At 38.4% G+C, this 144,179-nt stretch overlaps 6 protein-coding genes across 15 annotated transcripts in view; 3 read left to right on the forward strand and 3 right to left on the reverse strand.

Moving 5' to 3' along the window:
• Positions 1-5,701, forward strand: part of foxr1 (forkhead box R1) — an 8,794-nt gene extending 3,093 nt beyond the window's left edge. For 4 of the 7 annotated variants that reach the window (XM_086071648.1, XM_086071651.1, XM_086071653.1 and 1 more), the window contains 4 exons: positions 1-92; positions 541-773; positions 2,303-2,346; positions 2,561-3,217. The exon at positions 1-92 is cut by the window's left edge and continues 69 nt beyond it. In XM_086071648.1, coding sequence (XP_085927774.1) covers positions 1-92; positions 541-773; positions 2,303-2,331 — 354 coding nt within the window. In that variant the 3' untranslated portion in view covers positions 2,332-2,346; positions 2,561-3,217. Of the gene's footprint in view, positions 93-540; positions 774-2,302; positions 2,347-2,560; positions 3,218-5,526 lie in introns of those variants that run through there. The other 3 variants (XR_015094392.1, XM_086071650.1, XM_086071649.1) reach the window with 3 other exon arrangements.
• Positions 5,702-9,251: 3,550 nt separating this feature from the next.
• LOC147177542 (uncharacterized) lies at positions 9,252-40,826 on the forward strand. The gene is made up of 14 exons (XM_086071832.1): positions 9,252-9,466; positions 16,251-16,379; positions 20,548-20,794; positions 21,399-21,517; positions 22,485-22,677; positions 23,533-23,655; positions 24,336-24,359; positions 25,613-25,654; positions 25,835-25,866; positions 27,990-28,074; positions 28,214-28,345; positions 30,302-30,394; positions 30,680-30,782; positions 40,578-40,826. Exons 1-14 carry the CDS (start codon positions 9,279-9,281, stop codon positions 40,580-40,582), a joined length of 1,515 nt encoding a protein of 504 aa, XP_085927958.1. The 5' UTR covers positions 9,252-9,278; the 3' UTR covers positions 40,583-40,826.
• LOC147177543 (uncharacterized) lies at positions 32,554-42,521 on the reverse strand. Its single transcript, XM_086071829.1, has 2 exons — positions 42,421-42,521; positions 32,554-38,392 (listed from the first exon to the last, which is right to left on the reverse strand). The coding sequence occupies exon 2, from the start codon at positions 38,382-38,384 to the stop codon at positions 33,216-33,218; it is 5,169 nt and encodes a 1,722-aa protein (XP_085927955.1). The 5' UTR covers positions 38,385-38,392; positions 42,421-42,521; the 3' UTR covers positions 32,554-33,215.
• Positions 42,522-51,676: 9,155 nt separating this feature from the next.
• Positions 51,677-60,416, forward strand: LOC147177544 (troponin T, fast skeletal muscle isoforms-like). Of its 3 annotated transcripts, XM_086070765.1 has the most exons (12): positions 51,686-51,902; positions 55,075-55,092; positions 55,314-55,334; positions 55,864-55,882; positions 55,957-56,002; positions 57,121-57,237; positions 57,324-57,401; positions 57,861-57,974; positions 58,061-58,170; positions 58,239-58,329; positions 58,819-58,859; positions 60,148-60,416. In XM_086070765.1, exons 1-12 carry the CDS (start codon positions 51,701-51,703, stop codon positions 60,185-60,187), a joined length of 897 nt encoding a protein of 298 aa, XP_085926891.1. In that variant the 5' UTR covers positions 51,686-51,700; the 3' UTR covers positions 60,188-60,416. The 3 variants fall into 3 exon arrangements, with proteins under 3 accessions (XP_085926893.1, XP_085926891.1, XP_085926892.1); XM_086070766.1 differs by lacking the exon at positions 55,314-55,334; XM_086070767.1 differs by lacking the exons at positions 55,075-55,092; positions 55,314-55,334 and having other exon boundaries at positions 51,677-51,902.
• A 2,860-nt stretch (positions 60,417-63,276) lies between these two features.
• Positions 63,277-66,210, reverse strand: LOC147177545 (myoblast determination protein 1 homolog). The gene is given in 4 exon segments (XM_086070768.1): positions 63,277-64,409; positions 64,412-64,492; positions 65,243-65,315; positions 65,549-66,210. Coding segments are annotated over 4 exon segments (789 nt in total). The 5' UTR covers positions 66,089-66,210; the 3' UTR covers positions 63,277-64,314.
• A 16,821-nt stretch (positions 66,211-83,031) lies between these two features.
• On the reverse strand, positions 83,032-142,610 carry otog (otogelin). 2 transcript variants are annotated; one of them, XM_086071298.1, is made up of 57 exons: positions 142,535-142,610; positions 142,362-142,419; positions 141,922-141,976; positions 139,410-140,175; positions 138,801-138,899; positions 138,492-138,649; positions 136,799-136,920; positions 136,312-136,520; positions 136,025-136,155; positions 134,064-134,170; positions 133,742-133,851; positions 132,750-132,875; positions 132,559-132,667; positions 132,392-132,438; positions 131,963-132,108; positions 130,147-130,279; positions 129,757-129,934; positions 127,876-128,000; positions 126,259-126,471; positions 125,839-126,004; positions 121,602-121,676; positions 121,268-121,315; positions 121,016-121,177; positions 116,868-116,975; positions 116,277-116,415; positions 115,475-115,609; positions 114,139-114,285; positions 111,825-111,944; positions 111,606-111,722; positions 109,850-110,006; positions 109,707-109,733; positions 109,369-109,539; positions 108,702-108,980; positions 103,000-103,117; positions 102,836-102,915; positions 99,542-101,775; positions 99,350-99,460; positions 97,321-97,498; positions 97,044-97,195; positions 96,884-96,973; positions 96,592-96,784; positions 96,003-96,223; positions 95,736-95,874; positions 94,863-95,051; positions 94,575-94,784; positions 94,373-94,477; positions 93,951-94,055; positions 93,737-93,838; positions 92,611-92,709; positions 92,425-92,482; positions 92,050-92,159; positions 91,789-91,973; positions 91,478-91,582; positions 90,887-91,006; positions 90,667-90,712; positions 87,297-87,376; positions 83,032-84,757 (listed from the first exon to the last, which is right to left on the reverse strand). In XM_086071298.1, exons 1-57 carry the CDS (start codon positions 142,608-142,610, stop codon positions 84,557-84,559), a joined length of 10,050 nt encoding a protein of 3,349 aa, XP_085927424.1. In that variant the 3' UTR covers positions 83,032-84,556. The 2 variants fall into 2 exon arrangements, with proteins under 2 accessions (XP_085927424.1, XP_085927423.1); XM_086071297.1 differs by having other exon boundaries at positions 92,050-92,125; positions 92,442-92,482; positions 99,350-101,775; positions 121,016-121,181; positions 121,272-121,315.
• Between the last annotated feature and the right edge of the window lie 1,569 nt (positions 142,611-144,179).

Consider the following 144,179-nt stretch of genomic DNA (forward strand, 5'->3'; position numbering starts at 1 on the left):
GCACTGCAAAGCAGCCACAATGGGAGCCTCAAAGTGCAGCAGATTTACAACTTCACCAGGTCAGAAAATGGCTACCGTATGTGGAAACACAGGTACAAGATAAAATAATTCATGACAAGTTGCAAATGTTTAATAATTGGAAAGGGGTCCTTTCCTGCAGATAATTTGACTAGCTTTGCTTGGCCTTCATTGTAGTCTATTTCAGCTGCAGCTTCTTTCTTTTTTTGGCTCACTTTTATTTATGTATTTGTTTTTTGCTAGAAAGATGCGGAAAATACATTTTGAGACACATTATGTTGTGATCCAAGGTATACTACATCATACACAGAACTGGTGCAGCATCAGGAAGGAGGAATCTCAGAATGTGGGGCTGATTGGAAAGGGTCAAAAAAATTGTTGTATTGTTGTCTAAATCCCGCCACATTTTGTTAACAGCGCGCACACAATGAAAATTCCGTCAATATCAAACTTTAATTTGGATGATTTTTTAAATATACATTTCACTGCAGTCTGACCACACTGCTTTCTGTCCTTCCCCAGAGAGCACTTCCCTTTCTTTCAGACGGCCCCCGACGGCTGGAAGAACACAATTCGACACAACCTGTGCTTCAACAGCAGCTTCCGCAAAACCTGCAACCAGATGTGCAAAGACGGTAAAAGGAAGTCGTGCTCCTGGCACCTGACTCTTGACGGCCAACAACGACTGAAGGATGAGATCAGCATGATGACGGGCGACTCTTTAAAGCTGTTGGAGAAGAGCATGTCCTGTCCAGGTGAATATGATCAGACTGTACAAGTTGGATTGGTGAAAACGATTAACTCATTCAAACCCAAAAACATGTCAATACTAGGGGTGTAAATCTTTCCAATCAAGACGATTCGATACGTGGGGTGTGATCCGATACAAGGACGGTTCGATTTTAAAATGGAACAGTTCGATTCAGTAGGATTACAATTCTGTTCGATTTGGTGTAGCAGTGCAACGATTATTTGATTACTCAACAATTTGTCAAATTAATTTACTATTATTTTGTTACTCCATAAATTTTTTGAATATCTTGTTTAATTTAAAATGATCTAAATCGTGTAATTTGCAAACATCTGCTTTTATTTTGGAAAACAGTGAGCAACATTTTTGCATATGTAATGTTCTGACATGTTACAGTCCGAATTAGTAACTATCACTCTTTTAAAATGCTGTTTTAACATGCATCTGCCTAATAAAATACTCCACTACTAATGAATATATATTTCAAAGTGCCATCTTCCTAAATGTAAACTAATTATAGTTGGATCTCAGTTACTTTTTATTATTTACTTTTGTGACGGTTCCTGTATATTACCCATACATGCAGTGAATAAGTTGATGTATATTTGATGCTTATCAAGGTTCTTCTTGTGAAAAAATAGCTTAACTTGATCATCACGATGATGTGACCTTATCACATTCCATTATCAGTAATGAGGGCTGGCACTTTATTGCTGTGTTCCACTCAACACATGCTTATGTTTTTGCCTGTGTGTGTGACTAGTTGCACATCATATCAGGGGTGCTTAATGTATTTATTATGTCCTGAAAGCTCTCATTCTCCACATTGCGGTATGGTTTAAGTCTTTAACAATAAACCGGGTTATTAAGGTAGTTGTAACCTTTCCTCTGGTCGAGTTGTGGGTGTTTTAGTTGGAAGAAGTGAGTCTCTCCTCTGAACGATTCATTAGTCCGTGTGCCGACGCACTCGCATCATTGAACTTGAAACCGGATATCCGGTTCAAATCGTTTTTTGTTACACCCCTAGTAAATACGTTTTGAATACTTTGTCCTTCACTCCCAAAAACTTATTTATCTGTTTTTATGTTGGTTTTTTTATGCAAAAGCATAGAAGGCTTTGATGCAGCTTCTGACCTGAAGAGGTCTCTTAAAGCAATGGTAGTTATTAGTTAAAAGTTAGTTAAAAATAATAAAGAAACGGCCAGCAAATGGCAGCAGAGTATAAGAGCTCAACCAGTGCCATGTTGCAACAAGCTCTTTTTGACAGTGTTTTTACCAGGAATGTGAATATTGAGGAAATTTAGCTTTATTCTAATGGTAATTGCTGCAAAACGGAAACTGATACAAATGCATACTTTTTTTTCCTAATGAAAGAAGAGACTCTAATCTTTCTTTTGATAGGTTCAAAGTTCTATAACGAGAGCGAAGGGGGTTGCTTCAGTGAAAATGGCTGGGAGTGAATGAGTTAATGGCACTGCAGCACACCTTTTGACGAGGTGAAGATGTGAATATCAATTTGTTTTTTCATTGCAGATATAATTGCAAAACTACTTGGGGTGTGATTGCAGTTGTCAACGGTAGGAAAGAATAAATGGATGAAAAAAAATCATTTTGATATATATACACATTATTTGGACTTATGTTTCATTTATTTAAATAGGCAATTTTATTTGCACACTAATTGCATGTAAAATCTAACACTTAGCTAATTTTGTGCACACTTTGCTGAGTGAATAGCCTGCTTGTGAGTTTATCTGGAAATGCATGCCAATTTGTATTTTTCTCTTGCAGCGCAACACCAAAAGTAAGCAAGCGTTAGCACACTTGTGACGCAGACGGGAAAAGTGGACGACACAACTGATGCAGATCCCAGAGAGCAGTCGAAGGAATCGAGTGCCTTTTAAGTAAGGTGGTTGACAACATGCTTTATTTTCAGAAGAAGTTGAGCAGTGTTTCATAACTTTAGATGAATAGTGTTGGCTGTTTTGCACTATCAAGGACTTGTGTGTTGACCGGCATGCTTAAGTTTTAGAAGCGTTTTGGTGCAAGTTCCACATGCAGCACTTTGTTACGCATTCATTCACTTTACTATTGGATACAGTGAGGAGCATAAGTGCTGAAAAGAATCACAACGTGTGTTGTAATGTCTTTTGCAGATGTGTAAATAATTTTTGGCCAACTCTGCCCCATTCATTGTCTTACTTTAGCCACTAGGTGGCATTGTTTACCTGTTTTTGGAGTTTGAGAATTGTTCAGTGAAAACATTACTGCAACATAACTATTAGAAATTGAAAAATATGTTCAATATAAAATGCAGTTTAATATATATATATTCATGTTGAGACAAAAGTATGAATTGCTGTGTTGCACAGCTGACAGAGAAGAGATAGAGATCATAAAATAAGTTGTTGTAATGTCTTTTGCAGGGATTAAATTATTCCTGGAAAACAGTAGCTTGAAGCATCTTCATTTGGTCCCTGTCTGCATACCCTGTTTGCGTGATCCTTTTGGATTTGCTTCTTGATGCTTGTCCGCCGTGGATGTTTCTGTGCTGCTGTCTCTTTCAATACTTTATAGCCTACAGTCAAGTTTATGAAAGGCTGTGGTTTAGTCGTACCCTCTTACTATAGTTGTGTCTAATTTGTTTTTATGTACAACACCAGTACATTTAAAAGGGCAGTTAAGTAAAAAAAATTGTTTTTCTATGCTCTCCCACAAGTCTAAGTATAGCCTTCTGATTAACATGGCGTTTTTGGAATATGAATTAAAATCCACCCGTTTTTATCCATCTCAGGGAGCGGCCATTTTGCCACATACTCAAGTAATGACCAATCACACCTCACCTATTTTCGAGGTTTGGTCCCATGGTGTTTGCAAACTGGCTGTGGTGCGTTGGGACAGCTATATCTGTCTATTTGACTTTCCAGAAAGGGTCCAGCATCGAAGGTGCTAACTTTGACAGTCAACTGATTAGTGAGCTCCTCACAGTTTTCGGGTGTCAGGAAATCACACAGAAGTTCTCAGTGTGGAGCGATCCACATTGCATCTTGGGTATGGATTTACATCTGTATGGACTGTCAATGAGCCGCTCGCAGCTTAAGCCAGAAAACAGACATTTTGCGCTGCTGCTGTTACTTTTGTTTTTGCTGAAAACACTTAACACGTATTTTACGCCAGGATCTCATCATAGATTAATGGCAGCCTCTCAAAGAACGAGTATATTATCTCAGTATGGTAAATTGTGACTGACATTTCCCTGTAGAGGCAGAAAACAATGTGAAAACGCCGCAGAGAAAATGTATTGCGATAAGGCAAGGTTAGCAAGTGGCAATATAAGATGGCCGCCATTGGTTTCACTTCTCCTGATGGCGACTTAGCTGCATTATTAGCCTGTTAATATACAAGTCCATGATATTGGGTGGCATGATCTGGTCATTACACACTTGAAGAGAAAGCTGATTGGGAGTGCTGCTTGTAGCTATTGACCTGACCTTTATAAATGTGCAGCTCATGAGAACAACAGGCTATCCCCCCTTTTATCACATGATCAGTCAGGTTCCCCCACCTACCTGTTGATGTCCATTTGTGTGCTGTCTTCGTTCCTGTAAAGTTAAAATTAATTCGTCCATTTTTCAGTCTTATGAATTTGACCCACTACAAGCAAGACTTTGGTCAACAGCACATTTGAATGACGGCTGACAGACAGGCTCATCAGTGGCGTCACCTCACTTGCATGCAGTTTGCATTATGGATGTCTTTTGGGTTTGCTGGATATTGCAAGCCATATCAACATTTTATATTTGCCTTAAACCCTTTACTCCTTTTGCTGCTCATTGCTACAGTTTTGCTCCGTTACAGTCACCTGTTGGACGACAAGCGAAAAAACATTTTAGTGGGCGATCACAAGATATTGTGGGGTGGACCCGTAAAATCATGGTATATAACTACGAACAATAAATTTACTTCCTTTTTGATCCCCTATATGTGCCATTGCATATAATTAATGGCAATGGATATTTTGTATAGAACACATAAGACTGATTCCTATGATTGGTAGAGCCACGAATTGTTGACGGCTGCTTCTTCTTCCAGCTCTATTATTTTAATCGTTTTCATGCATTTAAAACGTAACAGATAAAAGGAATAAGTAGTCTAAAAAGTAAATATTCAGGAAAGTACAAAGTACTGAACAAAACTACTCAAGTACAGTAACGATTCAAAGTAGTTGTACTTCTATCTGTTCTATAACATCTCAGGTATTGATATTGGACGGCAAATTCATTGGTTGGGTCCTATTCATTATTATTTTTTTTAATACCTCACTATCTGATCTGTACTTTTGACACTCCTGCTTGACTCTAACCTTTTAAAGCAATTGGTGCATGATTCTGTAGAATGTGCATGTATTATTAAACATTTCATGGAGGGGTACATTTAATATCCCCAATGCTGCAATGACCCATAAGTTGAATTTAAATGAACTGCCCATGTTGTTTCATTAGGTTTGATTATTAAATAGATCTAGATGATTTTACCAAATGGTTTTATTTAAAGGCTATATGAAGTATGGTACCAAGTTATGTTTGTTTGTTTTTTAAATATGTGTTTTCATGTTGTACCAGGGGGTGTGATCTATGATGGCTTCCTCCCGCATTCTCAAAACATATAGTAATGATGATAAATACCTGTAGAAAATGAATGGATCAACATTTGTTTGTTTTATTAATTTTTGGTATTGTCCGTTTGTTCCTTTGCAGCATTTGGAGAATGCAAACTGAATTCAGTATTTTGGGGTGAGCTTTCTTCATGTTATTCATTCTGAATATATTTCTTTGTTTTTCTTCTGTTCTCTCATTGCACCTCTCTTCATGACATCATTTTTACGGGACAGCTGGCAACATTTACTGCACTGAGTGGGACAAGTTAGCTTGAAACCCAGACTGATCATAAATTGTATCATAAACTTGTTAAACAGCAACAGACGATAAAATGTAGGCTGATTGGCAGTCTGAAGAAACACTTAACTGTGTAGGGAACCCTCAGCATGCTAATAAAGAACAAATGCAGAAGGAAAACTATGAGTATTCTTTTTTTCTTTTTTTTTGTGGTCTGTTTACATTTTAGCACCTCCTACCAAAGATCGAGGAGTTCAGATTACCCAAAGAGCGATTAAGGACACAAGTATGGGGGGAAAAAAAACTTTCATAGTAGGGAGACGTCAAATATAGATGACGTTAACACGCGTCCACTTAATGTTTTGTTTCTCAAATGCATTCTTTTTAAACTTCTGAGTCACACTACAGATGCAAACATTGAATATTTGTATCCTAGTCTTGCTTATGTCTTAGACAAAATTAACCAAGAAGGTAAAGTGCTACGAACCCCCACCCCCAAACGGCTCCTACCATGCGTCTTTTTTATTGCTTTACTTTCATTGTATATTTACAATGCATGTAGTTTATTTTTGTATTTGTGAGTATATTTAACTGCAAATGCATAATGAGGTCAAATTGATCTGGAAAAACCCTATGTGGGTTTTCTTATTACATCTGCACAGTCTCTACCTGTCCTATGGTATTGGTTGTTATTGAAAGCATTTACACTTATGTTATTCCTATTATTATTTTTTAATTATATTACACCGATCCAATTTCAACTTACTCCAAAAATTCACACCTCCCAAACCATGTATATTTATTTGCTAAGAAAAAGACTGAATTTTCTCTTATAAGGTATATCTCTAGGTGCTACTCAAAGATTTATCTGCATCATGTTGCCAAAGCCATCAACAATCAAGTGAAAGTAAAGGATATCAGGAACAAAATTGCTGCCAAATGTAAACCTAACTACTATGAGTCACTGTCTTTTCACAAAGTTTTCATTTTGTTTTGCCACCAAAGATAGGCTCCAATCGGCATTAACAGCCAAACTTAACCAACCATAACACTTAGAGCATTTAGGCTGTTGAAAAAAATGTACTAAGTGGTATTTGAACCCGCCTTAATCATTATGCCATGAGCTCGTAGACATTCACTGGCACAGAACTTGTACTTGTATTTCTCGTGCGCTTAATGTCAGAATAGCACATAAGTGGCAAGTTGCCAGTCACTGCAAAATATCCAGTTTGTTTATTTATTTACAGTATTTCTCTGTTTGTTTGGCTCATTTCTTGAAACAGAGATGACAATCATACCTTTATTTAACCAGATAAAAACCCATTCAGATCAAGATCTCTTTTACAAGGGTGACCTGGCCAAGAGGTCAACAGCACACATCATTAAAACTGAGACTATACATAAAATAAATTAAAATGCACTTTACAAATGTATGATGTCTTAAAATAAAGTGCATACACGTTAAAGGACAAATAACAAATCATAAACACAGGCACTGCTGAGTCGTCTCACACTGTTTATCAGTCAATATGGATCGAAAGGCTCCGAGTGTAATAGGCTCTAGAGCTTTAGTTCAGTCTGTAAAGAGTTGCAGGTTGTGGGGGCAGCAAAACTAAATTCTCTTTTCCCTAGTTCAGTTCTGACGCGAGGAACGGAAAGATGGAGAATGTCCTGCAGTTCTCTAAAAAAAAAAAAGTCCTTAAATAAAATGGAGCCAATTCAAGAAGAGTCTTATAAATCAAAGTCAGCCAGTGAGTGTACCTACGTGCACTTAAGGAAGGTAACACAGATTTAATATACAAGTCACAATGATGTGTGAGGCAACCATCACCAGTGACAAACCTTAAGGCACTGAGATAAACAGTGTTTAAAGTGTGATGAACATTATTAAAACTATAAGATTGTTTGGCCAAACAATCTTACAGTTCTGCGCAACAATACAGCTTACTAGAAAAAGCTCATATCTCTCCAAAAACTGTGCACACATGCTTCAGTTCAAACGTCATTCCTTTTCCATATAATGAATGACTACAATCAAAATTACAAAGATCCTTTGCAATTGCTCTGGCTCATTTGCATTCACTTGGTGCTTTTGACAAAAATAACCTTCAACAAAACATCATGCATCACCTGAAAAAGCTCATCTCTCCCCCCCCAAAAAAGTTTAGCCATGTGGCAAAACAACATTTTTTTTCCAAATAGTCAGTGCTCCCGAAATGCACTGTCCATTTTACAAATATAATAATAATAATAATAATGTTTAATAAAAAAAATAAAAAAATTATTTTATATATATATTTTTTTTTAAAGAGCTCAGTATTGTCATCATCATTACTCTTTTAAAAAAAATTATTTTTAATTTAAAATTTTTACAAATTTTCTATATAAAACATTTTTAAAGTAGTGAAAATAGTTACTTTGCCTGGTAACGAGTTACTTTTATTATGAAGTAATTGAATTACTAACTCAGTTACTTTTGTTAGCAAGTAATGAGTAACTATAACTAATTACTTTTTTAAAGTAACATTCTCAACACTGTTTAGACCCCCACCTACTGTGAGAAGCGGCATACCAACTTTTTACTGACAGCTACTGCATGGCTGATCTGGTTGTCACCTTTCAATGCATTTTCTAGAATAATATATTTACAATAAAGCATAATTATTATATTAAGGCTAAATAAGCACATTAGCATTTTTCCATCTCTTGCCCTCATTTGCTCTCTAGTAAACACACGCACGCACGCACCCCCACACACACCACACACACACACACACTTACACTACATATTTCCCGTAACAGCCAGTACCCTTCTTAACTCGTGAAATTCTGTAATAAAATACCCACCACCCTTTCACACCAACATCTTTAAAAATGTATTTGTTATTATCTTATAGTTGTCTACTCTTATATTAAAGCTAGTGTAATAATTAATATATTACAGGTTAATAAAAACAATCAAGTATTTGTGTTACTGTATGAATTTTTGGCGCAACAACAAGTGGTGGATTTGACACATTGGTTGTGGAGGGGATGGTGCTTGTTGTCCTCGGCCAGGTTCAGATTGTGTTGCTGTGGGAGTGTTGCTGTGGCAACTGTTTAGTGGAATGAATTTGAGTGTTCCAAGTTCCTCTGGGATTTCGGGAGGCTAGCAAGCAAGCAAAAGAACTTATGTTTGAGTGTAAATCAGTGTTGGCTGGAAGTGCCTGGGTGACCTAATACGCATCTGGGTGTGCTGGAGAAACGTTCCACTTCTGTCTCATTCCAGCTGCTGGTGAAAATAAGATCAGAGTGATACATATTCAACATTTGCATATTCTACTTGAACCAGGAACAATGATTCCAAAGCTCAGTGTTTAGTAGGTTATTTTTATGTCAAAGTGTCGTTTGATACTATAAACCACTTTTAGTTTAAAAGTGTTGTTCATTGTTGGACATTTAATAATGCCCAAATAACTGCATTGTGACTACAGTTCCTTTGTGATAAACCAATCTTGCATATCATCGTGGGGGAGTCACATGACCCCTTTTGTTCAGGGAGGTTGGGCTCAGTCAACACTTGGATGAAAACCTCATGGAGGGAGGGGTGAGTTGCTGAACATAAAGACCTGAGCATGATGGGCAGTACAGAGTTAGAGGACGAAGGGAGCAACTGCAGGAACAATATTCCTGAAGCGGAACCAGGATACAAGCTGGAGGCGACAAGCGTATCAGAACTGAAAAAAGGAGCAGGCCAGTCCACCATGTCACAGTCCATCAGAAGAAGAAGCTCCATCAGGCAGATCCTGGAAAACCTCATCCAGTGAGAAAAAAAATCTTATTCTGTTAGAATGACATCTGTAAAATATTATTTAAAGCCTACTATAATGTTCTCATTTTTTTAATCACTTGTGCTTTAAGTTTAAAAAATAATGTGTATATATAAGCTATGTACTAATTTGATAATATGAATAGCATTTTATATACAATTTGAGAATGATTGACATCCAGATATATACATAATAACATAAGGAATTTCAAATTGTTGTGATATTGTTAGCTGTTCCTCAGCTTAATGAACAGGTGAGACGCTAAAATGGGCGCCTTACTTTATTCACAGTTTGTGTGAGTCATTAAACACCATGAAAGCTACCATAAATGAACACTACAAGTTCCAAGAGAAGGACCAAATATAGTGAAGCATACAACCGTTTTTTTTTTTTTTAGATCGATTACAGTACCTTGTTCCATTTGCCAAGGGAGATAATTGAAATAAATGACTGGAGCTATGTTTCTTTTTTCTTTAACTACTGTAACATTTAAAGATTATAATGTGAACAAGAGGATCATTAAGGGGGAAGTCATCCCAAAAAGTGTTCTTTATAATAAAATAATATGTTCTATGCAGCCCCACACGTAAAAAAAAAAAAAAATATATATATATATATATATATATATATATATATATATATATATATATATATATATATTGTGTTTGTGGAATACAAATAAAGCAGCAAAATTCGCCCGTTTTTAGATCTGTAACTGTTCGTTACCTGACCTATTAGCAACTGTGATGTCATTTTCCGTAGACAGCAAGTTGCAAAATGGCGGCCGTGGCTCAGGGTGTAGAGACGGTCGTTCAATAACCAGAAGGTTGGCTGTTCGATCCCTGTTATCCACAAGTCATGTGTCGTTGTGTCCTTGGGCAAGGCACTTCACACACATTGCCTTCAGTGCTACTCACACTGGTGTAAGGAAGAGGTGCGAATGTTTGTTGGTGGTTGGAGGGGCCGTAGGCGCACACTGGCAGCCATGCTTCCGTCAGTCTGTCCCAGGAAAGCTGTGGCTACTTAAGTAGCTTACCGCCACCACAGTGTGAATATGTGAGTGCAGGAATTATGTATCATTCCATTGTAAAGCGTATTTGAGTGTCAAGAAAAGCGCTATATAAATCCAATGCATTATTATTAAAATGGGCGACCCCTGAGATTGAAAAAAACAGGCTGATTTTGCTGCTTCATTTTTATTTCACAAACTAAATATTATTTAGAATGCCCCTTTTACATTAATTGTGATGCAATATATTATTGTAAAGAAAATCTTTGGGTTGACGTTCACTTGAAAAAAAGAAATACTATTGCAGAGATGAAAGTGAAAAACATTTGCTTTTGGTTTCTCAAGAATTCAGGATTGTGTTTTTCTGCTCTTCTTTCCGAAGTCAGTGTCATACAAAATAGTGTTTCTCTTTGAGCCCGTTAAGAGTCCAGTTGTGTGCCTTAAAAGAAGTTTGTGTTGTTAGATTGTTGCAGCCTAAAAGGCCTCAAGTTGTAGCTGGTTTTCAGCTGTGATTTTGTTGCTAAATGAAAATGAGAACATATTGTTGCTGCTATGTAAAAAAACACTTGTATCCTTTTTCCCCCATTTTTTTTTTACACATGTGCAATTTTGGGATGTCAGTTTCGTCCCAAAAACATATAAATGAAAAAAAAAGACAAAAATTGACATAAGTGTTTTTCACATAGCAGCGACGATATGTTGATATATTGTATTGACACCTTCTTAAAATAATCGCCTAAGTCTTTTTTTCCGTATTTTTCAGGAAACACAAAAAATGTAACCACCAGACAGTTGATATATACATTAGAGTACCACTCAGGATAACGTTGCAGAGGTGAAACTTGATCAACTCCCACAGTCCAATAGCATGCATGCCAGGTTAATAGAAGACAAGTGATAGTGAAAATGGATGGTTGGCTGGATAAATTCATGAAAATTGATGCAAAATACCGGCAGGGCCTGCTTTACCCATTAGAATCCTGCAGGCACGTGCAGAGGCGGGGCTATTTTTGCCTTTTTGGCACTGATGCCCAAAGTGCCCCTTTGTCCATGTATTTATTTATCTATTTTATATTTTACAAAATAGTTTATGAAAGTAGTTTTGTTGCTTTTCAAAACTAAAATTCAGCGACATAATTGACATGATACAAATTATTATTACGTTATCCTTGGATGACGTCATACTACGAGATGCGCCCCATTCTGCCAGGTCGCTCGCCACTACACCTGCGGTCGGTAAGTTGGTCTCTCTGTTTGTATTTACGTAGTCTCACTCACAGTAAACAAAAGCCAAGGTCATAGAATGCAGAAAACTCAAGCAAAACCGGTCAGAGTAAGGTCCTAATAAGAAACGGGTAGAAATGTGTTCATAAATTAGGGGGACAATGAAGAACCAAAAAAAAGAGAATAAAAAAACAACAATAACAGAGTTTTATCAAAAACAAACCATGTAGCTTGCTGGGATGTGGCAGTTACAGTAATTGTAACATCTACACCTGCAGAAAAATAATAAAAATTGAATGTACATTTTACATAATCGTTTTTATTCATGTAAATTTTTTGTTCATAAATGATTCTTCATACACAAATGTCAAAACGTTTTTATGGGGATTGGCATTGGCATTGCAGACAAACAATAGTTTAATTATGTGTGATTTATTGTTTAGCCATTATTTCAATTAAGAATTTTACAATGGATCCCCCCCACACACACACGTACGCACACACACCCCTACATAGACACTCTCTAACAATTTCGATTAATACCGATACGAATCTATAAATTGATTATTGCAATTTTTTTTCTTTTACTCAAATTTAGAAAATACTAATCAGTAAACTTGTACATGTACAATGTAAGATTTGTATGAAAATGTATTTATCTGAAAATTCAGGCTTATAACTGAGCCACTGCATTTAACAAACAGGTTGCAGCCTGTTTCATGTTTGAACAGCACTGAAATAAAATATTAAGGCTTAATGTTCCATTAATATAACATTCTTCCATGCTTAAAGTGTTAACTCTAACCCAAAGTAAGACATTTTGTTGAATATTTCCATCAAAAAGTGATATTTAAAAATAAATTTGGCCGTATATTGAATCAATTCGAGAATTGTGCACTGTATTATCGCGATATATTGCCGAATCTATTTTTTTTAAACACCCCTAGTGGATAGTGCAGGCATGTTATCATGTGCCCCTTTTTTTTTGTTGCTTTGAGCAACTGCCCCTTAAAGGTCACTGCACGCCCCTGGAATCCTGTGATAATTGCCTGGAAGAGGAAAGCTTGACCAAATATGCAAACATTAAGGCACTGCAATACTTAACATAAATGTCCTATTATCTTAATGTTGATTGTGTTTAAAAATATTACAAACTTCTTTTTGATTGGCACTCTAATAAATACAGGCCCTATGTTTTTCATTATCAGTGCAGTGAGTTTTTTGTCTCCTCAGTGGAAAATGTGTGACTTCACTTCACTCTGTTCTCGGCTCAATGGCGTCTTTTATAGTTGCAATTTCCCTTATGGCAATGACATCATCTGGCAGGATCCCTGAACTCCCAACCCGCTCAGCTGCACTCAAAGTCCACCCCCGCACCCCTACAAGACACGCACTCACACAAATGATTTTCTACTGTATCATGTATTGATATTTTGCTTTGTTTTAACTAATGGTAGCAAAATAATACTTGTAAAAAGCGGTTTACGGCCTCTTGTGGGTTCTTGAATTCAATAAAACAAGGCCTTATCACCCCTGTTTCCGTATTTTCCTCATGGTGGGAATTGTGATGCATTTCAGAGCGATTAATACCTTAATTTACTCCGTCCGCCTCTTATTAACTTCCTTCATTGGCTCCAGTCAGAGATGGCCTACTCATTATTGAAGCAAGGAACATAATGTTGCAACCATCTGGAGTGGTTTAGATGAAAGCCATCTGCCTTCTACTTAAATCCATTTCCTTAACTTATATCATTCAAAGCGAGTCACTTCACGTCAAGACTAAGAGTAGTGCACATTCGTTTGTTTGTTTTCTTTTATTGTATATCAGTGACTGATATTGGTTCAATCATCTGACTTGCACATCCAATGCGGGATTAGTTTTCACTTAGTGGCACCAGGAATATGAATGTGAATGGTTTTCTTTCTTTGTTTTCCTGTGATTGACTGGTGACCAGTCCAGGGTGTAGTCTCTCTTTCGCCTGAATTCAGTTGGGATTGATTTCAGCTCCTTGCAACCCTGAACAGGATAATATTTAAAATGGATGGATGGATGTTTTGCCAACTCAGCCATATTGTACTAAGCAGCCAACAGAGACGTACGGACCACTTTCACCACTAGTCCTATATGGTCATCATCAAAATGTTCCTTTTCTATCACTACTACCTTTCATCCATCCATTTCATTATGCCACTTTTATTCTGTATGCTTTGATAGGGAGTTGAATTATTCTCTCATTTACATCAGAATTCAACCCCCACTTGGCTCACCAGGGACAGCACCAGCTGAGGAAATAGTTCATCAATGATTTCATTTATCTTATTTATTTTATTTTATTATATTGATCTGAAGCGTAGTTAGGAACGTCCTTATATTGAATAGATAGTCTTGGTAATATTTTGTTAAATATACAGTGCATCATAGAAATTAGTGGGGGAAACGTATTAAACTGATTACGGTATAAAATTAAAGAAGAAAAAAACATGATTATGAGACAATATTCTAAACAGCAAGTCTCAGAATCCGCCTTTATTGTCACTGTATACAATACAAATAAATTTGAGGTTGCTACTCCTTTGTGATTATACATTAAAAAAATATACTGGTAATGCAATAAAATGACATGAAATTAAGACAAATACAAAAGTAAGATGTACAATGCAGAAATATTCATGTGTATAAAAACAATAAACTAATGAGTGAGAATAGTAAAACAGTTAATACACCGAAATTAATTCACATCTGCTTGATGATTAAGGCTGTTCTTAGAACAGTTTTATGTTTGTGATTTTAGTGATAGCTCTGGGAAAGAACCTCTCAGTCTGTTAATGAGCCTTGTGTGGCCTGTAACGACATCCCAAGGGTAGCAGCTTGATTAGCAGCCTACTGGGGTGAGAGTGTTCCTTGATGATGTGGCCAGCTTGCCTGCTGAAGTAGCGAGAGCTGGCGACGTACTCCAGGCTGAGCAGAGAGCAAATACAAAAAAAGAAAAGTGCCTCGACACTGATGAATGACTCATATGCTGAATTGAACGCGTCCAAAGTGTTGTTCAGTTTTGTCCATGGTCTCATAGCTTCCATTGTGCAACAAGCTGCCACTAAACGGCGTTTCCATCTTTTCGTTTGTTCTTCTGACGTCTCTCGTTACGCTGCAAAAACTAAAATCTTAAGTAAGATATAATTTCTTAAATTTCATCTAAATTTGCTTATTTTAATTGGACACATTATTTTTTCTTAAAGTGAAATTGTCAGGCAAGATCATTGTGCTTATTTTAATATACTTATTACTTAATTATCTGATTTGATCAAGCTGTCTTGGCATTGAGTGTTAACAGCCAGTTTTAAGTACTGTGAGGATTAAAACAAGCATTTCCCACATTTTAAGATGACAAGTAACCAACATCCATCAAAGGCCTTGAACTAGGGTTTCATGAGTTTTCTTATTTTAAGATTTTGCATAATCTAGTAATAAGATAAATGGAAAAAAATACAAGTATGAAAACAGACGAGTGCAATATGGTTCATTTTGTTGTATTGTTCCTTCTTTCAGTACCAGAAAGAATTCAATTCAATTCCTGGCTAGATCATGACAAAGAAAATGGGACCTGTTACCTCAGACTAAGTTATCCAAGCGGAAAGAAAATACTCATGTATTTTAAGAAAATAGTTATATTTATTACAGCTTGAAAAAAGTAATACTATTACTATTTTCAAGACCGCAGTGGTTGATATGGGCCTAGTATTATTATCTTATTTTTCAAAATCTTACAGGTAAATTTAAGTAAAAATTATTTTTTCTGTTGGCAAATAATTTTGCTTATTCGAAAGATTAATTTTCTAATTTTGCTATATTTTTTTCTTACATTTTCTACAGTCCTTTTTGCAGTGTAACTTGTAAAATGGATGTAGTAAACATCTGTAACTTGCATTCCAAACAAAGTTGTAATTTTCTGATGTGAGGATTTCATCTCTAGAGGGAAATTTTATGAGGTGTTAGCACTGTTGTTTCACAGGTTCTATGTCTGAATCTTTACCAGGTTGTTCACTCTGCTGTTTGCCTAGCAGGTCTGTTCTGTTATTATATTATTTATTGTATGATCTGGGATGCTTACAGGATCTCGCTCTCTTTAACTATTTGTAAAACATTATGTTGACACTGCACTGCAGATGGTTCAAACGCTTCAGATGTGCTATAAAAATCATGAAGTTATTCTCATTGGAACTGACAGTTCTGATCAGTCATACATTTAAAAGGATGTATCAAGAAGCAGTGGACAGCTTTATGTGGCTTCTTGCAAGTTTTCAAAAACACTTGACAAGAACTTTCACAGCTTACTACGACTTATTTAATATTACATATGACCCTAAATGAGGCTAAGCCACTATACAATTTGTAAGAATTTTGTTTTATGTTGGGAAAATAAACTCCTACACAACACTAGAAACTTTCAAACAATACTTAATATCAATTGTTCTTCTGTAAATGTTCCCGGATGGTTGGGTAAAAAAAAAAAGTTCATAGTGCAATTGTATTTTGCTGGCTGCAGGGTGACGGTCCAGCGGAGCCTTGAGGATGCAGAGGAAGTGGAGCGAGAGCGCAGGAGAAGAACCAGAGAGATGCAGAGAGAAGAAAGCAATTCGCCTCACCAGCAAAATAAAACAAAATTTTCAGGAGGGTAAGTCTTGTTACGCTTCAATTTTCTCCTCTGTTCAGTATAATACACGAGCTTTGAATCAGACGTTTTCATGATAAATAACATTGGGGAACAATGTGGGGGGCGGGGGGTGTGGGGGGCGGTCCTGTTGAGCTAGATTTTTATGATGATTAAAACTAAAATCAGCATGCTGACAGTGTTGGGAACGTTACTTTAAAAAAAATTATTCATTACTTGCTTTAAAAAGTAACTGAGTTAGTAATTGAATTACTTCATAATAAAAGTAACTCGTTACCAGGCAAGTAACTATTTTCACTACTTAAAAAATTAAAGTTTTATATCAAACAATTTGGATTTAAATTTTTATAATATTAATAATAATAATAATAATAATAATAATAATAATAATAATTATTATTATTAAGACATGCATGGCAGGTTAATTGAACACTCCAAATCGTCCATAGGTGTGATTGTGAGTGTGGATGGTTGTTCGTCTCTGTGTGCCTTGGGATTGGCTGGCAACCAGTTCAGGGTGTGCCCCGCCTACTGCCCGAAGCCAGCTGGGATAGGCTCCAGCGCCCCCCGCGACCCTTGTGAGGACAAGCGGTTAAGAAAATGGATGGATTATTATTATTATTATTAATATCATTATTATATTTTTATACAAGGAATTCAAATTACGTCCAGGCTATATAGGGTGTTTTTATGTCACACAAATGTCTCACTTCATAATATGACACATCATTCAATAATAATAATAATAATAATAATAATACATTAAAATTGGAGTGCTGATGTATGTTCTACCAATGCCAGTTACTACAGCAATCAAAATAATAATACAAATAAAATAAATACTGGATAGATGGTGATTATGGCACATATGTCATCTATAGGCAATTTGTAGACAGTCCGAGCCAGTCCCTCCAGGATTTCACGGGCAAGGTCCGACAACAACAGTGCCTCTAACTGTGCGCAAATGACATTTTCAGAGCTAGTCACCGCACAATATCTTGTAAGCTTACTTCGAGCCTTGATTCTAATAAATAAATTGTACCGCAACGTATTTCTCACACAATAACTATAACAGCGTTTCAAATATGGGGGGAATAATTTGTTAGATTAGTCTGTTTATGAAAAAAAAATGGAGTTACTTAATGCAGTTAGTTTAAACGCCATTATTCCCAAACACTGCATGCTGATTTAAAAAAAAATGCAGTCACTCTCTTTCCCTAGCACATCAAGTTTTTATAGAGTTTTTTAGATAAGCAAAACTCCACAGATTAGCTGTAGCAAGACTGTAGTAAGTAGTGCTGATTACGATTGGATTCATCTACAGCTACATGGCAACTTGTGCGGTCACAATTGAGACGGTTAAAGGTGTGTGCAGCTCCCAATAGGTCACTATTATCAATATCTCCAAACACAAAGATAGCATATAAATGATGAGGATTAGTGCTGTCTTCTTTCTTTGTTACCATTTGGGTTACCATTGTAAGTTTATGGTTTTATGGAACATATAAACATAAAGAAAACACATTGCAAGTATAAAATATAAGTTGAAGTAAAAAAACAAAAACAAGAATAGGAAGAAAGAAAAGAGTTTATATGTTCAAAAAGGGTAGGAGGAAGTAAAAATGTATCTAGTCCTACCCCTTATTCGTTTTATGTTGATAAAATTATAAGGTTAATGTATTTCAACAAAAGGAAATGTATAAACCTAGTCATATATACAAGTGCACTTTAATATACGCACATTTGACAGCAACATATGTACATGAAATTCATAGGCATATACCATAATACATTTATGAATCATATCCTCATACTCACATACAATTTTCATTACACTCATACAGATACATCAGAAATTACAGCATATATAAATTTTTAACAGCTCATGTCTGATGTAAGTAATTTTTGCTTTTAAACAATTTTTTTCAATTCAGAAAGTGACTGACATCTTTTCAGGTCAGTTCCAAAATGATTCCACAAATCAACACCTTTTACACAAACACACCTTTGCTGAATATTTGTTCTTGTTAGATTTTTTTTGTAGACACTTTAATAAATAGAGAATGAGTTGGTTCTGTATATTTTGATCGATTAATAATTCTTATGGCTCTTTTTTGCAGTTTGAAAACAGGATTGGTATTTGTTTTATATGCGTTTCTCCAGATTTCCACACAATAGGTCAGATATGGTAATAATAAAGAACAATATAATGTGTATAATGATTTCTTATTCAGGACATTCTTAGTTTTAGAGAGTATCCGTATAATTTTTGACATTTTCCCTTTGACATTATCTATGTGTGACTTCCAACATAATTTTTCATCAATAACTACTTTTACTACTATTACTTTCATACACTCTTTCTATTTCAATTGAATTTACCATAATTTTTTACCTGTTGTGTGGTTTGTCTAGTACCAAAAACTATAAACTTTGTTTTATTTAAGTTTAGTGATAATTTGTCATGTCAAACTAATTTTTTACGTGTTTAATTCATATTCCACAGTAGTCAGAAGCTCCTTCAGGTTCAAGTTCTATTTCATTTTGCTGTTGTTTTTGTTTTTTTTTAGTTTTAAGACTTGCAACTATTTCATCTTAGTGTTTTATTTACATACATACATACACATTTATTTCACTTATTTTTTTTTTTTTTAATGGGGTTACTATAGTTCAAAAACTTGACGTGATAGAAAAAAAACTGATATCAGTTGGATTCTGTGCCCCAAAATTTGTTAAAACATCTGTCAGACCTAACACAACTAAATTTGTGTTCCCCAGTGTATTCGTTTGGTTGTTTTTGTTGCTATAATATATCGTTCTCCTTTGTACAATCATAACTTAATCTCGGAGTTTGCTGACTTTTTAATCCAGATTTATTTTGCATCATGAAAGCCTATGATTGTCAGTGATTTTAACACTCACATTTTTTTGTGACCACTAGTCAATGACCTTTTCAATATTATAAAATATTTAAATCTTTCAATTTGTGTCTGGACCAACTGATCGGCATGGGCGTACTTTAGATCTGCTGCTGGCCTATGGCTTGCCTGTTTTGGATATTTGTATTTGTGTGCTACCAATTTTAGATCACTCAATGATATTATTTGCTATTTGTAGATGGATGGATGGATTTTTAATCCAAACCTTTACATCCCTCAGACAACATTTTCTAGATCATGCAGTAGAACCTGGAGCATTAAATGATCTTAGCTTGAGACTGCTTTGATTGGTTTGGTTTTTAGTCAGTCCTCTTCGGTGGATAACAGAAAAGGTTGGTAATTCCATGCAGGAACAGTTGGATTTGGCTGTCCCAGTTAAGACTCGGTGGGGATCTCTGAAAAATCCTGCACCCTGGCTAAATGATGACCTAATCATTCTCAGAATGAGCCGTAGGAAACTTGAATACCAGTGGCGTCGTTCCAAGATGAAATTTCACAATCAAGCATGGCAAAAATATCTGACCACTTATCAAGCCCAGACGTTTGCTGCAAAGTTGGCTTTCTACTCTACCTTGATCAGGAAAGCTTAGCAGAACCCCAAGTTTTTACTTGACGCTGTGTTTTAATTAACACAGCATCAGCATTTTGAAATCAGCGCAAATATTTCTGCACAGAATTGTTTTGTTTATTTTAATAATGTTGTGAGAGTGAACACACCTAACTACCTTCAAAGCCAATGGAAGAGGCTCCTCTCATTCCCTGGTGCACAGTCTTTGACATTGCGGAAGCAGAAATAGATTGTTGGTGTCCATGCAGGAGATGGATGCAAAGTACGTTCATAAGGAAGTGCAAGCAGACCTCCATGAACTGATGATGTAAAGTTGGCTCGGATGAACACTTGATCACAGATTACCGCTGTGTGGACATTTACACCCTGATTGTTGGTTAGAAGGGGGCGGCGGCCTACATCCTTTGATTCACTTTTATGTTTGTGATCATTCTGATTTGAAAGGTAATAAAGTTAGGATTAGCTATGTTAATGGAATGCCCAAGGAGAACAAAAACAATAATTTCAGTCACTGAACTGGTCATTTTATGTATTTACTCGATCAGCCTTCATGTTTTGTTACAGAACATTTAGGTTGTTATTAAAGGATGTTTTTCTCTCTACTTATGTCAAAATCAACTCATATTCAATTTTAGTGAATTTTTTTTTCACTGCTGTTGCACAGGTCAGACGAAGAAGTGAAGCCTCGTTGCTGCTTTGTTCAGGAGGAGGACGAGGGCTTCAGTGATTGGAGCCACAGGTTGGAGAACCGTAATGATCTTGAGCACTTCCGGGTCAAAGAGCAAGAACCTTTATCAACGCAGTGGGAAGCAGGTAGAAATGATGAGAAACAAGAAGATGATGACAAGCAGGAGGGATGGCAGCCAACACAAAGGAGTCGCACCCTGCAATCTACAAGTCCTCCACTGGGGGTAGGCTGCACTTTGAGTCAAACGTTTTCTTTCACTTGAGACTTTTTGCTATTATGGGTTCACACAGCAACTCATCCTCCTCCAGATTTCCTTGTCTTATGCATCTTCTGCCCAACTACTGACAAGTTTTCTCTGACCACATCCATAAATCTCCTCTTGGGTCTTCCTTTTTTCCTCTTACGTCGAGTCAACATTTCCAGCATCCTTCTGCCGATATATCGAGTGTCTTTGTTCTGCACATGTTGCAACCATCCCAGTCTGGCTTCTCTCTAGCGCTGTCTCCTAACCTTCCAGTTTGTGTTATTTAAAGAGCTCATTCTTGACCCTGTCCATTCTCATTAGTCCCAAAGAGGATTCAGGCATCTTTATCCCTGCCAATGCAATTGCTTTCTAGGGTAAAATGGTCATTGCTGCCATCTCCAAATCATAAAAAATGGTTGAGTTCACTTAGCCTTTCCTTTCTCTTTCTATCACAGATCACCCACTTCCACTGATCACTCATAAACAGTCAACCATTCAACAGCATTTCAGATTTGCCTGATTTGACTGTGCAATGCATTTTTTGACTGAACTCACGTTAAACTGCATTTTTCTTACATTTTAGAAAAAAGAAGTAAAGCCACCTTTCTGCACCAAAGTGTTTCTGTCGAATGATCCAAGACAACAGCAGGCCTGCGACCCACCAGCCGAAACAATACCCCGCATGGCGGCTGCAAGGATGAGGTTACAATGTGCTCTACACTCATTATCTGCTTTAGCTTCAGTTACCATGCAAAATTAATCGTACAATAGCTGAAAGTATTCTTATGCTTGTTTGCAGAACACAGGTCAAATTTAGTTTTGTGCATTTGTTTATAACAGAGGTCTTAAAGGTTTGCCCTTCTTGACTTTTGACAAATGTTAGGATGGTTTTCTTCTCTCCAAATGTTTGAAGGTTTCACATTGATGAAACTAAATTATACCAAATTCTCACCAACTTGCTAGAGGAACTAGTTGTCTTTTTAACCACGTCGTACAACCTAAGGAGAGCCAATACACTGTAAAAAAAAAAAATAATAATAATATATATATATATATATATATATATATTAAAAAAATATATATTTTTATTTTTTTATCCTAAAATAACAGAATTCTGATGTTTATTTATTTTTCCTATATTTTTAAAATAGCATTTAATTTTCAAAAATAGACTGTGATCCTATATACTGAATATAAAATAAAATGAAATCACTGTAACTGTGTAAAACACATTATAAAACCTCTTTCTATAAAATAACAGCAGATTTCTGTAATTCTAAGCAATACTATTCGTAATAAAACGTTTACTATATTTCTAGGTAATTTAATTGATTTAAAATGTGAAAATGTTTCTAATTAAACATTTAAAACATCCTGAAAATAAAGCAAAATCTTGTTGAAATTACAACTGCAAACTGTATTTAAATTTTTTGGGGGTAAAACTGTATTTTTATGAGAAGTAAGTAAGAATAAGATTCTGTTATATCACTCTATTTTTTTGGGCGCCCCAAATGCCGGAAATGTCATATACAATCAAGCATTTTCAATATATAATCCAATATTAATGAATATGTAAGTCACCTTGCATGCTCTGAGTAGCTTGAGACAGTAATGTGAAAAGTCCAATTAACGCAAGTCAATTCTATTATTTTGTTGTTTTTCTTAACAGTGAAGGGGTGTGCATGGTGAAGCAAGAGGAAGAAGGTGTGCAACAGATTTTGCAGAAGGAGCAGAGGTCAGACAATAGCAGTAACAGCCCTGCATACGAAAATGACCAAGAGGAAGAGGATCTCAACTTCTCACAGGAAGAGATGAAGGAAAGGCTTGCAGAGTACGAGGGAAGCCAGAAGCTGGCAGAAGAGGTCAGTTTTTAAATATCACTTGACTAAACTACAAATGTGACTACTGCTTGTGTTACTTGCAAATTGCAATATTCCAAGCACTGAGACACACATGTAGATTCTCAAATGTTTTTGATACTAGTAGCTATTCACCAGACATTTCGTTTTAATATGTAATTACCAGCATGGCACAAAAGGGGAATTCTTCTTCTTATTGCTTCCTTAACTTTTGCAATGATTCTATTTTGTGGCAAATCCTAATAAATGGTCCATTCATGTTCAAAACGAGGCCAAAGGATTCTGTCTACATGGTATACCGATACCTGTCAGTTTGAAATGCATACTGTTTGCATATATGGAGTACAAACTTTACTCCTCATAAATTGAAGAACATGAGCTTATTCTTGTTATCCAGCTACATGTCGGCTTCCTAGTTCACTTGATTTGGCTTTAAATCAAAAGCAGTAAATGAAAAGAATGTCCCTTTGGTATAGAAGGTGAATAAATGAGGAATGTGAATTGGCAAAAGTTCAATGAATGACAGGTTTTCATAAGGCTTTAAGTGTGGAATCACATTGTAAAACGTGAACACAGTTTGAGGTATATATAAAAGATGTGTACAAAGGTCTACAACACAAGGGAGGAAGGACATCTGCCATGTGTGGTGATGGGGATAGTGAATGGGTAGTGGACACATATGTTTTTTTCTTTTTTTTGCCCTAAAAAAAATGGTGGAGCAAATCAGCGAGACTGTGAAAATAATGGCAAAGGGCAAGAATAAACACATAAAAGATTAAAATGACAAATGATCAAAGCTACATTTCAACAATGTAATTTCTGATTATTCATCAGTTTTATTTGTTGGATTTGTTGCAGAGGTCAAAGGGGGAAGGATGCAAGAGTGATGAAGATAAAAACAAGCGGTCTGGCCTTTCTGTTTACAGCAGTGAAGAAGATGAGACGTTAAACTGCTATGGAGCCATGAGCCCAACATTCAAGGTATGGAGAAGAGTAAAAAAAAGAAAAAGAAAGAAGTATAATGTAGATACCAAGAGACCTTCAACGATAAATCAAGGTTGCGGTCCTGGTTGTTATGAGTGGAAGTTTATTGGCCACTAGAGTAGCAATTAAACAATTAGACTGGGTGGGATGTGATTAGCTTTACCTTAATCAGACATATTTGTGCAAGGCACACATTATTAGTCTATAGTAAGGCTAACATTACTTTAGGTTTCAGTATGCTGTTCTGCCATAACTGGATAAGCCATCATACTAAAAAGCTATCAAATGTAACTTCTTCTTTGGTCAGCAGGGGGCGACTCCAGTGTTTGTGTGAAAAAGTGTGTCAATGGAAGTAGGCTAGCCATAAAATGATTTTTCTTGTCACTGTGACTTGATTAATTTTCTTATAAGTCTCATAAACTATGGCTATGGCCAATACAGAAAGATCTTGGTTGGTAAATGATGTTCCAGTTCAATGAAATGATCAAATTAAGCAGGACCAATAGTATGTATGGTTTTTGCTGTTGAGTAAGTCAATTGATAGTAGTATAAATGATTTTTTGTCATGTGCAATATATCTTAGTATATGTAAATTCATGTAATAAAGTGTTTCTGTCCATGACCATGTTCATGTTAATAGTCACAAAATATCTCCCTCATGCTGTTTCCCTCAACAGAAACTCCTCATTCAGTTTTACCCAGTAAGTCCCTTTTACTTCCTCGTATAGTTGTGGGATGAAGATGGTGGATGGGTGTGAATGACCTGATTTGTCAAAAGAACTCAACACAAACATGTCTTTCTCATGTTTTGGGTTAATGATGTCAACCTCCTCCAGGTACATGACAGCATCTTTAATTGCACAAACATCCTGCTAAACAGTTTGTTCAGATGTAAGGGCCTCATGTGATTAAGTGAAACAGAATCTTGTAAACATGTTCCTTAGTGAACCCAGATGTTGGATAGTCCATAATTAGAATCGGAAACGCTCTTTCCTAATTCACATTAATCAGCAAATATAAACATATAACAGATCTGTAATAGGATTCTGTTTAATATCAAATACCGTTTGAGATTCCATGTCTGGCTGAAAAATAGTATTGCACATCACCAAACTTTGGGGTTAGCATATATATATATATATATATATCAACCAGTTCAGGGTGTACCCCGCCTACTGCCCGAAGCCAGCTGGGAGAGGCTCCAGTGTCCCCCGCGACCCTTGTGAGCGGTTAAGAAAATGGATGGATGGAGATATATATATATATATATATATATATATATATATATATATATATATATATATATATATATATATATATATATATATATATATATATGTATATATATGTATATGTATATGTATATATATATATATATATATATATATATATATATATGTATATGTATATATATATATATATATATATATATATATATATATATATATATATATATATGTATGTATATATATATATATATATATATATATATATATATATGTATATATATGTATATGTATATATATATGTACTTCAGGTGATCGCTCAAATTATTAATTGGATTTAGAGCTTCTTGTATATATATATGTATATATATATGTGTATATATATATATATATACATATATATATATATATATATATATATATATACATACAAGAAGCTCTAAATCCAATTAATAATTTGAGCGATCACCTGAAGTGGGGTGTTCACCTTAGATACACTTCAGCTAAGTCAAGGAGTGTTATGCTGATATACAACTACCTGGTAATTATTGAAACGCTATTAAAAAAATCTAAATGTGCAGCAACAACAACGTATTAGTAAAGTGTCTGCAACGTACAGTATATACACACACATAGGCACCATCTGATTTGTTGCCATAACAAAGACAAATAGTGCAACAGAGCTTAGCATTGACATGCATCTCAGCACATTGTGTGTCTCTGTACAGGATGAGGCGAAGTGCAGAATACCGACAGACGGTAAATGTGTGGTAAGTTGGGATCAAATGTCTTCACTGGCTGACTGTTCATGTTTATATGTATTACTGCTTTGCACTTCTGTTATTTTTTGTATTGTCCTCATTTTCACAAAACACTTCCACTTAACTTTATGTGATAGTGTTGCTGCATTCGTCTATACCAATTAATCGTCTTTTGTCACATTCCTTCAGATTACCGAGCGAACAGAATCACTTAGAAAGAGGTGAGTCCTGTGTAATCCTACAACATGAAAATCCCTACAGTTAACTGGGAGGTTGGAAAACAGTAGTTTCTGGAAATCAGTGTGAATAAATGGGAATTTACAGGAATTCATGTGAACCAACACACAATCTAAAGGAATTTAGTTTACTCTAACAGGGAAATTAAATGAAAATGAAACATCTCGTGACCTATTCCACACGCTGTCCTTCCGGTAGCCTTGGTAGCACCGTTTGCCCGAAATGTAGTGTGCCATGGGATTTTGTTGATTTTTTTTTCTTCCAGATTCAAATCTTCTAGTTTTCTAACAGTTTATCACAGCATCTGTGACAGGCCGTGGGAGTTGCTAAAATCCAGAGGTTCAAAGGTCCCACATGGTTAGGACTGCAGTTTAACCATGGAAGGTTTCCTTCAAATTCAAAACGTTCTGATGGGCCCACCCACGTTTGTCACATTCTGTCAAAGCTTTGTATGGATTAATCACAGCTTTGGAGCACATTTCTGGTCCCGACAGTGTTGAATAAAGCTCTTCATCAGGGCTATTGCTAATATTGGTTTTCTGTCAACAACTAAATAATTAAGCCATCTCTTATGTAAACGGCAGTTTCGATGAAGTTGTAACCCCAAAACGTTTTGAAGGGCCAACAAAAGGCTAGGAAAATGCTTAAAAAATATATGTTTGGAAACCTATATTCCACAGTTCAACACATTAATTGGAAATAGGTGAGTGTTGTTAGATTAGGCTTTTTAATGATTAGATCGGTGACGTGAGCTAGGCCGTTGTGTATCTTTGACCTATCCTGGTTTGGCGGCTTCCTATCGATCTGCACTCTAGCACACTTATCTAGTTGAAATCAGTTCAGACCATCATTGTCCCATAGGCTAGGCCAGGGGTCGGCAAACTTTTGTACTCAAAGAGCCATTTGGGAGTGCCTCCTAATAAAAATAAAAGCCCTCTGAACCACAACCCTTTGATATCATATTATACACACACACACACACACACACACACACATATACACGTATATACATATAGCAAAATAATTAATTTTTTTCTTGTACCAAAAAAGCATTTTGCACTTGGTTGATGCTTAATTTCAGATAAATACTAGTGTCTATTTGAGTACCGCTACTCGTATTTAAGAAATAAAAATACAAACTTACCCAACCGCACTAAACGAAAAATGCAACGCCACAGATCCCATTGAGAGTTGTATACTGGATTGTGCGCTTCAACTGCCCTCCTTGTATTTAAAGGGAAAGTCAACCTTAAACACTTCTTAACAATAATATGTTATATGTGACCCCACTAGTGTAAACATGACATTCTGATTAATATTACATTTGAGGAATATGAGTTATGAAGCAAAATCCATCCATTTTTATCCATCTCAAGGGGCGGCCATTTTGCTACTTGCTGTTGACTGAAGATGACATCACAGTTTCTTAGGGCTCTGGCTACAACCAATCACAGCTCACCTGTTTTCTAAAGCTGAGCTGTGATTAATTGTTACCTGAGAACTGAGGATCTGACAAAATGGCCGCCTTCTGAGATGGATCAAAACGGCTGGATTTTGCTACTTAACTCTTATTCCACTAATGCAAAAACCTAAGCAACTGTGATGTCAATTTTTTGGGTTTAAATTGGTATAGTTTGTTCAATATACTTCATATGTGTTATCAGCATTGAGATGGCACTAAAATTGGCTTCAAAGTTGCACCAAGAGGCGTCATAGTCATGCTAATGTATTTAATATTTGTGTGATGCATTTACTGTAGTTGTGCTGATTGCATAAACTTGCAGATAGAAAAAAAAACAAAAAAAAAAACAAGGTGAGGCGGGAAGTATTCTGCCTCACTGTAAGCCTTTTTCTTGTCGTAAAGAAAGTTTGAACATGTTAAAAATTTGACCGTGACAACAAAAAGGGTTTGAGAGTATAAAGATGGTTTGAGAGAGTGTGGCAAGAGGCTTTGCAATGTTTTGCAACACTGAAGGAAGCCTGCCATAAAAGCAATACTTGTGCACACCCTCGTAAGCCTGCGCTGTTCAGTGTTTTAATTATGTGTAATGTCATTATTTGATGTTCAGTATAAAACAAAGCTTGATATTTCCTCTTTCTGTTGAAGCTCCAACATCAAGAAGAAGATTCCACAACCACTTTGTATTTCCAAGATTGACAAAAAACTGCAGCAGTACACGCATGCTCTTGAGGTAAACATGCCAAGAGTGTAAATAGACTGAGACCAACATTAGATGTTTGTTTTCATATAATCTACTACAATATGTTTGACTGTGTGAAGTCCCAATTTTTGTCTGCTAATTTTTCAAGGACCAAATTAATTCTTCACAGATTTCATCCAAGGAATGCAAGACAACGAGTCCAGTCCTGGTGGATGTGATAAGTCCACTTGCCCACAAAAAGAGTCTTTTTGAAGCTGGAATGGAGTCGAACCAAAACACTCTCTCAAACACATCACCAAAGGTCAACTAAAAGTCTCTTTACAAGATGATAGATACTAAAGGGCTGCTTCAGTCATATATTCACTTGACAGGTCTTTGTTGCGATTCTGTGACCTTTGACTTTTGTGACCTTTGACTTTTGTACACTGGTGAGTGGGAAAAGAGCGTAAGTGTGCGTGGCCAGGTGTGATGATGAACTAATAACTTGTGGTCAGAAAGGAACGTTGCACAAGTCAAAGGTGTTTATCACGAGAATGCATTTCAGTTCCATCTGAAAAATCTGTGATATATAGACCTTTTAAAAAAATTAAATAAAGTTGTACACCCTCCCACTGCTTTAAATTAGGGGTGTCAGGCGATGAAATGTTTTAATCGTAATTAATCGCATGACTTCAATAGTTAACTCACAATTAATCACAAATGTTATATATGTTCTAAATGTACAATAAAATATACAATAAAATATACAATAAAATATACAATAAAATATACAATAAAATATACAATAAAATATACAATAAAATATACAATAAAATATACAATAAAATATATTTTTTCCAAGTTTTCATACTCTTGTTAACATAAAAGTGAAAAAAAAAAGTTAAACTAATAGAAATATGGCTGCAATTCATAAAATTGAGTTAAAATTAAAAATATGTACTATACGGTAAAAAGCAAATGTGATATTAATTTGCATTATCTGCCTCTAGATGGCATAATTGCATTTTTAAGATGTTGGTGACAGCTCAGTGTATTTTTCTTTTCATATCTAATCTTTAACATGAAGTAACTTGTGAAATTATGCACATTTTTAAAATTGTAAAATACAACTTGACCCCAGTCTCCACAAATATATGCATTATTATTCAATTTATAATTGGTCAATTTTGACGTGGACGTTTCCCAATACAGGTTTTCCAAGTAGCGGTCATTAATCGCGCGTAAAAAAAACAATTAGTGGCGTTAAATGAACTTTAAATTAACTCAAAATTAACACACTCATTTTGACATCCCTACTTTAAATACATTTATAAACCTGAATTCAACATTGTACATTCAAACATTGAATCATATAACAAAAGTCAGCTTGCTTAGAGTTCTAACATACACTGCATAATGTGAATAAACGGGCCCATGGAAACGAGCATTGATGTTGTTATAAGCATTCAAACAACTCCTACACGCACGGCGCAGCAACGTGTACAAAAGAAGCATGTAACATTGTTCATGGGTGTATGCAGTACAGTATCCTCTCTCTTTGATCTGAAGCAACAACAAATATTACTGCAGTATAACTTCTCAGCCTTTTCTTTAAAAAAATCTGCGGTATAGCAGGGTCAATCGTATATGTTTTGATGAAAACAGCCCATTTTCCCTTACTTTACGTGCGCTGTCAAAGTGGCCGGACAGGAGAAGTAAGTTACCAGCTGAAACAGCCAAATGAACTGATCAGTTTGCTATTGCTACAGTTTACAGTTAAATATATATTGACAAAAGGGTAACAAACTGCAGCAACTGGTCTCAAATATAAAGCTTTGATGGCAGAGATGGCAAATCCAGGTCCAGAAAGTAAAAACCCTGCAACAGTTTGGCTTTAGCCCCAGTTGCTATAGCGCGCTCCCTAGGGGCTCCCAAGGAGCTAAAGCCAAACTATGGCTGGGTTTTTACTTTCTGGACCTGGATTTGCCACCTCTGTTGGTTGGCATCAACTTATTTATTAAACTGTAAAGAGACTTTATGCACAGTCACCCTGTATTTTGCCAGGGAATGCAGGACAGAGCCTCACAGACTTAGCAACTGCAATTAAGAGTGGGAGGAAGGGTCATAATTAGCGAAAGCTCACTTCCAGATAATGTTCATTTGTGTTTCTTCGCACATGATTAATTGTAGTCATAGTTGGATTTATGCTGTACAGTACTTCGATTTGTACCGGTACATTCAGTTTCAAAGATCTTCACTCTTCTTTTTTTATTTCCAGGAAATAAAAGCTGGTGATGTTTTAAACAAGAAAAATGTGTGGGAGAGCTTCAGTGACATTGTTTCTTTTGGTTCTTCTGGGAGGGCAAGCAAGGTATGATTTTTTTGTATGTTTTTTGTTTTGAATATAATATTGGAATGTGGTACATTCAGTAATTAATTAGTTTAGGTAAATATTCTATATAACTTAATTATTGAGGGGAAGCATACAAATCTTCGGTGGCATTAAATATCCATAAAATGATGCAAAGGTATATTAAAGTATATTATACAACTGAAGTTCAAGCGCATTTCAAATAATTATATTTATTATTTATTAATTAGAACATAAATGAAAGTGTAATCAGTGTTTTCCCTTTCTCTTTTTAATGAACCTTAGGAATGCTCAGCTGGTAAAAAGTCTAAGTTTGTTGTGATGGCTTATGGCAAGTATGAGAAGGTTTCTGATGGTTACGGCTGTAGCGATGATGCAAACTGGACGGGTAAGCTTTGTGTTCAACAACTGTTCTGACTGATTGTATTGTTATTGTCTAAAGAATCTAAAAGTTACAGTTCTTGGCGTTTTCATCTTCTTACTCAAGGTGCAATGTACTCTAAGTAAGGTCCATACAATATAAAAAAATAAATATACTGTAAAGCACAGGCCAAAAGTTTGGACACTCACTCATCTCAGTCAATGTGTTTGCTTTATTCTCAAAACTTTAGAATGTACACGTGGAGTTATGTACTAAAGGTGAAATAAGTGAAAACAAGTTTTAGATTCTAGTTTCTTCAAAATAGCCACCTTTTGCTCTGGGTACTGCTTTGCACAGTCTTGGCATTCTCACCTCTGGGAACTCCTTCAATACTGTTGGAAAACCATTTCAGGTGACCACTCTTGAAGCTCATAGAGGGAGTGTGAACAAATAATAATTAGAGCAAAGAGTGACTATTTTGAAGAAACGAGAATAGAAAACATGTTTTCAATTATTTCACTTTTTTTTTTATAAGGACATAACTCCACATGCTTTCATTCATAATTTTGATGCCTTCAGTGAGAATCGACAATGTAAATAGTCATGAAAATAAAGAAAATGCATTGCATCAGGTGTGCCCAAACTTTTGGCCTGTACTGTATACAGTAATTGCTTGCTTCATTGATTTCAGTATGTTTAATAAATTAAAGTCAAAGCGACCCTTGCATCCTTCCATTTATCTGCGACCCTCGAAATAAATAGTTTGGATACTCCTGTTTTATATGTTAGACTAACTTAAGTGTTTGTGTTAATTGAGGCCAAGTCTGATTTTTTCTTAGAGTTTGCAGAAAAGTACAAAAGTACAGAAGCGTATTGCATTCATTTGAAAAAAAAAGTCCTGTTTTTCTGACTAATTTTTTGGTGGAGCTTTGTTTTTTGAGTATTTTTTTCTCTTTTATTGAATATTTTTCCCCAGTTTTTTGAGTAATTTTTTTTCAGTTTAAAAAAAAATATTTTCCTCAGTTTTTCTGAATAATATTTTCTCCAGTTTTTCAGAGTAATTTTTCCCTGTTTTATAAAATAATTATTTTTTCTGTTTTTCTGAATATTTTTTTAAAGGGGTTTTCCCTCAGAGATTAGAGAACAAACCACAATACAGCATACACATTCATTCCTTTATTGAGAGCCAGTAAGTAAACATGACCATCTTATTGCATATGGAGGTATGCGGAAAAGTGTCCGCTTCCGCTATTAGCGAGTCTGCAACAAAGTTAATCGCACCCTCCCTCCCTGTTTTTCTTAGTTTTTCTTTTTTTTTTCTGCCTGTTTTTCGGAATATTTTTTTGACAGCAAAAAAATATTCAGTAAAACAAAACAAAAATTCTCAGAAAAACTGACATTTTAAAACAAAAAAGCTCCCCCCAAAAAAATAGTCAGAAAAACAGGAGTTGTTTTTTTTGTTTCCAAGTGAATGCAATACGCTTCTGTAGAAAAGGAACATAATCACATTTACTTCTTTTTTTTCTTACCGACAGAACTTATTTGCAGCCATGTATCACCTCACAGTTGAGGTGAATTTGCTGAATTGTAATTACAAACTAAAAAGTGTTTTAGGAAAATGCCAGAAATTAAAGAAAACTTTCAATTTTAAACTTAGCAGTGTAATAAATGAAGTTCAAGATAGTACCGTTATATTGGGATAAAGAAGTCTTGACATCACAAATGAAATCCCATATGATTAAAGATCTTCTTTTTTTTGTTTCATTTTAAGACAGTATGGGGGGGGGGGGTGCATTCAGAGTCAAAACCTGTATTTCCAGTCTATAGTCTTGCTTTTACAGCAGAAATGATCTCTAAGTTGTGAAGTTTGACATTAATATGTAATGCACTTTCTTCACTTCACTTCCTTTTTATTATTAGTCTGCATACTGAAGATCCAACCAGCGTAACATCATCATTAACTTCCACATTGCTGTTTGTATTGTTTCAGTCCCACAAAAAACAAAAAACAAAAAAACAGGCAATGCTATCATTTGATTCACAGTTTCATTTTAAACATTTAGATCACACAACTCATTATATCATCATATCTCCACTTTGTTTTCCTGGCTTCTTTGATTGGCCAAACACTGAATGACATACGCATTTCCCTCCAAGCCCAACCTACACAATCGTTCTGTCCAATAGTCATTTAAAAATGCATCATCTTAGTTGAATTAGGAATGTAAATCCAAATTTATTGCAGAGGTTTAAAAGTCAGTAGTTAACACCTATAAATACAAATATGTAGCTTGGCAAATAATATAGTCCTACTCGTAAACGAATCGACCTCGGCTGTAAACTTATTATAAAATTCAAAAGGTTCCTATTTTAATATGATGAAACAACCCCAGATACATCTGCCCATGTTACATTTCGTTTGTTTGTCCATCCACATTCATTATCTGAACCGCTTATCTTTTAATTGGGTCCAAATCCTCTAGCTATCCTATTGAAGTCCTTGCGATCCTCCTCCTGAGTTTTTCGTTTCAGCAGTCCCCTTTCAAACACTGTTGCTATTTTTGTCAGTGGCTTCTCTGCTGCCTCTTTCAATTTCCTTGCATCAAATCGAGGACTGTACAGCAAAACCGGTAGGCGATTGACAAAGGATGGAAGCTCTGCCTGGATGTCTTTGGGGGCCTTTTTCTTTTCGGAATTTTTTTTGGTGGAGTTGATCTGGTGCATGATTCGATCTTTGGTGGAGAACATCTGGAAGAGGAGGGCATCCCACATCCTCAGCGCCCTGGGACTCTCCTGGTTCTTGACCAAGTCTTGATTATCACACGTCTCTGCTGACAACTGCTGCTTACTTTCAACATCTGTTTTTTTGTTGTCACTGGACTCATCTTGAAATTTGGCCAATGGCTCTGGAAAGGCTGGTTCATCTGGTTCAACTATCATGTGTTTTTTGAGGCGTGTCCATCCACTGAGTTTCGCCTTAAGGCCTTTTGGTTTCTGGGCTGCCTTTGGCTCGGTAGGTGAGGGAGATGTTCCTGGTCCAATTGTCTTTTTTTTAGCAATTGAAGATACAGTTGATGTCACTGACTTCATGGAGGGTTCGACTTCTGGTCTTTGCACCATTCCTGGTGTATCCTTCATCTTCAAAACACCCTTGTCTTTGAGTCCAGTGATTTTCTGAGATAGCGGTGACGTTCCTTTGTTTGAGGATGGAGTTGAGACTGATACTGAGGCCTGAGGCAAAGAGGCAGGAGTGGGAGAATCAATGACAGCAGCTTTAACTCTGGATGATTTCATGACAGTATCTGTCGCTGGCTTTGTAGGGGAAATGCTCTCAACTGGCTGCTCTGTCAAATGCTGGTCCTTACTGGCAAAAAGGTTTGTATGGACTGGATTGTGGGAGTTTACACCAGAAGGTTTTCTTTCTATAGTGGCAGAAGAAGGGCGTATTTCAAATTGCTTAGATGGATGCGTGTTAGGACTGCCAGTCAAATGATGGAGAGGAGGGCTGCTTTTGGTTTCCATGTTTATTCCGAACTTTGATTGACTGATTGTTGATTGGGAATCTGGTTTAACAGAGACCCGAGCAGTGCTACAATTTGTATTTAAATAAATGGCCTCATTTTGCACAGGTGCTGAGGAGGGGCGTTTGTTCACAAGTGTACGGCAGGACTGGCTTAACAAACATTTAAATGGCTGTGTTGGTGTATTGCAAAGTCTTGGTTCTTGTAACAAAGCGGCTCGTGGGACAACCAAAGATTTTGTTGGACTTAGTGGGGCAGGAACAGATTGAGTCACTTTAGCGTGAGTCGTAGCAGATTGCATATTTACAGCATTATGTGAGATGTTTTTCATATTTACATTATGAATATCAGTTTCAACAGCTGTACTTGCTTCTTTGGCAAAGTGCCTTGTTTTTTCTGCTCGAGTCTGAATGCCTGAGGAATTGACAGAATTGTGAACTTTTTCATCAGACTTTGGGTTTTGACTCTGTTCTGCATTGTTATTCAGCATGTTTGCAGTCACACAGTCATTAGAATTTAAAACCCTTTTCACAGGATTTTGAATTACAGTTTCTTTATATGGTGTGAAAAGTGGTCCATTTTCAAAGTTTTCAGCTGGTTTATTAACAGATTGTTCTGTTGTTGTTACTGGTGTCCAAAGCTGAGGACTTTTTTGAATCACACGCCTCATTATAGGGCTGGAGGGCACATTACGTTGGGTGTGCGGTGTATTACATGCTGGTTTACCACTAATAATTGGCTCTGTTAAAATAACCTCAGTGGCAGGGAGATTTCCACCAATGTTCCATCGATTTGACTTAGTAGTTTCCGGAACACCTCTTTGTTTTAGGTTTTTCTTAAGATCACCTAATTCCAGAGGGGAAGCCATGTTTGTGGTTGCGTTGCTTAACGCATGTGATCCTACGAATTGTGTGTTTGATTGTTTACCAATACAGTCAAGCATGTTCAGCAGTGTTTTGCCATTTGAGGTATTTTTTGTATCTGTAAATTTTGCTTTTTCATTTTTCGCTGTTACGGATATGGCAGGAGACTCTCCTGGTAATTTTTCAGCCACAAAACCAATGCCGTTGGTTGACAAAGACGGCACATCACAATTGTGTGCTCGTACTTTCATATTTGTCAGGTCTATAGTATTTTGATTTTGAATTGTTATAGATGCTCGCGGTCCGTCTGTCGAGGCCTTGCTGGCAGTAACGTTGCAATTTTCTTCATGACTAACTTTACCTTGCAATCTGGAGGCTGGAACGCCATTGTTACTTGTTTTGTAGCGCATTACGGTTTTTATATTTGGTTGGTGGTCTCTCTCCAAAGGGAATATGTTATGGTATTTGGTTGTACTCATTGGTATGTCATGGAGCTTGGTATCATGTATTGTGTTATTGGTTGACAAAGTATTTACAGGGCTAGGGCATGTTTTCAAAGCACAAGCGTCTCCTAGGAAACACATTTTGTGACTTACTGTCTTACTGAGTCTGTGATTGTGTGCACAACTTGGAGAAGCTGTTACAGGCTCACGTTGAAGTGTTGATTCTGTAGTAGTGATAGTTGGGTTTTTAATTTCAGTGTCAAATTGGCAGCCTCTCTTCGCCTTTTCAAGGATTTCGTTAGTTACACCAGAGAGTAGAATGCCACCAGTGTTAACATTCGTGTGTAGAATAAATTCAGGTCTCTCTTTCATTTGTCTTTGGCCATGTGAAGCTTTGTTATCCATTTTGATTAAAGGCTTAGTATTTGGTGAATTATTTACATTATTGGCTGCTATTGAGCCAACACCACTTACACTTTTGCCAAGGTTTTGCTTTGAATTTGCGATGTTGAATCCAAAAGCCTTGGTCTGTTTTTTGTCATTTTCTGCACATTTCTCAGCATCTATCACTTTTACAATACACTGCGTTTCCTTAATTGACTCTTGCCCTACCAGCTTTGGGATTGCATCAAAGAAACTGCTGCTATTGTTTAGGCATGGGGTCATATTTAAAACTGCCTCTGCAAGAAACATTGTTACAGTCGGTGTGTGTACCTCACCTGCTTTAGGAATTGGCATTGGAACCTCAGAGTATGATGCCTTTCGTGTAGATACATCAACTGTGGACTGACACATATGTTTCTGTACCAAACCAAGAGGAAGCTCAGGTCTTATTTTTTCCAAACTAGATGTTTGAAATGAAGGGATTTCCACATGTTGAGTTTTGACTTCATGACTTTTCTCAAATTCATCTTTGTTATTTTTGACAGTCCGCGCTGTTAGGGGTTTTGATTCCCTTGGCTTTGAAATTGATTGCACAGTATTTGCAGATGCACTCTCCAACGATGGTAGCTTTTGGTGTCCATTAAGTTGTTTTGTTGAATCAAATTTTGAGACACCAACGTCATCCTCCTGCGTTGTGGGGAAAGAGGTCAGTTCAGTTCTGCGGCAGACAAGGCTTTGATACGATGTTAGAGTTCGAATCCCGCCATGAGCAGCATACTGAAGAGGAGTAAGTCCATAATATGTTGATTGTGCTCTTGATTTGGAGGTGGCCAATGATATTTGATTCTCCAGTAGTGATGACAAAGACTTGCGAGCCCCGGCAACTGGACGATGATAGGTGGGCGGCATGTGTCTCAAGCTTGTGGATTCTTGTGGATAAATCAATGCTGTCGGAGTCTTTGGTGCAGTGCAAAGAAATGATGGGACTTTTGGCAAATGTGCAGATTCTCGTTCTAAAATTTGGTCTGTTTTCAAGTTTGGGACAGATTCTCGAAGGGCAGAGTCAGGCATAGTAGCATTTGATGTTGAAATCTCTCTAGAAATGGCAACGTCAATGGGAATGCTTAAAGTACTCCTGCAGGTATTTTGTATTCCATTCCCTTTATTAACATTCTGCTGTACTTCTTTCTTCGCAGCACACATTTTACTATAAAGAGACTCGACGGAAACTGAGGGCACAAATCCATTTTGACAAGACTTCAAAGCTGTACTTGTTACAGACAATCCAGGATCGGTTTCAGATATTTCACATGAGGGAGTGAATACTCTCGACTGTGTGCAAGATGCGGTCTTGGGTTTTCCATATAAGATTGTGTGTACAGCTGGTTTCAGATCTTTTGTTTCCTCTGCAGCTTTTTTCTCCATGTATGTAACTGCTAATGATTCTTCTTTGTAGGTTGGGTTGATCACTGTAAGGTCTGGATTGCCAGAAGGCTTAGTGATCTCATTTAATGTTGTTTTTGATGTATACATAGATTTTTTTGGGCCATCACATCTAGTCTCTTGGGATAATTGCCTTACTAAGTTACCATTACTGACAGGTCTGGGAGTCCAAGACGTTGACGTATGGAGTAGAGGGCACTCTCTTGAAATAGTGTTTGTTTCGATATGGTTGGAAATAAAATTAGATTTTTGTGTGTTTGAAACAGATAACAGCACAGGAGGAACAGGAGACAGATCTGCAACTTGAGAAGGTGTTGGGTCTGATCCATAGCTGAGGATATCTGAAGATCGTGTCAGGTTCTGAGTTGATATTTTAGGATTGGACTCAGACACAGTGACAGGATGGACTGTTGTGACTGACCTAAGGGAATTTGATGACACTGAATTGAAAGCCCCTTGAAGTGATGATGGCGGAACCTGCTTCGTTCTTGGTATGGAGATTGGATTTATAGGTGGCGACAAGTCAGGAGTCAATTCATCAAATAAGAATGCGGAGCATTCGTATAGTGGTGCCACCTGCTCTTCAGAAGTCTTGATCTGTCTTTTGTAAGTCTGTGGTAGAACACCATCAATTTGCTTGTAGGAGCTGCTTTCAATGAGGGGAATTGCAGATGCAGACTGGTCAAAGGAGTCCAGTGGTAAAGTGGACCACAAGGATTCTACAGTGCGGACTGAATCTGGTGTCTTTGGTGGGCTGGACAGGTCACTGTGCTCAAGATCTGTGCTGGCTTCATTGACAGGTGACAAGCAGGACCGAAATGGGATGGGTGTCTGAGAGAGACTGCCCTTTTTCTTGACTCTCTTCTTCTTTAGTTTTTGAAGTCTCACATTGTCTTTGGCAGGTTTTGGAAGTAAGGGTGGTGGATATTGCTGGGAAAGACCAGACTCAAACTCGTTGCTTACTTCCATCAGCATGCCAAGTCCTGCAAAAGATACACATATCAACAAACTGGCCTAGTTTCCATACAAAATGTTCAAATTACAATAAGCTTCAGAGCAGAAATGTCCTGCATACCCTGGAGTACAGAAATAGAAAGATGTAATTTTTGTTAAGTTTTTTTTTTAATTCAAGGCTTTTAATTGTCATATAAATATACAGTGCATTTAGAAAGTATACACATCACTTCACTTCATTGTATTCCAAAATGAATAGTTTCTTTTTTTTCTTTTTTCCCCCTCAAAATTCTATACACAACATCCTATAATGAAACAAATGTATTAAAATACACATTTGAAAAACAAAAAGAAACCATACATACATAATTATTCTTAGCCTATTGTTGATGTTTCTAAAAATGATGTATGACCCAATCTTGGCACACTTTGTACAGTTTCACTCATCTTCCTTAAAAGCGCCTTGTTGGATGGGGAAAGCCCCCCAGAGGTGTTCATTGGGATTCAATCTGGGCTGTGGCGGGGCCACGCAAGGACATTGACAGAGTTGCCACAAAGCCACTCCTTGATGTATTGGCTGTGCGTTCAGGGTCATCCTGCAAATAAACCTTCACCCCAATCCGAGGTCACGAGTGCTCTGGAGCAGGTTTTCTTCCAGGATGTCCCTGTTCTTTGCCCAACCCCGTTTTGCGTGGAAAGCGCATGTTGGGGTTTAAAAAACGGGCTTCTGTTATACACAGATTTTTGCTTGTCACGGGCCAGCCACGTATTCTCTACAAATAGTGGGTGTCCACTATATTCCATTTTGAAATAAGGCTGTAAAATAAAATATTGTGGAAAATGTGAAGTGATGTGAATACAGATGACTTGACTTGACTTTATGGAAGTTGTGTTTACTGTATATTCTTATGGGAATTAACCGCTACCAGGTCCCAGCTTTGTATTGCCACCACCATGCAACAGAAATAAAGAGTAATAATCAATTAATTTCTGCTTTGAGTCATCTTGTAAATGTGTGCTTCTATTTTTTATTTTTTTGCATATGTCCACATGTGAGTGTACAAGAGAGCACGAGCGAGCGCTTGTCTCAAAGTTGTTAGCGACATTCTTTTAGTGACATTTCTTGAACGACTTTTAGTGACATTTCCTGAACGGGAAATAATGATTTGGGACTGCCAACTAAGATACAGTTAAAATAGTTAGTGGTTGGCGCTCAAAAACAAACCTGATGCACATTGTAGTCATTTTTTCTGCAAATGTTGATTAAATGGTGATATAATGTTTATATATGCAGAAACTGTATGTAATTATAATTTGGGTGCATGTAATTTTTTTCAACATTACTTTCATTATGAAAATAGCAATGTATTGTATATGCACCAGCGCATCTAATAATACAATATACTGCTTTAAATAGATGCGTAAAATCAATATTTCAACAAAATTGAGATTCACAACTGCTACAGTTTCTTATCGGGCTCCTTTAAAAAATTACTTGCCAGCCACAGAGCAGGTGAATGACCCCAAAGAGGTTAACAAAACAACAAAGAAGTTCATCAAGGGCAAGAAATGTCAGGTTTTAGACTACTCTCCAGACTTAAACCATATGGAGCATGAATTTAACCTGCTAACTGACTGAAAGGAATAACCCTCCAAAACAAATATGAAAAAGGCTACAGTAAAATCATGACAAAGAAGATTGAAGAATGCAAACATTTAGTCATGCCATTTGGTCACAGGCTTGATTTTGTTCATTTTCAAACCACAGCAAATAGAGGAAATTTAACATTATGAAAGCCAAATAAATAAGTTGCCTATCCCTTTTACTAGAAATTGTGTGAATATTGTCAGTTCAAAATGTATCTTACGATAATCTAACATGGTTACACTTGTTTAAAAAAACCTGCACTTTTATAAGAAAATGTTGTTGTTTAACTCCACACGTCTTTTTGTTACCAAAATCTAATTTAATTTAATTTAAAAACCCTTTGGGTCAAATATTTCTATTTGATTAAAACATTTTCAATAATTAGTTTATTTTTACATATGCATATTGGACTTCTACAGCCACATTGATTGATTGATTGCTTGATTGATTGATTGATTGATTGATTGATTGATTGATTGATTGATTGATTGATTGATTGATTGATTGATTGGTTGATTGATTGATTGATTGATTGATTGTGTTTTTTGTTTCCTTTTTTTTCTCAGCCTGAAGAAAACAGAAGTGGAACATGACATTTTGGATTTTCGGAATTTGTGATTACAGTTGTCTACTATATATTTCAACATTTATCATATCAATTTACTCAAATGTTCTAAAGATTCCATGTCAAACCTATTTGTCGTTTTAGCAAAAATTTGAGAGCAGATGTACTCCTCTGTTTACTAGACTGTTATTCATCAATACTACAGTACTTAATCTTGGAATTGAATAAAATAATTATCCATTTTTCTTAATCACATGTGATTTCTCTGATTTGTTTTACTGCATAAGTCATTCTCCAGTTTGCATATATCGTGTTCATGTCCACCATGTTCTACTCCAGATTCTTCTTGCCTGCTCTGACACTGTATAAGATAGCTTCATGTCTCTGAGCTAAATCTGTAGCTGAAATTAGAATATGAGCTCTCATCACTGACTCATTTACACATTTTGAATGTCTTAATTGGGTCCTGAAGATGATGCCCTCCTACCAAAGGCAATACTATTCGAAATAGAAAGGCACGTAAAGCTCTTGCTTATGGCAAGGATGCATTGAACTGATGACAAGCTTCTTATGAAAATAGTCTCCCAAGGAGGTGGTCAAATTCCAGCATGACCTTGGCATGATATAAAAGTAACCAAGAGGGTAAGAGGTGCACACATGCAGGAGTGGGAGAGACTTTTAGCCGATGAGGGAGTACTTGGGAAACAAATATATTAGCTGAAGAAAGCAAGACGTTTTGTTGGTTTCATTCAAAGGCAGCAAACATAGCATGCAAAAAACAGTTGCTCCTGTAATGAATGCATTTGTTATATTCTGACTTTGCCACAGGTCAGAGTTATTTTTATTCACCAAGATGGAATTGCCTGCTTTCAGTCCGAATAGTATATTTGGTTGTCACTAGAACGGGTTTGCAGTCTAAATTTAGTCGGAGGGAAATCAGAGCAAACATTCTGACAGTGAGCACCTGCTGCATGATGTCTTACACTCACAGAAACAACATCAGTCTGTTGGAAATCAATACCAGGCACAAAATCCTCTCGGAGGTTCTATAAGCTTCGACTTGTGTCTCTGAAAGTTTATTGGAGTCACATTCACGGACTTGAATGTGCAAACCATAAAATGTATTTTTTATGAAAATTACACAACAGTTACAGGTTTATAAATGAACACTGGTCTACAGTAAGTATAAATTTGGGTTGTCATAGCGACTCCAATGGCAAGGAGGCAGGCTAACATATGAGACGGCCCTTTTTAAGGCTCTGTGCTTGGGTGTCTTGGCTTACGTCAAAGCAGCTCAAAGGTGGAAAGTGTAAGATCATCTCTGACAAAACGGTGCCATGACCTCAACAAACGCAATTAAACAAAATAGAGGCCGAGCTCTTTTATCATATGTATCTTGATGTACATACTGTATACCTGATGGTAGAAACAGCAGCCTTTGTTTTGCTCCTTAATACTGTAGATACAACAGCTCAATATTACAGATGGAGTAAAGACACTTAAGCCATGTTCCATACCAAGTTGATAGAAATTATAAAAAAAAATCTCACTTGTACTTGTTGTACATGTTTTGATAAGTGCTCCCTCTCACTCACTTTCAATTACAGCACAACATTGTGCAGAAACACAATAGGCCTACAATGTTTTTTGTTGTTGGTTTTTTTTGGTCCCTCTTTTGGACCGACTGTATTGTTTGTATCATGCATTTAAGATTTCCAATTAGCCACATGCTGCTAGCAAGTCCAATGCGCTGTCTACAGGAAAACATCTGGCACCTAGCCAGACAAGGATACATGGAAATATCAGCAGCTTGTCAATCAAGCAACACACTTTGACTGCTTTACCTTTGGTGAGCGGATGTTGGGACAAAGTGCTCTCTGCTTGTTAATCCCGGCTCAGAGTGCCACTAGGCCGTCTCATCCTCTCGTCAAATGGAGCCTTAAGGAGAGAGTCACGGTGCACTCCAAAAATAAAACACTTGCCTCCAATGCATGTTGCAGGCAAACATGTTTTGTTTTTTCTCTCGCTGGGCTGTCTGACATGATCAAGGTGCAGCCCCTACAGGCAGTCAATAGCCAGCTCACCTGGAGGAAGGCGACGTATTTCACAGTACAGTGCGAGTTACAGTTTAAAAACAACATTTTGGACAGTGCATGCCCATATTAGGAGTGTGTAAAGACTGGCAGCATTTAACACACGGTGTCTTAAAGGTTCACATTTCTGCCTCACAGCTCTGAGGTTCAGGTTTCAAATCTCGTCGCATTTGGTTCATGTCTGCGCTCTCAAGGACATTCACATACTTGAACGAAGCCACTCATTTGTTATCTAAGTCATGTCCTTATGATTGTTGTCTTTTTGGAAAGTAAATATTTTCTTCAGAATGAGGTCCACAGCCTTCCGGAGCTGTACATCACGCTGTAGTATCCTGGATTCCTTTTTTTTCCTCAAACGTGTCTAGTCTTCCGGTTCTTGCCGCTGAAAAATATACCCTGCACAGCATGCTTCACTGTTAGGCCGCTATTGGTCAAGTGCTGGTATTCAGGCTTAAAAGTTAGCGAATAGAGAAAATGTGTTGACTCTTGGTGAACTACAAGTTAGGTATCGAATGCTTTTCACTGGGGATTGGCTTCCTTCTGGATCACTCGACCACAGTCCTTCTCAAATAGGGGGGGTGAGCCCCACTGGGGTGGGTGGCTCGGTGCGATATGTGTGACCTCAGGGAACATGTTTTAATTGTATTTATTTATTTATTTACGTAGTTATTTATTTATTTATTTTTGCTGTACTAGGAAAAAAAGAGTAATTGCACATCCACTACGGTAGGTGGCAGTGGTCAGAGAGCGCAGATGGAGTATTACCTCTTCTGACGAGGTGTCATTAGACCAATTTAATAGACAAATTATACTATTTATTGTCAGAGCGGAGAGGATGCTGAACAGAATCCTGAAGCTCTCAGGCCTACTCCAATCAACGATCTGATCACAAGATGGGGAAAATATTTCCTTAAATAATGTGTTTGATACTGGTTGAGCTGCCCATGCTTCTGATACCTCACAAATCAATTCTCAAACTTAAACATTCATACACTTGATAAGTCAGTCATTTGAGGCGCTGTAAGTATATGCAGTATTGTGTCACAAAGGAAGCAGTACAGGTAAGCAGACTCACACAATCTCCACATGCTCAGCCTAGTAAATTAAAGTTCATTTTATAAATTAATTTGTGGACATAAAACAGCTGTAATGTCAGAATTTGTGGATTTGGGTTAGGGTTAGGGTTAGGGTCTGTTTTTGTTTGAGTCTTTGTCGGTCCATCGTCGTTTCCATGTTTTGTCGTTCCCCCACGTCTTGCCATTTCCTCATCATGCATTTGCTTGGATTTAGGAATTTCTTGTTTCCTGTTGGCACCATGTGCACCACCTTGTTTTTGTTTAATTAATAACCCCCCCTTTTTTTTCTAACTTTACCTCAGGCCTCCTCGCTCTGCTTCCCTGCTTTTGGGTCCACAACCACAGCTAACGTGACAGCAAGTTTCTCTGGACTGCAGGAAGTTGTAATATCAATTCCAATTTCTTGTAATTCAAATTCAAACTCTTTCACTAAAATTAATTGAATTCTGAAATTCTTAAATTTTCACAGCCCTGACTGAAATACAATTAAATGCATTTTTCCAGAAATAAAAATATTCAATTCGGTGTCTGTTGTTTGATTCAGTTGTCCACTAAAATCCAATTAAAAAATTTAAAACGTTTGCTTTTTAGGATAAATAATTGTATATGATTAAAAAAGATGAATTAGTTATAATTAACTTGATTAATTATCTTTGATCAAGTCCCACCCCAAGTACATACATCAATGGTTCTTAACCTTGTTGGAGGTACTGATCCCCACCTGTTTCCTATGCGCAGGCCCTTATTCACTAGAAAATAATATTTTTATTTTTTAAATTCAAGACAAAGGTATAGGGGTTTACTGGCGAACAAAATGAACAGGGAGAGTGGCCTTTTCATCAAATCTGGCTTTTTTTTACCTTGATTTCAGAAAGCACTGTGTTCTTGTATTCCCCATCTCCAGGCATCTTAAGGAAGTGTTCCTTTAGTTGTACTAGATAGCTAGTTGTGCTGGACTAGAATTGCTCAACTTGGCATTGCAAATCATGCAGTTAGGACGCTGACTCCCATCACTCAATGCAACTCTATATTCATATCCCACTTTAAAACAACCACAGCTAAGATGGAACCCAGGTGCAGCATATAGAATGAAAACAGCAGAGGGCCCAAAATTGAACCCTGTGGAACACATTACATTCCGTTATACATGTGAATTCATATTGCACATATTCCTCTGACTACTTTCTTTTTATGCTTGGCACAGTAAGGGCTTACAATAATAATAAAAAATCACACGATGTACCATCACAACAGTCAAGTCGACTACTGAGCGCTCCAAATTCCCTGCAACACAGATAGGCAAAGCAATGTAGTGTCATCACCTGCAGCCAATGATGGCCATTGCGTGTCATCACGAATCATATGAGACTGACTCACCGGACCCCGAAGTTCGATCAAACCCAGGTTAAGAACCACTGAAATATGTCAAGATTAGGCCTCATTGGCACAAAACTTCCTAACTCTCTGCACACATGCACACTTACCAGTTGAAACCAGGTTAGACCTTGAAGTCGCACATAGGAAGATACCAACGCATTGTTTAGCTCATCCTGCCTTCCTACGTGCACTTCAAAAGACCCCTTATGATAAGTGACAATTTTGGATGGAGGTCTACCTTGACCGGATGCAGGTCACCGGGGCCCCACTCGGGAGCCAGGCCTGGAGGAAAAGCTCGAAGGCGAGCCTTGGGTGGCCGGGGCGGGCCTACACCAATTGGGCCCGTGCACAGCCCAAGAAGCAACGTGGGTCCAACATGTATTAAAAATAAAAACAAAACGGTTCATGCAGAGCCGTTCAAGAGCAAATCATTATAAGACAGCATCCCCAATATTGTCCAGGTTGCAGTTGCACCCCCTGTGAGATTTCAAATACTTCACATCAGCTCATTCAGAAAGTATTTTTTCAGACTGTGTCAATTAATTATTTGTTACAGACATTGGCTCATAAAAAAATTGGTACAGTAAAACACAGGACTACAATGTTGATGCAGTCTACAAGTGATTCACTGTCCAGAACCACGTGCAGGTTTTGCTCTGCAAGACAGAGATATGAGTATGATCTCAATGAGGATAATGAGAATGCATTAAAAATAACAGGTGCAAACCCAAAGGCAAGATTGGATTGTTATTATCTGGATAACGTGTCCGGACACAGATCCCATTTTAATACCAGTTGTAAAGGGGACCTAAGACTGTGGTGGACTGGACTAAACCTGGATGCTTTTGCAATTCATTAAATACCTCAACTCCACCAAAAATACATTTTCAGTCCATTTTTATGTTTCATTTCACTTATGGGGGATGCAAAGATCTACATGCATACATTTTATAGGCTTAATTTGATTTGAGTCTTTGACTTGACACAGAATGCAACAATGTGTAATGCGGCTGTAAATAGCATTTTGAAGCGTGAAAACAATGTGGGCATCTACAATGAGCTTAGCGCCTCTGCTGGCATTCTAGTATGCAACAGAATGACATATTCTTACTTGATGGATATTCTGTAGAATGTCAGCCGTACAATTGCCATTGACTTTTGGGCCTTTGAAATTCAAGAGGAGACTGTTTACACCTTCTTTGACTAATACACTTTTGTCAATCCAAAAACGTTCTTTACAATAATATGTTTTATGCAGCCTCATTAGTCTAAACACAATATAATGATTAATTTAGTTTTTTCTAAAATATGAATTAAAGGATGGTCCAAAGTTGTTCCTTTTTCTATTTGTAAACAAACCATTCAAAACGGACTCCTCCCACGTGACACTTGCTCAGGCCTCAGGTAACGACCAATCACGGCTCAGCGGTTTGTTTGTTTGTTGAAGTTTGGTCACGTGACCTTCGCAAACTGAGCCATGATTGGTCGTCACCTGAGCCCCGAGCAACTGTGATGTCATTTTCAGTCTACATTAAGTGGCAAAATGGCCGCTGCCTGAGATGGATCAAAACGGGTGGATTTTGCTGTTTAATTCACATCCCACAAATGTAATATTAATCAGAATATTATGTTAATTAACTAGTAGGGCTACATACAACATATTATTGTAAATATTTTGGGGGTTGTTGTTCTGACTTTAAATTTTAACAATCCCTGACTGGGCTGGCAGACCGATTGACGGATTGATTCATGAAGTGTCTGTCAAACGCACATTGACAACCACACAAACAGACACACTCGCCCTCCCTCCATTGTCTGGATGCCAAGCTGATGTGTAACCACTGTAAATTTAGCAACAGAAGCTTCTCAGCTGCTCCTTTCCAAAACCCGAGCCCTCGTCTCCCATCCACAGTATTTCATCCATCTCCTTCTCTGGGGTCATGGCTGGCCCCCTCCCCACATTTCCTACACACACACACACACCTCACTCTCATCCCACAGCCAATAAGGGCCAGATGAGCTCAAGTATCACTGTAACACAAGGACATATTCTCTGAGCAGAAGCTGCAGATTGTGCACACCTTCATCTTGGTCGTCACAGGAGCTTCTCTTCATCCCTAAGGTAAGCACTGGGCACATGGGGAAAATTACTTTCAAGTTAATTCTATGCTTCATTTCAGTTTTTTACTACATGTACAGTGTACATTCAGCAAAACGATTTCAACCATGTCATTCAGGACAGAATACATTTGAAACTGGCCTGTGGAGAGTTCTAGCCTCCATTTCCGAACATTTAAACATGTGGGAATATTTTTCATCAATCAGTTCTTATCACACATTTTATCACTTTTGAGTGATGGTTAACTTTAATTTGTGTAACTTTCAGTTAAATTGAAAACCTTTTTCGATTTCATGCACGCTAGTGGACATTATAAACCATTATTTTCATATTATTTTCATTACTTTCAAGCAATAGAATACCATCAAAGAAAAACTAATATGAGTATATACTACTAATCTACTTCTGCTCTTACTAACAGATTAATAATAGTCAAAAGATAATATTAGTGATAGTGATGCTAATTAAGTTGATATCATTAAAAACATGGCACAATGATATCTGGTCTCTCGATATGAATTTATTTGAAATACACTCACCAGAATTACAGTTAAAATATTGTTTCCCATGTTGATGTACCAAATTTCACATAGTACACATGATGTATTTCTAAAGTCCCGTCCTATAATTATATACAGTATTTCTTGAGTTTCTGTCAAGGTCTGAAATGAACCCCCTCTTTTGTATGACAGCAATGTGGGCACTTGTACCTGAACATCTGCAAATGATATCCATGTGTGTTCACAGATTTAGCAACAGGTTTCAGTTTCTACACAAGCAGGCTGGAAAGTGTTTTCTATTTCGTTGAAGTACTAAAATGTGTGCATATTTATCACTTGCACATTTGCAATATCACAAATTGAATCCTGCTCTTGTTGCATGTCACTGTAACGAACTTAATCTGATACGAATGCCGGGCCTGGGAAGCCGTCTGTCACTTTGGTGATATATGACATTTAGATACAGTAATAATATATTAAGTCCTGTTGGATGGTTGGGGGCTTCTCTCTCTCTCTCTCTCTCTCTCTCTCTCTCTCTCTCTCTCTCTCTCTCTCTCTCTCTCTCTCTCTCTCTCTCTCCATGTGTGTCACGCTGATGTATTGGACTATAAATACATCACATATCTGCAATTAGTTTGGCTGAGGATGCGCGTCTCCCCAGGCTCACCTGTTCCGTTGCAGTTTTAGTTTCAAAAAGACTCAGAAATACTCCTCAGCATTCAATACTCTCATACTGAATAAATGAGTGGCCGTCCACTAAATATACAGAGCGCTGATGTGTAGGTATGTACTGTCTGAATGCTGAACACAAAGAAGACACGGCTGTCGACTGTAAGTTGATCAAAGTGTATGTTTGTTGGGAGTTGATGCTGATTGGCTGCCGGGCTGCAGAGGATCCTCCCTCTGGTCCAAGCCTGAGGATTAAAGCAACTATTTGGACTGTGCTCCTCAGCTGATGGGTAGAAATATGATCCTTGACTAATCCTTTAAGTCCTCTGCACCTGTGCCCACCGCTAAGTGTGAAGGAGTTATCCAACCAGACTTTTTATATATCAAATATGATACAGTTGGATACAGTATGCAGAAACCCTGACACTTTGGTTCCAATTGGGCTCTTCCTCTCTCGCTTCTTTCTGTTGGATTTAAATAGCAAGGGTGTTGGAAGTGGTGTTGAGCGTCAACACAGACTGGTGGAACATGTTCACACTTTAACATAGAATTGAACTTGTGCTGGGAATTTTCATTACTTGAGCATCTATCAGTCATTAAAATGGATTCTTCCCTTGATATTAACAGCTGATTCAGAATTCGTCATGACACTTTTTCAACGTACGCATCGCTGTAATCACCATTTGAATATGTCACTCATGCATCATTTCATTTTTAAAGTTGTTGTTGGTCAGTATCGTTGCACCACTTTATGTTGTTTAAAAACTCCCCCAATATTTTGACTTGAACAACTATTCTGAATGTCATACGCAAACGTTGATATGAAATGCTTTACTTTAATGCATTTAGTTATGTTTATTGCTCAACCAGTGCTACCTTTAACGTAACCATCCGCTGGCAAGCTAAAGGATCGTCTGCGGTCAAAATTAATAGGCAATGTCGGCAATCTATGCAACGTGTCGGGCTGCTTAACATTTGCTCAGATGTTATTTTTATACCTTTTCATCAAAACATTGTGAAAGACTAAATACAGAAATAAATCTGAAAGTGACGCAGAAGCAGCTATTTCAACACTGTGGTCTCATGAGGCTCTTTGTCTTTGCCCTCAGCTGCAAGGTCTGCTGTCACCATGTCCGACACTGAGGAAGTGTAAGTGCATCACAAGTTGTCAATCACTAAACACCCTGCAGTCACACGTTGACTGATGATTTTCAACTTGGGGGTGGGTGTAGAAGACAGATGTATTTTCATGTTAATTTGATTTCTGTCTTGTGTTCTTATTTCAGGGATCAGTTTGAGGGTAAGTAACCATTCAGGAATGTTTGATGGAGTTTTCAAGCAACCACAATAGTTTCAGCTGTCACACAGTGTCCACATCAGGCATGAAAGTGTCTTTTGACATTGACAAAATTTGTTATTTTTCTTGTTGTCTTGTTGAAGAATATTCCCATTTCAACACCTGTCCTAGTGTTGACCATATTATACATGACTGGAATGCAATGCTAGAAGTAGATTGATCTGTAATACTGTGTGATGCTAAAATACATACACCAACACATACTGTACCTGTGTGGAATTTTATCAAGTCAAGAGGCTCTATTTTCGTAGACAGCACAACTGCAGTGAGGCGCAAATGCCGGCGGATGCTGGTTTTCGGGCCAGGGTGAGGCTTGCTGCGCCTTGACCAATTTGGCAGACAGGTCTCCACCAAGACTTGTGGGCCGGCACAGCAGTGGGAGTGTCATTGAAGATGCAACTGGGCCTGCTCAGGGTAGACAGCTGCTGTAACATGATTTTTGTGAGGCCTGTAGACATATAGGGTAGCAAGCTCCCTGGGCATGTGTGTTCAATGTCAGACATATTTCATTCGTAAATATGTGAAGAGCAGGCATCGAAAGTTCTGAATCATTGTATCAATTCAGCCATGTCGAGACTGTAGTGACTCGAGTGACTAGGAAATAAAAGGAGCCTCTTTGATTGGCCATGATTGACTGTGACTACTCCCGCAGTGGTGCAGAACTCCCTCTCCCAGATCCACCGGCCTGCACTTATCTGCAAAATTACTAACACCGGGTCTATCCCACCTCCGCGCAGATTTAGGCCATGTGCCGTGCAGGCATTGCGCCGTTCACGAAAATAGAGCCCATTGTGTCAAGGGTGTTTCTAATGTGGTACAGTATACAGTACAGTTAAGGTGATGTTTATTTTAAAAAATAATGTTTGTTTCTTCCCATTCCATGTTGCAAAACTGAAGACGAGGAAGGTAAACATGACTGAACCAGTTCTGAGCTCTGAAGACCTGTCTCCACTAATTTGTTAGCTTCTGAGTTCCATGCTTAAGTTGAAGTGTTTGGCACAGACATCTGGTGTTTAGTATGCACATCACAAATCTAATGAGTGGGCTCCTGAACTTTATTTTTAAGTGGCAAAGCCTAGAATAAGTCAACACGTTGCGACATAGAGGGTTAAGTTTGCCTAACTGTTACATTCCCATTTAGTCAGTCACATCCCAAAGAGCATCCAGTATTCATTATTTTTTTATTTTGTTATTGTTTTCTTTTTTCTTTTTTAATGAAGAACAATAATACATATCCAGGCACTGAGATCGATTTATGTCTCTGTATAGAAAGAAAATCTAAGATTTTCTGGTTTGCCACAACGTTAACTAACGCACAGCTGTCAGTCAAACAGTTCAAGTTAAGGGTGTACTGCTGACTTCAGAGTGATATTTTAAATCACATGTTTAAGCAAAAAATGGGATTGAGCTCTGAGGCTCACTACATTTATTTTCTTGCCATGTGATAAGTGCAACTGTCATTGGTGTCTTTCACACAACTGTCATGGTGGTGGGAAACTATCTGAATAATGATAGAATTATCTATTAGTGTGTGTCTGTTTAAATAATTTATAATAAATATAATATAACATAATCAAGCAGCACGGTGGACTAAGTGGTTACCACTTCTGCCTCATAGATCTGTAGTTTTGGGTTTGAATCTAAAATGATTGTACTGATTATGGTAAATACTTTCATTTAATTTTTATTAGAGATGTTTTTACAAGATTGTCTCAAGGCCTGAAAATGTTTCAGTTAGTTTGCCACTCCACCAAGTTCCCCATGGCTTCTGCGTGAATACTCAAATGACTCCCATCGTCATCATCATGATCATCATCATCGTCATCATCATCTGTTTCTCTCTTTGTTTTCCAGCAGCGCCGTCCCTCGCTCACCAATCCATCTTCTGTGTAACTAAAGCAATCTCTCACTTTTGTTTTTTAATGGCTATGTCATGTCTGTGGTCTTCATTAATGGCCTCCTCCGACACCCTCTCCTTGGCGGTTTGGTGCATGCCGTAGCCCAGGAGGAGCTAGTAGAAGTAGAAGTAGCCCCTGAGGCGGAGGCCCAGGTAGAAGCAGAGCCAGAAGTAGAGCCTGAAGCAGAGGTAGAGCCTGAACCAGAGCCTGAACCAGAGCCGGTTCGTGAGGAGGAAGGTACGTGCCCTGGGCAGTCTGTTCCCCCTTCTCCTGCTACCCTCTCAGCTCTTTAGGACAGTCCGTACTACAAAGCATAGTCAGCTCCACTAGCCAACCCAATCAAATTATATACGTTCTTTAAATTTGACCTTTGGGATAAACTGTAAACTGGCCAATTTCTACTTTGTTGCAATGCAACTTCAAGCTCTTTATAGGGCATGGAAACGCATATGGTAATTCAAACTTGGAGTAAGCTCAAAATAGATGCCAGCCGCATCGCTCAAAGGCAGAAGAACTGTGATATGATGTGATTAATCATAGCCAGTCAGAATAGAGATGAAAGAAAAATAACTAGAGCTGCAAGCAGCTATAAAGGGCCCTCGCAGCCTGGGTCACCTTAGGGTACTTGCACGTTAGGGTACCGGCACATTCGAATTATATAATATTTTATTATATATATATATATATAAATATATATAAATAATTTTACTCATAGCATAATATTGCTTTTATTGCCTATAGAGGGCATCAAAAACAAAAAATAAATAAAAAGTACATATGTATGGATCGGTCTGATGGCACTGAATATTTCGACTGATCGAAAGTAAAAAAATAATAATAATCATAAATGACTTTTTGAGTTATTACACTTAACAAAGAGTATCCAAATGTTGTACAAAATACCACATGTGGGTTGTAAAAACAAAATATATTCATAATTTTATAATAATGTACATTTGTTAAATGACTAAATTAAAGTCTCTTACTCTATAAAGTACTGTACATTAATTGTCTGTCGTTAAAATGCAGTATTTCAACCCTTTGCCCACTAAATGGTTAAATGTTGCCAGAAAATAATGGCATAAACTTAAAACTTATTTTTCAATCACTATAGCTAGGTACTAAAATGATATCATTCTACATGATTCATGGCCTTCGCATTGTAGAAGCATGCAGGCAGCATTGTTGTGCTTTGTGAAATCACAAACATGCATGGAAGAAACTCAAATTGATGATTTGGGATTGAAATTTTAGGTGGTTGGACCATCATGAAAAAAAAAATATTTTGTATTTTTATTTAAAGAATGACCTGTTCACCAGAGGCTGTGTCCCTATTCTTAAAAAAAGAAATGTATTCTTTTTTTTTTCGTAATAGATTAATCTAGTTCTCAAAAGGCAAATTCTATTCTGAATTGCATATTTAGCCATGTATCATGTGCATATCGTCGCTGTCCTGTGAAAAACACTTATGTCCATTTTTGTCATTTTTGTCATTTTTACCATTATGAGATGTAACTGAATGCAGATATCCCCAGAAACGTAAAAAATAAAAACATAAGTGTTTTTCACAGGACAGTGATGATATACAAGATTTACTGCATGTGAGTGAAAGCCCCTTCGGCTTTGTCACTGCTACAACAGTACAGATCAGTAAATGCATATTAACATGTTAAATGTGGAGCACGTTGATGTTACAATACAGTAGATTTCATCACTGCCTCACAAACATTTGAATAACTATTATCAAAGTCCACAAAAAATTATTTTCAACGTGTGGGTAGACTCTGGCGAACAGGACTCTGTTTGACCTTGCACTTCAGCCTGGTTCTAATAAAAGAACCCTAAAGTGCACTTTTTAATGTTTTTTTGGGGGGGAGTGAACTGTAGCAAACATTTCCAAGGCATTCACATCACCATCAGTGTTAATCAGACCAAAACATTCCGTCGTGTTTAAGCAGTAGTGTGTTATGAAATGTGCATAAAATGTTCAGCGTGAAAAGAAAAATTCAACTGCTTTTACATGATTTAACTGCCCCATCTCATCCGAGGTCTTTAATGAAAGTGTTGTGTTGAAATCAACTGAGACCATTTTGAAAATTGATGCTGAACTATTGTTAAAGGCCATCACACCTTGGATGACGTGTCATTTTATTCCGACATCATGTAAAAGCTATTTGTTCATTCCTCATTATTCCATTGTTAAAGTCATTGATGTGAGTAGATGAGCAAACTGCAACATGATATTTACACTGGGGTGTTGGCATTAAATGGTTTGAAATTGGTGTGGTTCAAATCCTACTCTCTGTAAATTTATCACGCACAACAGGGAGTCACTGCATTAGTCTTGAGCTTTAATGTGTTGATCTCAACATTGCAAATGGGAAGCAGATAGTATTTAAATTAGGGGTGTCAAATTTAGTGTGTTCATTTTAATTTCTTTTTAACCCGTGATTAATGACCGACCCTTACTTGGGAAGCGTGTACTGAGAGAATTCCAGTCGCAACGCAGCAGACACTAAATTTTGCAATAAATTTAATAATAATGTATATATTTGTGGAGACTGGGGTCTCCAGATGTATTTTCTAATTTTAAAAAAGTGCAGAATTTCACAAGTTACTTCATGTTAAAGAGTAGACAGCTTTTAATATGAAAAGAAAAATGCACTGAGCTGTCACCAATGTCTTACGAATGCAAATTGTGCCATCTAGTGGCACAAAAATTACCTCAACACAAATCAATACCACACTTGTTTTTTTTTACAGTATAGTACATCTTTTTAATTTTAACTCAATTTTATGAATTTTTATAAAATTACTGTTTCAATGACTAAAAGATGCAGCCATATTTCTATTGCTTAATCCCCCCCCCTCCCTACACCACACTTTTATGTTAACAAGAGTATGAAAACTCTGAAAACAAATTATTGTACATTTAAAACAGATATACAATTTGCGATTAATCGTGAGTTAACTATTGAAGTCATGCGATTAATTACAATTAAAAAATGCAATCACTTGACAACCCTAATTTAAATACATCCTCTTCAAATCCAAACTAAAATGTAATAATCTTAGATAATTTGTCAAATGCTGCACTGTATTTGAAATGAAACCACAAAATCTGATGTGCCGCGGTGATCAATATGATTCAACAAATATGATTGAACTTCACTTCATGAAATGTTGCAAGTACAAAATTAGCCTACCATGATCCAATAAAATGGATCCAAAAAAGCCTCCACAGGATATGTAGTCTTGTACATGGGACTGTGCAGTGACTCCCGCTAACGATGCAGCACCCCAGTTTGGTAAATGGGCCTCACAAGCCATGCATTGTTAAGTGGCAGCAAGCACTCCGATCACTAATGATTTCTGTTCTGCTCTTGCTTTGGACGCTTGCTGCATGCAGACGACTATGAAGAGGAAGGTATGTTGGTCTAGATTATCTTAATTTATATACTTGTTTTTCTGTAAGCAAAGCTTTAAAAAAATATATAATAATAATTCCATGCACCAACTTGGTTTCCAGAGAAAGGCGGAAGTAACTTAATCTCTGCGTTAGCCAACTGAGGTGTCATAAGACGCAGAGCTGCGCTTAAACAACTCATCTCTGCTTCTTCTCTTCTTTGCATGAATGTGTCCCACCAGTGGAGGAGGGAGATCAAGATGGTACTTTGTATTTCCTGCTGAGTCGCTGTTGCTTTGCTTGTTTTTCATTTTGTCCTGTGTTGGAACGGGACAACGCAAAAATAATATCAAACTATACAATACAAACTTTCCCTGAGGGAATCTAGCTGTGTTTTTACCATGCACATCTATTAACTGTTATTCGACTCATTGGTGTCGAACGAGTGTCAAACTTTTGAGGTCATTAGTAGTACTGATTAACTTTCCTTGACACACTAATTTTACCAAATTAACTCAATAAATTAGGTAATACTAGGAGTATGAACTTGGGGTACTTAACTGGAATTTGGCAGCGATGTTGTGGAAAGTTTTTCTAAAATTAAAACTCACATCATTCAACCATGGAAACCACTTGCAGCCCTGTGACGTAACACAGCTTGTCTACATGGATCCTCCCCCTGATTAACCAACATGTCGGACTTCATCTTCCTCCACATTTGAGCCTCTAACCATGTGATCTCTCACCTCTCTCCCTGTTTTTGTTCTCGTCGTTATGGTGCCGAATATCCAGAAGAGAAACCAAAGTTCAAGTGAGAAAGTTTCCGACTTTTGTGGACACATTTTGTTTTCGCTATGTTTTACTTATTGTGTTATTTCGTTTCAGACCAACTGCTCCCAAGATCCCTGACGGGGAGAAGGTCGACTTTGATGTAAGATGGCATTTCTGATCAACATGTAGTCGATTTAGCTATGTTGAGATTATTATGGAGCTCTGTTAACAATCTAAAGAAATTATTCTTTGTCATATCAATTGTTGGGCTCAAGGGACGCAAAGGTTAGACACCAGAGATATAACCAACTACTTTACACTGTACAGTGGTTCACAATTTGTCACTCGCAAATCCCCCTGTCAACAAAAGTAGCCATTTGCTGATTTTTTTTTTTTTCCTGTGGGGTAACATATCCATTATCCAAGTTATCCTTTTTTATTCACAGAAAAACTACCCATTCGCTGTCTTTGTGGTTTCTGGAGTTCACTAGCATGCCGCAAGATGGCGCCAAAGCCCTGTCTTTGTGCCAATAAAATATGTTGATGACTTGACGTGATAGAATTTGACTAAGAAACAATTATACAACGGGACAGTAATTGCTTAGTTGATCACAAGTTCCACTGTAAGCAGAAAAAGGCCGGTAAAAAGTTATGGAACTGTTTTTTAAAAAGAATAATTGTCGAGGACACCATCCACCATTGGCCACATTGTGTCTGCCTGGAAGCTAAAGGAGTGAATTCCATAAATGTGTTTTAATGCCCCAAAGGGAAAAACGTTATTGCCTCCCTTTGACCCATTTACACACAATACTATTTTTGAGAAACAAACAAACAAAAACACATCCCTTTGAATCTGATGATTATATATTCATTTGCATTTTATTTTATTTTTTCCATCGTTATCAATTAATTTCACACATGAGCTTTGGAGGTTTATTTTAATCAGATTTTTTTTTCCACACATAAGGAAGATTGAACAGTCGCTGGGGAATTGTAGTTTACTTTGCTTTATTACACTATATTACATTATACTTTAAGTGACAGTTTTTTTTAACTTGCATTTGTTAAAAAAAACAACCTAAAAACTAATATTTCTACATAAAAGCGAACAAACCCGCGGTAAAAACTCATAAAACTAACTTCTTTAAAAAAATTAATTAAAAAAAAAAAACAAAGTCAAAAAGAAAAACGTCAACTATAATGAAAAATTGAAAACTATGTCACCTTGGTTTGCAGTCATCTTTTGTACAGAGCGTCATCTTGGTTTGTGTTATGCAGGACATCCAGAAGAAACGTCAAAACAAAGACCTCATTGAGCTTCAGTCGCTGATCGATGCTCACTTTGAGTGCAGGAAGAAGGAGGAAGAGGATTTAATTGCGCTCAAAGAAAGAATTGTGAGATGTCCCGCAAGCGCGAGGGTTCAGCATCGCTGTTGCGTCTTGCGCAGTGTGTGACTGTGCCTTTTGTTTGGTGTGTTCAGGAGAAGCGTAGAGCTGAACGAGCGGAGCAGCAAAGGATTCGATCAGACAAGGATAAAGAGCGTCAAGCCAGACGGGAGGTACAAAGCATCTCTCTCGGGACCTTTTGTTTACATCAGGGGGAAAAGTAATACAATTAATAGATTTGTTATTGAAATACAACACAAAAGTCAGCCACAAAACTAACACCAAGTAGTGGCATCACTGACAGTGGAGTTTGTTTAACCCAGTGTTTATATTTTGTAAGTAAATATATGCCTACATAAATAAATACCAACACTCCACCGTGATTATAAAAAGTATCATTTGTCTATCAAATTGTTATTGGGGCACCAATGCAGAGCCCTACTGCCACCTACTGTAGTGGATGTGCAATTACACTTTATCATAAAATGGCACACACAAAAAATGTTCCCTGGGATCACACCCCCTCACCACATTCACAATGGAGTGCTGCGCCTCGCTAACTGCAGTGTGAAAAGGGCTTGAGGCGGTCTTGACTTAATCGATTGTACTGATTGCGAATGTTAACGTGACAGGCAGAGAGGATAAGAAAGGAGGAGGCCGACGCCCACAGGAAGGCTGAGGATGAAGCGAAGAAGAAGAACGTTCTCTCTAGCATGGGATCAGGCTTCACCAGCCATCTGCAACGGGTACGTCGGATTATCCTTTCTATTCTTCAAATGTCACCAAATCTCAAGTGAAGAATAACGAGTGAAGCATTCCTATGACTTTACAGGTGGACCAGAAGAGAGGAAAGAAGCAGACTGAGAGGGAAAAGAAGAAGAAGGTCCTGGCAGAGAGATGCCAACCTCTGGCTGTCGACGAGATGAGTGACGACATACTGAAGTACGTTCAGCGATCAATTTCCATCCCGTCCAATTTTTACCAACATTGACTTGGTTTGTGTTCATCAGGGAAAAGGCAAAGGAGATGTGGGAGTGGTTGCACAGCTTGGAGGAGATTAAATACGACCACTTAGAGAAGCTCAAGAGGCAGCGATACGAGGTCTGTGAAGAGCCGCGATTACAATCTTACTCATATTTTGCATATGTTTTTTTTTATTTTGTGAACCAGCCGTCATCAAGAAGTATGAAAGAATTATGATTAATATATGACAATGTGTGAAAGTTGATGATGCACTCTTCTTCAGCTTACCAGCAGTGACACATCTGCATGATACAGTTTTTCCCATCACATCCACATTCCTCTGTTGTCAAGAATCCTGCAATGACTTACTTGACCAACTGGAAAATCGCGTGATCTTGAACACGTTGTCACATACATTCCATGCATTGTAATCATTCATTCAATCTTTAAAATCAATCATATACAACATCACATCACTAGTTTTCCGCTCTGGCACATCTGCAGAATCTTAAGTAAGTAAAATGTAGAAATGATTTTAATTTAAGTCACTTTAGATTATAAAATAAACATAAACAAACAATAGAAAAGCATAAATGTATCTAAAATGTTTACTATCTTGCCTTTCAGGTGATCTCTCTCAGAAATCGCATTGACGAGCTGCAAAAACAGTAAGTAACAATTGTTCTAAAAAATAGTGCAAGCAACGTATTGATGTAAAACAACAGAATCATTTTGATGAAGCTAAGGAGAAGAGTCATGTTAATGCCAAGATTACCCATTTTAATGGTATACAATAGGGGTGTCAGGCAATTAAAATTTTGAATCGTAACTAATTGCATGACTTCAATAGTTAACTCGTGATTAATCTGTTGTAAGTGTGCAAAAAATGTACAATGAAATATTTTTTTCTGAGTTTTCATACTCTTGTTAACATAAAAGTGGAAAAATGTTTAACCAATAGTAATCTGGCTGCATCTTTTATATCATAATAATTCATAAAATTTAGTTACAATTAAAAAGATGTACTGTACGGTAAAAAAAAACGAGTTTGATATTGATTTGTGTCGAGGTCATTTTCTGCCACTAGATGGCATAATTGTATTTGTAAGACGTTGGTGATTCAGCACATTTTTTAAATTGTAAAATACAAATTGACCCCAGACTCCACATATATGCATTATTATTAAATGTATTGCTGCTAAATTTTGACGTGAACGTGTCTGCTGCATTGTGACGGCGACTTCCCCAGTACAGGCTTTCCAAGTAAGGGGCTGTCATTAAACGCACATTAGAAAAATTTGTGGCGTTAAAGAAAATTTAAATTAACTCAAAATTAACGCACTAATTTTGACACCCCTAGCATACAAAATTACTTGACCAGCCTGAGCATTCTCATGTTTTGTTTGCAACAATGTCAGCGTTAAAGGGATTATGCCATGGTTGCACAAACTTTTTCACAATAAATTATATTATTTTCACTTTAAAATTAATATGCTGTATGTTGATACGTAAAATTTCCCCCAAAACAATGACAGACCTACATACCCCCAATGCTGTATTGCACTGTCCTTAAAATTGTATGAAATTAATGTCAATTTTCAATTCTTCTAATTTCTCATTTCTATTTCCTGATTGTAAAACGGCCATACAAGGGCGGCCGATGTCGTGTGTATCAGTATTTTCAAATAAAGCCTGGTATTGGCCCAATACCAACACCTGGTATCGGTACTTGCCCATGACCACTTAATATTATTATTTTCTTAAATTATTATTGTGTATTTTTCCTTTTATAGACACATGGTGTTTAGTAAAATAAGTAGCTACTGTGCACAGACAAGTAATAGAGATATCACATGTACTCGTTGAACCTTATCATATATTCATGCAGTGAGGTCTCATTACAAAATCGCTTTCCAGAGCTGACACCGTTTTCCCTTTTGTGTGTGCGCCTTGCAGTAGCAAGAAAGGAGCCGCCACACGCCGCCGCAGAAAGTGAGGACATGAAGTCTGTGCCAGTCAGGCCGGAGAGGAACCATCACTGCCCATGCACGTTGCGACCACCACACCCACGAGAAACCTGCAGTACAACCACAACTGGACATCGTTTGCTTAGTCAAACCTTTTTCTGGATGGATTCGCCTCCACTCAATACATCAAAAGTTTATCAGTGTGCTTGTATAAAGATGGTGTGACTGTCCAGAAAATAAATACTGCATCTGAAATAATTCAGCTTGTTTCACTCATTCATCAATTTGTTTTACAATTCAAACAATACAATGTAATAAAATTACCTTTTATCATTATTATATGTTAGTTTTCAAACTTTAAGCAATGGTTTGGCAATTAATGACTAAGGAAGTGCTGTGTTTATCAGTAATTATGACATGGGATCGAGCGGATTCACCTCCGATGGGCACCAGGGGTTGATATTCGGATTCACGGCATGCCAGTGGGTTAATTCTGTGGGTGCTGTCCCCCCTGGCGGGGAGTGGGCGGGTCTGCCCCTCTGTTGGCTGCTGGGTGGCGGCTGCGTCTTGGCCGTTCCCTGGGTCTCTTGGGGGGTGCTGCGTTGCGGGGCTTTCCCTGGTGTCGGGGGCGGCGCCGTTCCGGCGCGGTCCGTCGCTCTGGGCCTGGCGACGCGGTTCGGGGCCTGTGGGCCGCCGGGGTGCCCAGTGGTTCCCTCTCCCCTCCCCCTTCCTCCCCCTTGCTGCCTCTCCCTCCTCGCCTCTCCCCGCCCGTCCTCCGCCTCCCTGTCCCCTCTCCCTCGTCGCCCTTCCTCCTCCTCTCCCCCTCTCCTTGCGTCCCTGCCGCTGCCCCCTGCCCTTCTTGTCGTCCCCTTCCCTCCTCCCTTCCCCTTCCCCGGTACGCCTTCCTTCCCCTCCCCTGGGCCGGGGGCTCCATCCATGGCCCGGGTCTCGGTGCTATGGGGGCCGGCGGGGGTGGCTGGGGTTTGGTGTCGTGCCCGCCCCGCTCCGGTGGGCGTCCTGACACCTCGGGCGGGACCCAGTATCCGGGGGGCGAGCCCTATCGCCCCGCCGGACGGGTCCCATATGCCCGCCGGGGTCCTGGTGGGGTGGGTGGGGGCTTGGTGGGCCGGTGCGCCTCCTGCCCCCGCCCGGTTGGGGGGGGCCCCGCTGGTCACACCTCTTAACTCACTACACTAGGTTTGCACAATACACTTTTATAGACATATAGGGCACATAACACACTTTGGGGGGTGGGGTAGGGTGGAAACACCGTCTTCACCCTACAACTCCCCTCCAATTTTAATACACCACACAACTTGTGGGTGGGGGGGGGGCTTGTGGGGGTGCCATCGGTTGGGGGCCGCAGTATAGAGCAGTGCTGCGGTCCCCTGTCCGTGTCGCCACCCCCCCCCGCCCTATCTATTTTTTTTAATGCACCACATACACTCAGCAACATGCTTGGGTGGCGGGTGGATCGGAGCGTGGGAATATCATTTCCATCGGCTCCGGTTCACCTGCTCCTAATTTTAATGCACCACACACACACACTTGTATATACACTGGGTGGGGTCACATTCACGGTTTAGGGGTAGAGTTCGCCAGTCCGCGAGCTGGCGGACTCAGTAACAGGGGTTAATTTTCACAAAGAACGCTGGGGTGACGACCGGGGCCTTCCCCCGCTGGGCCTGGGGTTCGGGGGTGTCGGCCGCCCTCCGGTGCCCCCATCTCCCCCTTCTGCCCCCGGTGTTCCGTCCTTCCACACGGCGGGGGGTGGGGTGGGCGCGGCTGCCCTCTCCGCTCCGCTGTCCGGCCCCTCTTCGGCGCCGGTGCCTGGGTGCGGGTGGTCCCCGGGGGCTGGGGGTCGGGGGTTGGGGGGCTGCCGGTTGGTCGGGGTGGGGTCGGGGGGGGGGGTGGCTTTGTTGGGGGGGGGGGCGGTGGTGGGGGTTGCGGGGTGGGGGGTGCTGGGGGTGGGGGGTGTCTGGGGGATTGGGGGCGTGGGGGCGGCTGGGGCTGGGTTGGGGTGGGTGGCGGGGGTGGATGGGGGGCGGGGGGTCGTGGGGGGGGCGGGGGTTGGGGGCCGGTGGGGTGCCTGGTGGGCCTGCAGTGCCCCGTCCTGCTGCGTTGGGCCGGGGGCGCGGGCCGTGTTGGGGCGGGGGGCGCTCCTGCTCCTGGGTTTGCTCTCCGGCCGGTGGCCTTGGTGGGGCCCGGGGGTCGTCCTTTGGCGCTGCCGCGGCCTGGGGGGCCCTGAGGTGTTGCGCTTGCTCTGTTCCGGCGGGGGTCGACGGCTCCCCTCTTTGGTGGAGATTTTCATGCATGCCAGATCCACCACACCAGCATCTACCGAAACTCAGACACAATCTGTTTCCTCCTCAGGTTATTGAATCGGTGGAGGCTGGTGTCTCGGATCTCACGCGGCTTCGTCTGTCCTTCCTTCCTTTTCTCGGTCTCTCCGTTGGTCTCTTGAGGCCTCCCTGATTTTATGTTTTTTGGATTTGTTGGGGTCTGGATGTTTCTTGGGCTGGGGAGGAGTTCTGGTGGGGGGTGTCTGGTCGGTGCTGGATTTCACCTTCCTTGGTTTTCTTCGGTCCCTTCGGGTCTCCTGGTGTTCGATTTAGGTGAACGGTATGAGATTTTTTTTCTAATAGGTTTTCTGGTGAGCTAACAAATACACACACGCACGCACGCACGCACATACACATACTCACCCACACACACAAAAAAAAAATATATATATGTACGTATGTATGTATATATATATGTATATATGTATGTATATATGTGTATATATATATATATATATATATATTAAAAAAAAAAAAAAAAAAAAAAAAAGAGCAATGATGATGACATTTCCGAATGAACAATACTGAGCTCTTAATAAAAAAAATAAATAAAAAAAAAAGTAATTATGACATAAACAATGAGCGTTTTGACAAATATCATCTGAAGTATGCAGGTACAATTTCGCTCCTGACAAAGGTTTTTTTTTTTTTTACAAGGATGGAATCTAGTGCTTTTTTCATATTAATACTTCAAAAACTGACCTTTTATGAAAAATGCATATTAATAAATGACATTATCCTTGGTGCGGTATAGTATGGTATGGTTTTATTGTCAATCTGCTATTTGTGTGTCACAAAGAGGGTTGATTTCTTTCTCAAGAGCCCAAAATATGGAAATAACCAGTCAAAATTTACTCATACGTGGCCCCTTATATATTTGTTGAGACTCAAATGTAGATTCCTTTACTCTGAGTGCTTCAGACAGAATTATGTAACATGCACTTATTCAGACAGAATTATGTAACATGCACTTACCATAAAAGGGGAGTTGACAAATTCTGACTGCAAACTCAATTGAGCTTGAACCCATAGTGCATCCTTGTAAGTATTTTTATTCACCAAAATGGAGATTTCAAATGACAAATATTATTTAATAAATGTACTGTATGTCACTCATAAATTACACATCAATTAAAAACAAATAGTGCTCTTTCATTCTCTCAACCCAAAAATGTACTTTGCAGCCCCACTAGTCTAAACATGGTATTCTGATTCATATTATTTATGGAATATTAATAAAGCAGCCAAATCCACCCGTTTTTGTCCACCTCAGGTGGGGACCATTTTGCCATTTTAAAAATGACACCACAGTTACTCGGGGCTCAGGCAACGACCAATCACAAGTCAGCTTGTGAAAGTCACATGACCTTAACTCATAAACAGGTGAGCCGTGATTGGTTGTTACCGAAGCCCTGAGCAACTGTGATCTCATTTTCAGTTAACAACAAGTGGCAAAATGGCCGCCACGAGTTATATAAAAAAGGTTGGATTTTGCTACTTAATTCATATTCACCATAACTCACAATTTAGACTAGTGGAGGAGCATACAACATATTATTATAAAGATTTTTTTTCGCTGGGGGGTAGGAGGTGTGTGCTCCCCCTTCCCCTTGTCTTTATTTTTTTTTTTTCATTCAGCCATCCAATGAACATTGATGCGGACTTAAATTTCTTACATTCAGACCCACAATCCAAACAGAACCATCTTGCTGTGACTGTGAGACAATGCCTTCCAATCCACTGTGGTACTTATAAATGAAGTTCATTACAGCCTCTTCTGCTGTTGTAGAAAATAGTCCTTTGGTCCATCCGTTTCAAAGCGGCTCGGAGATACTGTTCGGTTCTTCCGTAATTCTACGGACTGCAGGGCTGTTCTGAGGCCCACGGGGTACCACACCAGCGCCCAGGGAGCCTCATCCGTGTTGATGCGCTCCACAATGCTGCTTAAACAATCCAAACTGGAGAGGAGGGATGGTGCGTTCTTGCTTGAATCTGGAATAAAAAATATATATTAAAAAAAAAGTGAATAAAATGTCAGTTCTTGAATATGTGGATGAATTGGCACCCTAAAAAGAAAGCCTTTTTACTACAAAAAAAAACACTAAAAAAGAAAATTGCTAAAAAAAAATCTGTATACTGAGGTAAGCCTACAAACATGAATGAGTCGATTACAGCAGAAATATATATATATATATTTTTTTACAATGAATTATTTAACACATTGAAGTCAGGACCCAAAAAATGGAAAACATAAGCAGCACAGTAAACTTACAAGTCATTACACACAACAACCTCACAATAACAAGAGTTTAAAAAAAAAGAGGAAGAAAAAAAGGGGGGAAGGGGTAAAAAAAAAATTGCCAGGGGTCTTACTAAGAAATATCAAAAACACCTAAATGAGAACACACCATTTAAAGACTTGACAGCCTTCTTATTTTTAGAAGTAAAGATGGAAAGCATACTTCTATTTCTTTCAAAAACAGGAAAAAATAGGTTTTGAATTTACAACTTTACACTTATGAATATAAAACTTAGCAAGATATATTTAAAAAATAATCAAAAATTATAAATTTTCAAATTAATTGTCATAGTTCATGAAACAAACAAAAAAAATATTCTGTAAGAAAAGCTCAAAATTACAAAAGATATTGTCCAGGATAAACTTGCAAACGTCTTGCCACAGTTTACGAGCATAAGTATATCTCCAGAAAAAAAAAAAAAAAAAAAAAAAAAAAAACTGACCTTCTGTTGTTCGGCCACAGTTAGACGCATCACTGTTTTCACTTTTGGTTGAGCACGGAGAGACGAGACCCACCTAAAGACATACATTTCTCAATCAGTTTGAGATGAGGAACTTAAAACCTTCATGACACCATCTGTTTGTGTTGCCAATTAAGGAAGAGACACATCATAAAAGATGATGATGACAGTATGAATATCGTTCCAATAGTTGCTACGCTTCAACATTACAGAGTGAATCCAGACTGAAAGCAAACCAAATAGCCCAAGTTGCCATTTTATGAGCCTCTCAGCTGTTCTTGGACTCACCATGCCATCAGAGCAGTTGGAGTGGGGGCTGGAGACGTCTTGGCTCAAGTGGTCCAGCACTGGGTAGAAGCTGTCGTCCCTGTTTGCCCTCAGCACAGCCTGCAGAGACTCGATGTAGTCGATGGCGTTCCTCAGGATCTCCACCTTGGCCAGCCTCTGGTTGGGGTTGGAGGCCGAGCAGCGCTTGAGGGTCTCAAAGGCCTTGTTGACCTTGTTGAGACGTCGCCGCTCTCTCATTGTTGCCGCCTTCCTCCTGTCTTCTTGCGTTGTCTTCTTCTTGCAGGCTTTGCAGGCCCATAGCAGACAGTTCCCTCCCTGGTGGAGGTCACACGGAGCCCTCACATGCTTTTCTTCCTCTTCCGCAACTGGGACTTGCTGATGGTGATGATAATTGTCACGAACTTGTGATTTGGGCGGCTCGGCGCTATTCAGTTTGCCGTCCAGTTCGTCAAAAAAGTTCACGTCCCCGCTGTTGAAGAAAGGGTCTTCGTAGAGATCACTAGCAGAAGAAAGAGGGAAGGGAAAGTCATACAGATCCATTTTTCTCCACAGGAATGTGAAATTCTTCTGGTGAGTCCCAAAATAATTTAGTTTTCTGAACAAATGAACAAAGTGAGAAGAAAAAGGAATGAATCTAACAAAAAGTTTGCTCGTATCTAAACTTGAAAGGATCAGTCTGTCACACTTAACTTGTGCACCCTTGGTGACTCTCTATATACAGTAGCAGTCACTTAAGGGGTGGGGCTATGATGTGACTGACCAATGAGCATATAGTGTCTGGATGCAACAGCACATGTAGAAAGTGTAGAACATTCTTACACAGGTAAAACTGAACATAACAAAAATAAATAATAATAATCTACAGCAAATTAATCCATTGTAGCCTCTTCTGTATAATAATAATCTACAGCAAATTAATCCATTGTAGCCTCTTCTGTTTTTGCATATGGTAACATGGAACTAAAATAGAACAATAGGGAGGTATTTTTCTTTCTTCACTTAAAATCTTTTTGGATCCATTCATAATTTCTGTTTCAATCAAGTAGATTTCAAATAGTCTAAAGCATAACCTACACATAATATTTTATTTTTAATCACTATTTATGACAGCAGCATTCAGAAAAGCTTAAAGCACAAGTAACTTTCTATAACTTGTGTTAAAACACTTCCGTAGTGAGGTTTGGTGTTTCCAATTAAGCAAGAAATTGCCTTTTTTTTTAATAGATCAGTTGCAACAGAAAACAAAATTGTTCGAAATTATGTAGTTTATTTTAGTCGCTCAATTAACAACACATCACATTCTAATCCAAAATTTATATTTATTATTTATTTATTTATTTATTTATTTGTTTACCTATCTATTTATTTTTACAATCATTTTATTGCTCATTGTTTAAATGTAATCAAACATTGAGACCTTGAGAGAAGTCAAACTTAGATTATTTTGGGTGGTTTAATGACTTGAAGGAAAAAAATGACATAAAATGCTTTTCTGAAAAATGCAATGTTTGATGCATTAAAGGGGAAGTTAAACCCCCCACCCCCACCCCCCACCCCCCCGCCAAATTCTTGACAATATGTTCTATTCAGCCCCACTAGTCTTAACACTGTATTCTGATTAATATGATGTTTATTATGGAATATGAGTTAAGCAGCAAAATCCACCCGTGCCACTCGCTATCATGATCAGGTCAGGTAACAAGTTACAACCAATCACGGTTCAGCTTATGAGCATCACATGACCAAACTCAGGTCGTGATTGGTCCTAGCAACTGTGATGTCATTTTTACTTGTGAGGTCGCATAGAACATTATTGTAAAGAAAATGAGTTGACTTCCTCTTTAAGAAATATTCTGGGTATTTAAACAAATGTATTTTTGTTAATGTAAATACACGTTTCGATCAGGGCAGTTGAAAGTTTCGTGTGACACAAAGAAGTGGCTGCTCAGTGCTTCAGTCTAGCGTCCTGCTGAGGAGATCACAAGGTCCCGAGGTGCTCTCTGATGTGGGGAGGGCGGGCACCCCCCAGTGAGGGTCATCACTGGACAACAGTTTAAGACACTTTGTCTAAACAGGTGACATGATGTAAACTCACTGGCAGATTCAGTTTTCATTTGCTTTGGCTGCAAGGTTCGTTTGAAGTTCTCAATTGCTGTTTTATTTTTTTCCAGTCCTTTTATCTTTCTCAGTTGCCGTTTGCTAACCACAGCGTTGTTTTAAATATAAGTTTGTGTGTTGATTTGGGTTCTTTCAACAAACCTTTGTATTCATGAATCGTGTCGTTACTAGTCAATGTGTCCTGTTTACATGGAGAGAGAAAGGCTCTTAACACTTTGATGGGATGGCAGAAGTTTAAATTTAGCAGCTCATGAAATCCAAGACAAGTGACCTTTGAGCTTTAGCGGGTATTATTATGAAATATGTCACCTCACCTCCTGGCCGTCTGACTCCTTTGCACTACAAATTGTCGAAAGCTATGAAGAAGGTGCCAACCTATTAAAGTTGGCTGTCATTACATCCAAATGTTACACTAATGACACAAATGTATTCGGACATTTTCACAACCGGACCTTTGAGTCCTCTCCCTGTTGACTATGGCTGAGAAGCAGGAAACACTCGACACATGTTGTTATATTCATATTATTATTTCAAGGAGATGTTTGCTATTCCAAATTTACTGAGTATTGTCAGGCAAGTTCATCATTAACTCATTCACTGCCATTCATCTTTTTTTATTGTAAAAAATTTGGGGCAAGAGGCGATAACAAATTTTAAATTGTAATTAATCGCATGACTTCACTAGTTAACTCGCGATTAATCACAAATTTCATATCTGTTCTAAATGTACAATAAAAAAAATTATAGGTTTTCATACTCTTGTTAACAAAAGTGTGGAAAATGTTTTAACTAATAGAAATAGTTCAAATGAATTTTTGACATCAATGGCAGTGAATAAAAAAAAAGATAAAAAATTTGGAATGTCAGGCGATTAAAGTTTTTAATCGTAATTAATCGCATGACTTCCCTAGTTAACTCGCGATTAATCACAAATTTCATATCTGTTCTAAATGTACAATAAAAAAAAAATAGGTTTTCATACTCTTGTTAACAAAAGTGGAAAAAAATGTTCAACTAATAGAAATAGTTCAAATGAATTTTTGACGTTTATAGCCGTCAATGGCAGTGAACAAGTTAAGATATAATAGCCAAAACTATATGTGTCCAATATTTTTGTGACCTTAAATAGCAATGCCCTTCATTTGTACAATAAAAACAGATGCAGGCACAAAATTTGAAGACAGTCGATTTATTTGTGATTTTTCTCCACCTTTAATTCAGGATCCAAAAGTTGAGCACCAAAATCTTGGCCTTCAAGTTCTATTTCCCAACATTTATTACAGTAACATTGACAATCTCAGAGTGATTCACTCGTCAACTTGTGATCCTTTCCTGCTATTTTGAAGAACTTTCTTGTTCTCTTTTTTTCCACTCTTGTTATTGAATGTGAATTTCAGTCCTCCTCCACATGCTGATCATACATGGATGAGTGTGATGCCTAAGAACAATACTCCCCTACGCTCGTTTACACTCCAGCATTGTTGTGAGCTGGCATTCCTGTGCAAGGTAGTAACGTAGTAACACTTTGGTAGAATATTTTTATTGGTTATGTGCTTCAACAAGGTGTCTTCATTAAGCACTTGACCTGATTTGATCTTCTTATAAAACATCGCAAAACAGGAAATAATACACATTTTTGAAGGAAAATGTGAAAGATTAGTATACCACTATTTCAACATGATCATTGGGATATCACATATCCAAACATATGATATCCAAATTCCCTAATTGTGCTATACGAGAAATTTGTTTTAAATGCTTGTTACTGTCGCAAAACGTACAGTCTCTGTGGAAATGAAAGAGATGTACACGTGCAGGCCAGTTAAACAACAACCATTACTAAACACTTATCAAAAACATTGACCTAAACAGTTGTTCCATGAAATTGTAATCATTTTCTCTTTGTTCTTCATTTAATTCAATTTAATAACGATTTTGGCTGTTGTAGAACTCTCACCCCTCAAATGTAATCAAGTATATTGTATGTATATTTTTGGAAGTCATACATGTGTCATAAATCATTGGAGTATTTGTTCGTCAGACACTCAAATGAGAGCAAACAACCCTTAAATCTTCTTCCCAGCCTCATGTCAGCAACCTGACCATCAAAGCCCAAATGAGGAAACCATGAAAACGCTTGATAGTCTAAAAAAATAAATAAATAAAAGGATGTGTTGGGACTTGCATGAAGGTACAGATATTTTTTGTTGTTTGTATGTTTGTTTAATTACAAATGGACACTTTTGCCCAAATCTAGATCACAATTCTGATATGACAATCACAATAAATACTCAATACTTTCACCTGCCTAGAAACCCACAAATCTATATTTCTGTACCACAATACTTAGGAGTGCCTTTAATGTGCAGACTGTGCCAGAGGGTTTATTTAAACAGGGACATGAAAAATCTGACTTTTCTTTTTTTGAATTTACAGGTGTGAATCTCTCAACTTCTGTATTTAGAATTTTTGTTAATACATCTTTTTCTCACTGCACATTGATGATTTGTAAAGACTCATATTTCCATGATAAAATAGAATACATATAACTACTTTGATGATTTTATTGAAATAAATGCTAGACCTGTGTATAGCTTACAGTATGGCTTTATTTTTTATTTTTTAGCATTTAAAAATGCCAGTGGCGGTGTTTCAGTTTCACTTGTTCACATGTGTGTATTAAGAATATTGCCCAAAACAGCAACTTTGCTGCTGTGTTGGTAACCAAGCTTATATTGCTGGATATGTACATGAGGGTGTTAGCAGTCTTACCACACACAACTCAATTTACACATCTCATATCAAAAGCAAAGTTTTTTTTCCCCCTGTCCAATCAGATTTCAGCCTCTGCGTGTTGCCGTGTCAACGTAATCTGCCTGGGGCCAGATGTAATTTAAACTATATCAGCACTTAATGAACCACTGAATTTCTTTCTTTAATCAATCAAATTTCAAATTTGCCACCAAGCTGGCTTCAATAAAAGCAACAAGTTTGCATCCTTTGGTCATTTGGTCAACACATGGCAACAAGCAAAACACACCTGAAGTAACCTGGCCACAATAATATATTTGATATTCAGAATAATATCTGATGGATATGATGTATTTTCTTTAAATGTTTTTTCTTTTTGTCATGTTATTTATTAGCCAAATATAGATTTGGAACAGCACCATATAATGTACGTTGCACTGTTATATCGTGTGAGCATACACTAAAGGCTCATGTTCCAACGGGAAGTTCTTCCATGAAATGCAATTGGATTATATTTGTCTCCCCAAAAAATACAAAATAAAAAATGCAGAGCAAGCAGCTGTTGAGAGTCAGGTCAATGCAGAAGTGGAGTGAGACAGGTGTACAACTTCTCTGCTGACAGGTCAACGTCACGCTTGTGACTGACAATTATGACTTCCTGTTGTGTAAATGAGGAGGTTGACCTCTAGGCATAGTGTCACTAAGTGTTCAAATATAGGACGTGATTAGACTGCCGGGACACACAAGTGTGCAGATGGTTTGAACATCTTTCTTTTTAGTACGGCTGATGTCAGCGGACTTGTCCTTGTCTCATTTTTTCAGTGCAAAGGTCACACGGCATCTTTAGCTTTTCCCACTGGCCGCTCGACAGCAGATGCATGCTGTCCATAAAAGTGACAAATTTGAGAAACAAAAGTTATTATTCAGTGACGTTAACTGTAGAACAGCATGAGAATCCATGAAGAATCACAGGAAGACACCTTTGGAGAAGTGAGTCGTCGTCAAAATCCGGTCCACTCGGTCAATTCAAAATTCTCCTTTGGGAAGGTAGCCCACCTCAGATCTTGTCCTGATCGGGGCACAATCCATACAGCAGCATCAGATTTGGTCATGGAGGTGGCTGGGGACTAGAAAGAGGGAGCGATAATAAAACATGTAGTTTAACTCAATGCAAGACGAGAGCTTAGGTTGAGATTGAAACCTTTCTACAGAGATAGAACATCTCATTTCCGTGCAGGGTCGGGCATTGATTGCATTTGAAACGAGAGCTGGGTCAAACTCTGAGGTGTTTTTGCTGAGTCACTTTGGATAATAGTACCTTTATCAAAACTGACTGGTCCTTTATCATGACTTAAACTAGTGTCGGTGTCAGGTGGGGCCAATATTTAACATCTCAGGGACAGTTTTATCAGGGTTGGCAATAAATGGAGAGAGAGAATAAAATTTTATTTTAGTATATCAATTATAGATATTTTTTCAGTCTGTTTACCTTTTACTTTATACTTCTTCATGTATTTATTAATGATGTTATCATCTCTATCTTTATTGTAGTTAGAAGAGTGGGTATGTCAACTGCATTATTTTTTTTAAGCAAAATGCTCTCACTAGGGTTGGACTGGCACCAAAAATAGGCCCTGGTATTTTGACCTGACTCCTAACCACCTAACACATAGCTCTGCCACTGATGTTGATTGGTTCAGTTTGTTGTCTATATTTTAAACGGATTTTAAATGGCTATTTCTTCTAAATTGTGGCGTGGTCTCTTGTGGAAAAATAGAGGAAAGTTATAACACTTCGGCACCAAAAGACGCCGCCCCATCGGGCATCTGCCCTGTATGCCAGATGGCCAGTCGAGGCCTGGCTCTCACCATCTGATTGCGTATGTTAGATTCGTCACAATTCCGTACTTAAGCATTTAAAGCATGTTTGTATTTATACAGGTAAAAAAAAAAACCTCAACAAAAAAATCAAGATTGTTGTAATGTATTTGTCTTCCTTATTTTGGCTACTATGGATTTAAAAATCAATAACATTTGGTCAGCTCACACATTATGAAGTATTAAGCGTTTATTCAAGTTCAAATATGAGCAGCATTTCATGATACCCATCCGTTTTTTTTATACCACTTGTCATTATTTAGGTAGCAGGTGAGCTGGTGATTACTATTAAAAATGTTGAGTCTACAATAGCATGATTTGGGGCTATAAGGGGAGAACCTGTACAAGCATGATGAGAACATGTAAACTCCACACAGAAAGGCCAGAGCTGAAATTTAAACCAGGACTTTGAAATGACATGAACTTAATATAATTTGTTTCTTAACCCAGCTTTGTAATATTAGTAATGAGCAGCATTTTTTTAGATTGTCCCTGAGACTGTTTCCTGTGATTTGGTCTTGAGAACAGATCACGTACCTCTCTTCTGAGGGGTCAAAGGTTAAATCAATTCAACCTGCTCTCTCTATTTGCTCCTGCTGTGACAAAGCCATCAGGTTGTTTCCTGTCGAGGGGACAAATGTCCAGTGGGCTCTCTCGTGCGTGGCCGCGGTCTGGCCTTGTCATCAGCAGCCTCTGACATTGGGATGTTTTTTCACTCCTCCTCCTCATGGGAGTAAATCAGGGCAGCTCGGTCCTGCTGTTCAAAGACCTGATGTGAGAAAGAGCGATGACTGATGTGGTGACAACATTGACGTGTTGTTTTATGAGCTTGTCATCTGCACAGGAAGTTGAGAGGCATCATGACTTCAACTCAAAACTCCTGGAAGCTGAATACGATACATGAAATATTTAAACATGGGATCAAATATTTTAATATGTTTACTAAAACCCTCTTCATTTGACAATGAATCACTTTTCAGACAATTTCAAGTTGTCAACAAGTTCTAGTGGCAAAGTTTGGGTTGCAAGCAACCAGGGTGAGTCAAGTATTTTCACTACATGCGGACCTGGAAAGTTGTGGGAGCGACTCAATTTCTGTGTTTGACTAACTTAAAGTTTCACTTTTCATATTTGTGTTTCACTTGCTCCTAAAAACATTACATTGTATATTATTGTAATAAGCAGTGAGATGTTTTCTAAATTCTCAAAATAGGATGCCTGAGCAAATTGTTGAAGTTGTGAAGAAGGGTATTGTAATTAACATTTGTAAAATTCTGAAAATGTGTAATCGTTTTCTGATATATAATTGCACCATGTAATATCATTTAAAAATTATGACTATGTACTTATTACTACTTGGAAGATTACTACCACTACAAGTAACCATTTCTACTAGTAGTTAGAGTAGTAGTAGTAGTAGTACTACAAAACAAGTAACCATTACTACTACTAATAGTAGTAGTAGTAAGTAGCCATTACTATTTGTAGTTTGAGTAGTAGTTGTAGTAAGAGGAGGAGGAGTAGGACTATTTACCATACACGTTGCTGAACTGAAGGAAGGCACTTGACCTTCAAACTGCTCATGGGGGCTGAAAAACTTATCACTCTGACACTGCCTTGCCTATGTTTGTAGTTCTCAAATGGGCGTACTTGAGATATTAAAATATAGTTCTAAAATATATATGAATATTTCTGAAAAATAAAATTTCATAAAATTAATTTTAGATTCAGTAAGGTTTGGAATTTTAGTGTCCTAAAAACCTAGAATCTCTCCCATAACAGAATGGTTTGATCCAACTTTTCATATGCCACCTAGAATCTCCTGTCAATCACTTAAAAACTTTATTTAAAATTCAGTTAATTTTAACATTAACTTAATGTTGATAATATTTTTTATGTACACAAATCTTTATTTATAATTAAATTAATTATTTATTTCTTTTTTTAATTATATCTTTTTATTTCCAAATAGTTCAAGAGACCGCATACATACAGCGAGCACCCCAAAGTTGACAAAAATCAGACAATGATGGCACAGAACTTGCTTTTCCGTCATTTTTTTTTTTATCAGAAATGCTTTGCGCTGATTAGGGGGTATATTTTATATATATATACATATTTTCACAGAGGGTATGTTGAGAACCACTGTACTAAGACACGATATTTATTGTTCAAACTTATAAACGTTATTGCGTTTTTTGTTGTTGTTTCCCCCCCCCAACATATTTACTCATTTTAAACTGGACGCCTGCAACACATAAAAAAAAAAGCTGAGACAAGGTCCTGTTTACCACTATGTTAAATCAGCTTTCCTTTTAACTATAATAAGCATTTGGGAACTGAGGACTTGACTGTAGAATTTACATGAAATAATTAGCAAAAAAGTTGCCAGCTAATTCTTGTAAAATCTCATTTAATTACTATGAAAATATATTATAGTATATTACAGTATTTTTTTATACGTATTTATTTACTGTATATGAATTTACTGGTACTTTTTATTATTATTATTTTTAAGAATTCACTGTAGTCCAGTTTACAACTGTTTCTTGTATTCTAATAAATAATACAGTATGTCGTTATAAAATCCATCCATCTATTTTCTTAACCGCTTATTCCTCAAAAGGATCACTGGAGCCTATCCCAGCTGGCTTTGGGCAGTTGGTGCGGTACACTCTGAACTGGTTGCCAGCCAATTGCAAGGCGCACACAAAGACGAACAACCATCCACACTCACAGTCAAACCTATGGACAACTTGGAGCGCTCAATTAACCTGACATGCACGTCTTTGGAATGTGGGAGGAGACCTGTGCACCCGGAGTAAACCCACGTCGGCACGGGGAAGAACATGCAAACTCCACCCAGGAAGGCCGAAGCCCGGACTTGATCTCACGCCCTCAGTACTGGGAGGCAGATGTGCTAACCAGTCAACCACCATGCCGCCCTTGTTGTAAAATCATACCCCGTTCTGCAGCTGAGTGCATAAATGAATGCTAGCTGTAATGTTGCCTGTTTATCGGCGAAATGCGAAGACGTGAAGACGATGCAGACTGCCCTCGCATTAAAATATTACTCACCAATTCGCTGAATTCTTGTTTTTGCTCCGGTGACAATACAGGGTGTGCTATTTGCTTCTTTTTCTCTAGAGAGTTCAATACCCGCCAAAAATCTGACAACCTTTACAGTATTTAAATGTAATCCACATATATACATGCCAAACCGTAGTTGCTGTCAAATGTACAGTGTTTTGACCGCTAATACAGCAAATTACTGTACTTAGTTTTTACCCATAATGCACTTTGTTTTACCCACAATGCATTGTGGTAAACAGTTACTGCAAAATAAAAAAACAAGATAATGCTGTAATTTTTTACTGTCGATTTTACAGAAATTTGTTACAGATGCAGGTTTTTGAAGTTTGTGCTGATATCTGGATGGTCCTTTTCATCTTTGACCCAGAGGACACGATGTCCGTAATTTGAAATGTGGACTCGTCAGACCACACTTCGCACTTTTCCACTTTGTGTTACTTATTGTAAAGCATTGTAGTGGCAGCATCATGCTTTGTGGCGCTTTTTCTTCCTGGGGCCTGAGACAAGCTGGAATGAACAATCCATTGTTTGCACATCTTCAGTTAAATATGTGTGTATGTATGTGTGGATGGGGGATGTCAAGAAAAGCATAGTAGCATAGTCGAGCATCTAAAATGTATTTGGGGTTACTAAGAGGGACTTTAAATGTGACGTGTGTGCTGACTCCCATTTAACATTAATTCAAATAAGTCAGAAGTCAGTCATGCAGCAGAATGATTTCAGTTGTTTATTATTACTTCCTTGCTTTATTTGTTTGAGTTATACAGTTTACATTAATGGTGGAATTTTTTTTAATGATTTCCCTTGATCTCTCTTTTTTTATCACAAAAATCTGTAATTTTAACAGTAGAATAGGACAGTAGTGGTAATGTACGATTTTCATATCTACCGTATGTCATAAATCACATGGCAGCAGGTGGTATTGTGGTTAGCAAGTCTGACTCATTGAGATGTCCCGGGGCTTAGGCCTCCCTGTGAGGAGTTTACTAATCCTCCCTGTGTTTGCATGGCCTGTGGCTTCCTCCCACGAGAATGTGAATGTGAGTATAAATGGTTATTAGTTATATATGTGCCCTGAAATGTCAGATGGAAGTGGCTCCCGCTCCTGCGACCATAATGAGCACAATAAAGGGCTGTGTAAGATCAGAGCTGTGTGAAGGTGAATCATATATTATTAATTATATCTTAATGTAATATTTATAGAAAGAAACCTCATGTCATACTTGTGTTTAAATTGGATCACATTCCCATACTCCGACACAGAAGGTGTATGCGTTTCTGCAGCTGCTTCAAATGTGTCAGGCTAACTGTCACTTTCCAATAAAGTCACAGTGGTCATTAGGTTTCTGCTGACATGTTTACTTGAGACCTGGGTAGAAGCTGCTAGCTAATGACAACTATTTCTGGTGTGGGCATCCCCAAAACATTACTTGCCATCATTTACTGTGAATCCTAGATGATAATTGTCAGCCTTTTGTTTTTCTTTTTCCTTGTAAAAAATATTGTTTTCTCTTTTGTGTATTTTTCACACAGTTGTATAGAAGTTTTTATTGTTATTATTTATTTATTTTTACTTTTTTTTACTTTAATTTTTTTATTTTACATTTTTATTTTTATTTTTTATATATATATTTTTTTTTAATTTTTTTATTTTTTTTATGTTTTATTTATTATTATTTATTTATTTATTTATTTATTTTTCCAGTCTGCAGCATTGCTTGGTGTTAACAAAGACCATAAATGGAGGTAGTATGTGTTATTGTGTGGATTCAGAGGGGGTTTCAGGGTTGCAGCTGTTGTGACAGGATTATCAAATCAAAGCCCTTCCCCAGCCCCACCAGTTATAACACAATGTTACCTCTTAAGACAAACACAAATACAATGGAAAGTACAGTACTGAATTGCCAGGCCTGAAATAAAAACGTATTGTCATATTTTAAGAAAATGTAAAAATATTAACACAACACTTTTGTATTATTATTATTATTATTTTTGAATAAGCTGAGCTTTTTTTTCCACTCACAAATCTGCCTATAAGTCTGTCAATGGCCACTTGATTGTGTGTTGGACTGCCCACAAAAAATGCCACTCTAAAATGTTCAATCAGGCTGTCTAATCAGCATCTTGAGTGTGCCACACCAATGAAGGAGATGGATTATCTCAGCAGAGGAGAAGTGCTGTCAAAGCCAGATTTGTAAACAATATTTGAGGGAAATACTGGTAGGTCCTTTTTGCGATCAAGTTTCAGATCTTTGAGTACAGTTTGTGAAAAATAGGAGCAAAGACAATGGTTGTATTTATATTTTTTCAGTATATACAAACCCAATTCTCAAAAAGTTGGGGCACTATACAAATTGTAAATAAAAACTAAATGCAATTATGTGGAAGTGCCAAATTTCAATATTTTGTTCAGAATAGAACATAGATGACAGGTGAGAAACTGAGAAAATGTATCAAGGGAAAAATATGTTGATGGTAAATTTCATGGTGCCAACAAATCAAAAAAAAAGTTGGGACAGGTAGCAAAAAGATTCTGGAAAAGTCAATTGCACAAGACCAGTTACCACTAATGAGGTCCATTGGATACTTGATTGGAGTATAAAATGAGCTCCTCGGAGAGGCAGTGTCTCTCAGAAGCGAAAATGGGTAGAGAATCACCAATTCCTCCAATGTTGCGCAGAAATATAGTGGAGAAATATCAGAAAGGTGTTTACCAGCGAAAAATTGCAAAAAGGTAGAAGTAATTATTATCTACAGTGCATAACATCATTCAAAGATTCAGAGAATCTGGAACAATCTCTATTCCCATGATCTTCGGGCCCTTAAACAGCCCTGCACTGCAAACAGGAATGCTTACTGTAAGGGAAATCACAGAAAGGGCTCAGCAATACTTCCAGAAAACATTGTGGGTGAACACGATCCACCGTGCCAGCCGCCGTTGCCAGATGAAACTCTACAGTACAAAGAAGAAGCCATTTCTAAAGCAGACCAAGAAGCGCAGGCGTTTCTCTGGGCCAGGGGTTCTTTAAAATGGAGTGTGGCAAAGTGGAAACCTGTTTTGTGGTCAGACGAATAACGATTCGAAGTGTGGAAAACTGGGGCGCTATATCATACTGACTAAAGAGGACAAGGACAACCCAAGTTGTTATCAGCACTCAGTTTATAAGCCTACATCTGTGATGGTATAGGGTTGCATGAGTGCGTGTGGCATGGGCAGCTTCCTCATCTGGAAAGGCATCGTCAATGAAGAAATGTATATTCAGATTGGAGAACAACATATGCTCCCATCCGGGCATCATCCCTTTCAGAGAAGATCTTACATTTCTCAACACAATAATGCCAGACCACATGGAGCACCAATTACAACATCATGGCTGCGTAGGAAAAGGATCTGGGTATTGAAATGGCCAGCCTGCAGTCCACTTCTTTCACTTCTAGAGCACATTTGGCGCATCATAAAGGTGCAACAAAGAAAGCCCAAGACAGTTGAACAGTTAGAGAGATGCGTGTTAGACAAGAATGGGTCAGCATTCCTATTTCTAAACTTGAGAAACTTGTCTCCTCGATCCCCAGACATTTGCAGACCTCACAGTGGTGAAAATGGCCTTGTCCCAGCTTTTTTGAGATTTGTTGACACCATGGAATTTAAAGGGACTGCAACATGAAAAATCTACTTTTTGGAGCTTTTAGCCATGTTAAAATGCTAATTCCTCACCAAAAACATGACCAAAGTTGTGTTTTCCTCCATTGGCCACTGTATGAGAAATGCTGGGTTATTCTGCTCTCCAAGCACCAGCCCCTCCCAACCTGAGAAAACGAGCTGTTGGCACGGTTTGACGTCATTGCATGCGGCCCCACCCCCGCACCGCCTCTGCGGACTAAACGCACGCCCACTTTCTGTGAGACCTCCCTCCATGGGATAATGACAAAAGTAGCCTCTATCAATAAACATTCTGTCCGAATGAATTCAAAGCAATCAATTATTCTTCACATTTGCAATGCCAAAGTGCAATGAAATGACAATTGTCTTAAAATCCATTGGCTGACACTGGTGTAAACTGCAAGTAAAACATTTGCGCTAATTAATTTAATTGAATGGATGGTGTCGTGGATAGTGATGGGTTTGCAACCTGCTCTGGTGCTTTTTTTCCCCTCCTCCTTCTTTCCTCTAACCTTTCTGCTCCCCTCCTCTTCCACGAAGGACCCGTTTGGTTTAAAATGTTTATTCAAGAATTGATGGCTTGCGTGACCAAACGCAGAGATCTAGCAGCCAGAGAAATTTAGAGTCCATTTAAAAAATCGGCTTAAAACCTATCTGTATGTTTCGTGGGTGTTGCGCGAAGCTCAGGCGACATCATGAGCAGCAGCCACAGGGGGGGAGGCGGGGTTTTACTGAACCGAGCGTTTGACATCCGGGTAAGAAAAATAGCCACCGAAATAACTCATATTTCATAAGAAATTACATCGCGATTGTGTCAAAGGTAAGATTTCATCATTATATGCCCATAGTTAAGTGTGGAAGGGCTTAAAATACCATGGCGTAGTCCCTTTAAAATAAACGTAGTTTTCCCTTAAAATGACACATTTTCTCAGTTTAAACTTTTGACCTGTTCTCTATGTTCTATTCTGAATAAAATATTAAAATTGGGCACTTCCACATAATTGCATTCAGTTTTTATTCACAATTTGTATAGTGTCTTTTTTGGAATTGAGTTTGTATTTACCTGCTTAAATGCCAGCGTTTAATCCAAGACCGCTTGATTAATGCTAACGCAAATGCTAATGCGGTTGAATGCTGTAGCCTGTAGCTGTGAATGTGAAATGGCGGCAGCAACAACAAATTGCTTCCATGGCTGTTATTTTGTTTTTTTTATTGGCTACTGACGTTACTGACATTTTCTGAAATGTTCTAAAACTTCACTACACTGTAACGAATTGACTGTAGAATTCTTGTAAAATCTCATTTAATTACTGTACAGATCTATTACACTATGTTACTGTATTTTTTTTTTTTTACAAGTATTTACTGTATATAAATTACAGTAAATTCTTGTAACTAGATAATACAATATGTCATTGTAAAATCCATCCATCCATTTTCTTAACCGCTTAGTCCCAGCAGGCTTCGGGCATTTTTTCTACTTTTTCCCCAAACAGGGCTAAAAACACAATAAGCCATAGGCTTATTTCCCTTGTGGTCCCTAGAGTGAGTGAGTGTGTATGTGTGTGTGTTCATGTGCAAGCATGTCCATGAATGTATGTACATAATGTCCATAGGGGAAATGTGGGTGTGTCTCCACACAGAGAAGGGGGCGTAAGGGATCATACTCAAAATACAATAATAGCAAACGTAACAATAACATAAACCGTTGTATATATGCAGTTCCGAAAGACTATACAACAAAGAAATGTTCAAATTCCTTAAGGGCAATTTTAAAAGTGATAATGGAACCCTTTTTTTTCACGGATGATGGAAAGCCATTCCAAGCCACTAGGGTCTGTTAGAAAAAAATCGATTTGGCAATATATCGCGATATTACAGCACTCAATTCGATTCAATATGCGGCCGAACCCGATTTTTAAACATACATTTTTTATGGAAATATTCAACAAAACGTCTTACTTAGGGTTAGGATTCACACATTAAGCAAGGAAGAATGTTATATTAATGGAAAATTAAGCCTTCATTTTTTTTAAATGCAGTGGTCCAGTTATAAACCTGAATTTTCAGATAAATAAATACATTTTCATACAAATTTTACAGCGTACATGTACAAGTTTACTGATTTGTCAAATTTTTTGTAATTTTTTTTGCAATAATCAATTTATAGATTCATATCGGGATTAATCGGTATAGAATCAAATCGTGACCTATGCATTGTGATACAAGTCACACAAGATTTGTACCTGAAAGTGTTTTGGCCTATATTCATCCAATACACCCGGGCTGCATTTAAAATCCTATAGGCCATACATAATCTAATTTGGGTCACTCATTCTTCTAAGCCACTTAAGACTGTCAAAATGTTCAGTTGAAGTATGGTTCTGACCATACCACCTGGCTGTAGGCGGGGTACACCCTGAACTGGTTGCCAGCCAATCGCAGGGCACACAGAGACGAACAAGCATCACCCAGGGACAATTCAGAGTGTTCGATTTAACCTGCCATGCATGTCTTTGGCATGTTGGAGACCGGAGCACCCAGAGAAAACCCACGCAGGCATGGTGAGAACATGCAAACTCCACCCAGGAAGGCCGAAGCTCGGACTCGATCTCACGCCCTCAGTACTGAGAGGCAGCTGTGCTAACCATATATGCTATCTGTGACGACCTCGTTTTAAAATCAATCCCCGTTCTGCAGCCGAGTGCATAAATGAATTAGCTGTAATGTTGCTTGTTTACTATATTACTCACCCACAGACTGCGGTTGCTTATTACTCTAACTTAGATGAAGATCAGATCAAATATGATTTAAGTAGCGCTAAGGAACTTTTCAACCTTAATAAAATATTTTCATAACTCTTCTGATGGAACATCGACTTAAAACTAGTTGAATGGTACCTTTGTCATAGCCTGAGGGGGTCTGTATCGTTTTTATAAGCAACTTTGAGGAGGATGGTATAACTGCCACACAAAAAACTACAAATGTGCTGAATGCTTTATGGCATACTTTAGTTTCCCCATTCGTTACTAAGACGGAAGTCAATTTGAATGTTGACGCATGATTACGGCTTTCATGGCAGAAGCTGAAAAACAAATGAAAAGTTTGATCTCAGGAGACAAAAAGAAAAAAGAAAAAGGGAAGCTACCTGGATAAAAGGACAGTTCAAGGATCAGCATTGGTCCAGATTTCACTCGCTGGTGTGAGCTAAAAAAACGACGCAATGCGCTTGTCCTCATAGGAAATGTGGTCTTCCTTCAGACATAACAATACCACATTTGTCCATATGGGACCGCCATAATCAATGTAAACTGAAAGTTCCTTAATGTCGCTTTAAATCAAGGTTGTCAAAGGGTACCAGTATTTTTTTTTATTACTGTATAGCCCTGTAGGCCTAATATTTCCTGAAAATTAAGTGAGGTGTAACTGTGTGTCATAGAGTGAAAAATCTTTAATATCATCAGCGAGTCAAATCCACTCTGTATGTTATGTGAAGATCTGTCAGAGGTTTTGATGATGACTGTTGCGTTGTGCAAAAGGCGGCGTAAGGAAATTCTTTGTTGGTGACACAACTGCTGACAGTGGTAGTATTTTGAAAACATTAGAAGCTACAAAAAAGAAAGCATCTTTTTTTTCCTGATCTCTCTGAATAATTTTTGGGTTGTTGCGATTGACTGTCAGTCTATAATGCACGCCACATCCCATCCAGTCAAGCGTGAGGAGGAAAGTGAAGACATTTCAAATGACGTTTAAGAGCCCTAGAAGAATACAGCATTTTCAATTTGTGACGATAAAGGATAAATGATGAAAAATTGTAGAATGAATGGAATGTTTTATAGAAATGTGAAGTGATAAAGCCTCACTTAGCAATAATATTTACTGCACAAGTCAACACAAATATTCCATACAAAGGAAATATTTATTACAAATGGAAATTTGTACCATAGAAAACAGCATACAAGACATGTAAAAATGGAAAGACCTGTAACATACCAAAGCCCAAATTATTGATATTTTAATGGGATTCTTCATGTGTAAGATTTCACCACTAGATATCGCTACATAATAGAACGTAGCCGTAGCGTGTGCATTTCAAAGCACGCACACTACATTGACTCAGAGAAACCAAACTAAGCAAGCATAACACCAACTATTATTTGGAGTGAGTGTGGGAGCATCTCGGCGAGCGACAACGAAAGACCGGGCAAGATGGAGTTAGCCAGAGCAGCTAACAAGAGCGGCTAGCGGGAGAAGCTAGTAAAAAAAAAAGAAGAAGCTAGTAATAGCTTATGAGAGCAAGACAGAAGACGACAAATGACGTGAGCCTGAATCACGGGACTCAGCAACGACTAGCGGCGGTCGACCCATTGGGTCCGACCCTAACTACAAGCATCACCACGGCTAACAACGTTTGCGATTTAGCAGGAAGATGGCGGCGAAACATGTCAGCCTCCTGGAAGGATGTAAATATAATTGGTGAATACTACACCAACGCTCATATATTTAAAGAAAATGTATGTTTATGTGATAGAATATATTGCTTTTGCATATTATTGAAATCACTAGTGGGTTTTTAAAATGAATGAATTATTAGTTCACCACTAAATGGTGCTAAATATTACACACGGTCCCTTCAAATTCACAATCAAGTTCAATTAAAATGCATTTTACTTAGTTGGAATTCACACGGATACAAGTATTTATGCTTTGTCACTCCCCAATAAATAAATAAAGTGCGCCACACACACAACTGGATTTTAATCAATTAACTCACTATCATTAGTTTAATACAGTATAGAATATAGTAAAGAATTCCCATATCCAATACATTAATTTTAATATAGGTGAGATGTGAAGGAATTTGATATTTCAAATCATTGGGAAAAATATTTACAAAAAGTAGGAGGAAAAATACAAACGATGGACCAGAAGGCTTCTTTTTTTTCTTACCGGAAACACAACATCTACATCTACACTAAATCTATTTTTTATTTTTAAATAATTGTAAACACAGCAGTGGGGCACTCTTAACACCATTCATCAAATTCAATTGTCATCTTTTGTTTATCTCCGCTGAAAAGTAATCTTTACTGGCTCTTGTATGAAAAACTTTGAAACTCAACTTTTAATTGTAATTGATGAAAACAAAACAAGCCAAAAAAACAGTAAAATAAAGATGATTTTTTTCCCCCTCCTTCCTGATACAGTCCACAGAATGCTAATAGTAATTCTTAAATTTCATGAATGAAGCACAAGCCATTCTTTTTTGGTTATCCTCTTTAACTCCTCTTTTTTTGTGACTAGTTCTATCCCTGCAAAGTAAATCTGTCTCTCTAGCCCCGAGAGGTCAGAGTTCAAATGTCACAGTGTGCCATATGTTTGCAGCTGCCATCTCTGTGCTTCTGCCCTGATCACTTCCCTTCCAGAGATTTTTTTTTCTCCACAGTATATACTCTGTTAGGCAGGACCTGAACCTTTGAGTGTGGCGAGTTTATTGCAATCAGCATTCTAGGACCACTGGCAGGAGCAGTCGGTGGGTTCTTGGATGCTGTAGCTGACCCAGGTGGAGTTGCCGCTGCAGTAGAGCTGCACGGAGCGCCGCTGCAGCCCCATCTCCCGACAACACTTGCAGAAACGAGCGTACGTGTTGATGTTGTAGTTGTAGATGCTGGCAGACGGACATTTGCCGTCACATGACACGATGTTGACCTGCAGGACAGAGGCAACCGCTGAAGATGGTGTTTGGTACAGATGATACAGAAAAAAAATGCCAAGTCAACTTGACATTAAAACACAAAGTCACTGTAAAAATGTTGCAGTATAAAAGTAATAAATGATACAGTTTGCAATAGATTGTAGGACACTGTACTGTTTAAAAGAATCATGACATGGTCATTTAGCTTCAATGTTATGGAAGCCCAAAAGTGTCAAAAATTCAATAAATAAAAACAACAGGCAATCATGTAATGTGGCCATTAAATTGTAAAATGTGTTAGTATTATTATGAAAAGTGTTCATGCTATTCTTTAATATGTAACAAATATTTTATTTCATAATGATTATTTTAACGTCATACTTTTTTTTTATTATAAAAATTACATTTAATTGATTTGCCAAGGTTTTATAAGATAAGAACGTTGTTGTTTTTTACAAAGTCAGTTTTTATTTTATTATGTCCTTTTCCACAATGGCCTTTCTATTACATAATGGCGTTTTACAGCCGAATTACTTGACCTTGTCAATCAAATCACATGAGGCGGAGCCAGTTACGTGATTGGCTGAGTCCGTTATACAGACATGAGTAGCAGAACTTGCAGTATCGATTCACGCGTGGAGAGTTTATTGGCTGATGAGGAGTCGTGGCAATCGCGGGTTTGTGAAAGAATGGCTGCGGGAGACAAGTCACTTTCAGAAGTACTCCGAGAAGTAGCAAATCGTTTGGAATCGGGTCATAATGTCTTAAGGCCTTCACCGGAGAGAGGGATGCAGCATGAGGCAGTATCACAGTTTGGAAGTTCAATTAACAGTCCAGCTTTGACGCTAAATGCTAACGCTGGTGACCACACTCGACGCAACCACTGCCGACTAACAACGGTCATAACCCGTGTTTAGGAAAACGAATCGATTGTAGAGGATCAAACAGGAGGCCCAACCCACTGACTTTGATTGACAACACACCAAGTCATGCGGCTGTAAAACGGCAATATGCAATAGAAAGGCCATTGTGGAAAAGGACATTATGAAATAAAAACTGACTTTGTAAAAAAAACTTTTCTTATTTTATAAAACCTTGGAAAATAAATTAAATGTCCTTTTTATAAAAACATTAAAAAAAAAGTTTTTTAAGTATGACGTTGTTAAAATAATCATTATTAAAAATTTAATCAAAAATAAAATATTAGTTACATATTAAAGAATAGCATGAACACTTTTCATAATAATACTAACACATTTTACAATTTAATGGCCACATTACATAATTGCCTGTTATTTATCTAAAGGATATTTATTTCAAAATGTTTATTCAAATTTAATTTTGACACTTTCAGGCTTCCATACAATGTTTATTGACTAGTAGCAGTTTGGCTTTCTAAATTTCCCTATAGAAACTACAGTAACAGACAAATCACCACATTGATAATCACTTATTTTGCAGTAACTACACTCTAATAAAATATATTTAGCCTCAACAATTCACTACGCAAAATACATTATAGAGAACAGAAATGAATACTCTGGTATTAACAGCTTGAACATTGTGAAAGGCATTGTGGGAGTATTCAAATCATCAAAATGGAATCAATGTTGAGAAAAATTAAGTTATCAAGTTATGTTTATTAAGTTATGCCAACTTGAATTTTGTTTTCAGCCGACCAACAGTGAATTTTGAGTGTACATGAAATGCCAAATTAAGTTGATGTAATTACCACCATTATTATTTGATCTCAATTCATAAAATAAAGCTAGCAACATAAAAAAATTATCTAAATCAAATAATTACATTTTGAAACTTGCATGTATGTATTAAATAAAGTGGTGTCAGCAGATCCTCTGAGTTTTGAGAGTAAATGATTATTATGCAGCTATGAAAATGTCATAGGTACAGACTGGCAATAAACTTTATCATATGTGCATTTTGTGAAAAATGGAAAAAACACATATTGAGAAAAAATATATATATTATTTTTTTTTGTTCATATTGAGGTGGTAGTGATGGTAGTAGCAACAGTAGTAGTAGTAGTAGTAGGTAAGTAGTGGTAGTAAAACAAAAATTCTCATCTCACTTTCAATTAGTTGGGCCAAATATAACCCAAATAGCAAATTAAATTTATGTATAAACAGTATACTGTGTATCTATACTATACTGTATATATTTGTACTTTTAATTTATTTTTATATATATTTTTTTCTTATTTAATTAAATTAAATTTAAAAACAAAATGTAATGTGTCCCAACTTTTTGGGTTATTTTTTTTAACCCCAAAAGTTTGGTCAAATGAAGAACCCACAACATAAATCAACCCAAGCAACCCAACTTTATGGGTTTATTCATTGAATCCAAAAACCCATCGAACAACCCAATGTTTTGAGTCAATTGGTAAAATTTTAAAAATAAAATAAAATACAAAATTGTTCTGTGGGTTATTCATTTGACCAAACTTTTTGGATGTTATGAATAAATAACCAAAAAAGTGAGTGAGTAAGTGAGTGAGTGTGAGGAAGAGAGAGAGAGACGCATGGCACATACCGGTCTGTTACTGCGACAGTCATTCTTCCTGATAGTCATCCTCACTGTCACCTTCTGACACGACTTCCCATCTTCTTTGCCTGTTCACACATAGCCAGAGGCAACCAAACCAAATTGAAACCAATTAAACCCAAACAGCATCCTGGCCTGTAACATAGCAAAACCCATGAGAAGGGAGCACTTGAAAGTGAAGGGTGAGGAGGAAGAAGAGTACTGATGTTCACAATCATGCACAAGCTGCAGGATTTAAGAATTTTAAGAACATAAAAATAAAAAAAGTAAGAGAACCAAACTGAACTTAAATACATTTTTAAATCCTTAAGGTACATGAAAAAGATTTTAAAAAAATAATTTAAGATGTTATGATGATATGTACTGTATACAGTATTTGCACTATTTTGGTTGTTAACTTTGCTTCTACATGCATAGATGTGCAACATCTGTTATGCACCCAGGATTTTTTTTTGTGTGATTTGAAGTAAAAACAATATTGCTGCTGAAGTGTTAGTCCTGCCTGGACCTCGATGACTTTGAGGATGTCACTTGTACTCTTTCAGAAGTGCCTTTTCATGTTAAACACCAACAAGTCACTCACGTGAACCACAGCAGAAGAAAACATCGTGCAGCTATCACGTGCGAGTGATGGATAGAAGACTAATCACACCGTCAAGCTATTTAATTCTGTGGCATCACCATGAAAGCGAGTCAAGCTCGCTTTGTTCCAGTCGCCGTCACGCCACTTTCAAGTGCTTCAGTGGTGATGCCAGAGCCACATTTAACTCGAGTCTGAATATGTTTGGACTTGCTGACGGGTCAATCTATTAAGAGGCTGTAGTCATGCCTGTACTTTTAAAAACTGTGGTATAACAAGTGATCGTTTGTAATTGAATGGTGAAGTAATCATTGCGATCAAATTGAACAACTCGCTGAGGAACTGCTGGGATTCATCTTGGGGTTAGCATGACAACCTATGAGACTTTCTTATGTATTAGTGTTAATTTCATCAATGAAAACTAAACAAAAATAATTTAGTCAACACACATTTTTCACCGGACTAAAACTAGACTAGACTGGACTAAAACCCTCATTCACGGTGAACGGTTTAAAAAATATATATTATAATTATAATATAACATCAATCCAAAGGCTATAACGTTCCGACCGCTAACTAATGCTGGCTAACTTACTAGCACATAGCATGGAGCCATATAGCCACTTGGTGATATACTGTAATTGTGGGCGAAGTTGTTATTCATCAAAAATATGAGAGAACATTTTATGTGAAATAGTTTTAGATCTGAAATGTTCAATATTATCAATAAAATGATTGTCCTGACTAAAACTAGACTAAAACATTGACAGTTTTTGTTGACTAAAACTAGACAAATTAAATTATGTTTTCTTCGACTGAAATAAAGACTAAAATGTTAGATTTATAGTTGACTAAAAATGGACTAAATAAAAACAGGATGATGTTATGATATGCTATGATAAAAACTAACAAGTGTGAGGTGGTAAATCCAGGTCCAGAAAGGAAAAACGCCGCCACAGTTTGACTAGCTAGCTAGCTCCCTAGCACATAGGTGTCAAACTCCGGTCCTCGAGGGCTGGAGTCCTGCAGTTTTTGGATGCTTCCCTTCTCCAACACAGCTGATATATGATCAGCTCATCAGCAAGCTCTGCATAAGCCTGATAACAATCCTGCTAATTGGAATCAGCTTGTGTTGGAAGAGGGAAACCTCCAAAAACTGCAGGACTACAGCCCTCGAGGACCGGAGTTTGACACCTATGCTTAAACGAGCACCATTGGTTCTGGCCAGCGAGCTATCTCACTCCCTAGCAGGTAAACAAGCACCATGGGAGCTAGCTAGGGAGCTAGCTAACTAGCACCTGAGGCTAACTGTGGCAGGATTTTTACTTTCTGGACCTGTATTTGGCACCTCTGAAAATATTTCAAGCTTGAAGGATCAGCTTTTAAATTAATATACACTATCTACAGCCATCAGGCACAATCAACTCCATGCACTCCTTTGTCAAGAGGAGGGCACAGTCAGGGTTCAAGTTACGTGGGAGTCAGTGGGAGCCAAGCTCCCATGAGGGGACAGTCATTAAAGTCATCCACCTGTGGGGGTCTTTTACACAGGCCCAAATACTTTATGATGTCATTATTTGAATCTAAAAACAGAATTATGCATTTTTGTGAAATGCATCAGTCTATTGTGAAACATTTAAATGACAACGTGTATTTTGTGTAGGTATGTAATGCAGCAGCATGCCAACCTTCTAGAGCAGCTACATGGGAAAATGTCCACGAACAGCAAACCACATCACTATCTACTTTGTAACTATGGAAGACATGCAGATGTCTAAGGCGGACTACTGGGCCTCTATTCTACCAACAGCACATTGTTGGCAATCAACAATGCACTGCCCAGACAGTGCTAAAAGTGGAGCACATGTAGTTTTGTGTACAGATCTGCAGGGAAAGCAGGACACGTACTGTATGTACTGTACATGTTGCAGTCCTCTCATGTGTGACCTCAAAAGGAACGCCACCTAATTTTGAGTAGGAAATTACTTCTTTTTTGTGAGAAATCCATGCATACACCATAGTCATGCTGTAATGTAGAATAAGATTAATGGTTTAGTTTGCCTTTGCTGTCATGCATATTTTCATAACAAATACAGTGAACCCCCGGTTCAACGACGACTGATTTTTAAGCTATTAGTTTTCATGCATTTGTACAGTATATTGATGTCCAAATCTCGAGTTGTGTACTTTAGTGAGAATGCCTGCATATTGTTGTATGCTCTGTTTGTCTGAAATGAGATAACAGTTGAGAGGACTGTCCCGCTTGGGGCCCGGAGGTTGCAATTAAACATTTGGTGTGTTATATCAGTAACACCATGGAGGGAGGGAGTACATTGTTGAATATCAACAATAGCACTGGTAATCCTAGTGGTTTTGGTACCTCTTTCACAGTTTGTGTTTACTGTGGGAGTCAGGGAGCTAACGGGGAAAGGGAAGAGAGGGAATCCAGTACCTGGTGGAATTTGTACATGTTGGTAAGCTGCAGCACATGAACCACTAAGCCACTTACATGCTTTCAGGTGCTTTTCAGTGATGGCTACTTTTAAAACAGAAGCCTGTTCCTTTCACTGAAAAGTACACTGAAAAAAGCACACTAATGTGAATACGAAGACAATCCTGACAGCAGAACAAGAAGCCAATTTGACATTGTGGTGGTGAATTCATACTGCACAGGAGAATATTATGTGTTGGAGGCATGCTGGGCGACAGGTGAGTGTCAGCTGCAGCCTACAGCTCTACGCTAACTACATTACAGCTGGGCTATGCTCACATACTCACATGTCTTGCAACATCCGTCCATGTAACTTACGATGGTTCCTCCAATCTGTGTGCAAAACAGAAAAAGTCATGAATCATGACAACAATTACACAGTTGATCGTTTGTCAGAACTGATTATTGCTTATACAAATCAATCCATCCTTAACCTCAATTGTGTCATGAGTGAGTAGGGACCCTAAGATGGACAAGTGTTTATGGAACATGTTTGATAAAGCTGACCTTCATGCACTCTGTTTCATTGAAGGGGGGGCAGCTGAAGGGGTAGGAGATGAGTGTCGGCCCAGATAGAGTGTCTGTGCATTCAAACGTCATGCAGCTGGACACCCAAGATCTCCCTGGCTGAAAACACATATTTCATATATTTCTTAACAATATGACCTCACTAGTCTAAATACGGTATTCTGGTTAATATTGCGTTAGTGGAATACGAGTTAAGCAGCAAAATCCAGCAGTTTTTATCAAAATCAGAAGGCGGACATTTTGCCACTTGCTGTCGACTGAAGATGACATCACAGTTGCTCAGGGCTCAGGCACCGACCAATCACAGCTCACCTGTTTTCTGAAGCTGAGCTGTGATTGGTTGTTACCTGAAACCTGAACAACTGTGATGTCATTTTCACAGCTGGCAAAATGACCGCCTTCTGATTTCGATAAAAACTGCTGGATTTTGCTGCTTAACTCGTATTCCACTAACGCAATATTAACCAGAATACCGTATTTAGACTAGTGTGGCTGCAACGAACAAATTATTGTCAAATAAAAATCATATAACAATAATATTTATTGATTGTATTGACACTAATTGCCCACCTTATAGAGAATTGTCGACTCATTCTCGTGAGTATAAAGGCAAGATATATTCTTACAAACGCCACAGCATGTTGACTGGTCTTTTGCAGGGATATAGATCTGATTCTACAACACACACACACACACACAAAGATTACATTACAACTAAGCCAACAGGTCAGAAGCAAACATCAATCTTTCATACTGAATATTTACTTAGAAAATTATTAAAACATTCATTTTCCACTTCCAGAATGAGATTTAATTACTGTAGAATGCGGATACATTTTTTAGATCGTGGAATCAAAAAAGGTTCCCAGTTGATGGCTTACTCGTTGGCAGAGGGCAGAGCAGTTGGTGCTGCTGGTCCGCAGTATGTGAAAACCGCTTGACATGTCCAGGACGCGGCTGCACTGTCGGCTGTAGCACAAGCCGTCCTCGCGATGTTCCACCAGAGTCTGACCGGGCCGCAGCACCCCCTGGATCGCCCCCTTATACACACACACCGCCTCTCGCGCTGCACACGCATCCACGGTCGAGGTTGCAGGGTTGTTTCACAGAATTTTGAGGCATTTTGAACCAACAATACTCACCACACTTGTATCTTTTGCAGGCACATTGATTCTGTGTGTCAGACAAGAAGGCTTGCTCCAGCTGAGGAGCTTCTCCCTGCACAACACAATCAAAAGCACACTGAAATTTAATAAACTATGGACACCAACATAAAATAACTACTTTTATTTTAATATATGTTGTTCCAAAAGGGGTCCCTAACTTCCAGCATGTTTGTTTCACGTTTTAATGCAGTACCAGTCTGCCAAAATACCTCTTGATATGAAACTGGGCCATGTCGGGGGGGGGGGGGGTTAACTTGAAGACCGCTGATGAAATATGATCAAGGGCAATATTTAAACAACTCACATACAGCTCATACATCCTATAATAGATTGCAAAAAAAGGTCTAAATTTCAGAACTTGAACATACCAGTTGACATTTAGGAGGGGTAATCTTGTCGCAGGAACATACTGAAACATGAAAACATGACATTAAGTTTGGAAATACTTAAAAGACCAAAATAATTGAGTTCATACTGTGAATGCTACACGTCAGAACATACTGTAATATAATAAAGTTCATATATTGAATGTTATACCGCATGTGTGGTTGGCACAGCAGTGATCTGAACTGGACATCGTCACCAGTGACATCCCAAAAGGACAGTTGAGCTGAGGACACCTGGAGGGCTCACATACTACACACAAACACAAAGTCACACACACACATATTTTATATATATATATATATATATATATATATATATATATATATATATATATATATATATATATATATATATATATATATATATATATATATATATATATTAGGGGTGTTGTCAGGTGATAACAAATCTTGATCATAATTAATCGCATGACTCACGATTAATCGTACATTTTGTATCTGTTCTAAATTTACAATAAAATGTACAATAAAATATATTTTTCCAAGTTTTCATACTCTTGGTAAAATAAAAGTGAAAAAACAAGTTAAACTAATAGAAATATGGCTGCATCTTTTAGTCATTGATACAGTCATTTCATAATAATTCATAAAATTTAGTTACATTAAAAAAGATGTAATGTAGCCTACTGTGAAAAAAAAACCCGAGTGTGATATTGATTTGTGTTGAGGTAATTTTTCTGCCACTAGATTGCATTATTGCATTAGTGAGATTTTGGTGACAGCTCAGTGCATTTTACTTTTTATATTAAGTGCTACTTGTGAAATTAAAAACATTAAAAATACAACTTAACTCTAGTCTCCACAAATATATGCAGTATTATTAAATGTATTACTGCTAAATATTTATATGGACGTGTCTGCTGCGTTGCAACTGGAATTCCCCCAGTACAGGCTTTCCAAGTAAGCGGCTGCCATTTATCGCGCATTAAAAAATGAGTGGCATTAAAGGAACTTTAAATTAAATCAAAATGAATACACTAATTTTAACAACCCTAATATAACTCCCCAGTGGCACTAGTTGGTTTGATCATTAAAAAAAAAAAAGAAATCAATCTAATCTAATCTAACGAGTCAATAAAAATGTGAATTTCTGTACAAAAAAAAAAGTAAATATAAAATAAGTACATTTAAAACTATCCATATTTGTAATGTTCAATTTATGAAAGAACTGTGCAGTTTCTCTCGTAAATTAATTAGTAATAGCTGAAAGTAAAAAGATGTGATTTTGGTTTGTGTAAATGTTTGTGTGAGCTGACCACATTGGTAGAAGGGGCAGCAGTGGTCAGTGGTGTTATGGCTCACAGTCAAAACCTCCCCATCCTGACACTTTGGCGGCACGTCCGCACAAGATGAACAGACTACAGGAAACAAACACTCACTTAATCCCACTGTACGACACGCAAATGATTATAGTAGGAAACCTGCTACACTAGTTTCTGAAATAATTGTTTAGAAAAGTTTGATGCTTACTGCAGATGTGAGTCGGGCAGCAGCTATCATCAGTTCTGGTTGCAATTAAAGACTGGTCACTTCTACAAGAGGGAATCTCTGCCTCACAACTTGTGGGATCACACTCTGTAACCAACATGTAGTTTATTTAATATCCAGATAAAGGACTAATTAATTTCTAACAAGCTTTGAAACAGTTTTTTTAATTCAAGTTTTTGAATCGTCTTTAACAGAAATAATAGAAGAAAAAAAAAATTCTGACTCTGCTTTAGTAAATTAGCTTCTGTTTGTTCGCAGCCATGTGGTTAAGGGGCAGCAGTGCAAGTCAATAGAAATGTGCTTCAAACTATAGAAGCCATTAACAAACTCCAATTAACTGATAAAATAGATTAATCGCTCAGCACTAGCAGAAATATCACCCCGTTTGGTCACCGTGTACTCACCGCAAACATAGTCTGGGCAGCATGAGTCCTTTTGATAGTACGACACTAGCTTCTCCCCATATTCACAGTCAGGAGGCAGAAGGTCACAATGAGTCTGATTACACACTGCAAAGTCATATGACATCATCTTATCAATTTTAATAACTTGATGACCTTCATGCCGCACTGCTTGTGGACACTCAAATCTCCTCTGCGGCCTTACCACAGACTTTCCGAGGGCAGCAGCTGGTGTCATCCGCCAGACTGACGACCACCTCCCCTGCTCGCTGGCACACAGGCGCCACGGCGGTGGAACAGTTGTACTCCACTGGGATGACCGTGTCCTTGTCGCAGCGATACATGCAGCAGGAGTCCTTTGAGGCCTTCCACACCTCACCGTGTGCACGTGGAACGCCAGAACTGTCAGTGCAGGCTACACAAACATCACAATTACCGTACAAGTGCTTACATGTCATTTTTGTCCATACAGACAAATATTACGGGATCTTACCACACTTGTTTGGGGGTATGCAGAGTACAGTGTATGGCCGGTGGAGTAGCGTTCCTTCAGGACAGGCGCAACCCTCGGTCAGGCCTGAGCAGTGTTCGGGGTCTAAGTCGAAATCCTGGTTGTAACATGATTGAGACGTGCAGGCTGGAAGACAGGCTTGATAGCGGAGAGGTTCAGGGCACATGAAGGCTACAGGAAGGGAGACAAGAATTGTTATATTAAATGAAGTAGTATTTTAAGACCACCCCGTTTTGTATAGAGGACCAAAACTGCCAAAATTATAAATATATATATAAATAAAAACAAATATAAAAATATAATTTAAAAAATACACAAAAAATAAATACGAATGGGAAAAAAAACAACTATTTCCACATTTATTTTTATATTTATTTTTAATTTTTGAATCTTGTTTTTTATTTTTGTATTTATTTTTAGTTTAATTTATTTATTTATATTTTTTGTTTTTATGTTTATTTATATTTATTTTTGTGTTTAATTTTTGAATGATATGTTTTATATTCATTTTTATTTACACTTTTACTTATTTATTTGTTTAATTTAATTTTTTTATTTACATTTAAATTTATTTTTGTGTCTAATGTTTGAATTCTATTTTTAATATTCGTTTTTATTTTTTTATTTTTTTATAATTTTGGCAGTTTTGATCCGCCATAATTTTGAAAGGTGGATTTACGGTTTCAACTTTCTAAGAATAATGAAAGGTTTAATTTTGGATAACACATTTCATACTTCAGTCAAAATCAGTAAAAGCTGTCATACATGCGTTGGAAAATCCCAAATATGGCTGAAAACCGTGAAGAAAAAAAAACAATGATTGAAGGTGAATGTGTTTTGGGGATACAATCTTACGACAGTAATCTGTTCTTCTCCACTCAATACAGATGTTGAATTTAGAGCAAGAGGCTGCGTAGGCAGCCAGTGCCACACACTGGTTGTTTACATACTCCACATCTTGGACCCAAACCTCACAAAAAGTACTTGGAGAGACCTAGAATAAAACAAAAACAAACATGATTTCATTCATCTTTGCAAACTGGGAATCGCATGCTTTCATCACTTGGTGAAACGTCCGACTGGTTGGTCGCTGTAAATTGCTTGATTAATGTGTAAACCTACAAAGGCATGACATGTGAAGAAAGCCGGTTTCTGCAGCATGACCAGACATTGGGAGCAGTCACTGGTGGAGCAGTTGAATTCTCGACGCCGACTGTGACTGACATAACTGGTGGTGTTGGGAACCTGCCAGCTGTCGATGAAGAGTGATGGATCCTCGCTCCTCCCCACAGTGCTGCCATTGGCTAGAGTCAGGTCATTACTTGGGTCTCCATCACAGAAACCTAGAGGGGAAGGGAGAACATAATGATAGTTTTTACTGCCAAGGATATGTGTTTTGACGACTGGTATCAAAGAGGGCACAGTTGGAAAAAAGGTGTTCAATTTGTAGCTTTAGGGGTCAAATGGCTCTTCACTGGGGCAGTACCCCAAGGGGGGTACATCTATTGTACACCTTAAACAGGGTAAATAAATGGACCCTTGCAATTTGTACCCTTGTAGGCAAATATGTATCTCTGAATACGAATTTTAGGACCCATATGTATTCGATTTTCTAGCTTTGAACTTTGAGTTTGGTGTTGTATGGTCTTTGTGTGTTCTCTATGAATTGATGCAAAATGAAATACAATTGACTAATTAAGCCAGTTCATACCACAAAGCCCCAAGGTGGGCAGCTTCTTGCCGGGGCTGGGGCTGTCACTGTCGATCACCATCATCCCAGTGCTGTGGTACCACTGCAGCTTGAGACCAGCCGGGCTTCGGATCAGATACATGTTGCCCGTGTCGTAGATCTCAAAACCAAACTTTTTGAAACGAGGCCTGGCGTACCGTGAGTTGACATAGAGCTGTGGGAAAAGTTTGCAATTTGCTTGTGTTAAGGATCGATTTCACTGGCCTCACGTTTGAGTTACTAAATACAAAGCAAATAACATGTTTTGTCCTACCCTCCTCTGGAGCCTGTCGATGATGATGTGGTTGGAATTGTGGGTGATGTTGAGTGACACCAGACACAGGTTCGTAAAATTCCACTGAAGCTTTAAAAAGGACATTCATACATTTCAAAAAGTGACTTACAATAAATTGGCAGTAAGTTTTGGTGCTTACTGGTGATTCTGATCCTACGGGGCACTCCTGAACCAGAACGCTGACAGTCTCATTGGATAGTTGGGTCACTATAAACCAGGCAGCTTTATAGATAGCAACACTATTTCCATCAAATGTGATCACATTCAAGTCTGGAAATACAGAGCAGCGACCTGGAATGGAAACAATGAAATAGTGACATAATGATCCTCTTTGAACTATAATTTAAGTTACAATGACCTTATGCTTACATAACACAGGGTTATTTATAATTAAATCATTTTTGTGTTTCTCTTACATGGACATTCCCACTGGGGGCAACATTTGTCACCATTGACCAATATGGCAAAGCCAAGCAGGCCACAGTTTACCGGCTTAGAGGAGAAGGGGCAGCTTTGGGACTTATTGAACAAGACGAGCTGGTTGTTGACACAGATGAACTTGGTGCACTCGTCAACAATCTCTGCAAATGGAGGCTGATGTAAAAACATAAAGAGAAGAAACATTAAAATCGTGCAGTTTTTTTCAACATCTGTACAAATAATGTAATGTTTTCATTTGTGAAATCTTTGCTTTCTTTTCAACGGTTGATTCATGCAATTAAATTCTATTATAACTAGATGAAGCAATTTCTGGAGAAAATTCATGTGAATGTTAAGATGGTGAATGAAGAAAATGTTGAGATGTGGAATCATACTAAATAAGGTATAATGATGTTGAAAGATGTGTAATTATGTCAAATGTTGAATGCTTTGGAATGATATTAAATTACATTGAACGATATAGAACAGGGGTCACCAAATGGCGGACCGCGGTCCAGATCCGGACCCCGAGACCCTTTCATCCGGACCTCCAAGAATATGTAGGGTAGGGGGAATATATTCAGTTTCACTAATAAACGATTTTTGAATAGGCGCGTCAGGGCAGCTGTGCTTGAGCCGGGGTCCTTTGACAGAGCCGGGGTCCGGTAACCTCGCAATTTGTTTTGTTTTTCGGGGTACACGCATTCTCACGATAAACGTGATGAAGAATGGACTGAGGCGTATGCTTTAATTGTATCTGCCTATGAGCGCTCACTACGCGTGGAGTGGGCGCAACACAAAAATCCTTTTACTGACTCCGGAATGGTCGAGGAATGTTTGGCAGCAATGGCCGACACGCTATTTGAAGAGAAAGGAGAGCAACTTAAGAACAAGCAACAACTGACAACAACGAGCAGCGCTGCTCTCGGAGGATGTGTGCACCCTGACAGCGCCATCAAAGTGCCCGTTGTATTGCGTCAGATTTTGGTGTATGTCCGATTCTATCACGAGGAGACTAAAACATTTATTGAAGACATTTTAGGTATCACAGCTTTGAAAACACATACGAGAGGAGAGGACATATATTTGGCCATAGAGGAAATGCTGAAAGAGAAAAGAAATAATGTTAAAATTGTTGTATTCATAACTAATGATGGGGACCCTTCCTTGAAAGATTTAACAATTGAATATCTGCACAAAAAAGAAATTAATGAAATAAATATTTTAACAATAGACTAAAAATAAGTATTAAATTATTTAAGAAATATTTTTTTGTTTTGTCAATTAATTGACTTGTTTGCAATTGAATAAAAAAGCAGAAAATTAAATGATTGCAGTTGGGTGTTTTTCATGTCCGTACCCCGCCCGGTCAATTGGGTTGATCCGGTTAGTGGACCTCTTGCCAATTTAGTTGGGGACCCCTGATATAGAATGATCTTGAAAGTAGAGGTTAAAATCCATGCATTGAATGATTGGAATGATATTGAATGATATGCAATTATATGGAATTTTGTGAAATTATATTGAATTGAATGGATTTTGAATAGGAACGATATGAGCCCTTAAACCCTAAACCTTACCCAAGCACTAATCCTAATCAAAATGAGTGAGGATTTTGTTGATTAAAAATGTGCCATGCTGAGTGAAAAGTATGGATTTTTTGCTATGAGTGAATTGGGGGAATGTTGAAAATTGATCCCAAGGTGAATTGAATGAGTTGAACATTTTGAATTTTGAATGGGAGTGAATTGTTGAATGTCTGAAATGAGTGGGGATTTTTGGTGTGAAAAATGTTGAATTGTAATATAACTGTAAATGTTTGGAAGGAGAAAAGTAATTTCCCGCTAAGCGTGAATTTTTGGAACATGTTGAATTTGGAATCATTCGAATCGGTCAAAAAATAGTAGTTGGAAGGACAAAATATGGCAAAATAAAAAGATGCTTTGAGCATTTACACAATAATCTAGCACCATGAAAATATAGTGAACATGATCAATAAATGTGGATGATGTAAAGTGAACTCACCGTGCACATCCTTGTGAATGATACAGTTGTGGATGTGATGATATCTGATGTAGGCTTGGTTTTGTCCACAGACACAAGAGGTGCTGTTACTCCAGAGCTGGTGCGATTCAGCCTATCCAGCACAGTTGTTTGGACCGTTGTTACAGGGATGGAAGTTATACTAGGAGGAAGAATACTAGGTTCTTGAGTCTGGATGGTTATATCTAGTGGTGGAGATGTCACTGGTTGCAAAGTGTCAGATTCTGTAGTTGTCAGGCCAGAGATTGGTATGGTTGGCTCAGGCATGGGAAGTGGGGCCACTGATGTGGGTGTTGTTGTGGCTGCAATCGTTGTTGCTATTGGTGTGGTCAATGCTTCTGCTGATGTGGATATGGTTGGAGATGGAACTCCTAATACAGTTGTTTTGTCTGGCTGTGGCGTGACAGTTGGTGAGCTGGTTGGTTTGGTGGCTGTTGCAAGCGGTCTTGTTTCCATAGTTACCCTGGATGTGATTGGCCTCTCGGTTGATGTGATTGTGGTTGAACCTCTTGTTGTCACTGGAACTCTCTGTGTCAGTCTGATAGAGGTCATCAGTGTGCCTTCAGTTGTAGTTGTTGTTGCAGCAGCAGCAGCAGATGCAGATCTTACAGTTGACACAAGCTGTATGGTGACCATGTCAGGGGAGGTTTTTGTTGAAGGTGAAGAAGTTGTGTCAGGTAGAGAGACAGGTAAGATTGGTGTGGTTGTATGTCTTGTAAATTCCATTCTGCTTGTTACTGGATGTGTCGTCACTGTGACTGGTCTGAGGGTGGTGGTAACAGTGGCAGGTCTTGTAGGTCCTATGGTGAGAGAAAAATCAGGAAAATCGGGTCTCGGGGGACGTTCTGGTGTAACATGTGTCTTGGTCGTAAATTCTGCAGTAGACATCCTATGAGATGTAGTCTTAGCAGTTGTGGTTGTAACTGTAGATGGAGTAGTAGAGGTGATGACTGGCCTAGACACTGGAGGTCGAGGTACTTCAGTGATTTTAGTCAAACTGACCACATGTGGAACAATTCGAGACGTGTGCTGCGGTGTTGTCTTTGTTGTGGGACTGTACAGCTGGCTGGAAGTGGTGAGGAAATGGGGAGGACGCCATGGTTGTGAGGTCTGTGTGATGGAGCTTGGTGATAGTGGAGGAATAACAGTTTCCTTGGGAATTACCCAAGTTACAGTTGATTTTGCTGATAAAATTGGGCTTGTTGCGACGGTGCTGGCTACAGCAATCTCTGGAGGTTTTGAAGTTGTAGACAGAGTGGAAGTAAACTCAGAAATGGCTGTAAGCTCAGGGGGTGGCTGAGCAGTCATTGATATGGTGGAAGAAGTTATTTTGGACACAGTAAATTCAAGAATGGTTGTTGTCTTTGATGTTGCTTGCTGGTCTGAGGTAACAGAAGCAGAACTGGACACAGGTGTAGTCAGAGCGATGTGGACTGGCAATGATGCTGGTATCTCAGGAGTAGCTGGGGTGGTTAAAAGTACCGTCTCAGTGGCAAGCACAGGAATGGGAGGAGCTATTGTCTTCTGTGTTGTTGTACCGGTTTTAAAGGGTTCAACTGGAGCGACTGAGTGCGTGGTTGTCGCTGAAGTCAATGCTTCTGTTGCCCAAGACGCAGTTGGTGTTTTGACAGGAGGTGGGGTAATAAGTGAAGAAGTGGTTAAAGAGGCTGTGGGCAGTAAAGCAGGAGTGATGGGTGCGACTGGGAGAGTTCTCCCCAGTGTTGCAGGCTTCGTGCTCCTAGACTCTGTGTATGTAGTATCAGTAGATCTGGGTACAGTGGTCTGTTTTGTCACCGTTGAACTCTCTGAAACTGGTGGCATATGAGAAGTGGTTCCAAATGGGAACACCAGTACTGAATGTGGAGTCTCCGTGGACTCCTCGACGGCAAGCGGAGAAGTGGGCACTGGCCCCTCAGTAGAGCGCGTGGTTACTGTTGTGGTGGGCGGGGGTTTGGGGGTGAAGTGAGGCCGGAGGGAGTCAGTGGGCCTGTTGGTGGATGTTAGCCAGAAAAGATAAGTGATTGCAAAGGGAGTACTGGATCCAAAGGGGCTGATTGTGGCACTCTCAGCAGTGGTATGGGCTTCGGTCACTTTCACACTCAACAAAGGTTCCTCCACCTCAGGCCTTACAGTGGGGGGCAATGGTGAACGAGGTGCTGCTGTTTTGGGAGGTTCAGGAAGTGCAGTGGTGGAGGGGGGGATGGTTGGTCGAGTTGACTCATCAGAAATTGGCAGTGGTGTGGTCACAGCAGGAGCAGTGCTGGTGATTTTGGTGGTTGGAGAAGAGTGAGACGGGGCAGATGGGCTAATAGTTTTTAGTGATGCAGTGGTTGTTGTCGAGGACAAAGGCCCAAAGCTTGGCATGGCACTGGTTGGAATTACGGGCAAAATAACTGGGGCTTTAATACCTAAACCCAAAACCATGAACAGTATGTAAGAGGCAAACAGAGATAGATATACTTTACACACACATAAACTTTTACATGAATGGACTTACAAAGCCGCTTACTCGGTGTCGGGAGAAGTGAAGCCACTGGCGGCCATGTTACGTTGCCACTCGCTTGAATACATTGATTTCTCCACGGAGTTTTCACGTTATTTTCTTTCACGACATCGAAACTGCCACTGTATGTCAGGGGTGGGCAAACTTGGTCCTCGAGGGCCGGAGTCCTGCAGGTTTTGGATGTTTCCCTTCTCCAACACAGCTGATAAAGCTCATCAGCAAGCTCTGCATAAGCCTGATAACGACCCTGTTGATTGGAATCAGCTGCGTTGGAGCAGGGAAACGAGCGAGTTTGCCCACCACTGGTGTATGGCATGCGGTTGTGCCACTGGCTGAGAGGTCCCGGTACAAATTTTTTGGGGGGCCCCCACCCACCACAATTTTTTGGGGCCCCGGTGTGACGAATCGGCTGCACCGTCGACATTTACGCCATTGGGTTGTGCCAGTAAGCCTGGGAGAAGCACTAAATGCACATTTTATCGGTACGGAGGCTATTTTAAATTTTCCCTTATAAGATATATCTCTGCGTGCTACTCAAAGGTTCGTCTGTATCAGGTGGTCAGAACCATCAAAAATGAAATGAAACGAAACACATAAATCGCTGAGAAATGTAAACCTAACCTCTGCCAGTCACAATTCATGATACAGAGATCATATACTCTGAATGGTCGATCGAAACAGTGAAGTTCATTTTTTTGAGGCTCTTATTACTCCATAGAGGGATCCTAACATCAAACATGCATACATACACTTTTCAGCGAAAAAAATTACTTGTTGTCAGTAACAGTGGCAACGGTTGAGGGGCCTATTAATAGTCCATTCATATATGTCATTGAATTGATATTGGCACTAAGATATACCACTGATAGTTTGTGTTTATGTTCAGAGTGCTATGCACAAGTATTGCAAGATAACATAAACACTTGCATCCAAAAAACACCAGTGAAATCAAGGATTCTACTCACAGTCTTCGACGTAGACACAACGACGAGTAACTTCATCCAGGACCATTTGTAGGGGGCAGACAGGAAGGCAGCCCTCCACTCTGCACAGATCCAAAAAACTGTCTTACAGAAAACCAGTCCAATCATAAGCATAGTTCAACAATGGTGAACAAAAAAAGTCTCACTGTGGGATGGCTACACATGCTTCTGCTGAGGGGTCACTGCAGGTTTTGAAACAGGGGCTGATGCAAGAGTCGTAACTCCACTGGCACTGTGGACGAGGCAGGACGTCTGGGCCAGAACCTCATGAAAAACACAAAACATTTACTATACATCTTAGCATGCAAAAATAGGTACAGTACAAACTTGACTGCGCACAATGTGTTAGGGTCATTTCAGCACATTGTCACAATTGGTTTTATCAAAAATAATTGGAGCAAAAGAGTTATTTTCTGTAACTTAGTAATATGTTTGTTTCCACTCACCCTTCCAATTCTATCACTTCAAACTTAATTTTGCACTTGTTGCACTTGACTGTTGTCTCTCATATCGTCTGTTTAGTTTGGCAGCCCTTTTTACACCTGTTGCTGACAGCATGCACAAACTGTTATAGTGAGTTAGCAAGCAATTGAGCACCCACTATTTAGAATAGTAGTAAAATATCCTTTTCTTAGTGAAATCACGCCTATCAACATTCTCTGCAATAAGTTCGAGTAACGATTGCAATTTCTGGCCCTTAAACCTGTAATTCCACTATACAGGACCACAAAAATCAAAAACTTTCCAAAAAACGTTGTAAACAGTGAAATAGAGAAGTGGGAACAATTTGTCATTTTACTATCCCATTAAACTGACACTTTATGAACAGTATTAATTTAAAGATTGAGTGGCAGAAAAACATAAAATAGCCTATCTCACAATCTATGGAGGACCCAAATTGCCGGGAGGGAAATAATTAATGAATAAATAAATAAAAACGGATCTAAAAAGATAATTTAATGGGACAGTAACATGAAAAATCTACTTTTTGGTGCTTTTACCTATGTTAAAATGCTCATTCCTCCCCAAATACATTCCTCCATTCACCCCTCTATGAGAAATTCTAGTTCATTCTGCTCTCCAAGGACCAGCCCCTCCCAACCTGAGAAAACGAGCGAGTGCTCTCTCTTAAGGCCTAGATACACCAATCCGACGTCGGGAGTCGGACAGCGTTGGGCCTGACCAGTGTTGGGTCTGATCAGTTTATAAATTACTGTCGTGAAGTCGGTTCGAGTTGAAATACGTCGTGGGGGCGTTTCCAGCAAATTCGACATGCGTCGGGGGCATTTGATCACTGTGATTGGCTGTGAGCTAGTGAATCAGCGCACCGGGCAAGAAGAGCAAGTGACAACGCGGATAAACAGTACTCAGCTCAACTTTATGGTTTTTCAGGACAGCACACGTGAATATTAAAGTCCCCCATAAAGAGGATATGATCATATTTCAGCAAGAAAGTCGTTTAAAAAGTCCTTATTGTATTTTGGAGGTCGGTAAATGACACAGCACAGCACAGTGACAGATTGGCCGACTTCAAAGAAGGTAGCTCCAAAGCTGTGATCGATGTGGTAAATAGACATAATTTAAATGTTTATATATATATATATATATATATATAATTTTTTTTTTTAAATGGTCGCCGTTCCTCCACCTCGGTCCGACGTCCTTGGAGCGTCAATCATAGCGGTGGACTCACCAGCGACAGTCCAGGTCTCTGTCAGGCAGAGGAAATCCAAGTTGTTGGAAAGGAGAAACTCCCTCAAAATAAACGTTTTGTTCGTCAATCCTTGTGGGAGCAGCAGGGGTGCATGGCCCTTCCGTCCGCCGGTCTTGAGGAAGCTCCTTCAAAAGCTGGAGATCGGCAACGCGTCCAAAACGTGGAGGGCAGCACGGCCAAAGCTTTTAGGCAGCCAGGAGTCGACAGGGTCCAGGATATGCCACAACAGAGTACATCCATGCGTTCGGGAATGAGAAGGGGACGAAGTTTGTTCCAGCGCCCGTTTTCCCTTCGCCAGCTGGCCGCCGCTGTCAACACCGTTATGAGTTGTTTACGTTTTTATATCCCGCCCCCATAAAGAGGTTGCCAGTTGCCTTTAGGAAGAATGACTACCGCCCTCGATGGTACGGAGGGGAATTACTTTTCGCGCATGCGCTGAAGGTGAGTAATAGTCGGTGTCTGTGCGGTGTGTATTTACGTCATTTTTCCACGCGACATGCCGACGTCTTGGCCGACACCACAGAAGGTAGGCGTCAGTCACATTTGGCCGACGTTGGATTGGTGTATCTCGGCCTTTATGGCATCATTAGGTGCGGACCCACCCCCTCACCATCTCTGCGGACTAAACGCACACCTTTCTCTGAGACCTCCATGGGATAATGACAAAAACAGTCTTTAGCAGTAAACTTTCTGTCCAAATGAATTCAAAGCAATCGATTATCCTTCACATTTGCCATGCCAAAGTGCAATGACAATTGGTCATCTTAAAATCCCAGAAAGGTTCTGGCTGAACCTAACTGAAGAAGTTCCTGTGAGACTGGCGAGGAGAATGTTCTAGCGACTGGAGGGAAATGGCGGAATAAAAGGAGCAGCAAGTTAAAACTTTTCTGCGTGGTGTCTTGGAATTTTCATGGCAGCAGAGGACAGTTTCCAATTATAAAGTACAGCCGAAATTCGACGAAGCCAGGCCATACGAGTGCTGGAAAAATGAAGTTAGCATGTGGCGACTTGTAATGGATTTGGACAAAAAGAAGCAGACACTTGCAGTGGCGCTGGGAATCGAAGGAAGAGCCAGAGAGACTGCCTTGGAAATATCCGCGGACGATCTAAACAAAGACAACGGTATGGAAACACTGCTTGCTAAATTGGATACAGTGTTCTTGAGAGAAGAAAAAGACTGCGTGTATGACGCATAGTCGTATTTTGACTTGATATCGAAAGACGGCGCGGTGTCCATGGCAAACTATATAATAGACTTTGAGCAAAGATACAACCGCATGAAGAAGTACAACATGACCTTGCCAGACGCTGTGTTGGCGTTTTAACTCCTGGATACGGCGTATCTCGAGGAAAAGAGTAGACAGCTAGCACTTACGGCGTGCACGGATTTAACATTTGCATCGATGAAGTCAGCATTAAAAAGGATTCTCAGAGGAAAAGCCACCGGAGGAAACAACGACAGCGAAATGAAGGATGCAGTTTTTTTCACAAAGCAAAAGTCTGGACCACCGGGAAAGTTCAGATAGAACAACTTCACTTACCAGAGAGGACAGCGGCAGCCTCAGCAAGGCACTAATCCACTCGACAAGTATGGTTAGCGAACAAAGTGCGCCATTTGTCAGAGTACGTACCACTGGGCTAAAGACTGTCCTCATCGGAAGAATGAAGTCAAGTTGACAGAAGATGAAAGTGTGGAAGAGTGTAACATTACACTGTTTGCAAAGATTATGACAGACTCTGAAATATTTCTCACCGAATCACTGGGATCGGCCATCATTGACACTGCATGCACACATACTGTTTGCGGAAAGCAGTGGTTGAATAATTACATTAAAGACCTAAACCATAGTCAAATCAACACATTGCTGCAAACAGAATCTCCAAGCTGCAGGCCTTTTAGATTTGGAGATGGTCAAGTGGTGCACTCCAGCACAGCAGTAAAGCTTCAAGCCAAAATTGGACAAACAACATGTCACATTGAAACTGAAGTTGTTTCTGCTGATATTCCTTTACTGCTAAGCAAAAAGTCATTAAAGAGAGGAGGAACTGTTTTAGACATGGAGAATGGCAAAGTTGTCAAGTTTAAGCAACAAGTGCCTCTTGAGTTCACAAGCTCGGGGCACTATTGTGTGGATATTAGAGCTGGAAATACAAAAGTGGACTGCAATGAAGGCAAAGTTTTTGATGTCACAACAGAGATCTTTTCTAAGGAAAAACGCCAAGTTCTCTTGAAGCTTCATAAGCAATTTGGCCACACCTCCGCAGACCGGCTGCAGTGGCTTATTCAAAGCTCTGGCAATACTGACAAAGACTGTCTAGTCATTCTGCAAGAGATTATTCGTGACTGTGAGATATGTCAGAGATATCACAGGACCATGCCAAAGCCTGCTGTTGGTTTGCCCGTAGCTTCGGAGTACAATAAGACAGTGGCAATGGATTTACATGAGCTGGAACCTGGGATGTGGTACCTCCACATCATCAACCACTTTACAAGATTCAGCGCTGGAAATATCGTGAGAAACAAGAAGCCATCTGACATTGTCAACTCATTCATTCACTCTTGGATAAGTATCCACGGTGCCCTTAAACGGATCTACACGGACAACGGTGGCGAGTTCAACATTGAGGAGATTAGAGACATGGCGGAAAATTTTAACATTGAGACGAAAACTACAGCGGGATACAGTCCATGGAGCAACGGACTCCTCGAAATACACAACATGACTCTTATGGAGATTCAGAGATCCTTTTGAAGGGGAAAAGGGGAAATGGGTGTGGCTGGCAAACAGCTCTTGACTGGGCACTTATGGCCAAAAACAGTATGATCAATGTGCACTACGTAAACAGCTAAGAGCTACCGATGAAAAGTATGAGACAGGAGATGGAGTATTTTACAAAAGAGCAGACAGTTCAGCGTGGGAAGGTCCAACTGTAGTTATTGGTCAGGATGGCGCTGTAGTCTTAATAAGGCATGGTGGGATTCTTGTCAGAGTACACCAATCCAGAATAACTAAAGTAAATGCACACAATGAGTGTGAACCTGCAGTGCTCAGTGTTCTCAAAAATGGAAAAGAATATGAAAACATGGTTCAAAGTATCGGTAGGTTTTACTGCACTATGTGGTGATGTATCACAAGTTCCTGTAAGACTGGGGAGGAGAATGTTTTAGCGACTAGAGGGAAATGTTGGAATAAAAGGAGCAGAAAATTAAAACTTTTCTGCGTGGTGTTTTGTAATTTTCAGGAACCACACGGGGAGAGGCGCGGTTTACCGTGTTAGAGGAAGAACCAGCAAAACACCTAATATTTCCCCCAAAAAATTACATCGCCATGGTGTCAAAGGTAAGATTTAATCATTATATGCCTATAGTTAACTGTCGAAGGGCTTAAAATACCATGATGTAATCCCTTTAAAAAAATTATACAAAAAATAAATCTAAACAGAAATAAAAGCAACAACAAAAATATATGTACATATAAATAAATACATAAAAGTAAAAATAAATACAAAAATAAAAAAGGAGATTTGTGTGTATGTGTGTGTAGTTTTTTATTCCATTTAGATTTATTTTTTTGTATTAAATATTTGAATTATATTTCTTTATTGTTTTTATTTTCACTTTTATTCCTTTACTTATTTATTTGTTTATTTATTTTTTATTTTGGCAGTCTTGATCCTCAATACTATGGATTCCAAAAGGTAAATGGATATGGAACCTGAAATGTGACTTGAAAATACAGAATGTACCCATATCGACAAGCCTGACTATAATTGTAATGCTGTCTCATTTCTACATGCATCATAATAAGAATTGGTTATTTAAAGGTGACAACTGCTTCTCTGATTTTAGCTGCACTAACAATAAAGTCAGAAGTGTTGACCCCAAGGAGGAGCACTGACACCATTTGAACCCTGTGTCAAGACCTCACGGACAGCTGAGTGAAGCCTGAATAACCTAGTAAAGGAAATAATTTATCACGCAGCTTCTCTTGCAGAAACTACAACATCATGAATAATGGCATGAATAATAAGCCTGCTGAGTTTGCACGAAAATACAAACAGCTATTGTTATTTCATCAGTTTAGGTGCTATTCAACTTAACTTGAATTCCTGTAGTAAGACAGTGAGTAATACCTGTGAGTTTGAAAAGGGTGGCCTTGCGGAAGCTGTCAGTGTGACGATATTTGAGCAGGTGGATGTGAGGGAGGGTGGCATGTAAGAAGAATCCAGGCTTTGCGTGGGACTCCAGGGAGTCATAGCCCGAGACCCAGGTGTCCCTATGGAGCACAAAGGTGGCTCCATCCCAGAAAGTCTGGCTTTCCTCCCACTTGAGCAGCTTCACCTGGCCACTGGGACTCACATACAGAAAGTGATTGGGTCTGTGTGCTGCCTCAAAGGATATCCGTGATGTGTCTGGGGGGGAAGAACAGAAAAACCCTCAACAGATACTGAATTTTCATTGTTACACTGTAGCCATCGTTATGGGATCAGTTTGTGGAAAGCAAATCTGTATATTGCCTGAAATCATCTCCCCCTATTCTGTAGATGTTTTTCTTTTTTTTTCTTTGTTGAAAGTCCAAGACAAGACCAATAAAACAGAATTATTATTTTTTTATCAAATACACATTCCTGGCCTGATTGCACAAAGGAAAGCTCAGACAACAGATTAAAAACTCAAACAAGCTTTTAGTAAAAACTGAGAAATGACCGAAGATTGAGTTCTTGCAATGAACTGTTGATCCTGACCATTAATGACCAGTCGTAAAGCTGAACCCTGTCGAGTTAATATAGAGAAACCCACCATGTGGTCGGGCTCTGCTCAGGCCTGGTGTCATCATAAAGTGTGAGAAGGTGCCGGTGGTGTCACTGAGGTTTCCTCGCGTCACAAACACTGAGCCGCTGGACCTGCTGGCAACCAGCACTGAAGCCCGATTTCTGAAGGGGAGCAACCTGAAAGGGCCTTTACCAAGAACTGCAGAAATGAAGCTGTGTTATTGCACGTTGTAAGACCTGTGGTTCATTCTGTGGTCATGATTTTTTTTTTAAGGGTGTCCTATTTGGTTACCTAAATCAAGCACAAACGCTAAAAGACTGCAGAAAAATGTAATCAACGTAAACAAAGCAGAGAAGCTGCTGTACCTTTGTTGTAGAATTCACAATCGTATGCTGCAGAGAGAAAGTGCACATATGGCAGTAAATATGAGAAAAATAAATATTTGATCATGAATACCGGTATATATTAGGGATATTTTTTTTGATGAATGTATTACAATTCAACTTACGACACAGAGACGGGGAGCGCCAATCGACAGGAATACCCTGATGACAGCAACGGTGGGCGTACGCTGCCACACTAGTGCAAAAACATTCACAGTCCCCTCCATGATTGCAGCCGCATGTGTCTGCCAGGCAGTTCATGTAGAACCAGGTAACATCCACCTGAGTGTCAAGAAAACTCTCTAAGCAGTCTATTCAAAGAGGAGGTTAAAACAAATTTTTGTTCAACTAGTGTTAATTTCGGTAATGAAAACTAAACAAAAATATTTTCATCAATGCACATTTTTCACCAGACAAAATCTAGACTAAACTAAACCCTCATTAATAAACAATAACAAAAATACTAATAATTAAAAAAAATTATTATAAAATAAAATAATAAAATCTATGGACATTTTAGTTCATGAACAAAGACGAGACAAAAATTATATGATTTTGTAAAATCTTGTCTCTGCTAATCTGTCACTGTGACACTGTCATGTGACACATAGTGACACACCCCCTTTCAAATCTGCAGCGAGCGAGTGCAACATGCACAAACACATGGGACAGACAGGAGGGTGATTCACGGTAAAACCTTTAAAAAAAAGAGTAAATTATAGTTATAACATCATATTAATTCAACAGCTATAATGTTCCAACAATAATGTTAATCCGACCGCTAACTAAAATTGGCTAATTTACTAGCTCGTAGCATGGAGCCATAATAGCCACTTGTTGATATACTGTAATTGTGTGTGAAGTCAAAAAGATGAGAGAAGATTTTATGTGAAATAGTTTTAGATCTGAAATGTTTATCATTATCTGCTGACAAAAAAATATACAGTGGTCAAATGATTGACTAAAACTAGACTAAAACGTTGACAGTTTTTGTTGACTAAAACTAGTCGAATAAAATTGTGTTTTCTTGGACTAAAATAAAGACTAAAATGCTAGATTTATAGTCGACTAAAAGTTAACTAATTAAAAACGGGATGAGGTTGACTAACTATGATAAAAAACTGACAAGCATTATTGAAACTGGACTAAAACCGAGACTTATAAATTTAAAAATGTCTGCTAAAATTAATACTATGTTCAACCAATGATAAAGTGCAGCAGGTGAATGTAACAAACATTTAGTTAAGGTCATGTTCAATATCAGGTGTGGGAAACATGGTCGCCTAGTGGTTAGAATGTCAGTCTCACAGTTCTGAGGTACAGAGTTTGAATCTCATCTCTGTGGCGTTCTATAGTCTTCCTCCCACATTCCAAAAACATGGATGTTGGTTTATTTAAAGGCTAAATTTTCCTAATGTGTGAATTTGAGTGTGAATGGTTGCTTATATAAAATGTAATCAACAAACAAACATTTGCAGTTCAGAATTCGCCTATATTGCCTGATTTCGAGAGGGGAATCCATGCACTGTTATTCCCTATGTGGTATATTATTATTCAACAGTGCCATCTTGTGGCATGTTAGTGTCAAAGAACTATGTTGAAGTGAGCTGATGAGCTTCATTTAGTCAAAGTTGTGCTTTTCTGCCATTTTGTGGCCGCTTGGAGCCAAGAAACTATCCTGAAGTCAATTGAGAATTGTCCTTTAGACAAAAGCAGTGCTTTGCCGCTATCTTGTTGCATCTTGGGGGGCAGTGAATTTAGGAGTTTCATTTAGACAAGAGTAGTGCTTTGTCACCATCTTGTGGCATCTAAAGGTAACTATAACCTTTTTCATTCACTGTAATATAATATAGAGAAAGTTGATGTTGCTTTATGACTTACCACTGGGTGGCAGGCCTGGAAGACCTCACTGAGTAGGACAGCACACTGCTGCTTGGCAAATGGCTCTCGGAGTGGGCTCAGAGTGCATGGGTGTCTCAGATCTGGACCATTCACACACTGAACACAAATTAAAAATGAATTAACATCACATCATATTCAGCTGGATGATCAATTGTTGATGATCAAGGCATGGTGGGATTCACAATGACTTTGACGCACCTCAGCTGCTGTCCAACTGTTTCCAAACTCTTGTGGAGTTGTTGTGTCGATGTTGTCGGGTGTGCGCATCTCATTTACAGTCTTCATGTCAAAGTTTCCACATAAGCCACTCAGCTTCCCCTGAATACATCATTGAGCGGAATTAACCTTTGTTTGGACAAGGAGAGCTTTTTCATGACCATTTCCATTTTTGACAAAAAAACTGAAAGCAATGAAATAAACAAGCAACAATTCTGTTATTTTGTTGTTGTTTGAGTCTCCCGCTGCGGTCTTGGAATCTAATTTATTTTTCAACCAATGTGGTAAATACAAATCAACAACTGCAAGTATTTGATGTCCAGTTTACTTTGTTTACTGAAGTTAGTTATTGTAAATGTAACATTTAACACAAATTTAAGGTGTTCAAACAAGCCGTTTGATCTCAAATTCTTTTGATATCAATGTCTGGCATGTACCGTCGATATGTTAACATTAGATTCGTCTAACAATATAATAGGCTGCTAAACGATGATTTTGTAAAAAAAAAAAAAAAAAGTAGCCATTGTTGCTTCAAGTGCAATAACCAAAACACTAGCAACCAGCAGCCTCACTGATCTAGTACTCATGGTTAAATGCACACAAATTGGCAAATAGAAACGTAGCAGCAAAACATACAGTTGATGGGAAAAGGGAAGTGGGCCAAGTACATATTAACTCATTTGCTCCCAAAAACTAACTTAGCTGTTCAACAACGTGCCTGATGCTAAACAGTGCAGAAGGACCCCTTGGTAGTCTAACAATATGCCCAATGTAAAATACATTAACTCAGCACTGAACTAAAGCATGCATTCATTAACATAGCATTTTTCATCCACTCGGGCCATCACACCAAAACAAAAAAGGTAAGGTATTTTTTATTGTTTAAATACTGTACAGGGTGTACATGTTTTTTACATAAATATAAATTAAAATAGGAATTTTCAGTTTTGAGAGCTTGGGAACGGATTCATTGCATTTACATTATTTCCTATGGGGGGGAAAAAATTCGGAGGTTGAACAATTCGGACTTTGAACACTTCACAGGAACGAATTGTGTTCAAACTCTGAGGTACCACTGTATTCTAATGCTAATTGCTGCAAAACGGAAACAGATAGAAATATATATATTTTTCCTAATGAAAGAAGAGACTCTAATCTTTCTTTTGGTAGGTGACATGTTTTTATAGCAGTAGAACACAATATTCTGTGGGCCTTGCAAAATCAGTCATAAAACACCCGGGAGCGAAAGGGGCTTGCTTCAGTGAAAATGGCTGGGAGTGAATGATTTAAAATGAAAATGTGATTTATATCCTAATAGCATAAATAAACTCATGAAACCTGAAAATTTGGCATTCATAATGACTATATGATGTCATTTTAGAAGAAAACTGCATGGAAACCTTGATAAGCCCCTCTTTTGCTTGAAAACACAAACCGACCGGTAAATGTGAGCGTGCCACACTGCAAAAACTGACATCTAAAGTAAGATATAATTTCTTAAATTTACCCTAAATTTGCTTATTTTGATTTGACAAGTTATTTTTACTTAAAATGAAATTGTCATGCAAGATCATTGTGCTTATTTTAAGATACTTATTACTTAATTGTCTTATTTGATCAAGCAGTCTTGGCATTGAGTGTTAACAGCCAGTTTTAAGTACTGTGAGGATTAAAACCTTTAACCTTTAAAGCATTTCCCACATTTTAAGATGACAACTAACCAACATCAAAGGCCCTGAATGAGGGTTTCATTAGTTTTTTTATTTTAAGATTTTGCATAATCTAGTAATAAGATAAATGGAAAAAAATACAAGTATGAAAACAGACGAGTGCAATATGGTTCATTTCGTTGCATTTACTAAACTCATTTTTCCTTTTTTCAAGTTTTTCAGTGGTCTAGTGGTAGAGTGCCTACCCTCAGACTTGAAGGTTGTGGGTTCAATTCCTGGCTAGGTCATGACAAAGAAAATGGGACCTGTTACCTCCCTGCTTGACACATAGCCTAAGTTATCCAACTGTAAAAAAAAAAAATCCTTATGTATTTTAAGAAAATAGTTCTATTTATTACAACTTGAAAAAAGTTACTGGTTTTTAGTCTGAAAATACTATTTTCAAGACCGCAGTGGTTGATATGGGCCTAGTATTATTTTCTTATTTTTCAAAATCTTACAGGTACATTTAAGTAAAATGTTCTTGTTCTGTTGGCAGATAATTTTGCTTATTTGAAGTAATAATTTTCTTATTTCACTATATTTTCTTCTTAAATTTTCTACAGTCCTTTTTGCAGTGCACATACCTGCCAACGAGGTCCAACCTGGATGTGGATGGTGGTTTTACGGTCCCATAGGATGGTGACGTCCTCCTCTGGGAAGTTAATCACAGTGAAGTAGCCGGCAGGCCAGATGACCATCTTCTGATTCCTTCCCATGACACTAGTGGGGTTCTATAATACATAAAGTCAAATATTATATGTGTGCTTTGAATTGAGAGAATCACATATTGCCACAAAATTTTAATATTGTATAAGAAATCATCCTACATCAACATATTTTTCAGTATGATCATTATTGATGTTAGTAGGGTGGCTGAAGGAAAATTATACACTACAAAAAAGGATTTTTAAGAAAGTAAATTAAAAAAAAACACTTTTTCTGGGAAATATTTTCAAATTTTTAGCCTAAGAAAAATTATCTTGAAAATAATTTTTGCATTAGAAAATTTATCTCAAATTAAAGACTTTCTCTTAATAAGAAATAAAAAATATTAAGAAAAAAATACTCATAACAAGCTCAAATAATGTCTTGCACAATGGTTTGCATGAAATGACCAGCAGAGGAGCAATACTTCTTTTTTTCTCGTTTTAAGAGGATAACCAATTACACAACTACTCAATTGAGAAATTAGGGACTAAGAATGCCAATTAAAGTTTGAACACAGATGTTTGTTTTTTTAAGCACATTTCACATTATTGACACAGCCATGCAACAACAAAATATGGACGGCTGCTTTTTCAGAACTGCACTACTCGTAATTGCATACCAAAGTTGATAAAAATGTGACCCGTTACCTCCCTGCTTGACACCCGTGTTAAGGGTTGGAACCAAATGTTCTGTTTCAAGAAAATATGTCTTAAGTTTTTCTAATTTTAAGACCTGCTACTGTTTTTAAGAGGCTAGATTTATACGCTAATTTTAAGAATTCTTGCCAAGCAAATTTTGCTTACCCCATTGGCAGATTAAAAATAAATAAGAAAATTTGAGGAAAATTTTTGCTCATTTTTAAGTATGGCTTTTTATGCAGTGAGGGGTTAGATTTTAAGTAATTTGTTCTAAAAAAATAAGCATTTTGTACTGAGTTTTAAGCCTATTCACTTCTGTCTGCGTTTACTCATTTCCAGATTTTACAATCTTATTTCAGGTTTCTTGTCAAATAAAATTAACTTGCTGCATGGGCAGATAATTTCACTAGTTTCAAGTAATTTCCCCTTGAAATAAGTGTTTATGTCTAATATTTAGGCCCTGCATTTTTGCAGTACTAGGAGTGCTTGGTTAATTTTGAACACCTGCTCAAGTAGTGAAAAGGTGACTCTTTGCCCTATCAAGGATGACACAAAACTAGAATATGTGACTTACAGGCTTCCCAGTGTCATCATCAAAAGCTATGAAGGATCTTCCAATGTTGATCAAGAGTGATTTCCTGCAGATTATGCCATTGTCAAAACAGTCAATGTTCTCTGCTGTCACACTGAGAATCACATCAGCACTGCTCTGTGCAGGGGGGAAAAAACAGAAAGCATAGCGTCTTAATGCGCTGTCAAAGTGTTAATGGATGTTTGAAATGCACACCATTCATTTTCAGACATGAATACTGTCTGGCTATGAATTAAAGTCATTGACAGCCATTTCACTGGTCTCACAAAAGAAGACTGGATGAGCACACCAGATAAAGAACAAACAATCAACAATCATGACATGATACAGTGCTGTGATGCGATAATACCAAATGGTTTGAATGGAAAATGATTTTGATGGAAGTGTTGACAATTGCATTGGCAGACAAACCTCTCAAGGGGTTCAACAGGGATTACAATAAACCACAGCCTCTGCCATAATCTGACGTACGGCCCATCCAGATGACTTTGTGTGAGAGCAGGCATACACCCTGTGCTAGTCACCACCTGGATTAAGCACCAGTAAATTACAGAGCAAGCAACCATTCACACTCACAACTTCAAACAAATCAGAGAGTCTTTATTTTACCTAACATGCATTTTTTGGGTGGGAAAATGCAAGCGAGTAAATGTTCCAACGCAGATTGTAATGGTTGAGATTTTAACAATAAAAATTGATGAGGAAAACTGAGAAATGCAGTGAGCTGTTTGGTTAACACGATCACATACTGAACCACAGTCATGAAAAAGATCGCTTTAAATACCTTTACGAGATAAACTTGGCAAGCACCAATGTAGTCAAAGATCAGGCCATCAAAAGTTGTGTAATGCCGATCTCCGTAAATCGTGCACATGGATGCACATGGACGAAACTCACACTGGAAGCTCCCATGCTGGCAAACACTACAAAGACAGAAACATTTTAGGATCAAATTCTTGTCACTGCTACAGCTGAATAAAGGAAGTGAATAACTAAACGGCTGAATCACTATTCATTGTCAGGTTGTCATCATCATGTTCTACCTGCACTACAAATGGGCAGAAAGAGTGAGATCACTGGGAGAGGGTTTCCTTTCACCACTGATGAACAGCAGAAAGAATCATACAAGAAGCCACTTTGTTTCCAAGCCTTTTCTCCTCTGTGATAATATAATTATGATATCAGGTGGACACTTGCACTGTTCTGACTACCTCATCACTTAGTAACTGATTTTAGGTCAGCTAAAACGATGATTTAGCGATACTGTTGGTGCTTTGTTTCATTGCATTAGATACACAACGGATGAAGAATCAATCAGATATGAGAAAATCTATAGTGGATACTGTATAGCATTAAACACACTGAGTAGACATACCAGCGATGGCAGGGGGAAGACACTTTGTCGCCAGGGTAATACTCTTTTCCTTTCCACAGACAGGGGCAGGCCTCAGGCTCAAAGCACTCGTCTCCATGTTTCAACAAGCTGGTGGCAAAAGCATTTGGTACAAGTTGTGAATGTGAGTGTAATCTTTGGAATCATTCTATTAACGTCTAATATGCAATGAAGTGGTGATTACCAACGATCATCAAGGAGTGATTGCATTAGAGTTACTATAAACTAGGGGTGTCAGGCGACTACATTTTTTTATTTTATTTTTTTATTGTATAGCAATAGCATACTAGTCAGTTTCATGAAATAAAAAATAGACACATATGCAGAAACATGTTCAAAGCACTTATAATACGAGTCTAAATAAAAAGCTAATTTTGTTGAGCTATATTTACTCAACAACGACGTTTTATTATCTGTTGCTTTGCTTTTGTGTACTATCTCATAGTCTACGTCCATCTCATACACTTAACTAACAGCCTATCAGAGTGATCGATTAAATTTCATGGCCCATTCATTCAAATCATACCTAAAAATCTGAATGAGACAAAAATATTTCCATTTTTCACAATATTAAACGTTGCTTTTTACTTAGGTTTGTTCCAGCTTGCATTATGAATGTGCTGAGCAAGGTTCTGGATATGTATGCATTTTATTTCAAGAAACCGTGATTGTAGCTGGTTTGATAAATAATGACTTTTCAGCCATTTGTTGTAGTGTGAAAATAATGATCTTGATTGACTGTAAAATTCAAACGTTCTTTGCTAAAGAAAGATTTATTGTGGCAGACTATCAAGTGATCTAGTACTGCATCCATGTCAAAATGGCAGGAAAATCACATGCATTGAGATGTTCCCCAAGATGTAAAGTGGTTGGTGGGGTGGTGAGCGAGTGGCCACCACGTAACTCTGATCTTATAAAACGATTCCAGATGAGGAAATGATTAGATGAGTTACAGTAAATCCTCAAAAGTCTTACTTGGAGCAATTGACAATTTTGTGCATAAACAATTTATAGTAAAATACTACATGTTTCATTTGCACAATGTGGCAAGCCAGTCCGCATACCCTGTATAGGAGGAGTACACGTTTATACTTTATATAGTACATACCAGATATCGGGGAGCTTGAAAGAAAAATAAACTCTTTGTGGGTCAGAAGAAGAACCAAAGCAGTCTCACATCCAGAAAGGAACAATAACGCTAGCAAACAAGAGGGCCGACAAGTTGCATGAATGAGCACCAATGAATAAAAAGTGGTTGGATTCGCTACCTACATGAGAAATCTGGACAATTAGGATTCTCACACAATAAGAGAGGGACAATCTTTTTTTGTCTGCTCCCCTCCTCCATTTACTCCTCGCTCTGCAATGCGAAGCTGATAAGTATCTTGTAATATCAACGGCTGAGTTATATCCTCTAGTGAGGCTGCAGACAATGTAGTGACAAACTGAATGACCCCTCGTGAAAACCCCCGATTCAACTGAGTTGAGTTACACCCCAGATAAAACGGTGTTAACAGCTGCCTTTATCCACCAGCCAACTTGTCGTATCAATTACTCACATCAAAGTCGCCAACATTTGTGATTGTGCCAACAAATATGTGCACATTATGGATAAACCAACATTTTTTACATTAATCACCCAGCAGAAGATAATTTAGCCATTGTGATTTACAGTTGAGGCAAACGGGCAAACCTGCTTATTTTGAATGTAAATAAATTTGAAGATTGACTAAAGAAAAAGCAGTGGTGACTTTAACTTAATCAAAATTGTATATCTAGCGTGATGTGTGTGTCTCTTTCCACGGACACAATGCTGTTAGTCACTAGTTTGTCATTTAAACAGTGTAGATGACATCACTGCCAAATGTCCGTTTTGTCACTGACCTATCCAGCAGTAGCAATTGAGCCCTGTGATCTCCGTCAAGTAAAAGTGTGATGTGGAAAGGGAAATTATCAGAGCAATTACCGGTATGTTAGTCTAGATTGCAGTATCTATCAGAATTAAAGTCATAACTGTAAATACGTACTGTATTCATGAAAAAATAAGTTGTTTGTGGTCAAATATTATTAATGTGGTTTGATGTGAAATTTCTAACATTTTTTTTTTTTTTATTAAACACCGTTGCCCTCTCCTTTGCAAACTATCAATTATATAAAATGATGGTGTCCAAGTTTTTGTCATTTTAAAGGTCATCTCGGTTCACACTGGGCTTAATGAGTCACGCTGCTAATGACGCAGAGTCCTGAAGGTCACAGGAGCTGTTTGTGCACCTGGCTAACCTTTTCTGTGTGTCATGACGTTCACAATAACACTGTTGCACCTCACGGCCTCATGTTGGCGAAGGGGGAAGTTTGCCACTGAGAAATTTGATCACATGCGTTCACGGACAATGTAAGATGAAAGTAGTTACTGGTTTATGGGCAATCTATTACAAAAATATTGGTCATCACTTCAAAGACACAGTTTTTATTAATTCTTATATTTTTACAGAGCTGCAGCAAAAGCTTGTGGCCATAATTAAGATGACACAAAATTTACATTTTTGGTCATAAAAATACTCATTTGTGGCCACAACGTAGCTCTAATGTGTGCACTAAATAGCCATTTCATGTGAATATCGCTGGCATCGGCCAAAACCCTGGACCTCCAAAATCATCACTTTTCAGAGAATGGTTTGTTCAACCATTAACATAGCATCATCAAAGAGAACAAGACATTTTCAACACTATAGATTGGTCAATAATTCGTAAAAATGACACCCGCACATGTGCACTGGCCAAAAGTATAGATTTTTGAAAAAATATTAAATTTACCAAATTGTGACTTATGGGGTAAATGCCGCGGAGGAGGCGGGACTTCCAACTTCCTGGTTTTCACACATCAGCTTTGTTTCTGTTTCCTATTTGCAACGTGTGGGCCGCGTCCCAGTTCTTTTGTGCCTCTCGGTTGCGCGTTCCCGTCGACGGGTGTGAGTGTGTCGTGTGTCTGTCTTATTTATCCGAAGCATTTTAGAGAGTTGAGACGGCCATCGGTGGGAGCGCGCGGTTGGGGGGTGCGCGTGTTGGAACGCGGCCATCAGTGGACGGAAACAACGCTGATGTGTGAAACCGGGAAGTTGGAAGTCCGTGGCGTCTACCCCATAAGGTTTTGTCCAGTAATATATCAATTTGGGGACAATTGGAAAAAAAGATTGTTCTCCATTTCATATCTGGTTCTCCATATGTCTCCAAGATTTGGGCGGGGGGGGGTTCTTAAAACTAGCTCCCAGTTTCATTTCGACATGGATGTGACTATTGATGTACTGAAGCTACAGACAGACAAATTAATGTTTGTTGTTTACCTAACTTCTGGAAATTTTAGATGCACTTCCCAAAATGCTTCCAAATTTCTGCTAATGTAGCAGCATTTGATTAATGCAAAAATTCCTTGACCTAGCACAAAACACACTGCCATCTGCCAGTCATCACTGAAAGGGACCCGGGCCATTAACTAGGATACATTTCTTTAACCACAGCCAGTGTGCATTGTTATCATGATGACTTTTTGCTTGGTCTCACAGAACAAAACCACTTAACCCTCTTTTTGGGCATGTAGCCAGTCTGGATTATCCGGATCAAATAACTGTGCTCATGGTGGGGGTACTCTTTGGATGACTACGATGATGTTAGTTTGAAAGATGTGTCCAAGAACATGGTAGTGTGCAGAAATAGTGAGCAGAGACAGTATATTGTGGGGTTAAATGGAGCACTCCTAAAATTGTTCATGTTCTACTTGAAGAAAAGGAGATACTTTATGATCTTTGTAAATTTTGATTCTGATCAAATGGCCATTACATGTGGGGTCCCTCAAGGGTCAGTCCTTGGACCCCTTTTCTTCAGTCTGTATATGTTACTTTTCTGTTTGTTGCTGCTTGTAAGTGTTGTGTCTTGTGCTCGTTGCCTTTTGTATGAAATGTGCTACAGAAATAAAGCTGCCTTGCCTTGCCTTATATGAGCCAATCTACTTTCCTTATCTTCCATGTCCACATCCAAAACCAACAACAAACACAGCACCAAATCGATTGAAATTCCTCAGAATACACAAGGATTGTGTAATCCTCATTCTGGTGATTGTGTCATGTCCTACTCACCCAGAAGGGCAGATACAGCCGCTGCCACATGGCTCATGTGCTGAGCAGGTCAGGTTGAGGAGGTGAGATTCACAAGTGCGCTCGCAGGCTACACCTCCTCCAGGAAGGAGGTCGTTCGCACCCTCAGAGCAGTTGTGGTATGACTGACTCTCAGGACATAAACTGTCTGCAAGACAGGACAGAACAAAAGAGTCAAAAAACGAAGCACCATTCATTTTCTTTGTAAAGGCACGGTTTGTTTTCAATTTGTACTCACCACCATCTGTTTCTTGTGACACAAATTTACCATCTAGACACGTCCTAGAAGGACAACAACAGAAAAGCCACAATGATGATGAACTGATGCACATTAGGACGTATTAGAAAGAAAAAGGAAGATAGCTACACAATTAAATTATTATTATTATTTAAATCTCAGTGTGGGGCTAAGGAATCAATATTTATATTTAGTTTTGAACAATCCAACACTTATGTCTTTCTCCCTCAGTCATTATAATCAAGTTACAAGAGTGTGTGTGTGTGTTATGTAGGGTGTAGGTCCATTTTAAACATAAAGGAGAGGCAGAGATGGAGAGGAAGATCTTACTGAACACCTGCTGATGTCATGATCACGTCTCCTGGTTCATAATCAGCACCGAGGAAATTGCAAGGACACTCACTCCTGCAATATCACCAGAAAAAAAACAAAAAGCACAACTCAGAGCATGAATGCAAATGTAGGTTTAACAATTGCCAACAAAGTTTTCCTTTAAAAAGTGCGATAAAACCAATCTTGCCAAATCACTCACTGGAGCGATTTACTCGATTTACACGTATGTTAGTCACTGATGCTGCTTGCCCAGCAAAGTACGGTAATATCCTTTTTTTTTTTTCTTGGAAAGTGTTTTTGGTCCATATACAGAATCACCAAACTACAATTATACTCAACACTGCAAAAACTGAAATCTTAAGTAAGATATGATTTCTTAAAGGAGACCTAAAATGAAAATTGCAATTTTTTTAGGTTTTTGATCATAATATGCGTTCCCCCACCCTGACAAAGTCCCCAGAATTGTGAGGAAAACAACGCATGTTTCCCTTGTCTATAGCAGCGTGTGTCAACACAGCTCAAACAGCACTCTCAAACGGGCTCTTTCAGCAGATCGGTTTTATACGTCACTAACCCCACCTTTTTCGGTTTTACACATCACTAGCTCAGCGCAAACTCCACCCCCACAATTTTGAACCCCTCCCCCCACCTTCATTATAATACTCGCCAAAGTTGGTCGGCTCGGCACTGCGGGCGGTAGTGGACCTTCACGAGAGAGCAGGGAATGGTTACTTTCTGCTCACTGGCTTGTGGAAGACCCTCGGCAGTAAGGCGGGCCCTGCGGCGTTAGCGCGCGGAATCCCCTGGCTGCTCGCGGAGGCCGAAGGCTCTCGGAAGCCTCGCTCCGCGACGCCGGTTTGCGGAAGCCTCGCTCCGCGACGCCGGTTTGCGGAAGCCGGCTCGCGGAAGCCGTTCGGCAGCGAGGTGGGCCCTTTCATATTTTAAGTATTATGGCATCCAGAAGATGGTTGTTGTTAACTAACATCTAAGGCCCTGAACTGGACACCTCCCTGGAGAGGTGTTCCGGGCATGTCCCTCCGGCGGGAGGCCCGGGGGACGACCCAGGACAAGCTGGAGAGACTATATCTCTCGGCTGGCCTGGGAACGCATTGGAATCTCGCTGGAGGAGCAGGTTGAAGTGGCTGGGGAGAGGAAAGTCTGGGCTTCCCTTCTAAAGTTGCTGACTCTGCGACCTGACCTCGGATAAGCGGCAGAAGATGGATGGATGGATAGTAATAAGATAAATGGAAAAATACATATATAAACTGCTGATTCTGAGCTAATTGTATTTGCTTACCATGAAAATATGCTGCCAGCTCAGTGTTCTAGTGGTATAGTGTCTACCCTTAGACTGCAATGTTGTGGGTTCAATCCCTGGCTGGATCATATCAAAGATAATAAAAAGTGGGACCTGGTAACTCCCTGTATAGACGAAGTTGGTCAATCGTAATGAAAAATTATGTATTTTAAGAAAATTGTATTACATATAACAGCTTGAAAAAAGTCTATATTACTTGGTTTTAGTCTAAAAAATGCTATTGTTGCTGTGGTTGATATAGGCCTAGTATTATTTTCGTATTTTTTCAAAATCTTACAGCTAAATGTTCTTGTCCTGATGGCAGGCAATTTTTCTTATTTGAAATAATAATTTTCTTATTTTATTACATTTCTTTCTTAAATTGTCTACTGTCCTTTTTGCAGTGAAACCAAAACCCAGACACGACAGTGTATCCCTCATATCACTAAATACATTTAATTCTGCATAACGAGGCCTGTCGTCCAGTCGGGGTGAGTGTTGCTCGCTCCCACTCCATGCTCCAATCCCACCCGCGGCCCCTCCACCCTGGGGTCAGTGTGTTCCCGTGGCTTGGGGGGGCCCTAGGGGTGGGCTGCACCTGGCCTGTGGGGTGGCCTTGGGGATGATCAGGAGGGGCTGTTTTGCTGGGACACCCCCGTCTACCTGACTGGGTGGTCAGGCTCGAAGGTCACTGTCCTTTTGATACACGTGACAAATGCACACATTATAACAGAGTACACAAGATGACCATAGATATCACTTAGGACGACTGCATGATCTTAGCTAAATACTTCAGCAACAAGCACAACCCATCCTCTTGCTTTTTGGTAAAGCCCAGAATTGGTGCAGGATAAAAAGTATAGTATGTGCAACCACAACTGCTCTGTGTATAAATCTAAGGATTTGCAAGATGGTAGGGGATACAGTTGCGTAATATAAATACTGCTCAAGTGCTTGTTTTATGTTTCTGCCTGTCTTTGTTTGTCTTGACTTGCTTCACAAGGTGAATTGCAGCCTTTCTTAGATAGACTTTAGCTTCCAAAAATAAAAATATGGGATGTTCAATACTACTTTTTTCCCATCAGACTGATACCAGAGTACTCAACTCTTGTGTAGTCACTGATACCAAGTACCGATACTACTAAGTAAGTTGTAATTTCTTAAATTTAACCTAAATTTGCTTATTTTGCTGAGTTATTTTTACTTAAAATTAGATTGTCAGACAAAATCATTCTGCTTATCTTAATATACTTATTACTTAATTATCTTATTTGATCAAGTAGTCTTGGCATTGAGTGTTAAAATCCCGTTTTAAGTACTGTGAGACTCAAAACAAATACTTTCCACTTTTTAAGATGACTAACCAGCATCAAAAGCCCTGAACCGGGGTTTCTTAAATTTTATTTGCATAATCTAGTAATAAGATAAATGGGAAAAATACAAGTCTGAAATCAGACAAAAATCAATATACCTCTTTATTATTAGCATTTTTTCCTTTGTTAAAAATACATTTTTTTTTTAAAAACTAAGCAAATTTTTCCTCTTTCCAGTAAATGCACCACCAGCTCAGTGGTCTTGTGGTAGAGTGTCCACCCTCAAACTACTTTTTGCAGTGCATACCTGGTACCGGTACTCATTCATCACTAATAAAAATTTATTCAAAGTGTTAAAATTGTCTGTATTGTTTGCAAAAATGCATGTTTTGCGTATTTCTCTTTAATATATGGAAGAAAATGTGAGTGAGTCCATTTTTATGGATGTCGGGCCGAAACAACATAAGTCACAATTTGGTAAATTTCATATTTTTTTCAAAAATCTGTCCTATTGGTCAGTCCACAAGGTGGGTGTATTATTTTTTAGAAGTTACTGACCAATCTTAAGTATTGAAAATGGCTTGCTCTCTTTGAGGATGTAATGTTAATGGTTGAGCAAACATGTCGTTTCTAGGGACTCTTGAAAAATGGCCAATTTGGAGGTTCAAGGTTTTGGCACCACGCCAGCAATATTAATAGGTACGAGTACAATAACAGGTATCTGCATTGGACCGATACCCGGCCTCATTTCAAGGTATCGGTAATCATGATGGCTGCCAATACCAGTATCTATGGCACACGTGTCTGACAGATGACCATTTTAAGAATTTTTTTAAATTCATTTTATTGAGTATTCTATTAAAAAATATATATATTTTATAAACAAATTAGAAGATAATAGAGGCCATTAATTTCATAGATCTTTCCTTAAAATTATCTGTTTTGGAGGTGGGGGGGGGGCATTTTTAGGTGTTAAAAGTACTAGTTCTATTGGTACTCGGTATCTGTTATTAGTACTCAAGAGTTGAGTACTTGTACTGGTATCAGTTTGAAAAAAAAAGTGGCATTGAACATCCCTATATATTAAAATTGAGGCATGCAGGATCTGGGGGTAAAATAAATTCAATTTTGACAAATAAACAAACACAACTTAATGTCATCCTTCTGACATTTGACAAGCAGCTACCATGATCATTTTTCTTTTATAGAAAAAATCTAATTTATATGACACAAAATAAGATAACATTAAAGTAAATCTTTTCTATGGTAAATGGCAAGGCTTTGTGACATATGGTCCACACATTGGCCTCTGTCTTACAAGTTCGCTCTCACTGGTTATCAGATATCTGTGTTGTCTCGAGCCTAAGTGGGGCTGAAAGGGGGGTTTCACGCTCACTTCCTTGAAGTAACTCTATCACATAGTAAGTAATGCTGCATAGGGATGTGAAATCGTGGGACAGTTAAGAGCAAGTAAGCTGTAGGTCTCCCATGGCAAACCAGCCTGACCAGTCTGAGCTCTCAAAAAGTCCCTTTTCCACAAAAGTTTGGAAGGGCAGGATTTCACATGGCATGACATGGTAACGGTATGGCGATTTCTGACCCAATCCCACTCAGCCAGTCTGACCTGTGCACGCAGGTGTGTGTTCGCTGGTTGTAGAATAATCCCAACGGGCAGACGCAGCCTTCCTCACACTCCCCCCCACATTGCTGCATAGAAGAGAAGGTGGCGCAGCGGCGTTGGCAGGACGACACGCACACACCATACTGCATGGTGGCGGGGCAGGTGACCGCTGCAGTCAGAGAGGCGGGCAACATCAACGCAAAGTTTGAATTTGAGGTTTTGACATGTATTTTATTCATCAGACAACTTTTTCTGTTCATTATTATTAGCGGCAATGTAAATTGATCTCAGTCGTTATGGCCAGCTAATCACTCACATCATCAACTCCATGGACTCTGAATGTATTCGTAAAGGGTCTTATGGCAGAAAATGAGGTTTATAATTATAAAGTTTTCAAAGGGCATGAATGTGTCCAATGCTCACCACATTCGTGTACGTGTGATCGGAAGTCGATGATGACGGAGAATCTGCGGCAGTGGCGAGCATAGTGAGCCAGAGCAGAGCAAAAGCAAGCTGTTCCGCATTTGCAGGTATCTGAGCGACACTGCTGGTGAAACGGCACTGGGCTGAGGTACTCATGGCAGGCGGAGAACAGATCCCGGTTCAGAATATCGCACATCTCAGATGCATAGGCCGCTGAACAAAAACAAAGAAGACAGGAGGATAGTTTGTGATAAAAGCTCAGGAGGCCATACAGTCTGACTGCATTGGACTATACTAATATTAGGTACATTATGTACCACTCACTGCAAAAATCTAACTTAGATTAAACTCTTCTATCAAGCCATAACGTCTTATTGATCTTGTTTTGAGAATTATATATTATGCAAGAGCAGAATTTCTAAGATTATTAATATTGTTTTAAGATTATTTGTCTTTTATTATTGTAAATCCTAAAATAAGTTAATTTTCATGCACAAGAAGCTAAAATCCTGTAAGAGGGTTGGGTTAGGGTTAAGGTTATCCTAACCCTAAACCTTTTGTGTTTTTAAATTTGTATCTTTGTTTTATTTAAGTTTCCATGATCATATAAAAAATAATTGCGAATATTTGCCTTGAATTGATGCTTAGAATAGGTATTTTCAGATTATTCTAAACCCAAAAAAAAGCTATTTACTCTTTAATATGACTGTTTCGGGCTTATTTTAAGATTGAACTGATTGTTTTGTAGCTTAGAATTAGTTTTTAAAGATTTTTTAAAGATTTATTGACTTGAAATAAGGCCATTTAACCTTTAAAAATAAGTGTTCATTGGGAATAAGTGCATAAAGCTATTTTAAAGATTTAATTTCCTTGATTTGTTGCTTAGAAGAAGTGTGTAGATCTTATTTTAAGATGATTAATCTACACATTTTCTTATTTCAAGAAATCTAACTAGTAAAATTATTTTACACTAAGAACAAGTGTATTTTATATCTTATTTATTTTGTATGAAAACATGCATATAGGCCTATTGGCTAAACTTTTTTTTTTAAATACAAATTTGAATCATTTTAGGCATGTACTGTACCTTAAACAACCATTTCTTAGTCTAAGGTCAGAAGCAATACTCTATACCTTTTGTTTGTTTGTTTTTTAAGATTGATTTGGATTAATTAAAAATTATATTATTGATGAATTATATTTAACCTCACTAGTCTAAACATGACATTCAAAGCAAACTCCAGCCGTTTTTATCCATCTCAGGGGGCGGCCATTTTGCCACTTGCTGTCGACTGAAGATGACATCACAGTTGCTCAGGGTTCCAACTAATCACCTTTTTTCTGAAGCCGAGCTGTGATTGGTTGTTACCCGAGACCTAAGCAACTGTGATGTAATTTTCAGTCAACAACAAGTGTCAAAATGGCCGCTTCTGATATTGATAAAAACTGCTGGATTTTGCTGCTTAACTCATATTCGCAATATTAACCAGAATACCGTATTTAGACTGGTGGGGCTGCATATAACATATTATTGTCAATAATTTTTTGGGGGGGGGGTTGACTTCCCCTTTAAAAACTTTGAAAGTTGCAGTATTGTATAAGAAAGAAGCAACTGACCGGCTTGTTGGTGTGTGTCGCAGGGGTCAAGCTGAGGAGGGATCAAACTGAGCGTACATGCTGACGAGACCTTCCAGGCATTTCCAAACAGTAAAGGAGTGCTTTCTATCATACCAGCGGGAGACCTGAAGGACAAGATTGCATGAATAGCCAAAGTCTGGAGCTGATGATGATCATTTATTCCAAGCAATTGCTGGTTTGTGTGGCTGTTATCTAAGAAGGAAGCCTCTTCTAAACTTACTGCAAAAGAAAACCCACAAAAACAACTGTTTCCTTACGCAGACGAAGGACATGGAACTTGAACCATGTCTTGTGGTCTGATGAGACCATAATAAACTCATTTGGTTCAGGTGGTGTCAAGCATGTGTGAGACTGGAGGCAACCAGTGAGGCTTGCCTCCAGTCAAGCATGGTTGTGGGAGTGTCAGGCTGGCCGGCGTCTTGAGTGCTACCAGCACTGTGGAGCTGCAGTTCATTGATGTACTGTGACATGCTCAAGCAGAGCGTTTACCTCTTAAAATTGGTTTACAGTTATTCTAGTATTGTCAGCATTCCAATATACAGCTGATGTTATTTACGACATTCTTGTACTCACTATTGCTTAAAGACAAGCACAAACTTCCACGCGTTATCTTGAACATAAAAGGCGGGACACAATGTGTGTCTACTTTTAGACAGAGAGTAAATTCCACTTTCTTTCTTGCAATATACAGCCCCTCTGGTCCCAGACTCAGATGTATATCCTTTTACAGCTGTTGAACAACATTCGCCCTTTACGGCTGCCCATTACGACACGGTACAGTGGACCTCTAACAGTAAATTCCTTGTTGAGGAACTGAGTCCTGTTGGGCACTTGTGTGAGCCGAGCAGTGTGCATTACACAAAGTGTGAGAAAGAAGTTCACGTTTAGAGCTGCACAATAATTGTGGTATAAAATGACAATTGGGAAAAATGCATCATAATAACAGGAACTGTATGTTGTCAACAATGGACTTTAGCGACCAATGGCCTCTTGTATGCTCTACATGCCTCATTGTACATCTGCTTATCAAAAATACTGTACATATTTTGCTTTTTTGCCATCCCCGCGTGCCCTCTTTTTCTTACACAGCAAAATCGCCAGTGTTATATTAACACTGAGAGTGTTAAATCTAACACTAGAAAAGTGTTTGTGTGTCCACACCAATGAGTGCAAATATGACACTGTTCAAAGTGTTACTTAACCAGTGTTACTCCAACACTGTATAGTGTTAAAAATCTGGTAAACACTGTCTAGTGTTGAAAGTACTCTACAATAGTGTCAGTGTTAAATATTTAATTCTGCCAAACTACACTTTACTCTGATGCTTTAGCACTTATGAGTGTATTGCACTAGTGTCAGTGTTAACAATTTAACTCAAACTACACTTTACTCTGATAAATGTTGCTTCATGTATATAGTGTTTTTCCTCCTTACAAGGTCCTCAAAGTGCTTTACATTTTAACTACTGATGACACGGCATCAGGAGAAACTGGGGGTTCAGTATCTCGCTCAAGGATACTTTGACAGTCACTGGCCTGGGATCGAACCCACGCTCTCAGCGTAGGGAGACGACCACTCTACCACTGATCAATCACAACAACTGCAACTGAATGTATCACTACTGAAATGCCAAGAGCGCTCTGGAAATTTGAAAAGTTTCTCCTTCACCAGAAATGAGAGTGTGGTCAATTTAACACTCAATGTAGTGCTATTCAGGTTACACTCAACATCCACACTCAAGGAAATTTACTCTGACAGTGATAAAATAACACTGCATATTTGATTGAACACTAGAAATTTAACACTGACTGATTTGCTGTGCACGTTTGTGAGTAAATTAACAGAAAAGTGCACACTTACAAGAAGTCGTCTTGAATGTTGCCGTTGAAGGTTCCACAAAGCCCCACTGTGTCGTCCTTCCATTGTGCAGTGGCCTGCAGGTAGAGACGAAACTCCTTCCAGTTGTACTGCAGATGTAGGCCAAAAGCCGTCTTCACTTGAAGGAACATGGATGAGAGCTCCTGAATTTGAAAGTTGTCTGCAAAAAACCAAAGATGACTAAATTAATAAAGTGCAAATCAGCAATATTTACATTATTGTTTTTACTCAATGGAGTAAACTGGAATCTTTGTTTATTGGTCGCTACTGCACATGATCGGTCATCTACACACTGTGGATTAGTGCCCGTGTGCTCATGATATAAAACACATTCTTAGCCACAATGTTGGAATGGGATAAAAGAAGGGTTACCGTCGGAGTAGGGCAGGAAGATTCGGTACTGTCCGGCGATGAAGACCTCACCAATGTGGCTCAGTGAAACCTCCATTTTAGGATCCTCATCGATAACTAAGTTCACTGATTGGATGCAAGACCCGTCTAGATTCTGCGATCAAAACAAGATAGCATGACGAAGCTCCAAAATAATTTTTTAGCCGTTCAGGCACAAAACACACTGAGATGCTGACGTGCTTTTAATACAATGCTTATACTGTAATATTATGTACTGTGTAAAAAGATGTTTCATGTGGAGTCTGGAGAAAGAGACTAACCAAACATTGAGGGAATAACAACAGAGGTGGTTATGACAGTGCTACATTCAAACTTATGGACAATTTAATCTTCAATTAGCCGAGCATGCATTTTTGGAATGTAGGAGGAAATTGAAGTACGCAGAGAAGGCCAACACAAGCACAAGGGATTACATGTAACTTCCACATAGAAAGGCCGGAACTGTGAGTCTAACGTGCTAATCGGCCGCTAGACTGTAATGCAAACTATGAATCATTTACAGAATATAATAATATTGTATGGGTTTATTTACACCTTCACCATGCAAGTGCCTCTCTCACTGCCCTCTTCACTTTCCGTTGAGATAAGGTAGTCTGATTAGCTGGCTGCCAAGATATTCAAGGAAAACAAAGGAAGCCTTGAGTTGGAGCTGTCTGTCACTTTTTATACATTCATGTACTTTGTGTTGAATGTAACTTGTCCTCCTGGCCCCGATCCTATAGACTGTAACGGATCGTTACTAATACTATGGAGACACTAAGGAATAGCCCTTTTTTGGGGAATTTTCCCCCCCAAACTTTTGGGAGAGTAAAATTTCTTATCAAACTCAAAAACATTCCTCAAAAAATTATGATGAACATTCATTATACATTTTCCCACACAAAAAAAACGGAAAATACCCAAAATATTGTTTTAAATACTGGGGAAAAAACATTGCAAATATGCGAATCTGCAGGTGCCCAAATGTGAGTATGCAGGGGTCAGCTTTCATTTTAAACCCTTCAGACCTGCATCTTTTCTGCTGGACATTTTTGTTGTTGTTGCTGATTTTGACTCTTGTACCACATAAGAGCAACATGGGGGGAAAAAATTGGGGTTATTTTATTTGTTATAGTGGACATGAGGATAATATGGGCTGTAAGTTAACATGTTGTAAACTTACCAAGCTTATATGTAAAAATGTTAACATGAACATCATGCAAAGCAACTTGCGATTGTGATTGGTTAGCTAGGATCCAATCATGAACCAGAAGTGTTGACATCATAATCAAAATTATGCGTTTTTATTGGTTTAGACCAATGCAATCATCTATGGGTCTGAAGGGGTTAAGTTGTAATATCACTATTCACAACTACATGACAGACATGGCTTAGTTTCTCTTACACCAGGTCTTTTACTGCCCTATACTACAACATGAATAGGCCAAATTATTTTATTTTTTTCAGATTTAGAATGATATTCAGGACAAACATAGCACCTCAATAATATTAAAATTTTGAATGAGATGATTTTTGTGACGTAAATGCACAAAATGAGTTCTTGCACTTAATGTAGGTTTGCTATTCAGCAGTTTTGTGCCATCCTTGAATGGTAATTTTTACACAAGTCTACTTTTTGTGCTTCAAACCCTTTGTAGTTGCGTTAAGATAGTAAATATATTTGTAGATGCATTGAAAAATATATTATAAAAATAAAATATATAAAGCACGTGTTTTGGGAGTGAGTGGTCCTATGTACTGTGCAAGCAAACTGAAATGAAACAAGCAGTTGACTCACGGTTCCACAGGGGGCATTCTGGATGGTGACTGTGAACTTCCCTGAGTTGCGACTCTTGGCAAGGACATACTGACACGTTGCTGGAAAGGTGTAGACACGCCCATCGAACGACTGGAAATACATATCGCCAGTCACAGAGCATTCACCTGTTGGGCAAGGGGAACAATTTCTAAATTAGGCTGGTTCCAAAATGTTTGCAGCTACGCTGGAATAGCCAAGACATTGCAGGATATAATGCTGTGTCTCAAACACTAATCTACAAAACCTAAAGTAGATACAGAATAATTGATCTACATGTATTTTGTTATACTTTGCCAGCAACACATAACACTAATGACGTTTTAGTCCTTACTAACTGCTACTAATCATTGTCTTGTGAGGCCTGATCCGATTCCTTTAAGCAAAAAATGTAAGAGGGCGGAGACCAACCTGGGCAGTTGTATTCGGTGCAGTTCCACAATCCAGCCACACATGTGCTGAAAGACCAAAACATTTAAATCAGTCCGACGTTGGGTCTATCTGTGGTTCATTTCAAGCACACAGGCTGATAAGATAAAGTTAGTTTAGAAATCAATAAAGGTCATAATGTGCCTTACCAGTTGTTGCATTCCTCTTGTATGATTTGTCCAGATGAGTAGAAGACGCCATGGAACTCACAAGGACAGTCAGAAGGCGTCACACAGTTGCCATCCTCGTATATCAAACCTAAGCCGGGACAATCTACTATTGGTTTCACTTATTCAACAGTCAGAAATGGCATGATACAAATGGAAAAATACCAACTCACCATTGGGACAATAACATCCATCCAGGCAGGCCAGCCTGCTATGGATGCATGTTCGCTCTTGCTTACAGGATACTGGACAACAGCTGATACATTCCAGGTACTGCAGACCTTCAGGACACTCCTTCACTGTTTGCAATAAATTATTAAAGTGGAAGTCAACCTTAAACATTACTTAACAATATGTTATATCTGACCTCACTAGTCTAAACATGACATTCTGATTAATATTACATTTAAGGAATATGTTTTAAGCAGCAAAATCCAGGAGTTTTTTTTATAATATCAAAAGGAGGCCATTTTGCCACTTGCATGTCAAATGAAAATGACATCACAGTTGCTCAGGTCTCAGGTAACAACCAATCACAGATCAGCTTCAGAAAACAGGTGAGCTGGGATTGGCTGTTGCCTGAGCCCTGAGCAACTGTGATGTCATCTTCAGTCGACAGCAAGTGGCAAAATGGCCGCCCCCTGATATGGATATAAATGGCTGGATTTTGCTGCTTATCTCATATTCCACTAACGCGATATTAACCAGAATACCATATTTAGACTAGTGGGGCTGCATAGAACATATTATTGTCCCAAAAAAAAGGGTTGACTTCCCCTTTAAACAGACGCAAAATGGTCAAAGATAAATTACAGAAAAAAATATATATATATAAAAAAATAAAAAAAATAAAAAATAAAGAGCAATGATGATGACATTTCCAAATGAACAATACTGAGCTCTTTATAAAGAAGAAAAAATAAAAATAAAAATAAAAAAATTAATAAAAATAAAAAGATAAATTACAGAGCGAGTATGCACAAACCTAATTAAAATTGGTCTTAGCATTTCCTAGTTCTTGAGAGTGTAACTAAAACGTATTTAAATGTAAATTTTTGCTTCTTTCACAATAAAAAATCAATAAAAATAGTACATGTTGGGACATTTTAGTAGCATATTGGGCATCTACGACAAAACCAAAGTCACAGAAAAAGGGGAAACATACCACACTGAGGAATGTGGTCCCTCCAGTCGTTCAGTGGATGGTCAGCATGGGCGCAGGCTCGGGAGTACTCGGTAAACACTTGACATACTGCGTCATCAGTTGGACCCGACCTTTAACAGATGGGTAAACTTTTAATGGGTTTCTATTGTTGCCTGATTCAGACAATTACATCATTTACACACTAATTCGATTGAAATAATGGAGGTAGCGGATGTTCATCTGTTCTCTGAGGGAGGCTCACTGTTCAACACTTTGAAACGTTTAGAGAATTCTAGGATAACCTGAAAAAAATATATAAAATGCAGATTTTTTTTCTTCTTACAAGCAGATGTCATTGAAGCAGCTGGCCATGTAGGACAAAGGGCTGACAAAGTCATGGCAGTTCTGGAATGGTGGATCCAGCAGCATTAAACATATTTCCTCCACTTTCTGATGGATAAAAACAAGAAATGAGTTACAGTCAATCTTAAATCTAGAAATTAATAGTCATGGTTGCCCACGATGTGCTGTTGGGTAGCTCCACCAGCTGTTTGTAATTCTGTGATACTACCAGAGCTGTTCAACAAAATAATCAGGTTCCAATCATATGCTTTGCACAAGCAGGAAAAAAATTAATCTGCTGTTTTTACGGGGGGGGAAACTGGCAGCTGTGGTTGCCAGAGAAATTATGTAAAAATAAATAAATAAATACAGCGCAAACGTAAACAACTTTACAGAACAACTTGTGCTTTGGAATTTGATTACTCATTCACCTACGGATTCCACAGAATTCCTGATTTCATTATCTTGCACATGGATCTTCGACACAGTCACACTGCGCTGGGATCAAACCAACAACCTGAGGGTTGCAAGATGAGCATGCTACCACTGAGCCACACCACCCTGTTGTTAAGTTATCAGTAAACGACTGTTGAATCTACAAGTTTAAAAAGATAATTGTTACTAAGATAAGTTGTTCAGTAAAGTTGTTTATATTTGCACAGTATTTTTTTCTACAGAATTATTCTGGTAACCACAGCTGCCAGGTTTTTTTTTTCTGTAAAACAACAGACATTTTTTTAAAGTGTACTAACAAATTAATAATTAGGTGTTCAATATATCAATTTTAAATGAACATAATGCATTTAGTTGGTTTTACTGTATATCTAAATATTCTTATCTGTAATATGACTTTGTAAAATGCATGTTTCTTTTGGCACAAACAAAGTGTACCAAATAACCTACTGACAAAAAGTGTTATTATAACACTGATATTATGTAATTTTAACTGTATAGCAATGTTTTGCAGTTTATCAGTGTGTAAATTATAGTAATTTCTGGATTTCCCCCCCCCAAAAAAATATTTTTAAAATGTTCTTACTGTCAAATAAACAGTTGTGTTTGGTTCTGAGTTTTACAGCATAATAATGTAAATTACTTATAAACTTGTAAAATATTTACAGTTTTTTATCACGATTTTACAGAAATTTACTGTTAATTCTACAGACAGTTTTTTTACAGTGTAACAGCTGATCTTTTGAACGACGATGAACCATGAAATAAAATGACCTACTGTATCTTTAACTACAGTAAATAAAAGGAAGAGTTAAAGTTTTTGGCCCATTTTGAGATTTCAAAACATCCAAAGTTCCCACAGAAAGAGACACATGATCGGTGGTCAGTTTTTACATTTTCCAGGCCACTTCACAGTCAGTGTCCAGGATTGACCACAGTGTGTATAAGTTAATTATATTACACAATTATACTATTATTATTTTATTTTTTTTATGATTCAAACCCCTAAAATGTATAAATACGTTTTTAATACTTTGTCCTTCACTCTCAAAAACGTATTTATACGTGTTTTTTTTAAATGTTTTTTAGTGCTAAAACAGCTTCTGACCTGAAGAGGTCCCTTAAAGCAATGGTAGTTATTACAAAAAAACGGCCAGCAGGTAGCAGCAGAGTATAATAGATCAGCCAGGGCCATGTTGCAACAAGCTCTTTTTCCCAGGTTTGTGAATAATGATTAAACTTAGCTATATTCTAATGCTAATTGCTGCAAAGTGGAAACAGATATAAATGTAATTTTTCCCTGATGAAAGAATGGACTCTAATGTTTCTTTTGGTAGCTTCTATGTTTCTATAGCAATAGAACACAATATTCTGTGGGTCTTGCAAAATCAGTCAAAATCCAGTAAAAACAGCCGGGAGCGAAGGGGGTTGCTTCAGAGAAAATGGCTGGGAGTGAATGAAAAGTTTTGTTTTGTTTTTGCCATGAATGAGTCTGTGCCAGAGACTTACCAGCAAGACATCCACATCAACTACTGTGCAAGGTGACGGGAAACCAGAAGGCACCATGGGACAAGGGGCCTGCAGTGGTGCTGTCTCCGTCCAGCTGTTTCCAAACATTTCGATTTCATGAGTAAGGACACCTGCAAGAGATGCAAAAGTTGCACAAATCTGCTCATCATAAGTTTCAAGCAGAATCATATATTTTATTTTATTTCTTGGTATCTAAGGCAGTCAACTGTGGCTGGCCTAGGAACAGCTGTTCCTATTTTGACTGCTCACTTATAAAGTGATCTTACCATAGCTAGTCTTGAGGTCATCATGTACATCTGCGTTGAAGTTCCCACACAGGCCACAGGTTCTGCCCACAAATTCTGGGCTGAGTTTAATGTAGACTGAGCCGCTGTATCCCTCCCAGGCCAGCGTGAAGCCTTGCGTCTGTGTGACTAACACGTAGTGGGAGATCTGCTTCACATGCAGGTCGTGTGTGTGATGAGGAAGCTGCAAACTGGATTATTTTTTTCCATAATAAAATAGAATTATAATAAATTCTCACATTCGTTTTTGTATATATATTTTTTCATTTTCAAAAATATTTTATTAAAATGTAGCTACTGCTTTTAAAAAAGGTGAAACATTTATTTTTCAACACTCGGGAAAACTACACACAAATTCAGCAAATGAATGGCTGCTGCAGTAATAAGCATAAAACTCATTTGGAATCATTTATACGAACAAATCTCAAATAATACACAACAATGTTTTCATCTTGTTTCCACAGCTAACCTTTGCCCTTTGAATGTCACGTCAGTGGCGTGCAACCGGATCTCGCCCTCCCATGGAAGGAAGAGGCTGACTGAGCGCTGGCAGCTGTAAGGCTCGGAGCCACAGCCTGGGTCATTGTGCACCTGCAAACAGAAAGATGCTTTGCAACTTCAAAACATGTCCTTTTTGAAACACACACCCCTTTTCATGATAACATTCCATTTGCTTTTACAGCTAAAGATTTATTATGATGTGATTATTTATTTTATATATTGGGCCTGTTTTTCAATATGTAGAGTGGGACCTCTAAGCTTTTGACACACAAGACAGCTTAAAATTCAAAATCGACCAAAATTCCAATGAAAAACATGCCAATAAAACAGGGTTGTCCAAAATATGGCCGGGGGGCCATCCGAGGCCTGCCATCCAATTTTAAGCTGCTTTCTGCGCATACAAAAAATGACATCTGCTACAAATAAATTTGTTTTTTTATACAGTAGAGCTTTTCTAAATATGCAAATGAACTATTCACTATAAAAACAAGTAACAACATTCCTCTTCTAACACTGTGTTGAATAAACATAATGACCTTTTACAAGCCAAAATGGTTTCCTCCATTTGTGTCAAGGTCCAAATGAATGATGAATGATTCCCATGTAAGTGCTTAAAAAAATATAATTAAATTAAATGCACAGAGTGCACGGGCTAATATTTTCTAGTGGCTTTCAGGGTCTCGCCCACCCCAAAAACGTGTAAACTTAAGAACACGTAGGAAGTGTTTCAGGTAACAGATTTTTAAAAACAACAACAACAAAAACCTACTATATACAGTAAACAATAATGCCGTTGATTGATTGATTGATTTTGGTGTGCTTGATAAAAATTCAATTGGGCCTTACAGCCATTGATTTTTCATAAAGCGACACAAAAATGATGTTCAAAATGTGCAAATGAATAAATAAAGGTCCTGTGTATGGCTGGTTACCAATCCAAAAACGTCCGTCTCGTTATGTGATACGCAAGAAAGTAAAAATTAGCTCTTTTTTTTAAATAAATAAATAAATAAATAAAAAGAAAAGAAAAGAAACATCTTTGCTAAAAACTCTTGGGCAAGGTTTTTGGGAAAGTAGAAAAGGGAGGAAAAAGAACCTACAACTTCCACGTAGAAGAAAGCTACATTTAAGGAATAAAAACAGATTTATCACTGCGGGTGATTCTCACGCATGAAGCCTTTTTTGCTTCATATGTGGCAATGAGGCAATGACGCCTTCAAATAAGAACACTGAATACCTTGCTTCCATTGGCAACATTCAATTTCTGTAAAGCAAGATATTTTTTAATAATGTAGAGGTGCAAACACAAAATTAAGGAGGAGATTAAGGAACACACATCAAGTGTCATTGTCTCCCATTACCCCAAGATGGGACCAGTTTATTGAAGTAAAATAAATACCCCAGGATCACACTAATTATAACAATAGCATTCAGTGTGTAATGGTGAGTTTTATTTCTTATTAATATAATATAATCATTGTTTTTGCCTAACAAGTCAACATACTGCAGCTCAAATATGTGTTGCTCAAATATGGTATCAACATCCAAAAACAGCAATGAATTGACTATAAGGAACTGACTCATAACGCCTGACATTTCTACTTTTATTATTAAAACTTTTTTTTAAAGGATAGCCTAAAGTCCTCATGTTTAAAACTCACCTGGACGACAATGCTGGCCTGAGTGGTTTCATCACAGTCTTTTAGTAGTGTATATGTGCATCGGCCAGGGAAGTAGTAGTAGAGGCCGTCAAATGTCTCAAAGTTGTATTGACCCCAGGTCCTGCATGTCATCTCCCTCTCAAAGCCAGGATTTGGAACTGAGCACATGAATCAGGAAGTTCCAAATAATCAATCAAGACTGAATTAAGAAGTTTAGGCTAAATAAGAGAAGGAGTGATAAAACAACGTAGGCCTATTTTAAAATGTTCATAAGCCCCCCCCCCCAAATAAATTATTTTGAAGGTTTACCTGTTTGACACCTGTGTCCAGTGGCCTGAAATAGGCTGCAGTCACATGACTTCGACTGAGTGCACCAACCACCGTTCAGGCATTTAAAGGAGCATGACTCTACAAAGAGATGAAAAAGCAATTATTGCACAGTACACTGTTGCACGGGAACATGATGACCTGGTAGCCAGTCCATGAATGCATGTTTTTAAATAGCTTTTTATTAGGAATGTTTCGATACCACTATTTTTTATGACCGATACCGATACTCAACTCTTGAGTAGTCACATGATACCAAATACCATTACCACTACTACATAAAATTTCCCCCCAAAATGACAAATAATTTTAAAGAAATATTGTATTTTTTTTTAAATTGAAATTAATCACACTTTTCTATTTCTCTAATTTCTAATTTCTACTTTCTGATTATAAAACGGCCACAACAGGGCGGCGCCGTCACGAGTGCCGAAACCTTAAAGTAAGGCAAAGGTTTACCTTCTGTTCACCAAGTGGGGGTGTTTAAACAGAGGTAAACTGGGGTACCAGGGAGAAACCCATGATAGCAAACCCCACACAGAAAAGCTCAAATGACCACAGATTTTCACATTTTTGCGAGTGAAAATGTACCTGAAACCATGTGAAACCTCAGGGCTTCTTTTGCCTTTCTGGTGAAAACTGAAGCGTTGATTGGACGTTCATCATTCGAGAAGATTCTGTTTGCAGGCTTCCCTGTTGTGTTAGTTGGTATTTGGGTTGGTGCTTTTACTGAGTCAGAAGGTGATGAATTTGATGGTGGGCTGGGATAGGTGGTCAATGTGTTTGATGTTTGTGAGCTATTTCTGGATGGAGTGGTTAGAGAAGCTGCTGATTGGTTGACTGGGAACTGTCTTGCTGTTGATTGGCTGGAGGATGACTGACTTGTTTGCATCGTTGCTTGAGTAGATGAGCTAACCGAGGATTTGCTGACTAGCGTTGTATGTGAGGGTGTTGTAATGCTGCCTGATTGGATGGCTGAGGCTACAGTGGTTGGTGATTGGCTGCTGAGCATTGTCTGTGTTGGGGATGGCTTAGACATTGTTGAGGTGGTTAGGGGTGCTTTGGGTGGTGCTTTGGTGGTTGAATCCATGCTGGATGCTGTTGTATCATTTGGTGATTTGTGGACAGATGCTGTGGTTACTTGAAGTGGCTTGGATTGTTCAGTTCTTGATGTACCAGCTGGTACAATTGATGAAAAGTTTGTAAAGTTCAAGTCTTCTTTTTCCAGTCTTCTTTGTGAGATGAACAATGTCTTCGACACATCATTGGAGGTGGTGGTTGTGTTGTTTTGACTGACCAGCGAGTCCATAGAGGATGATGTGTTGGGAACTGATGACATATCTGTTGATTGAAATTCCTAAAAGGAACAGAACAGTACTTTAAAATAGTTTTTATTAGATTGATTGTAACCAGGGGCCCGTTGATAGTGCAGTGGTTTAGAGATCTGACATTTAGGGAGTTGAAATTTCATCTGTTCTAAATGTACAATAAAAAATTTACAATAAAAAGTTTTCATACTCTTTTTAACATAAAAGTGGGGGGAAATGTTAAACTAATAGAAATATGGCTGCATATTTTAGCCATTGATAAAGTAATTTCATAATAGTTCAAAAAATTGAGTTAATATTTAAGAAAAATATGTGTGATATCGATTTGTCTTGAGGTCATCTTTCTGCCACTAGATGGCATAAATGCATTTGTAAGATGTTCGTGACAGCTCAGTGCATTTTACTTTTCATATTAAGTACTATCTTATCTTTAACATGAAGTAACTTGAGCAATTTTAAAATTGTAAAATACTTGACCCCAGTCTCCACAATTCTATGCATTATTATTAAAAAAAAAGAAAAAAAAAAGACTGCTTAAGTTTGACATGGACGTGTCTGCTGCGTTGCGATTGGAATTCCCCCAGTACAGGCTTTCCAAGTAAGTTAATTGCGCATTTAAAAAAAATTTGCGGTGTTAATGGAACTTTAAATTAACTCGGAAATAACGCTCTAATTTTGACACCTCTACAAGTTCTCACTGATTTTAGTATAAAACAAGTTACATAAAATTAACTTGACTTAAAATAATGGATGGATGGATGGATGGATGGTTCTCTTCAGCAGAGAAAACAAAAGATGCTTCTAGACTTGAGGCTAAGGGGATACCTGAGCTCTCAAGCAAAGACTTTCATCTCAAACAGCAGGAACAAAGCAGATGGCAAAGGGGCGTTTTGGGGGGCATAGGGGTTCTCTATACAATTAATTATTCATCAAAGGTCAGCAAGAGAAATTAAACCGAAACTGGCCACAATGCAGCTGACCCAGATGTCAAAGCAAAGATGACGCAAAACGACAAAGGTTTTGTAGATCTAACATGAGATAGATCCGCTCTGTGCGCCTGTGACCTGCGACCTCTGCTACTAATTGTTTTGTTCCTTTTTGTAGCTTCTGTCGTTTTGGACCGAATTCTCACGCCTTTCTGAGCCAACGGAGAGTTGGACAAAAGGAACAAGCACATTGGGGGCTGATAGAGACACAGATAGATGATAATGACACAATGCAAGAACTTTTGTGTATTCCTACTGGGAATTTCTCACATCTGTTCCTTTAGAAGAAATATTGGGTGTTTTTATACAATAAATTTTCTGTTCATTTTTGAAAATATGTTTTCTGTGCATTTTTCAGTGTAACTGAGCACTTTGAGTGATTTAGTTTGTTTTATTATTTCCTCAGTTTATTTACAAAACCAAGCTGATTTAATGTATGTATTTATTTAATGGAATAAGATTCTGTGTATAAAAGTATATTGAAGAGTTTTTTTTAGTAAATTCCACAAGTTCTAATTTGCTCGAAAATTAAAAATCTAACATATGAAAAATACACCTTCGGACAATGTTACGTCTATCTATACTTTTGGTCTAATACTATGCTTTAAAAAACAGCAGAAACAACTAAATAAGTAAAAACAAGCAATACGTTATGCAAGACGAGCCCGCCAAAAGAGTTGTTATAATCTTCTCTCTCGACTCATGTTTTGGTGAGGAGTTAAGATTTTTAGGGGGAGATCTCTAATCCCAGCAACTCCATGAGTAAGGATGGCGAATGTTGCTGCCTACCTGCCTTTCCTGGGAAGTGGTGTCCCATTTCTGCTGCTTTATCCTGGTGCTGTTGCTGTTAGGAGAAAGAACAAGGACAGGTCTGTTTCTGCTGCTTCTTTCCCTCATGATCCCATCAGCCAAACCACCAGAAAACCAAACTGTCAACCAAGGGAATAATCCACGTCTGCCTATTTCAATATTTCATCCAAAAAACTGTCAACATTGTGTCAATTGCAAAAAAAAATCTAAAATATTTATAATTGTAAATCCTTTGAAAAAAGAAGGCAATTAGCAATTTAAGTTGAGTGTTTCCAAAAAAAAAGTTAAATCTAAAGTCAAAGCTGTTGTTGAATTGCAGACAACTACTGTAAGTATAAAAAAGTAAGTCTATAATAATCAATCTAAAATAACGCAAATGACATAGCAGAATGTAGAGGAAAACCTTTTAAACAACTTACTTAAATAATTCATCTGAATTAGAATTGCCCACGTCCACATCATTCCTTGATAGTTGCACTAAAATCAAGGTAAAGATTCATGAGAGTAAAGATATTGCTCACAAATACAGAATGTAATCACCTAGTTTTTTCCTTATTGTAAATGGTATCACCATTTTTTCGACATGACTCACCTTGATAAATTAAGATAAAATAGAAAAACAAAAAGTTCAAAAGCCTTTTCCAGCTAAGTCCTAAGTGTGGATCCATTCGTGTTTTGCAGATCCTGTCAGTCAGACAGCATCACCTGGTGAAAACTGCCCGGCTGGACTCCCGCTGATGCCTGCTCTGCTCCATCCGGCTCATCCTCCAGGCGCTTGGCGTGCACTTGAAGAGCCGGTGCACCTGCTCATTAGCATAAAATATGCATAGGTGGGAGCGTTTGAGCTTGTGGGTGGGGCTAAAACAATGAGATTGTCCAAACACTCTGTGAAGAGGCTCTGCAAAAGATGTCATGTACTGTAGTTGACAATGTCAAAAGTAATCATAATACATTTATTTAACAATGGCATCCATTTTCTATAGAGCTGGCTCTTATTGGACTCATGGGTGAGCTGGAGTCATCATCTGACGAATAGAAACAAACAAACCAGTCGCACTCACAATTATGGGCAATTTAGAATTTTCACTTGCATTCAGTGATCCCTAGCCATCTAGTGATGAACTAATCATTCATTTTCAAAAACGATTGTTTATGTCAATGGTGTACAAAAAATTGTATCGCATGAATGTTTTTTAATGTAATCATAGAACTAGACTCATTATATTACATAGCTGTACTCTCACCTTACTAGAGCTGCCATGTTTCGCCGCCATCTTCCTGCTACGGATGCCCAAAAGGACAACTTTGCAAATGTAGTTAGGATGGCATCGAGTGTCTGACCCAATGGGTCGGACGCAGCTTACCTTCCACAGCTGGGACCCTGCAGGTGGTCGTCAATAAGTCCTGTGATTTGGGCCTGTCGCTTGTCACTTTCTGCTTTGCTCTCGCAAGCTTTTACTAGCTTTTTGTTTTTTTCTAGCTCCTCCCACTCGTTGCTCATTCCAGCCTATGGCTCGACTAACTCCCGCTAGCCACTCGTTAGCTGCTTCAGCTAATTCCGGATCGCTCGGTCTTTTGGCATCGCTCGCCGGGCTTCACAACAGCTGCCAAGACCCCATGCAAAATAAGAATTGGTGATAGACTTTCAAAATGTGGTCTCTTTGAGCCACCATAGCGTGTGTGCTCCTGCGTGCTTCTAATGCTATTCTCTGACCAGTAGATGGCGCTAAGGACGACAAGGTTTCAATTTCATAAATGGAAACAAGATGAGAAGGGAAAAGGGTAGTGAGCGAGCACATTTTGGGGATTCTATAATGAACCAGAAAGCTAAATAGATCTGCTGCGCATGTACTCCTAACGTTTAAGACAGGGGTGCCCAAGTCCGGCCATCGGGAGCCCCAATCCAGCCTGTTTTGACGTCTCCCTCCTCCAACACACCTGAATCAAATAATCAGGATTGGTATCAGGCTTCTGTAGAGCTTGCTGATGAGCTGATCGTTTGATTAAAGTGTGTTGGAGGAGGAAAACAGGCTGGATAGAGACTCTCTGGGACCGGACTTGGGTACCCCAGATTTAAGTACATGCACACCCAGACTACAACGCGGTAATGTGACCCCCCCGTTTAATTCTTGCCCTTCATGGTGTATTTGTTTTCAACAACTACATTCGTAATTACATTATTTGCACTCCACCCATTAAACGGGTGTCTGTTGTGTATTTACTGGTAGGTTGTTACA

The sequence above is a fragment of the Leptonotus elevatus genome, chromosome 3, assembly GCF_054856555.1.
Source record: "Leptonotus elevatus isolate MCC_2025b chromosome 3, RoL_Lele_1.0, whole genome shotgun sequence".
Taxonomy (NCBI): Eukaryota; Metazoa; Chordata; class Actinopteri; order Syngnathiformes; family Syngnathidae; genus Leptonotus; species Leptonotus elevatus.

Excerpts from the sequence above, each read along its gene's own strand:
- LOC147177542 (XM_086071832.1), top strand. The coding sequence starts at position 9,279 with ATGATGGGCAGTACAGAGTTAGAGGACGAAGGGAGCAACTGCAGGAAC. Across the intron at positions 23,656-24,335 it reads CCATGAGCCCAACATTCAAG|AAACTCCTCATTCAGTTTTA; the intron begins GTATGGAGAAGA and ends TTCCCTCAACAG. Across the intron at positions 25,867-27,989 it reads ACAGAATCACTTAGAAAGAG|CTCCAACATCAAGAAGAAGA; the intron begins GTGAGTCCTGTG and ends TTTCTGTTGAAG.
- LOC147177543 (XM_086071829.1), bottom strand. The coding sequence starts at position 38,384 with ATGCTGATGGAAGTAAGCAACGAGTTTGAGTCTGGTCTTTCCCAGCAA.
- LOC147177544 (XM_086070765.1), top strand. The coding sequence starts at position 51,701 with ATGTCTGTGGTCTTCATTAATGGCCTCCTCCGACACCCTCTCCTTGGC. Across the intron at positions 57,975-58,060 it reads TCACCAGCCATCTGCAACGG|GTGGACCAGAAGAGAGGAAA; the intron begins GTACGTCGGATT and ends ATGACTTTACAG. Across the intron at positions 58,330-58,818 it reads TCAAGAGGCAGCGATACGAG|GTGATCTCTCTCAGAAATCG; the intron begins GTCTGTGAAGAG and ends CTTGCCTTTCAG.
- otog (XM_086071297.1), bottom strand. The coding sequence starts at position 142,610 with ATGGATCCACACTTAGGACTTAGCTGGAAAAGGCTTTTGAACTTTTTG. Across the intron at positions 95,052-95,735 it reads GAGAAGAACAGATTACTGTC|CCTTCATGTGCCCTGAACCT; the intron begins GTAAGATTGTAT and ends CCCTTCCTGTAG. Across the intron at positions 91,583-91,788 it reads GCTCTGCCCTCTGCCAACGA|AATCAGATCTATATCCCTGC; the intron begins GTAAGCCATCAA and ends TGTGTGTTGTAG.